The sequence below is a fragment of the Maniola hyperantus genome, chromosome 7 (assembly GCF_902806685.2).
Source record: "Maniola hyperantus chromosome 7, iAphHyp1.2, whole genome shotgun sequence".
Classification (NCBI taxonomy): Eukaryota; Metazoa; Arthropoda; class Insecta; order Lepidoptera; family Nymphalidae; genus Maniola; species Maniola hyperantus.
In genome coordinates this window covers 6,817,468-6,961,646 of record NC_048542.1, presented here as the reverse complement: position 1 = coordinate 6,961,646, position 144,179 = coordinate 6,817,468, and the positions used below count along the sequence as shown (strand labels likewise).

The 144,179-nt window shown below is 36.0% G+C and overlaps 6 protein-coding genes across 11 annotated transcripts; 2 read left to right on the top strand and 4 right to left on the bottom strand.

Moving 5' to 3' along the window:
- Positions 1-6,521: 6,521 nt before the first annotated feature.
- On the bottom strand, positions 6,522-10,315 carry LOC117983850 (trypsin-like). The gene is made up of 4 exons (XM_034970472.2): positions 10,049-10,315; positions 9,126-9,381; positions 8,398-8,589; positions 6,522-7,684 (listed from the first exon to the last, which is right to left on the bottom strand). The coding sequence occupies exons 1-4, from the start codon at positions 10,282-10,284 to the stop codon at positions 7,478-7,480; spliced, it is 891 nt and encodes a 296-aa protein (XP_034826363.2). The 5' UTR covers positions 10,285-10,315; the 3' UTR covers positions 6,522-7,477.
- A 5,380-nt stretch (positions 10,316-15,695) lies between these two features.
- On the bottom strand, positions 15,696-62,215 carry LOC117984118 (orexin/Hypocretin receptor type 1-like). Of its 2 annotated transcripts, XM_034970770.2 has the most exons (8): positions 62,020-62,215; positions 31,301-31,929; positions 30,185-30,332; positions 27,971-28,112; positions 27,248-27,360; positions 25,643-25,742; positions 18,662-18,774; positions 15,696-17,298 (listed from the first exon to the last, which is right to left on the bottom strand). In XM_034970770.2, the coding sequence occupies exons 2-8, from the start codon at positions 31,868-31,870 to the stop codon at positions 16,868-16,870; spliced, it is 1,617 nt and encodes a 538-aa protein (XP_034826661.1). In that variant the 5' UTR covers positions 31,871-31,929; positions 62,020-62,215; the 3' UTR covers positions 15,696-16,867. The 2 variants fall into 2 exon arrangements, with proteins under 2 accessions (XP_034826661.1, XP_069355758.1); XM_069499657.1 differs by lacking the exon at positions 62,020-62,215 and having other exon boundaries at positions 31,301-31,993.
- Positions 62,216-70,959: 8,744 nt separating this feature from the next.
- Positions 70,960-81,617, top strand: LOC117984119 (facilitated trehalose transporter Tret1-like). The gene is made up of 8 exons (XM_034970771.2): positions 70,960-71,228; positions 74,393-74,622; positions 75,149-75,319; positions 76,027-76,179; positions 76,818-76,944; positions 79,562-79,797; positions 80,101-80,295; positions 80,936-81,617. The coding sequence occupies exons 1-8, from the start codon at positions 71,144-71,146 to the stop codon at positions 81,200-81,202; spliced, it is 1,464 nt and encodes a 487-aa protein (XP_034826662.1). The 5' UTR covers positions 70,960-71,143; the 3' UTR covers positions 81,203-81,617.
- A 3,977-nt stretch (positions 81,618-85,594) lies between these two features.
- LOC117983972 (protein CASC3-like) lies at positions 85,595-104,695 on the bottom strand. Of its 3 annotated transcripts, none has more exons than XM_069499637.1 (18): positions 104,447-104,695; positions 103,983-104,096; positions 102,977-103,077; positions 99,952-100,096; positions 98,963-99,057; positions 96,787-96,918; positions 96,102-96,338; positions 95,381-95,474; positions 94,764-94,866; positions 94,059-94,310; positions 93,576-93,652; positions 92,954-93,061; positions 92,169-92,256; positions 90,976-91,037; positions 90,490-90,579; positions 89,818-89,933; positions 89,254-89,339; positions 85,595-87,255 (listed from the first exon to the last, which is right to left on the bottom strand). In XM_069499637.1, the coding sequence occupies exons 1-18, from the start codon at positions 104,534-104,536 to the stop codon at positions 87,083-87,085; spliced, it is 2,163 nt and encodes a 720-aa protein (XP_069355738.1). In that variant the 5' UTR covers positions 104,537-104,695; the 3' UTR covers positions 85,595-87,082. The 3 variants fall into 3 exon arrangements, with proteins under 3 accessions (XP_069355738.1, XP_069355739.1, XP_069355737.1); XM_069499638.1 differs by having other exon boundaries at positions 90,490-90,576; positions 96,102-96,341; positions 104,447-104,694; XM_069499636.1 differs by having other exon boundaries at positions 96,102-96,341; positions 104,447-104,693.
- Positions 104,696-105,473: 778 nt separating this feature from the next.
- Positions 105,474-109,418, top strand: Pldn (biogenesis of lysosomal organelles complex 1 subunit pallidin). Of its 2 annotated transcripts, none has more exons than XM_069499700.1 (5): positions 105,474-105,595; positions 106,183-106,302; positions 107,344-107,431; positions 107,953-108,039; positions 108,536-109,418. In XM_069499700.1, exons 1-5 carry the CDS (start codon positions 105,576-105,578, stop codon positions 108,596-108,598), a joined length of 378 nt encoding a protein of 125 aa, XP_069355801.1. In that variant the 5' UTR covers positions 105,474-105,575; the 3' UTR covers positions 108,599-109,418. The 2 variants fall into 2 exon arrangements, with proteins under 2 accessions (XP_069355801.1, XP_034826665.1); XM_034970774.2 differs by lacking the exon at positions 105,474-105,595 and adding an exon at positions 105,654-105,908.
- Swim (Secreted Wg-interacting molecule) lies at positions 109,037-140,113 on the bottom strand. 2 transcript variants are annotated; one of them, XM_069499670.1, is made up of 10 exons: positions 140,006-140,111; positions 139,786-139,927; positions 123,992-124,131; positions 123,071-123,254; positions 114,764-114,942; positions 113,816-113,999; positions 112,565-112,696; positions 112,220-112,416; positions 111,526-111,665; positions 109,037-111,375 (listed from the first exon to the last, which is right to left on the bottom strand). In XM_069499670.1, exons 2-10 carry the CDS (start codon positions 139,827-139,829, stop codon positions 111,238-111,240), a joined length of 1,338 nt encoding a protein of 445 aa, XP_069355771.1. In that variant the 5' UTR covers positions 139,830-139,927; positions 140,006-140,111; the 3' UTR covers positions 109,037-111,237. The 2 variants fall into 2 exon arrangements, with proteins under 2 accessions (XP_069355771.1, XP_034826664.1); XM_034970773.2 differs by having other exon boundaries at positions 139,786-140,113.
- Positions 140,114-144,179: the final 4,066 nt, after the last annotated feature.

The window sequence follows — 144,179 nt, the reverse complement described above, 5'->3', positions numbered from 1 at the left end:
GAGGAACGGTCAGCAACTATGAAGGTATGAAAAAAGGTATTTATTAAAGTTTAAGGCTATCTGACACTAAGTGTCTGGCAATACATGACGTGATTTATTCCGAAGAAAATATAAAAAAAATAGACTATATTTTGACGAAAGATTTTTTACACCTTTGTTATCTGTTATCTATGTTATGTTACCAGTATCCTGTTATGTTACCAAAGCCACCATGATCTTCATAGTTGCTGATCGTTCCTCCCTGTGTTGGGGACAACACAGAGAGAATCTTTCAGCATTTATAAAATAACGAAGGTCTGGCACACGTTCTCTCTCTCTATGACAGGTCGGTGCTGATATGCTACGCGTTGGTCGCAGGCGCGACGATCAGCTTGATGAGAAAAACCAGCTTAGATTGGAGTAAAAGAAAAAATCACTTACAATTCAATACAATACAATAACGCAGAGCAATACCAAACAATAATATCTCTGGAAGGTAATAAAGATCAAATGACTCGATGCGCTGATGAACGGAATACTCACGTTAAGGTCAGATGATGTAGCCCCAATGACATTTAATCATACCACCGACACGTAGCGTTCGTAACATTATGTCGTATAAGATTCAGTCTTGACCTAATGTATCTTGTTTATGTTGTATCTTGTTTCATGTTTCTTGTTTCATTGTTAGTCAAAGTCAAAGTCAAATAATTTATTCAAAATAGGTAATGTATTGTATGTCGTATCTTGTTTCATTTCATTTCAAACTAGACGCAGAGAGCAGCTGGACGAGACGTATTTCCAGCAGTCAACCTACGTAATCAGACAGTTACGTATTTTATGAAATTCAGAAAAAGAAAATATTAAAGATGTGACCGAGAATTTCAAAGAGAAACATACAGCTAAACGCTATTTCATGTGATAAAAATATATTCGGAAGTCGATAAAGCAGTAAACGGGCGTCATAGGATCGCGATATAAAATCTTGTGTTGAAACCATAATCAGAAAAATGAATTGTCTCTCGTAAATATTTCTAGCAAAACGTTTATGTTTTCTTTCCGAAACAAAGTGTTATTTATTTTTAGTACCCCGTGCCCCCAGTACAAGTTTTCAATATAACAATATACAATTTTAAAATAATGACTTTAGGTCGTCCATATCATTGATGTAGGAGGAGTTTAAGTACCTACTTGTGAATTGATAGATCAAGGTTTCGCCAGTGTCACGTTTGTTAACTTGAAAACTGAACTCAGGATTTTGACTCCTCATAAAAAGAATGTGGTTTGAATTATAAAACTGTTATTAGAATCCATCCTCAGTAAAATTTTAAATGCGAAAGAGTGTCTGTCTGTCTGCTAGATTTTCATACCTCATCAATTTGACCAATATTGGCGAAATTTGGTAAAGAGATAGCTTGTATCCCAAGGAGAAGAGCATAGGTTCTCGCGGAATTAAAACAATCTTAATTCCAAGTGGTCAAAGTCGCGGGCACCATCTGTTTGGTACAGCAATAGCTTGCATCCCGGATAGGCGAGCTTTTATATATAGGAAATAGTTTTTATCTATACAAATCAGTGTTATCTATATCAAGCGGATGAAGTCGCGGGCATCGTCTGGTGAGAAATAAATTGGCTTTTTCTCATTGTTGGCAGAGTTAATTAGCTCTCGCCACTCGACTAATTGACTGTCCAAATAATTCAATTTATCATTTCGAATATAAGTACCTGTCGAGCTTTTGCCAAGAACTTTCGACTGTTTTGATTTTTTGTAAATCTCTTCGTTACAACGGAAGTCTTAATGGGAAGACTTATGTGTTAATCTAAAGCATGTATAGTACGCGACAGGTCAAGATGGCAATCGGGGACGGAACGCCCCGCATACCCGCACATCCCCCGCGCTAACTCGGTGCGGGCGAGCGCGGGTGACGTGTGGGCGTACCCAGATTGCCTTCCCGACCGGTCGTACTATACCTACTCGAAGGTACTAGCAGTTGAGCGCGACTTTATAAAGCTCCCCCGTGAAATATGCTTGCGAAAACCACATTAAAATCCACTTTAAAGTCAAAACCGAATGCACAGATTAAGTAACGACTTTATTACAATTAGTAGGATAGGTATTATGCAGTAAGATGTATAAGGACAAAACCGCTATGAACTCTAATTCTGGTGGGTGGAAATTCTGAAAATCCTTTTTAGGGCAGTATAAACTAAGTATAATTGTCCCAGAGAAGACATACCTACTCGGTTTCTCCTATGTTCTCACTTAGAGTCGTGGGTAAAATCGCGGGACGCTCATCAAAAATATTAGAATCTGCACTAAACTGAAATTGAATGAGTATACTAACGAACCTACCAGAACTCGTGGGTTCAGGGCTTTCATGTTCACGTTTGATATAATATTTGCTACATAATATTTTATAATATTTACCTATTGTTGGATTTATAAACCGTTTCATAAAAGTCTCACGACTATTTTATCGCCATCAACATCATCAACGCATCACCGGCTCACTACTGAGTAAGGGTCTCCTACTAAGAGATGGTTTAGCCATAGTCTACCACGCTGGCCAAGTGCGGATTAGCAGACTTCGTACACCTTTGAGAACATTATGCAGAACTCTCAGGCATAGAATGCTTTCCTCACAATGTTTTTCTTCACCAAAGCACTGCTTAAAACGCAAATAGGTCACTTCAAAAAGTTGTGTGTTGATGTGCATGGCAGGGATCGAACTCCGGACCCCCCCCAACTAGGAGCCCGAAGCCTTAACCACTGACCTTTCACCGTTTTTTTATATTAAGTAGGTACTAACTGCTTATAGAATTATTAACTAATGAATAAATTCCTAATAAGTAAGAAAAATATAAGGATGAAATCATGAAATATGCAAATTGCATTTCAAGTGCAAAATCAAAAATAAGCAACTCGCATCTGCTGAAATAAATTAGCTGTCGCCAAATCACATTTTCACAGTTTGCTGAAGGCTGTGGCAGTACCTCCTGTAACACTAAATAGGATTGTGGCTGTGGGTGTTCGTGTAGGCGAGCGCGCTACGTGATGAATTTTCGCATTCATTGAAATTCACAACTATGAATTATGCATGGCATACATTAATTTCCTTCAATTAATACTAGATAATGCCCGCGACTGTCTGCGTGTATTTAGGTTTTTCATAAATCCCATGGATTTATAAAACATTGCCAAGGCCCTCCTAGCGCTTTGTTGATTGATGATGATAAATCTCATGCTAATTCTGATTTTCCTGGATAATAACTAGTCTATATTTGTCTCACTGCCCAAGCTGAAAAAGATTTAATAAATACAGCAGTGCCTTCCCTGTGCTCTATTCAAAGCGTGCTGTAGTACGCTTGGACGTAACTCAATTTTATCTTCAAGATGAAAATCAATTTTAATAGGATCCAATATTTTGTGCTGGAAAATGACCCTTATTAAATCACAAACAAGTTTAATACTACCAGTGCCAGTGCTATTACAGAACATGTCACTAAGCTGGAAGAGTCGGTAGTAAGAAAGATAAATTCATGCTTCATATGATTGTGCGCTTTCTTAATTCGATAAGAAGTCAGCCCTTGTCTGCGATCTCACAGATAAGTTATTATGCAGTCTAATGGAAGCGGGCTAAAGGAATGGTTGGTGGCACGTAATGCCGGTATAGTGGAAGCTAGTCACGGCCGAATATGGAATAAGTAGGTATAGCTCTTGACCAGACCCGAATCAATTCAGAAATTGTGAAAAACAGAATTGCGCTTAAGACTTGTAGGCAAAAAGATGGACGGATTTACTTACCCCTAGAAATTGTAGTTGTAAAAGGCAAGCCAACTCTATTAATTACAATAATTATGTAGGTAGGTAGGTATATTATAAAAGCATATGCCGGGATACATCCCTATCGGTTACTTGGTAGAACATTAGGCCTTAGTATTCGTGACAATAAAACGTCTATATACATACAATATACATCCTATACATGCAATAATATGTTCTATAACATTTGGCTGCTTTTATTTATTAAACACTCTTATAGACACGTCAATAACAGCGATGCTTTTATTTATTTTTGTATTTTACAGAAAGGCTGTGTCATTTTTCGGCCTTTATTCCTTGACCACAATGGAAAATTGAATGGAGGATAGTCTGTAACAAATGGACCTCAATGCGGCATATTATGAACTAGCTAATGCTCGTGACTTCGTCCGCGTGGACTACACAAATTTCAAACCCCTATTTTACTATCTTAGGGGTTGCATTTTCAAAAATTCTTTCTCAGCGGATGTCAACGTTATAATAGCTATCTGCGTGCCAAATTTCAGTCCGATCCGTCCAGTAGTTTGAGCCATGCGTTGATAGATCCGTCAGTACAGTCAGTCAGCTTTTCAGCACCTTTTATTTATTTAGATAGAGATAAATTTTATACACCAACAACAGTTATCTATAAGAATATTCTCGATAATGCTTTATTATTAATAGTAAAATATCACTTTCCATATATACGAAGACGCATATATAAGAACTAGCTTATGCTCGCGACTTCGTCCGCGTGGACTACACAAATTTGAAACCCCTATTTTACTATCTTAGGGGTTGAATTTTCAATAATCCTTTTTTAGCGGATGCCTACGTCATGATAACTATCTACATGCCAAATTTCAGCCCGATCCGTCCAGAAGTTTGAGCTGTGCGTTGATAGATCAGTCAGTCAGTCAGTCACCTTATCGTTTTATATACCTATTTAGATTATCGGCCAAACCAATGTTTTACGTTTTTGAAATTAGATCAAATCTTATTTACGTAAAGAGCGAATTTACAAAACGTGAAGCTACGTAATTATTTGTATTAAAAAAACTTTTCTTTTTTTTTTCTCTTTTTTTTGAAGCTTAGTCACTCAGTGACTATGTCGCTTCGTAAGGTAAACAATAAACACAAAATCACCAAAATCTTACCCTCTAGTCTTAAAATAATTTTTAACTAGCTTATATAATAACTTGGCCTGATCACTAAAAAAACTTGTTTCTCTTTTGCTTTGGTACAAATGGCAGAGGCGTCAAGGTAGTCTAGGAAGCCAGATAATTCCTTATTAATGGCGTCCAGGCGTTTCTCACGGTGATAATTTAACTTAACGTGCGGTCCAAGTCATGAAACAAGGAATATAAACAATTAATGGCACAAACACTTTTATACGTCATCATCAAGATCATCGTCGTCAACCGATAGACTCTTGAACATAAGTTTCTTGTAGGGACTTTCACACGCCACCTGAATCCAGCGGTTCCCTGTATTTCGTTAGATCTCGTCTTTCTACCTAATGGAGGGGTCAGCCAACGCTGCGCTTTCCGTTGCGAGGTCTCCACTATAGCACCTAGGGTTCCCAATGTAGTACATACTTGATGGTATTTTGTATGCTCTGCTTAACAGTGTAGAGTCTATTTAGCGTTATGTGTCGCTGTCCCGGTATAAAAGAGCAGCAATTGCCATTTCTATTATCTTATTTAGCCGCGGGTGCGGGTATTAAGCCAATGTGTTTGTATCAATTCACCCAAGTTGAGAACAAGTTCTTGCACAGAACTACTGAGATTTGTTTTTCTTACTATTTCTGTAATTTTTTTGGCAAATCTACTAGGGAAAATTTATATCTCAGATGTGCGCAAGTTCTTAGATAATATAAATCGCATCAGTCTATGACTCGAATCGTCACATAAGTTTCTCTTTCAACGGTGGATATCTGTTATCTCCACAGTAAGGAGGAAAAATACAAGCCACGCGTTGCAGGTAAACAATGTTTATTATAAAAATATTTTACAACCTCCACACAATTTCTACTAAATTTTATAAACCACATCTTTATGTACGCTCGGGATCTACAACACCAACTGCGTTTATTTTTAATTCAGATATTTTCTATTATTTCAAATAAACTTTCTTCTCGACAGAAAGGGCCATACCGGATCGCAACGATTAGCAAATAAACGAATCGTATTTAAATAATTTAAATACAAATTCTAGCATATTTATATTATTACACCCATTGGAATTTGTAATTCATTCGTTAGATTTTCATTCGATCACTTTGAAATGTTCTTGTAATGGAAAAACGTTGTCTATAAATGAAATTATAGAACGAGATATATTATCGTACTGCCAAATTATCATCAGCCTTTTCATCCCGACTGCCATAATTGGGAATCCCTGACACGAACATGCGAATTGATCGAATCAAATCAAATCAAATCATTTATTCAAAATAGGTACTATTGTATCTACACTTTTTGATAGTCAGTTGTTGGATTTGTAAGATGGTATTGTGGTGATAGTTAATTACCGACCGATTAAAATGATCGTCTTCTTCTCATCTACTTGATTGCGTGAGCATCTGACATATTAATACAGTAAAAAGTAAAAGTTCTTTCGGCGTAACTTGAAAGTAGCTAGGTATCTTTTGAGACGGAAGTAACGTTCGAAAACTACCGCCGAAAAGGGCTGCCAAACAGAGCAGCTGTTTTGAGTCCATAATTTTTTAATAAAAAACGGTCAAGTGCGAGTTGTACTCGTAAACGAATGGTTCCGTACTAGTACAAAATCTATGTAACTTTTAATTATTTTTAATTTACATGGCGCCTATTTTGAAATTCGCCATCTTGGTTTTTTATTGTAACTGCAGCGGCTAAAAAAATCTACACTCTGGCAAAATTTCAACTCTCATTTCATTTCAAGAGATACAGCCCGCTGACAAACGGACGGACAGCAGAGGTTTAGTAATACGATAATTAGGGTCCTATTGGCACCCTTCAGGTACGGAATACTGAAAAGCAATCAATAGTAGGTATGGATGGAAATTTGTATCATATTCGTATTATTATTGATGGATTTGTTCATTTTTCCAAGTGCTTATTACACGCTCGGTGAAAGAAAACTCATTGAAGCAAAAAAGTGACATAAATATAAATCGAAGTTCATAAGATGCTCACAAATTCTTATTTGACGAAGAAACCATATTATGACAATTCACGGAAAAAACATAGGTAGGTATAGTACGCGACAGGTCGTGATGGCATACTGGGAAAGAACGGTGCAGGCGAGCGCGGGTGACGTGCGGGTGTGCGAGGCGTCCCCCCGCCTCATACCCCGATTGTCATCTCAACCTGTCGCGGTCTATAAGTATACCTACCCACAACGTCATTAGTTATTAATACATTATCGTCAATAGAACTGTGATATAAAAATAAAAAGAGTAGGTTACGAAGGTAATGTTGTGAGCCATTGGAAAAAATGCAGTCAATGGGGACTACCGACAGAAATAAAAACTTAAAACTATAAAATAGAACTGGTTCTTTTTTGTTTTCCAAATTAGGTAAGTATCACAAATTAAAATTTTATAATTTGTAAATTAAAACCATTAAGATTATTTTAGTTTTTACATCTATCGGCACTCCGAAGACTATTAACATTAGCATATTGGTGACGCGACCTTAGAAAACTTTATAATTAAATAAAATTATCTTGATAATCAACGGTATGCTTCTTCGTCCATCTATGCCCGTGGATGGTAGAATGTATCCAGGAGTTGACCTCCACGGAGGACACTAAGGTCACGAAGGAAGGTCCGCCTTCAATGTCACATTCTTCTGACTTCCAGGAAGAAACTATACCCCACAATATCCCGTTCAGCACAACCGGTGCACCAATGTCTCTCTGAAATCCATGCTAATATTATAAATGTGAAAGTGTGTCTGTCTGTCTGTCTGTTGGCTTTTTGGTTGGTTGGATGAAATTTGGTACAGAGTTAGCTTACATCCCGGAGACGGCGGAATATTATAAAAAAACTTATGATGATGTGACGTCACATTACAGTATTTCATAGAATCTGTTTTGACGTTTGATAAAAAGTTACTGATTTGACTAGTTGTCAAATGCCGTATGAAATTATTCAATAACACTTCTTTGGGCTTCGCCGCAGTCGGGTAAAAAGCGGATTGATGCAAATTATCTAGCAATGCATTTATTCAAAAAGTGTAGTGTTTTGACTAAATAAGGGTTTAGTTTTAATGTACTTATAAGTATTGTAATTACTCAGGTACTTACTAATTTATCTGCGTAAAGAGTGTGTGTGTAATTCACTATCTTTAGCTTTGGAAATTTTGCTACATCATATTCTTACTTACTATCTTTTATTCTTATTATTGTCTTCGCGATTTTGTCTCGTGGTTTTAGGATTTTAACATCCCCTAAAACCCTTTATTTTCCTAAATATCCAGGCTGCAAGCTATACCTATCTGTGCCAAATTCAGTCAAGACTATACAAGCGACTAAGCAGCAGATAAACAAACACACTTTTGCATTTCTAATAAGTAGGTTGGTAATAAGTATTAATTTATGGATTAGACTTTAATCTTTGGAAAAAATACCTGACAAGGATTAGTTCCAATATTAGGATCCAAGCACATTATATACTTGGTATTGTTGTGATCTGACATGAACATGTCCATTTCCTCAGAGCATACTTCAGGATCTGTCGGGTGCAAATGCGACACTGTAAGTATTCGACGCCGCCTCTTCTGCTCCAATGATTCTCCGTAACTTGAACTTAGATTTTGTTGCTATAATGTAACAGGTACACAAAATTTCAGTACCTAAGTATTGAATTTTAATAAAATTGTACCATCACCAAAAATGCCGTGACCAAGTTTCGAAAGCACATAATATCAGTCGATGTGCTTGTTAAGCTATGTTGATGAAATTCGATAGCTGGATATACGAGGTCCGAAGTAGAATAGGCGAATTAAGCAAGATGCTATTCCTACAATAGAGCACGTTAAATCATCGATCCTAGATTTTATCACATGCTAATAATAATTAAATCAAAATTGTACTATTATCTTAAGAAAACATCTACCATTATGTAATTAATGAAGGAAGTCAGGACCTTCAGCAATGAGGAGAGTGAGAGAGATAACTTATCGAAATATGTAAAAGTTTTTTTATTCAAATGAACTTTTACAAAGTTCGTTAGTATTTCGTCTGTACGTCTGTTTTGGAATGCATTTCAACCAGCAAGAAACTCGGCGGTTGCACTTTAAAGATTCGATTTACAATAGTATCTATTATGTCACCAGCCATGCATAAAAGTAGGTACCTGATATACTGGCCATGCGGTCACTATAAAATGTGAAGTGACGATTTTCCGAGGTTTTTTCTGAAGTCTTATAGGATTTATACTCTGCGTCAGTGTTACAGGCTCAGGCAATCTTATAAGTGCCACGTCAAACAGAGGCTTACTGTCGTCAAAATAAGGATGAATTTGGAAGTACTTGATGGGTGTTAGATATCCCCCTTTCTTGTAATTAGCGCTGCCAAGTCTCACCCGAATGAATCGTGAAGACTCCCTAATCCTGAAACAAATAATATTGTCTTTTCATCTTCCAAGTGTTGTGGCATGATTTACGATCGAACTTGAAGGTTTTGATTGGAAGTTTATGTAATTCAACAGGTTGTTTTCATTGCAACAAAAGTTCCAAAACCATAATAAGTAAATTACAACTTTTCCACTTTTAATTACTTAGTATTTTATCCCAATGGCTCTGATGTTGATGTGATGGGTTGAATGAAAATGTGATGGATATCGTAAAATGATTTAAATGATAATGAAAACAATGAAATCCACTAATAAGTTTAGAAGCTACAATACAAACACACAGACTTAGTACGTGGATTATCGTTAATAATAACTAACTTTATTTTGGTAACTTTAAAGATACTGGCGCCGATTCTGTTGTCTTCTCTTAACTAAATTTAGAGTATCCGCTGCTCCTTCTTTTTAATATTGCTACAAAAGGACATAACATGAATTTTACATTTTTAAAGACTTTTTCTAGTGCACGCTACAAATTTAAAAAATATTCTCGCGACTGACTGCTAAATTCACGAGGTTTGACGGCTCTAAATTAAATTTAAAACTGTCAAACTGGGTATTTCCTTGTCATATTTCAGTATTAAGAAGAGGATGCGAATACTCTAAAATTTGGGTGTGCTCAGAACCAGCACCATTGTTTAACTTACGTAAATAAAGAATCAGCCTCTGTAAGCACCCAACTTTCACCGATCAAAGCGCCAGCACTAATGTATGTAAATTTTCGTAATATCGCCACCATGTATGGAAAGATATTAATGTCAGTTACCATAGTGTGTTCTTCCAATGCTTTGGATACGTCTGTATCAATTGTTGTAACACTTATTTTGTTTATTAAAACCGTATTTAAAGCGTAAATAGTAAATAATCTATTGTTGATAATCATTTTTAAGTTTAAGTAGTTTTTTATTACTATTTACGAGAAGGTCAAACCAGATTGAATAATTATTATTTTTAAAATTATATCTATTTAGTTCGAAAATATTTTTTTTTAGTTTGTCACAATACACGTTTTACTATTACAATTTTGAACAGTGCCTATGATCTACATGGAAGAGATGCCAAATGCTGCAAAATGTAATTTAGCAAGCACTAGCTACCTAAGGTAAAGTTAAACTAGTTCAGTCCACCTGTATTTTACGCAGTATCGGTTCGCCACTAAGTTTGATTAGTATTGGCAAGCGATAGCAATATCAGCAGTAGTTTGTAAACACTTGACTTACTCTGAACTGAATCGCGGCAGTTTCTGGTTTATACTAAAGCTCACTATTTAAGATAACATTATTACAGAATTTGAGCACATGCAAGAAGAAATATCATAAAATTAAAAGTAGTTACCAACATAACGAGTAAAGTCCCAAATATATGGATGTAAAGTTGTGTGCCGTCATGCGAAAGAAGGTGATCCAAGTCACACGTTTACATTTTAGATAAAGAGCACATTATAGTCTGTTGTGTTGCCACTGGATAGAAAGAAGAAATAAAGGTTGTAGAGCTCTGTTACGGCGACGATGCTCTACGCACGCTACGATAGGTCGATCGTCTCGCCAGGTTACGGTAGGACACAATACAGCAATTTGTATTTATGTAGCTTAAAGTCGCAATATACTTAAAGTTTAAAGTATTTATTCATGAAAAACTTTCAAGTACATTAGTTTGATATAATAATATGCATGTACTCTAAGCACAAAATATTAAAAATAAACAATTAATAATAAACTAGCTGCGTTCCTGGCCCTCAAACTAGGATTCCCTGTACTATGCGAAGCCAGACAACGCAATTCTCAATAGTGTTCTATTTAGTGAAATTGCGTGCGGATGGCATCCGCTTTTTTATGGCGTAATAAAAAGTTGGATTGAAAAATGTGTGAATCGTTTACACTCAAGGACGAGCGGAAGGGAAAAGAAAAATACAAGAAGAGACAAATCAGATTTTTGAGCGATGGCGTCATAATTTTATCGCGTAATTGGATTTATTTTCGCTTCAGTTGAACATAGCGGAATGCGGAAAAACGCTCGCGGATGTTTTGACGCGTAGATACATGGCGTTTCCATAATACTTCAACAATGTTACACACTTATTGGCGGAATTTTGTGAAATTCTGCTAGACTTAATGGGAAGTTTTGCAACGATAAAATACCTACCTATCGTAACTTTTTGGATGTAAGTACAATTCCAGCATTAACTTCCGGAAGCGTTGCATCGTAAAATACAGATTAACATTTTTACTTACCTATCCAGTTCTTACGATGTTTGAGTGTAACATAAAAGTTAAAACTTGTATTATTAACTTTCAAAAGATTTTAGACGGAGAGTGCAGAGAACGTCACATTTTACTTTCATAACGACTAAGTGACGTTCAAGTTAAAAATTATTTAGTAAAATGTTTTTGAGAAAAATTGCGCACATCTCTAAGTTCCTTTTAGGTTTCCTTTAGTATTTCCTATGGTTTTAGTTGTCATTTTTATCTGAACTTCAACAAGCAGCGTTAGGACAACAAAAACTGCAATAATTGTGTGTTTTAGTCCTAATGACTAAAATGCTAATTAAAAAGTTTATATGCTCATTACCTATTAGCTAAATGGAACAGTTACACTTCAGCCTAAAAAAACTAGGTACCTAAAATTAAGTCCTATTGTTAATCGAAGTATGTAGGTATAGGTAGTCCGCGACAGTCCAAGATGACAATCGGAGTATGAGGCGGTGGATGCCCCGCACACCCACACGTCACGCGCGTTCCCCCGCACTGGGTTAGCGCGGGGGTTGTGCGGGTGTGCGGCGCGTTCCGTCCTCGTTTCCCATCTCGACATATCGCGAACCTACAATAGATATAGTCGCAGCTAGGAACTATCTTTACTTAGTGACACTCAGCTGCACAACAACAAGCCGTACAAAGTTAAACAAGTTACCTTCACGATTCTATGTAAATACATGCAGCCTTCAGTCCATATAGACTTTCCGCACGACTGGACGGCAATCAAGTCACACGAGTAGATATTCAAGTTATTGGTACACGGTAGCTCGCCGGGGACTGCTATGTATTCAGATGTTTGGTGCTTCGGCTTGTAAAAATATTGCTCTACCAGTACTTTAAGACATTGGCACACTAAGAGCGATCACGCACTCATCCGATCTGAGTGGCCGTGAAAATACGTACCAAAGTGGTCATAGAACTTGTATGGTAGCTTACGCACTCCATCCGAGTTCTCTCCGTCATCCGTGAAAATATTATCTCGTATGTGCCTCGGACCTATGACGTAGATATGTCAAAGATGACCACTGAACAGCTTAGATTTCGATCAGAATTTTTAAATCCGTATTTTCACGGACTCATATCGGATGAGTGTGTGATTGCTCTTAGTGCGTGTTCACGTCAAGTCTTTGGTGTAAGAGCTACATCGATCAGCAGCATCATTCATCTGTTAATCAAATAAAAGGTGACTGACTTACTAATTGACTGACTAATGAACTGACTAACTGACTGACTGACTAGTCAGTCAGTTAGTCAGTTCGCAGTTTGCAGTAGCTTAAGCTATCAACACACAGCTTAAACTACTGGACGCATCAGGCTGAAATTTGGCATGCAGATACCTATTATGACGTGGACACCGCTAAAAATGATTTTTGAAAATTCAGCCTCTATAAGGGGGTAGTTGAAATTCGTGTAGGCCACGTGGACGAAGTCGCGAGCATAAGCTAGTAAACATTTAAGTTTTATAGGACGCGAAAGGTCGACATGGCAATCGGGGAGGGAATGCCCCGCACAGCCCCCGCGCTAACCCGGTGCGGGCAAGCGCAGGTGACGTGAGAGAGTGCGGGAGTCCTTCCACCTTATACCCCGATTGCCATCTCGACCTGTCGCGGACTATACGTTAATTTAAGTAGGAACTTGTTTACGTCTAAGTGTACCTCGACCTTTATTTCATTCGTTATTATGCAAAGTTTGCAATCTTGTCGTCGTATAGGTACCCTATGTACTGTATCGTTGTATGTTCTTTCATAATATGTGGCTGGTTAGAAAATTAAAATGAACACATTTTGAGATAATCTTGTTAAATGTTACAAAAATTAAAGTTTGTCTGTCTGACCGCGTTCTCGTATCGTTCATCCGATTGGATTCAAACTTTGTATACTTAGTTGTTCTTGGCACTTGTCTAAAGATATCTGACATAGTACAGCACGCAGCCGAAAGTAATGTACATCAACCTTTAGAAGGAGATAGCAGATTTGTAGAGCGTTATCCCTGTCGTTGAGACCGCCATAACAGACACATGTGTGACAGAGACAACGCTCTACAAAGCCAAAATGTCATTCTAAAGGCCGATGTACATTACTTTCTGCCGCATACTGTACTTTCTATGTTTAATAGGTGACAAGGTTCCATGGTTCCATCGCATGCCAGAAAATTAGTTATCCATATCGATTATCCATACTAATATTATAAATGTGAAAGGGAATCTATCTATCTGTCTGTCTGTTTGTTAAATTTTAGAACATAGAAAAGTAGTCCAGAAAAAGATGAACACAACTGGGCATGGTTTCAAATTTCATTGCATCTGTCTTCTTGGAAATATATTTTTATAAAATATAATTTCTATCGGCACCTATATATTTCAGTTTGATCCACCCCTATTTGGTACACTTCAGTGCATAATTTATTCATTTATCAAGATTATTAAATGCAATGTCTAATTCGTAGAAAAGTCTTTCTTACCTATTAGCTAATGCATAATCCGTGCAGTTGTTTTAATCCCGCAAATTGCTATGGCGCTGGAACCATGTCTCATTAACATCTAAATGACGTCAGTTTGACGTCAGACGTAATAAAATATACCATCAGCTCGAAACTTTAGTCTAGAGCTACGTCACTAAAATTGCGGCCACGCGCATTAGCAATTTGCGGGACTTATACGCACTTAGCGAAAGGATCTCCTGACTCCTAACTAAACGGCTAGCCACAGTATACTCGTTCAAGTTTCAGTATGCGCCAATCCGATCGGAAAAAACCTAACGCCCTCTCTGAGATCCTTTTGATACCCTATAGAAAAATACTTGCTCACCCTCATCTATCTCATCATGGGCTATGAGGGTTTATCTCAGTTAGTCGTGACTTTAAAGGGAAACCCCAGTATTCGTCACTCTCGATAGATGTCGTTAGTTTTGAAAAAAACACTTCGGATATTGAATTACACTTTGGGTCTGGATGGACGGCGACCAAGCCAAAGAGTATAATTTAAAACACTACGTTCTAGGGCCAAGCAAGTAGCAAAAAACGACGACGTGGGTAGGTATAAAATCGAACATTTTTCAGCCTGGGAGTTTGTGCTAGGGGACCTCCAAACCTTGATAAGCCTTTTTGTGAAATCATTATGTTCAATAGGTAAATAAGAGCCAATTCACTATTCAGCAATAGAGGCCGCCCCATAAAAAAACCGGCCAAGTGCGAGTCAGATTTGCGCATTGAGGGTTCCGTAAAGCCCTTTCATATTATATTTCACTTGATATAGTAATCTTACTTTGAAAATTGAAATTACTAATTATTAGTTCATGAACTTATTAGTATTAACTATAGCTGGTACGTTGACAAAACATATACTTACAGGGTTGCCACGCTTTATACGAGTTATGTCCTTTTCCGGAATACAAGCTATCTCTGTACAAAATTTCGTCAAAATCGGTTAAACTGATGGATCGTGAAAAGCTAGCAGACAGACAGATAGACGGTAGACCACACACTTCTTATATTACTTATTAAGTTGATAAGTATAATATACGATCCCTTTTAAAATGTTGCTTTTTAGCTTTTCGTTACTGCAAGTGTCAGTGAACTGAAGGCATAGGTGACAGTGAATGAAAACAATCAAACTATTTTCAGTGTAAATTTTATTTTTACAAAAAACAGCAATATATACAATTATGTACTTCTAAAACATATAAATAAATAGAAACTTAGTTTATTTTATAAATAAATAAATAAAATGTACTTCTATTTTCTTACATCAATAGGTAGATATATGTATCCACAACAACAGACTAGTCATTAATTTTCACCGGAGTTACCTACTTGTTGAGAATTTTACCTACAATACTACTCGTAAGTATAGTCCGTACAAAATGCTCACGCGCCTTTTTAACTTTATGTGTCTCGCCAACTTAACTGGTCATCATGTCAAAAGTACGGTTCACCCACGAACCTATACTAATATAGATTCGTGGGTTCACCTTTAAAATAAGGACTAAAATCGAACTTTCGACACTTGGACGATTTAACCTAGGTTTAGGTTAAATCGTCCAAGTTTCGACATGACATTTGACACATAAAGGATAGGTTGGTACATCAATGACATAAAGTTAAAATGGCGCGTAATAACTCATTTTTTACGCGTTATATACCTATCGTACAAACTTAAGAATGTCGAAACTGCTGACTAGAACTTATTTAATTAATAGATATCTAGTTTCGATAGATGGTTGTACCTACAACCTAGGTACTTCCCGGTGTCTTAAAATAAAACTTTTCTATGTTTAAGCAAAGAGAGATCAAAGAATTTTATTTATCTTAAGAATAATTAATTAAACGTCTAACTTTTCTTACTTCTAAATTTATTTCCTAAATAATAGAGATTTGCCTGTTTTAAAAACTTGACTTATTATAACAATAAATTAAGTAAGTATGTAAAAATGTATGTACCTCAAAGGCACAATGCACAAATTAAGAAATAATGACATAATTTATTTATAATGTTTGTATATTGGATCCATGACTAACATAGGCACAACGCACACCTACAGAGTGGAGCATAGACGCAATCTTTTTGGATCGCGTACGTCCGAATGAAAAAACGGAACCCATATAGGATCACCCGTGTCTGTCTGTCATTCTGCCACAGCCAATTGCAAATCTACTGGTACCCATAAAGTTGAAATTTTGTACATAATATTATGAATTTCTGTGACCCAAACATGAAAATGTAACGTAAATAAATTAATTTTGAATATGGGGGTCACTTTTGGGAGACAAATTAGATTTTTTTTAAACTGTATTATAAACAGCAGTGGCGTGCAGGTCATAGAGGCATAAATGCACTGCTTACCCCAGTTGTAATATCTCAATGCATAATTTTCATTATGACCTGCAAGTAAACAGGTTCCTACCTAACTAATGCCTACCCTGGCTTCAAACCCTGTGCACGCCACTGATAAACAGCTATACCTACCTCTTGACCACAGTGACATATCAAACGCACTTGTAAGGTTTAATCGATAACAATTCAAACTCAACTTTACTTAAGTTTGTTGTGCGTTTGATCAATATTATGTGGTTTCATTATACCTACTATTTTCAACCGTAGATAATTATTATTTCAGAAAAAGTTACTGTTTTTAGTTTCTACCAGAGACCTATGACCTAGAGGTCTATCGGTTGCTGATGATAATGATGATGATGGTTGATTATATACTATGTTTATTATGACATGTAACCTTTTCTATACTCCATTTGATTGTATGGAGAAAAATTTTCATAATATCTCTGCCCGTTATTTCCAGTGACATCATATTTCAAACTCTGTGATTCAGCACGGCCAAAACCTTTAAAAGACATGCGATCACAGTTTTGGCCGTTGAATGACGTATGACCACACTTTTGGCCGTTTAACGACATTCGTTCACATCTGTGGCCTATAAATGACATTCTCTCGCAATTGTGACCTCTTGACAGTGGCATTTGATCACAATTATGGGATCTTAATGAAGTATTGTGTGAACACGTTTGGCCTTTTTCGAAGGATTGGTCGAACTTTCTCTTGGATGTGGTGAGACGGGTCAAGGTGGTTGATGTTTCGTGTTTCAGACCCGTTGAACAGCAGAAGGCCCGACGGAATTCCCGGCGATATTTACCTGAAATATACAGAATACAGAATACGTAAAAATGTGTTAAAGGAGCAGATGTCGCACAGAATATAAGTATGCAGTGAACTAGTGTGTATTATTGTGAAAACCGCGACGAACTGACGTATCTATAGTTGTTTTGGATGATTGAAATAACGTTCTTGCAGATTATTTTTGTATTCTTTTAAATTCTGATACAAGGTAGCCCTTGGCTACAATCTCACCTGGTGGTAAGTGATATGCAGTCTAAGATGGAAGCGGGCTAACCTGGAAGGGTATAGCAGTTTTTCTTTTAAATTTTACTAAACCCTTTGGTTTCTACACGGCATCGTACCGGAACGCTAAATCACTTGGCGTCACGACTTTGCCGGTAGGGTGGTAGCTAGCCACGGCTGAGGCCTCCCACCAGACCAGACCAGAGATTTAAAAATTATGAAATTCCAAACCCATCCCGGGAGTCGAACCGGGACCTGCCAGCGCACACCAGCAGAATGGAGTGGAAACGAGGTGCAGCGTCTTTCTTGAAAAAACTCTTATTTATTTTGGCATAGTGGTGGTACGGAGTACGGAAGTGGCGCGCCTCGCCCGTGGTGCACCCGAGCGCACCGCTCTTCCTTCGAGTCTTCATGTTTTGTTTTCAGTAGGTATGTATTTCAGAAAATTCTCACTTATTTAAAGTGTGACTATGATAATAAATATGGATACAACAAAATACCGGCGAGTCAGACTTGCGCACCGAAGGTTCCGTACTCGGGTATTTTTTCGACATTTTGAACGATTAATCAAAAACTATTATGCATAAAAATAAATAAATCTGTTTTAGAATATACAGATAAAGCCCTTCCCTATGATATACATACCACTTGTTATAGTTATCTTACTTTGAAAATTAAAAATACTAAATTATTTGTAGGTAGGTATAACACATTTTTTGTGTCACGTAACCACAAATCCACGGTTTTCGGATTTATTCTTAGCACAAGTAAAAGCCTAGGTAGGGTAGGTCTTATAAGATCTACCTACCTGACAAATTTCATGATTCTAGGTCAACGGGAAGTAGGTACCCTATAGGTTTTCTTGACAGACACGACAGACAGACAGACAGACAGACAGACAGACAGACAGACAACGAAGTAATCCTATAAGTGTTCCTTTTTCCTTTTGAGGTACCTAAGGAACTTTAAAAACAGTAACTTTTTGGTTGGAACGCTCCCTGTCTGTTTCAATATTCGGCCGAGAGAGTCGTAAATCTAACTCTTAGTCGTATGCAGAAGGATCTGGGATACCACCGCATTGTTATCCGAAAACTTGGAAAGGGTCATAGACTTTAGCAATGAGAACAACGACTCTGAAAGAGAATAGAGATACTTACCACTCATGAAATTGTAAATTAATGGGTTGACAGCTGAGTTGGCATAGCAGAGGACATGGGACAACAGAGCCAGGCAGGTGATCACGTCGTTCTGTTCCATATCCAGCACGTATCTGAAATGATAGAGAGACTGCTTACTATCACATCGTAAATGCATACAGTGAGACGACGCCCTTGATGTTTGAACCACCTACATATCCGAACGATTAATCCTCTACTGAGCCAAATATTAATTGTTCTGCCGACTACTGTCAGTCCTGTGACACATGTGTTTCTTGTATCAAAAAGTGTACATCCGTACACGCGTGTTCGGTATGACATCCTGCCTAACACTATACCTCCTACCATACAGGATGCGTTGTCCCGCAAATTGCTATTGCGCTGGAACCATGTCTCATTATTCTCATTAACATCGAAATGACCTCATTTTGACGTCAGCCGGAATAAAAATATATCATCAGCTTGAGACTTGCTTTGTTTTCATGAATACTTTTCAAACAGCCTGATGATGGAGATGTACGCTGGGGGATGGAAATTTTCTAATGGCATATGGCAGGATAGTAGAGTTAAGTAGACTTTGGACATTATTTATTATGTTTTAGTAGGTACATTTGACTTAAAAAGATTTTTACAGTATTTAACTTATTTTCATAGCTTTCTTGTGTATGAAAATAATATCTCCGTCCTATTGGTGAGCTAAAAGAATACACACAATTTCTATTATGCATGTCACACGTTTCAGATGAAAAGGCAGCCATATAAATGTTTTGAAGGTAAAAGAAATAACGAGGAAAAGGTATCAAATACCTACCTATCAAATACACTGAAAACGCTGTTATTGACTCCAAGTAGGTACACTTGAATTGTACGAATAGGTGCGAAATGTTTACTAATTAATACCTACAAGCTATGCCTGCAAGTTAAATATTTTGTCATAACCTATTATGTCCACAGCTGTTGAGGTCAAAGAGTTAAGATTTTTTTATTAGCTACTTACACATAATATGCTTAGATACATAGTAAAATACACAGGTAAAAGTACCAGATTATATCCTTGACTTCGCACACGGGGATTTATGTTTTTAAATATACCGTGGGAACTCTTTAAATTTCTGGGACAATAACCGGCCAAGTGCGAGTCAGACTCGTATGAGACTCGCAGAATGTATAGGTTGGTATATTATTTTACTTTGAACATTGAAAATATTAATTAAGTTTTTAAAAATCCCGTAGGAAGTCTTTGATTTTCCGAGATAAAAAGTAGCCTATGTCACTCTCCAGGTCTATATCTACACACCCATGCAAAAAATCACGACGATCCGTTGCTTCGTTGCGACGTGATTGAAGGACAAACCAATAAACCAATAAACCAACAAACAAACACACTTTCGCATAATATGGGTAGTAATAAATAAGTATTATCATTTAATCCAACATTTTAGTAGAGATTTTGAAAGATGAATTGCGTCAAACAAGAGTTCGTATTCACATTTATTTTATACCACCACTTAGCATTTATTTCACTCGGAGAAAATTAATGACACTTTAGGGAAAACATGAAACCACATCAATTTCTTCTGCCCACGCAAATCGTTATCATTTAGAAATTCCCAACTAGGCATGCAAATAATATGTTGTCACTTAGTGTTTGTATATATTATATTATGACTAGATGATGCCCGCGACTGCGTCCGCGTGGATTTAGGTTTTTTAAAATCCCGTGGGAACTCTTCCATTTTCCGGGATATAAAGTAGCCTATGTCCTTCCCCGGGATGCAAGCTATGTCTGTACCAAATTTCACCAAATCGGTTGAACGGTTGGGCCGTGAAAAGCTAGCAGACAGACAGACAGACACACTTTCGCATTTATAATATTAGTATGGATTTCCGAGTCTAAGTACTTGAGTAAATTTGCATTTGTCCGTCTCTCTATCCCTCCATTCGTCTGACGGGTCTTATTAGGTAATTGTCTTATTTTATAGTTAACAGTAACTGAAGTTTGTTTACACAGGGTTTTTAGTTTTTTAAATTACGTAATTTATTTCCTTTATTTTAGTGCAAAATTACTAAAAATCTGTAGACGTATCATTTATCGAAATCAGTTGAGCCGTTCAGTAGTTGCAAGCGGACATGGGAAAGGACATACATACCTACAGGTCAAACACATAACCCTCTTTTGGGCTTCACCGCAGTCGGGTAAAAAACCAGCCAAGTGCGAGTCAGGCTCGCACACTGAGGGTTCCGTACTACAATCGTATTTTTTCGACATTTTGCACGATAATTCAAAAACTATGATGCATAAAAATAAATAAAAATCTGTTTTAGAATGCACAAGTAAAGCCCTTTCATATGATACCCCACTTGATATAGTTATCTTACTTCGAATATTGAAAATACTAATTATTAGTTCATGAATCATGACCACAATTTAATTTTTTTTATGTGATCTAACCCTAAATTCACGGTTTTCAAAGCTAAAGCCAGCTGTAAGACCGACCTACCTGCCAAATTTCATGATTCTAGGTCAACGGGAAGTACCCTGTAGGTTTCTTGACAGACAGACAGACAGACAGACAACAAAGTGATCCTATAAGGGTTCCGTTTTTCCTTCTGAGGTACGGAACCCTAAAAACATTATTTTATTTTAGTTTAAGCCAACCTTGAACTAAACTTCGGCTCCGGCTAGCTTCGGTGAAGACTGTGGTGATAGCCGATTAATCGGCTTCAGCTAAAAATCGACCTTCAGTTGAATACTAAATTCATAATAATAATTATGCAAATCGATGACCCAATGCAGAAAAATTAATCCCAAATCTGTGGTAGGTCCGAACAAAATGGGACGCAAGGTCTTACGGGGCTAACTACGTAGGAATAATTAGTATTTTGGGGCACTACAAAAAAATTCAAACATCTTATTGTGTTAAGTTTACTTTAATTTTTATACATCTAATATTTTAGTGTCAAAGAGGATAGATTTGTTCTTCGAAACTTCTATGCAATCAAACGGTAGGTACTATGAATCCCGTCAATCTGAATAACTAACTAAGTACTTGAGGGACGAACACTTAATGATTCTGAGGTGACAACAAGGCATTTAATTTCACGATCGACTTGTATTTCGTCCTAAGACGCAAGTTCCCTATTCCATCACGAATTAAGCATCCAATGTCTATTTATCTTCTTCTACGTCTGAATCGGGGAACCGAAATCTATGTGTACGGAATTATCTACGTGTAACACATCTAATACCTTCTATCTAATACCAGAGTGAACTAGAAAAAGGGAACTCTCAGTTTGATCCTGATTCGACGATATGTCAAATATTAGGCTATGGTGACGTCACAGTTCACAACAGTTAAGGAACTTCAACAAAACGTCGATACTTCGACATCACTGGCAGGCGTCAAATGTTAATACATTTGACGCAGGTAGTCCTAAAGTAGCCCTATTTTTCTTTGATTTTACGACACCATAGCCTAATATTTTACATATCGTCAATTCAGGATCAAACCGAGACTTTCCTCACTCTAGTTCACTCTGGTGAAAAACCGGCCAAGTGCGAATCAGAGTCGCGCACTGAGGGTTCCGTACTACATTCTACATTTTGCACGATAAATCAAAAACTACATCTCGTTCAAACCAATTTTCGGTGGATTCGGTAATTAATGTACATCATATATTTTTTTAGTTTTATCATTCTCTTATTTTAGAAGTTACAGGGGGGGGACACATTTTACCACTTTGGAAGTGTCTCTCGCACAAACTATTTAGTTTAGAAAAAAATGATGTTAGAAACATCAGTATCATTTCTGAAGACCTATCCATAGATACCCCCACGTATAGGTTTGATGATAAAAAAAATTGAGAGAGATAAAAAGTAGTAAGTAGGTACTTAAAATATATGTCCGTCTCCAAGGTGCAAACTATCTCTGTACCAAGTAGATGACGCTCGTAACAACTTCCAAGTGGATTAAGGTTTTCTTAAAATCCCGGGGTACTCTTTGGCTTTCCGGAACCAAAATAGCCTATATTCTTCCCCGCGAGAGAGCTATTGCTGGATCAATTTTTCATCAAAATTGGTTGAACAGATGGGCCGAGAAAAAGTAGCTAACAGACAGACACACCATAGCATTTATAATATTAGTATGGACAAAGATAATATATTATTTGGTATGGATTAATAATTATCGAAATAATTTAAGGAATCTAGGTAAGCCATACTCTATCATTTATTTTCAGTTTCTTACAAAAGTAGTAGAACAAAATTCGTTATTTTTAGTTTCATGGTTTTTACAGAGGCCACGGTATTAATAAAACCACTGATTGTTGCTTTTAATTACGTCTTACAACCGACATAACAAAGTGATTTATTACGACTGCCAAATGCGCCTATGTCGTGGTATATGTATTACTAGATGATGACCGTGACTTCGCCCGCGCCTATTTAAGTTTTTATAAATCCCGTGGGAACTTTCCGGGATAAAAAGCCTTTGTCCTTCCCAGGAATGCAAGCTATTTCTGTTCCAAACTTCGTCAAAATCGGTTGAACGGATTGACCGTGAAAGGCTAGCAAACAGACAGAGAGACAGACACACTTTTGCATTTACAATAATATAGTATAGTATGTATATAGTATAGTATGTATGTATAGTATCGTATGGATAGTTTGTAAGTATGGATAAACAGAGAAAACCAAACAGAGAAAATTACTACGAGTATGTATTATAATGTACCTATTAGCTAATACCCGCGACTTTACCCGCGTGGATTTGTTTTTAAAATTCCATGAGAACTCTATGATTTTCCGCAAATAAAATTAAAAGAACAGACTCGATGAATTGACACCTCCAGACGAAAAAAATCATGCCAAGAAGAAAAGTCGGAAAAGAGCAACGTACCATATTAATTAATGACTTATTTCGCTAGTCGTAGCTGTGCTAGCCTAGTGGTTAGGACATCCGCCTCATAATCAGTGGTCGGGGGTTCGATCCTCATTCCGGACACGCGCCTCTAACTTTTCGGAGTTATGTGGGTTTTAAATAATTATCACTTGCTTTAACGGTGAAGGAAAACATCGTGAGAAAGCCTACATGCCTGAGAGTTCACCATAATCCTCTCAAAGGTGTGTGAAGTCTGCCAATCCGCACTTGGCGCGCGTGGTAGACTATGACCAAACCCCGAGAGGAGACCCGTTCTCTGTAGGGAGCTGGCGATAGGTTGATCGTGATGATGATGATGATAAACCATTAGAGAAGACCAAAAAGATAATCCGTCAAACAGTCAAGTTACAAAACTAGGTTTATAACCGCTTATAATATTATGCTCAGTCAACATTGATTCGATTAACGCTGATGTGTGAACTACAATCTTCGGTTTTCCCTTGAGTCGTGTTTGACAAGACTGGCCTTTTGGGAATAAAGTTATACCTATAGTAACCAAACATCCGCCTGAGATAAACGAGAACCACGAAACATAGTTTGCGGTCAATTGCTATACCTATCTGCTATTTATTTTCTTTTTCCTTAGTAGATAACCCGCACTTGGCCGGCGCGGCGTGGCGGACTATGGCATAAAGTCTTGTCATTCTGAGAAGAGACCCGTGCCCTGTAGTGAGGCAGCGATGGCTTGATCATGATGATGATGCTGAATAGATGCCAAATACAGGATGTAAGTAACCAGAACGCTAGCAAAATCTTAGCGTTATTATTATACAAACCAATACCATATTACCATTTGCCTCATTTTGTAGTTTTAGTGATAGTATCTTTCAAAACCGCTATGTATAGCGCGCAAAACTCGTGTCAATGCCCCGCCTACGACGCGGCATTTACTCCGAGTGGCCAACTTATGCAACGTTCTTTGAACTCTAGCGTCAGTCAGATGTTTTATTTGCAATATATTATTAAAACGACTTGTTTTCTAAACTTAAAATGCGGACATCTTTATTAGCAGCAAGATTTGCACAATCATTCTTTTAATAGACTGTGTAACCTTTTAAACTATACTTAGTCTATGACAGCAGATATAATGTTTATTTGATGTAACAGTACATTGTACAAGTGCAATGTTACCCGTCCTAACATATATCATGAACTTTAACATAATAATTATAGGTTATTTTATTTTTTTCGCGTTTTTTTTTGTGATATCATACCGTAATCATCAGTACTATCACCTGTCTTCGTTTTTGCTAGCGTTGTTACACCCTGTATGTACTTTGATTTTGGATAGTGCGTGAACCTGTAGATCTATCTAAAACTACAAATAATTCAAAGTCAGCAGTCGATGTCAACGAACGATAAAAATTATGATCTTAATAAATTTCTTATTTTTTTATCGACAGGGCGATAACCGTTATGTAGGTAACACTCGTCCATACCCTTTGATCATTATTGGATTTGGCGACGAATACGTCTAGTACTTATTTGCATTTTCCTATTTTAAGTGACTATAGTAATTCGGGAGCAGGCGTCATTAATCGGATTAGTCCACGAAATAAAATTTTATAGGATGGCGAAAACGTTGTGACTACAATTGGGATGGATCTCATGGATGATGCCTAGGTCAAAAACAAGTTGCTAGTGCCTTCTTAACCCTAAATGTGTTCTTTGAAAATCAGCTGTTTCAGCTGCTTTCAAATCAGATCAGTCATTTATTTATTCAAAATAGGCACTATATTGTAAACTCTCTTTGATTGTTTAATTGTTGAATTGGTTACAATTAATTACGGAAACTTAAAACTAAAGCTTTGAGGGTTCCAAACGCACCCTAGTCTGAGAAGAAGACCACAATAAACTCAGTCGGGTATTCTTTTTATTATCACGCGATTTAATAAAAAGCGATCGCTCAGGCAATAACGAATGTGCGCCGTGACTATGGAAAATTGCTTTTTATTATAATTTTACGAGTAAGTTAATATATGCCATGGAAATTCAATTCGGTACTTAGATACAGAATAAAATTAAGGGTTGGCAAACTTACCTAAGCACGGATAAGAGATGAACAGGAAAGTAGCACACCGCGAACATGACCACCACCGCCACCAGCATTTTCGCTGCCTTTCTACGAGAACGCAGCTGAGCTGAAAAAAAAGTTCTATTACAATTAATATATTCAACTAGCAGATACCTGCCGTGTGCTACTACTTACGCAAAAAAAAAATGCCTTTCTAATGAAATCAGTTTAATGGACATCGAAGTATGGTTTCAAAGTCTACACAGGTAGAAACATTTTTGATTCCCTTTCAGACTAGTCCGCTTCTAACTTGGACTTCATCGTCACTTACCACCAAGTGTGACTGTAGTAATGGCTAGCTTGTATCAGACTTTAAAAAATATAAATGCGTATGGACTGAGTGACCTTATATTTTCTTTTGTGGTTGTAAGCGGTTGTTAAAAAATTTGTGTGTTGTAACCACGAATCCACGGTTTTCAGATTTTTTCCTTTATTTGTGCTATAAAACCTACACCCACCTGCCAAATTTCATAATTATAAGTCATAGGTTTCTTGACAGACAGAGAATGAAGTGATCCTATAAGGGTTCCTTTTTGCTTTTGAGGTACGGAACCCTAAAAAGAGTTATGTGTTTGAATTTTGATGTACAACTAACTAGTGAGTAGATATAGAGAAAAAAGCAGTTATATACCTAAATTTCAAAATCACAGAAATACCCTTTGATCTTATTTGTTTGTAAAGTTAACTAACTAACTTTCAATATATTCACATCAGTCGAGTTCCAAACTTACAACAACAATGGTTAAGAATATCCGAAATCAATACGGAACAAACAAAGGTTCAGCCCTACCAATGAACACTAAATTAACTTTATAGTCAAGCGTTTAAATTACAAAAGAATTTTCATTTCATTTTGCGAAATAACCTATTAAAATACATTGAATTATTATCTAAGTACTAACATCCATACTTATATACTTATAATATTGTAAATGTGAAAGCGTGTCTGCCTGTTTGTCTGCTAGCTTTTCACGGCCCAACAGTTCAACCGATTTTGATGAAATTAGGTACAGATAGCTTGAATCCCGGGGAAGGACATGGCTACTTTTAACCCGGAAAATTAAAGAGTTCCCACGGGATTATTAAAAACCTAAATCCACGCGGACGAAGTCGCGGGCATCATCTAGTCTAAATATATAAAAAGAAAAGGTGACTGACTGACTGACTGACTGACTGATCTATCAACGCACAGCTCAAACTACTGGACGGATCGGGCTGAAATTTGGCATGCAGATACTTAGCTATTATGACGTAGGCATCCGCTAAGAAAGGATTTTTGAAAATTCAACCCCTAAGGGTGTGAAATAGGGTTTTGAAATTTGTGTAGTCCACGTGGACGAAGTCGCGAGCATAAGCTAGTATTAAATATAATACCTTCGTATCCAAGTTACAAAACAGGTAAAATAGGAATAGACACCGCTATTTTTCACTGTCAAACGCTAAAATGAGATGTTTGCAATAAAACTTTCAGTACCTATCGATTAAAATATTTATTTTCTTAAAGTTCGTACACGGAACATAGATGCATACATCCAATACATAATATTTACTGTTATAGTTTTTTGTACTTACTTTGTTCAGCAGATGCCAGCTTAGTAGTATCCGCTTGGCCAGGTATTTTTTCTGAGCTCCACAATACTCTCACAATCTGGTGATATGCCACCGTCATCAAAAGGAGGGGTATTCTGAAACCAAACAAAAAACAGGCTTTTATAGAGAAACTTGTTATTTTTAATTGTATTTTATTAATTGTATATTCCTTTTTAGTGTATATTAATAATATAAATTTTTTTTTTTTTTTTTACATTTAATTTATTGTATACTTTTGAGTATTAGAATTTATTTCGTTATAAAAGAGCAATTGGCAATAGGAACTTGAAAGTACCCGGAAAATAAATTTCGACGAAAACAGAACAAGTGAACAATATTGGAACCGCCTATATTTAAGAACTAGCAGATACCCGTCGAGTGCTACTAAACTAAAATAAACCAAAAAAACTTTAAAATAAACCTCTAAAACCGTCTTCGCATTATTGCTTTTCTAATGAAACTGGTTTGGGGCACATCGGTTGGATGATTTCAAAGTAGGTATATAACGGACAACGGTAGAAACATTTTTTGTGTGTTATACCTACCTAAGTATATCCACAGACGTTTACTACTCGGTGCCTATATCAGAGATAATTTATTGCACGTAAATTATCTCTGCGATTGCTTCAAAACCAGGAAGGTAAGGTACCTATTTTGAATATAAGAAATTGAAAGTGTGAGAAAGAAAGCAATTACAATACTTACGTGTAAATAAACACCACTTTGATTATATGCCACACTAGATCGCTGGTTGATGACCAAATTGCAGTACATTGCACCAAATATTCTAAGTCGAAGCGCAGAGGTACCATTTTCACTGTGGTTAAGACTACTAATTCTGGAGTATCTGAAAAATTCAAAATTTTAATTTTATCGATTCGAGTAGCGACGTCACCCACTCGTAAGTTGTCCAATTTTTCTCGTAGTTCAAAAGAAGAATCAGATAATTTGATTGATTTTTAATAATTAGGTATAATAATTTCTTAATTTTCCACCACCCATTTCACCTGCTTAGGAGTTTCGTAAAGACCCTTTTTTGCCTTTTCTAAATTCTGATAGGTATAATAATTATTTATTGTAGGCTAACACAATGTTATTATGGCTCTTATAATGATGTCAAGACTCTGTATCTTGTTTGAAAGCAGATTCTACTGATTAAAACCCGGCAATAAAATTAGCATGTCTTAGCCAAATACCTACACACCTATAGAACCGACCTGCAAAAGTTCGAGTAGGTATGTCAGATTTATAATTTTGAGGTTTTGTGATTAGCGACCCGACCCGGCTTCGCACGGGTGTAATTTACTTGATATATAGATAGGTGTAAATTAAGTATAGTATTTTATGACAGCTATTTTTATTGTATGATACTAATGTCTGATACTAACTATTGTTTGGTAATATGTACGTATGTGGTATTTAACTTTAAGATGACTCCTAAATAAACAATAATGCCTACCTAATATTTGTTGAGATAACTTCGATCTTCTGTTAACAACCTCTTGTTTAACATGTTATCTATCAATACATGGAAATCAGAGTATCTAATGTATAAATTATTGATTTATTGAACAATATCCTCGGTATGCTTACAGCAACATCAATTCGCATACCGAGTCAGAAGTAACATATACATATTGTACTTATCTGTATTGGGATGGAAGCTATGTCAAAGCAAATCAAGACAAATAAAACGATTTGAGACATCTTTAATTAGTTAATGGAATCGCTAGCCATTTAAAGATTGAAAATCATAATACTGACAAAAAAACCAATTTCAGGGAATTGTTTAATCGCTTAAAGCAGTAATGAAAAATAACATTTGTTTTCACCTTGGATCTTTCCAATGTTTACATAAGGACTATTCAACTGTATTTCATTTCAAAGACAAACTTTAATTTTGTGTCAAGGACGTAGCGTGGGAAAGAATCATTTGGCTGAACCAAAATACTCTTTTTTATTATTTCTTGTATAAACAAACACATACATATTTAGGAACCCAACACATTTTCGGGTAAATTAAGAAGCAGGCCTGGCAAAATTTCCGCAATTGGTAAGAAAAGAGATGATGTAATAAAGTATGATATTATAATACGGTATCATGCATTTTTTTTATAAACTGGATGGTGTTTGCGACTTCGTCCACGTGAAAAGGGTAGTTAACAGACAGACACATTTTTGCATTTATAATTTTAGTATGGATTGTATTTCTGTAGCCTGGGGAGACGAATAAGGCCAGTCTCTCTGGGAAAGTTTTTTCAATCACTACCCATATTATAAATGCAAAAGCATGTTTGTTTATTAGTTTGTCCTTCAACGGAGCTAGGGATTGACGTTGATTTTTAGTATATAAGTACATTTCGTTAATAAGTAGGTACCTACATATTATATAGACATAGGCTACTTTTTACTTTTTATCCCAGAAACCAAAGAGTTCCCACGGAATTTTTAAAACCCAAATCCACGTGGACGAAGTCGCGGGCCTCAGCTAGTAGAAAAATAAATTAATAAAACTGCTCAAGTGCGAGTCAGACATGGGTTCCGTATAAGATATATCTGACAGTTTTTTTTTGTGATGTAATCACAAATTTGCAGTTTTCGGATTTTTCCCTCTACTTGTGCTATAAGATGTCCGACATACCTGCCAAATTTTATGATTCTAGACAAAGAAATTTTAAGTACTAATCCTTAGTACCTACAACAATTATTACTTTCTATATCCACGATTCTAGATCAACGGGAAGTACTCTATAGGTTTTAACTCCCTTGACGGCTCTTAACAGACTTGACAGACAGACAATGAAGTGACCATAGAGGGTTCTTTATTCTCTGGAGATACAGAACCCTCAAAAGAAATTATTTATCGGTTACAGAACCAGCAACCAGCACTTAGGGTGGTAAATAAAGGTGTCTACTCACTGAATAGAAGTGAAAAAGTCCATATGACAAAAATGGCGGTCTTAGCACGGCTGATAGTGGACTTGAATTTGAGCGGGAAGCAGATGGCGTACCAGCGGTCCACGGAGATGAAGGTCAGCGTCAGCACTGACACCGTCACTGATACTGACTGCAACCAAAGGTGTTATTAGATATATTATCATAATATAACTCGGAAATATCGGGTGGGTCTCACTATTTGAGCTTACTCGTTGAGCATTCCCATTGACGATAATACATCAGTATTACCTGGTACCTACCTGTCTCACTATTGTACCACTATTGTATCACCAGTACTTGTATCACTATTCCCGTTGAGCTTTTATACCGCGACTATTCGCGAAAAAAAAAACGCGTGTTTATTTCAATAATATTCTGGACTCAATGTTACACCTACTATTGCCTGCTTTGACAGTTATTTGTCTGTAAGATAAAGCTTCATTATATGTCTTGTTGTATATATCTATTTTCTGTGAGATATCGTCGATTTTGATTTCACCAGGCGTTTAAAAAACGCTCTAAATGGGAATACGGCCAATTATTTTTAAAACGCTGCTTTGATACTTCCTTAAGATTTACTTAACAAATTTTTTGCGTATTTCTATGAAAAGCTTTTTCATTCGATATTTTCTAAATCATTAATTCCTTTACCTTTACATTGTTTGCTTTTGTTATCAGGTAGAGCTATTAAAGAGATTATTATAAAATCCTCAATATTGAAAAAATGTATTCCGAATATAAGTGATTCAATAAATACGAAAAGATATAAAGACGAAAAGAGCAATGCCCTCCTCAAAAAAGCATCCCCTTAGGGCACGTTCCCACTCTGTCGTGACCATAATTAATAATCGTGCAGTTTACAGTGTCATGGCTTGTATACTTGAATGGAGGTGTTCACATATAGGACGGCACGATCATTGTCGTTCACGACTCTTTTCTAACGACGATACATCGATTACGGTGATGACATAGTAGGAACGCTTCGCTATAGGGTCAAGTTTCCAGAAAATCTAGACCACGAGCTTTCATGTGTTGTTATTAAAGTTATGTACCTATAGGTATTTCATTTAAATAAAAATAAATTTAACACATAAGTACCTGAAAGTAGAGTAGTATTTTGCACAGAGCATCTCCTAAAAACCACGTTTCTGTTACGTCCCATAAAACCGTAGCAGGTAGACAAAACAGCAACACCATAAAGTCAGCGACCGCCAAATTCACTAAGAAGTAGTTTGTCACAGTTCTCATGGTGTGATTCTTGTAAACAGCTACACATACTAAAGTGTTTCCAACCAACCCAATAGTGAATACTGCTGTATGAACACCTATAAGTACCCATTCGTAAGTTTGAGGATAGATATAATCATTCAGCATGGCTACGTAGTCTTCCTTTGTCAAATTACAGAATTGTTTGTCTCCTACACAATCCTCTGAGCTATTATATTTGATCATGGTGTCTACTTCTTTGCTGTTATTATGTATTTCAACAATATTATCTATTTCTTCAGTATTCTGTTTTAAATCTCTCCTGTACCTTATGAATATTTCATCTTGATCACTATTTATAACTACATAATTGTTTATACTATTAGTTTCTCCATAATTTGTAGAATCAATATTATTTACAATGAAAACTATAGACGTACATAGTGATAATATTTTATACATATTTTTTTTAATTTCAAGTGAGTCTTCGTGTCTTCATTGATACTTACCTAAATCATGATCTGCAAAAACAAAAAATATTTTTAACGCTTAAACGTTTAATAAATATTTCAAGAGGTTTTTCAAAACATGCGAATTACGAGTGTATATATGTTATCGTGTCGAATTTGTTTTAACTAGCACTGATTTTAGAAAACATTTTGGAACTTTCGCGTTGTGAAATTTTAATGAGTAATTCAGTGTCTAACTCATATTTACGGAACTACCGTACATACAATTTTTTTATGATCGTATAGTTACTTATTATAATCCTATAAAGTCCTCCCGGCTAAACTTTAGAGACTAGCCCATCTGCGCGAGAGCCAGTAGGTATAAGTGTATGCGAAAAACATTTGCACTCGCTATTCCTTCACTCCTAAATCCCGATTGGATGGAATTTCGACACGACCAGAGAGAGCACCGTCAACTTCCAGGTACTAGCCCTACCTACTGAGAATTTCCTAAAAGAAAATCCCAATACCTAACAATTTTTGTCTCGACCCGGGAATTGAACTCAGGACCTCAACTTCCGCAGAACATGATATACAGGTCTATAATAATATTATATGCACAAAGCGGTCATTATTTAAAAAAGCAAAATTTTATAAATTGACGTTGCTTATGAACATTTTAAAGGGCGGCAAAACAATACGAAAAGATAACATTAAGACAAGATCAAAATCTAGAAAAAGATGTAAGTTTCTTTCTCAGCAATGAATCAGAAAACGAGGTCGTGAACATTTGTTTTCAAAAAAATGGTTGTTTATTTCGAGCGATAATAGATGAGTGACACTCTGTTTAGATTGAGCTGTAAACACGGTTATGTTTTATAATTTACCAGAAACTGTCTGGAATAATAACATAATCTATATTCAGCTAAAAACAATCGTTGAATAATATTTTATAAAAAGTACCTAATTACGTTTTATGAATTGTTGAATAATATGAAAAAAAACAGTTATTGACTTCAATGTGAAACTAAATACCTACTTCCTTTGTCAACCTCTCCCATGCCAAGAGTCACTGGTAGAGATCTCCTTAGAGATAGTGATACCCTGTCCACTTCTTATCGTTTTACTATTACTTAAGTACACATTTTTGGTACAAAAAAAATCATAACTAGCTAAAACCTGCGACTTCGTTCGCGTGGATTTAGGTTCTTGGAATTCCCGTGGGAACTCTGATTTTCCGGGATAAAAAGTCACTCTCCAGGTCTTTAACTATACCCATGCAAAAAATCGTTGCTCAGTTGCGGTGTTATTGAAGGACAAACCTACAAACCAACAAACCGACAAACCAACAAACCAACAAACCAATAAACCAACAAACAAACACACTTTCGCATTTATAATATGGTAATAATAACATGAGTAGTGATGAGTTTATATAGCCAGAGCCAAACCAGAACTTTCTCTCTCGTCTTCTCTTATTAATCAGTGCTACATCTGATCTGAGTCTGATCTTATTCCATTAATCACAATGGTAGAAATTCTCGGTATAGCAAGGCGGTAGACTGCCAGATCCTTACGCATACGACTTGACTGAGAGAACGAGATTATCCACTCAAGCTGAAAATCGTAGTTATTCGTAATAATAATCTTAGATTTCTATGTATGTGCCGAGCCTTGTTCATAGATGTGAAATATGTAACTGATATGAGTGAAAAATCTTATCGTTTATAACTGGTTTAAAAGGTATCTGCTGTAACACACATGAAAAATTATGCGATACATCGCTCGTAGCGAATGGTAGCGATAATAATTTTTGACACAATGTTATAAGCACACGCTTGAACAAAATCAAACATGATGATTAATTGATTATTTATTTATTTATTTAACTGATGAATGAGTTTGACGTATTGCCTGATTTCCTACACAAAAACTGTCAAAACCTCAAATTTTTACTTATATAGTTACTACATGGGATTCGATTGCCTAGAAGTTCGCGTCATTTTTAGAAGCGCGGATTGTAAACGAGCGATCTGCAGTGCGCAGTGTCTGATAAAAATGGTGCCTGTGCGGATCGATACCGTGTTATAGTCGTTAAAATATGTAAGTTTTTGTTTGTCTTGGCATTTTTCCGGGTTGAGGATAAAAGGAGGTTGAAAATTGGTGAATTTTCTACAATAAAATATACAATAACACAAAATTATAATAAAATTATTATTAAAACCATGTCTATGCTCTATGGTCTTAAAATAACATGATATAATCTCTCAATATTGTGCGTACAAACTTAGAAATTCATTATACGGAACCCTTTCCACGCGAGTCCAACTCGCACTGGCCCGATTTTTTATTTTATTTACAGAATTAATGTAATTCGCCGACTTTGAATGCGCTATTACTAAATGTATAGCATCAGATCGTATTGCTACTCTCAATGGAACGCCAGCCTTAATGCTAATGTACTTTTACGAGACATTAGCCTTTCCCACGTCAGGTAAATATTTCCTGTTAGAAGAATGGAATGTGTTACCAAAGGTGATCGACTCTTCAAAAGAAAAAAATATTATAAGTAGATCAAAGACCATTTTGGGTGTGTATAGAAAAGGTATTTGATATGAAAATATTTCGGTTAAAAGTATCAATCTATGGGTTCCAAGAAATCTGTGGGTGTTTTCTATAATGATGCGGTAGCTCCCAGATCCTCCCTTTTGCAACTCTAATAAGGAAGGATGAAATCGGTTAAATGGATGGGCCTTGAAAAGCTAGTAGTAACAGACAAACAGAAACACTTTCACAATTTATAATATTGGTATCTACGAATAAAATTAGTATGGATGTTTAAGATTGGATAGATGTATCTGTAGGTATCTATTAATAGATTATCAGCTACAATCAAATCTTATTATCAAAATAAAAACTACCTGGGTATTATACGTTACTGAAACCCATAATATTACAAACACAACTCTTTATAATATTATTAGAAACGAATTATAATATATCAAATACACCCCCATACATAAGTCGAATGTTTAAAAACTGAGGCATCGGGGCAAACATGAAGCAAGCAGAAACAATCCAGGTAAAATCATCATTCAATTTCTTATTCATTCGTTTTCTGTACCTAGCATACTCCCACACATTTTTTCCACAATTTGATACAGTCGCGCTAATAAACTGAATCAGAATATATATTTTCAATTTCATTAGCTCGTTTTTTATAATTTCCATCTAAACCTTGAGCTTTCAAGAAGAAATTAATAGGTATCAGCATCATCATCATCTTAATGCATCGCCGACCTACTGCTGAGCACACTCAGGCATGCATTGCAAACCTCACGATGATTTACTTCACCGTTAAAGCAAGTGATATTTAACTGTATAAAACGCCCATAACTCTGAAAAGTTAGAGGTGCGTATCCGGGATCAAACCTTGGACCCCCAACAGGAGGCCGAAATCTTATTTATTTATTAATCACTAGACTATTACCGCTCTGTACCGCTTTATTTTAGGTAGGTTTAAGAAGTGGAAATCAGTTTTTCTAATTAATGAACCAAAATAACCAGACTGAGCGTATTGGCAAGTTGAAGTGGTAGTAAGTAGGTCATGTCTGTCGCGGACCGGTGGCCGCTGGGGTAGACGTGTTCTGAAATGGAGACCGCGTATTGGCAAGCGTAGTGTGGGATGACCTCCAATCCGCTGGACTAACGACGCACACTCGCACGTCACCCACGCTCGCCCGCACCGGGTAAGCGCGGGGGCTGTGTGGGTGTGCGGAGCGTTCCCACCTCGATTGCCATCTCGACCTGTCGCGTACTATACCATTTGGTATTTTGGGCACGCAACCGGTAGGTAAGTGTCGGCTTTTCATACTCTATCAAGGTTAAATGGTGACTTTTATGACTAGGGCTTGATTTCAATCAATAGAGGCGTAAACTGAAAATAAAGCAGTTTGTATGAAATAGAACGTAAACGTTACCGTGATCTAAGTAAAATAGATAGAAATAGAAAAACCTTTATTGCTACACAAACAAGAAAATTATCAAATTTTAAACAAACAAATAGGTACCTATGTATATCAAAACGTGCGAAGTAGTCTTATCGCCCGTGATGGCGGGGTTAGCGCTAAGAAAGGATATTTGAAAACTAGGGGCTTGTAATTTGTGTAGTCCACGCGAACGAAGTCGCGGGCATAAGCAAGTATTATATAAAAAACACCTCGAACTTCCCGATATTTAAATTTTATCTAATGTTAATGAAAGAAAAACAACAAAAATATTTTATTTTATTACAAGATTCCTAAAAGTTTTCTTTCTCCGAAATTGGGTGGCTCAAACATTAATAGTAATAACCACTTAACGTAAATTTTTATCATTTTAGTTTACTAACAAGATATCAAAGCTATATTTAAAAAATATAATAAAAAAATGTATTAAAAAAAATATAAAAGGTCAGGAATACCTAAATAAAGACTTCTTGCTTCAAAGACACCAACGATCGCTATGCGAGTGTTTCCCAGATTGTTATAAAGCTCGACATTTTCCTGCCGGATATTGGTTTTTAGGACTTTTTTCACTGATATCACCTGTCTCCACTGATGTCAGCCTGTCTCCAATGAAACGATTTCTCTGGCAACTATAATAGAATTTCGACATGTAAATTAATAACTTCTTGAAGTTTTTGGCATAAAGTAAAATTTCTCTTATCGCAATAGATAGGCACCTACACACATTCCGAATTTCTATATCTTCTTTCTATATCTGTTAAGCATGTTGGTTAAGCAATGTTGATCATAGTCAGTAACTTGATAGAAGATTTATTTTACCTTGCATCTTTGAGACGGACTCAGAGCTACTTTTTATCACGGAAAATCAAAGAGTTCCCACAAGATTTTACAACAACTAAATCCACGCAGACGAATTCACGGGCATCATCTAGTTTACGTATCTGTAACATTAGATAATAATTGGGAAAGCCTAAGAGATCCGCTCTTATTACTTCTAATTATTCTACACGTGTATTCTGTTTTTTAATATAATTACGATACGAAAATATTATGAATAAGTATGTCTCTCCAGGGACTTCATACAAAAATATTTCCTGAAATTTTAGTTGAGCTAAGCCGGGACGGGTTGGCAATAAATAATTTGCTAGAAAAATATCTAAAGGCCCCAAAATAATTAATTTTTGTTTGGCGACTATAAACCAGGCTGACAACAAACACTATTGTTTTTTATCTTAACAAAAAAAAAGATTCCGACGAATTGAGAACCTCCTCCTTTTTCAAGTCGGTTAATAATACTGCTAATTACTGATATTCGTGAGTGTACACGTCTAAATATTTACATAAACACAAAGCGATTTGTGGGACCTTGAATTTTGAAAGCGTTGATCTGAGTAAATGATCATCATTCATTCTGAAATCTCATTAAGCCTATCCATTTCCACGAAACCCTTTACAAACAAGTGTTAAGGCGTAAAATGGTTTCCACTATATAAGTAGCAAGCTAGCAAGTCAATGTGGACCTAGGTATAATAATAGCACGGTAGAACATTACTTCTCTAATTTTATATTAAACTCGCTGATGCTAATATTATAATTCATATCACATCTCATCGCTCTGTTATAAGATGTTATGTGTGGCACAGTTCGGAAAGTAAACGTCTTTTTTTTCTTTCTTTCTTTGATGCCCACGACTTCGTTCGCGTGGATTTATAGTAGCCTATGTCACTCTTCTATGTCTTTAATTATACCCATGTAAAAAATCACGCCCGTGGCTCCGTTGCGACGTAATTGAAGGACAAACCAATAATCCAAGAAACAAACATTCGCATTTATAATAATATGGGTAGTGATACTTCTCTACATAGTATAAAATAAAGTCGCTTCCCGCGTCTGTATGTATGTATGTATGAACGCGTAGATCTTTTAAACTACGCAACGGATTTTAATGCGGTTTTCACCAATAGATAGAGTGATTCAAGAGGAAGGTTTATAACTAGTTTAATTCTCAAATTCATCAAATCAAATTAGAGATCCCTAGAGAAATTGAAATAATGTGAATTAGGTCGAAAAAAAATCCTCTCAATTGAGAGTTTCCGAGGCAATGACACCTCAATAACACCACATTAATATCTACGTTGCACCCAGGCGAAGCCAGGGCGGGTCGCTAGTATTTTATGTATTCAGAAAATATGCTTCGTATTTAGAGTGAAAAAGTATCCCGGAAAATTTAATTTCCCCGTCCCGCGTTCAAATTGTGTATCGATGCGACAAGATTTCTTTTATTACATGTATTCTAGTATCGGTTGTTAAACCAATTCAATCATCTCGGTGATTGCGATTAGATAATATCATTATCTTGTACCGATTCTTTAAGAAATAGAGAGAGTAATAATCCCAAATATTCGATTGGTCAATTATTTATTATTACGAGTATCATATTAATTTTACCTACCGGCCTCCAATCATCCGCATATTATATTGACCGATTTATATTCGAAATTTTATTTATATCAGAATGGTGAGCGAAAACATCACGATGTTTTTATATTCATATATGTATATGTCAGGCATGCAGGTTTCCTCACGAGGAAACCTGCATGCCTGAGAGTTCTCCATAATGTTCTCAAATGTGTATGAAGTCTGCTTATGCTTCATACTTGGACTTGGTTAACTATGGCCAAACCCTTCTCATATTGAGGTTCTCCGCAGTGGGCCAGCAATGGGTCTGTCATGATGCTGATGATGATGATAATATTGGAATAATTGCAAGGAAGTATTAAGTTAAAAGGAAAATGAATAAAAAATTTCACGCTGCGGTTTTCAAGCGCGTGTTATATTACGATAGAATTGGATACATAATTATTATGCTAAAATTCATCTAATCATAAACTTGGGAGTCTTAAATAAGTATTTGTTGTGATATTTAAAACAGAATCGTTATTCCGTTTCCGGATTTAATATCAATGTACGGAAAGAGTGTGGTTTAAATGGTATCTTTTCTTGTATGTTGTTTAATTTAATATTTAGGAATGTGACAATACGATAAATGATATTATGTGAATTGTCAATACTGGTAACTAATTATTCATTGTAAATTAAATACTGTCAATGTACGGAAAGGGTATGATTTGAATAGTATCTTTTCTTGTATGTTGTTTAATTTAATATTTAGGAATGTGACAATACGATAAATAATATTATGTGAATTGTCAATACTGGTAACTAATTATTCATTGTAAATTAAATACTGTCAATGTACTAAGAGTGACATTATACTAAGCTATTGTCAACATACAGTTGGCAATAGCTATTATGTGAAATAATAATGTTGTGTAAACTGTCAATTTAAGTCGATTATTATTATGGTAAATTATTAATACGTGGACCATCAATGTCACTGATTTTATTATTGTAAATTGGGTGTATCAACATGCCTTTTGTCAACAAACCTAAAATAAATAATGATTATAAAGATCATGTGATAGTCGACATCCGCCTTGTTTGCGATGGCAGTGTTATAAAAGTACCCTACCTCGACAGAGAAGGGACAGTCTTGTATCGACAGCCCAGAGCAAACACAGCGGACCTTACTGAAGTTAAGTATTCTTATATTTTATTATAATGTAATGTAATCATTTGCCTTTTATAGGTTACCTGTTGTAACTGTGTACCAAATATGTACCTAATACTTTACTCAACGTTCTAATGTTTTAAAAGATGTGTGTTATGGAGTTTCTTTGCCCTTTCTTCTCCATGACTAAACACCTTAGCGAAATGGGTGGTAGATTCATTTTAATATAAATAGATCAATGCTGAACAAATACAATTCAGTTATTATTCGACTTGGTTGGTTTTACTTCTGTATTTATCACCTACCCTCTTGTGCTATTTATTTTATACATTGAGATAAAAGTAAACACTAGGTTGTTAGCTTCTAATTATTATAGAAGCCTGTTTAGATGATTAGGATTCTTACTTTGAAATAATACAGCAGATGCTTTGCTTGATTTTTAATTACTTAGTATTTGGCCTTACCTGACAAATAATTGATAAATGATAACTTTCATTAGTAATCATTGGATTTAATTTATCATCACTATTAAAGCCCACTGTCTTAACTTCTCTTCTTTATACAAAATCTCTCATCAGAAGTGGGATCCGATAATTCTTTTCTTGTCGTAATACTAATACTTTTCAAATGCTTTTAGCAATCGTGGATGCGGCTTCTCCTCGAAGCAACAGGCTACTGCCTGTCATCGGCAGCACTTGGTATTGGTGCCCGATGATCACAAAGCGATGGGCAACGCTGTTGTCAGCGGCACTTGGTGCTGGTGTGACACCGCTGATCGAAACGTCGCGTCGCTCCAATTGTGAAAGATAAGTGAAGTGTAATTATGTGCTGCTTTAAAGTGATCTTAAAACCACGTTTGTGGTATTGTTTCTATGAAAAAGTTTTTGTGAGGGCAATCATAAAAGATTTTAATTAGTTAGATAAACCACGTGTTGTGGTATAATTTATTTGGATAAGAATAAGTCTAGTTAGAGGTCAGATTGGCCGAACGGTTTTTGATAAAGTATATGTAGATGTGAAATCATTTAGAACGTTATGATATACCGAAACAAAAAAAAAACAAACAAATCAGTAGGTTTGTTTTTAAGAAATCGCACCGTACTTACAGCTCAAAACTTGAAGAAATTAACTTATTCTGATTAATTAAACTTAAACATAAACTATATTTATTTATTTTGCTTCTTAAAATAATTCAACTATTTGTCTTTTCTTAAAACAACACAAGAGATTGTCCATTCGAACAATTTTGTCGTTCAACTAATTTCCTTTTCTTAAAACAACGCAAAGCAGATTGCCTACTCAAGTATTTTTTTTTACTCAGTGACGTTATTATAACATTTAACATTTTTTTCTGTTTCCACATACATAATAATAATAATAATAATACAACTACAAATTCTTTGAGATTTCTTACATTAATTTTATTCTTAACTCTATAACATTATTATAACTTCGCTTAAGAATAATTCCCCTTAAATATAGTTTGTTTTATTTAATCTTCTTTTGTCGAGATATCTCATTTCAAAAGTATTTTCTTTTTAATAAAATATTCTTATTGTTCCCACATATCAGCAATAAACTTTGAGGTTAGGTTGAACCTGATTTTATTTTATCTTATTATTTTGACAAACCAATCAAGTAAATAGGAACCTATTTTTTTTTCAATTGGTCATCCTACTAAAAATAATAATACGTCCCACATTTTATTTTAGGAAATACCTACGTTACAACGTGTTATTAATTTATTCCTGTTTTGAGTTTGTTTCATATACATACAAATCAAATAAAGAACATATTTATTCAAGCGGTAATAAAAAAAAAACTGGAGATCATAGGAGTAAACCAAAACCTTTTTTTACGTTTTGTTTGTTGTTTCGTTTGTACATTTGGCGTTCCTCAGGGATCAATATTAGGCCCTTTGTTATTCTTGATCTATATTGATAGTATAAATGAAATAGGTTTAAAAGAAAACATACTGTTGTACGCTGATGATACATGTTTATTTTACTATGGCAACTCAATACACACAATCATCACAGATGCACAAAATGACTTTATACTACTCAATAAATGGTTTCAATAATATAACCTACTTACAATTAATACCTCAAAAAAAAAAACCATAAGCTACATTACATATTTACATATAAATATAACTACAATATATTTTCATACTAAATTCACATACATGACTATAAAAAAAAAAAAAAAAAAATACAAACATATAAACATTTTTAAATATACGTGTCGCACTAGTGATGCAGTGCTGTCGTGACTCAGAGAATGACTTTTTCAGAATCGACGAAAAACTGATTATTCACTTCCTGTTATAGATTATAAAAAATTGAATACTTTATAAGGTTTATAAATAATATTAACGCAATTATCATTTACTAATTATTTCAAAATTACAGGTAGTAACTGTAATTCGCAATTTTTGAGTTAATTTTTAGTTGTCTAGTTATTGCTGAAAATTTTTGAGTTACTATAAATAATGGTTGCCTTTTTCCTTATGGTTTTGAGTATAATTTTGTAGTTACAACAATTATTTAATTTAGTTTTAAGTTTTATAGTTCCCTCCAAAAAAATAATTTTCACATTCAGATTTGGACATTGATAATCAGTTTTTATTTATAAAAAGTAATAATTTAATTTCAACAATTTCTGCCTTTTTCAACAAAAAAAAAACCTTCCAAAACAATAATCAAAATTTGTCTTGAATACAAAAAAAAAACAGAGCCAATCAAAATATTTTTTTTAACTTAAATAATCAGCTATTGTTGTAACTGAACAGTAATTGTACGTAGTCACTAAATTGGAGCTAGGCATAATTAAATAATAGTATTTCTATAATAATAGTATACTTAAACTAGTTTTACATCAGTCTGTTTCTAATAATTAGCATCAAAATGACAGCAATATTTTTTATTTAAGTACTTAAAATCAACCAGTCAAACTTCGAAAGTAAGATTCATAATAGGTCCTGGGAATCATATTTTGTCGAGCAGTTCTTTCGTCTTTTAATATTTTTGTTTAATTGTTTATGCTGGTGTCAAAGCAACAGAAAAATAACGTTTGGTTTCCAGCTTCACATTAAAATTACTACCCCACTGGTCACAATTTAGTTCACATTAAAATTACTTACTAAACCAATAAGGGTGTCTTAAGTGAAAATACTATTTTAAATTTCATTTCTGTGAATCGATAATAGTGTAATAACTAGAAATACACCTACACACTAGAAATATCTATTTAGGTTTAAATCAGCTATATTGTATTAACTCGAATTCATAGTTGAACTTTTACATACCTGATTAAACAATATCGTTCCAATTTGAATTAATGCGGTCTAAACAGTAAACTGTCACGTCCTTCTTCGTCGAATTTAGATGTAACTAAAGATGATGCAATATTGGTTAGGGTATCACGACAGTTAGTCAGTCACTCAAATTTGACATGTTTTGGGTTGCGACAGTGTGTCGTCGGTGCGATATATGTATACATTTATATACTATAAACCCTATACTTACTATAATACATATGTAATACATACACATAGGTACAGATATTATTACTATTATACTACTACCAAGCCGTTTCTAGTAATCCGTGTTTTGCCAATTCTATTTCTACCCACTTTATTTTGTATAAAATCGCAGTGGATGTGTGGATAAGATGCCTACTGTTTATTTGTTAAATTTCTCATGTAAGTGAATTTATTTCTTAGTGAGAATAAAGTTCTTTAACCGTAATAGTAGTAACCGTATACATATTAACATTGGGGAACATTGTTTGGTAACAACAAAGAAAACATATTCTATTCTACTCTGATTTCGGTCTGACGTCTGGCTATCCTGGTTTTTATGACAGTAACATTGACATTGAATCATTGAATATCGTTTTGTGAATGGAGCAATCTTATATTTTTTTTATGTCGGTACTTTTGTTGCCGCTGTTCATTTAAGTTCACTGGCTGCATTTTTCTATTTTTCTATGTACTTCGGGAACGAAGTACTTATCAAGATGGCCGAATGGTAATAAAACATACTAATAATTTATGCTAAATGACAGAACAAAGGAAGAAAAAAAAAAAAAAAATCCTCAATGGATACAAAATGTTAAGACTCACAATGTGACAAAATGTTAAGACTCCCGAATGTAGCAACCAACAAAAAAAAAACAAAAAAAAAAAAAAAAAAAACCAATGATTATCCCCGAATGGGACAAATGTTATTATTCCCGTATGGAACGGATGTTATTATTCCCAAAGGGGACAATTTTTTATTCCCGTATGAAACGGATGTTATTATTCCCAAAGGGGACAATTTTTATTATTCAAACATATAAAACAAAGGGAGTTAGGTTAGTTAGGTCTGCCTGGCACTAATCATTGCCCTTTTCATTGGTCGGGTAATGTTAGACGGCTCGACTTGACAGTGCTGGTATTACACCATTGGTGTGATACATCTTATTGGTGATAATTCAGTAATGTCCTGGTACGAGACCCATTTATGGGGGCGGCAGACAGTTAGCTAGGTAGTTAGGCTGCCCGGCACTAATCATTACTAGACCCAAAAAAAAAAAAAAAAAAAAAAAAAAAAAAAAAAAAGGGTTAGTAATGTTAGACGGCTTGTTCGGACGGTACCAGTAAGTAGCGAGGTCTAGGTAATGACCTCTACTGGGCAAGAGTCTAGTACAAGACCCATTTATGGGGCGGCAGCGGTTAGGCCAGTTAGTTAGGCTGCCTGGCACTAATCATTACTAGTACCAATAAAAAAAAAAAAAAAAAAAAAAGTTAAAAAAATATTGGTTAGTAATGTTAGACGGCTTGTTCGGACGGTGCCAGTAAGTAGCGAGGTCTAGTAATAACCTCTACTGGGCAAGAGTCTAGTACAAGACCCATTTATGGGGAGGCAGCGGTTAGGCCAGTTAGTTAGGCTGCCCGGCACTAATCATTACTAGTACCAATAAAAAAAAAAAAAAACAAACAAATAATAAAAAAAATTGGTTAGTAATGTTAGACGGCTTGTTCGGACGGTGCCAGTAAGTAGCGAGGTGTAGTAATGACCTCTACTGGGCAAGAGTCTAGTACAAGACCCATTTATGGGGGGGCAGCGGTTAGGCCAGTTAGTTAGGGCTGCTGGCACTAATCATTACTAGTACCAATAAAAAAATAAAAAAAAAAGTTAAAAAATATTGGTTGGTAATGTTAGACGGCTTGTTCGGACGGTGCCAGTAAGTAGCGAGTTCTAGTAATGACCTCTACTGGGCAAGAGTCTAGTACAAGACCCCTTGCTTTATAAAACTAATTATAATAAAAAAAAACTATACATATTATACAAAAAAAAAAAAAATTAAACAGTAAATTATGGGGCGCAGCCAGTTAGGGACATTTAAACTAGGTAGCTGTAGCTTATGAATCTTTTTAGCTTATAGATCTTCCTTAGCTTATAGATCTTTTTAGCTTACAGTTATTTTTTTTATTTTAGCTCTTAGCTAGATTTTTTTTCTTTTCTTTCTAATTTCCCTATGTACTTCGGGAACGAAGTACTTGTCAGTATGGCCGTGTTATATTACGATAGAATTGGATACATAATTATTATGCTAAAATTCATCTAATCATAAACTTGGGAGTCTTAAATAAGTATTTGTTGTGATATTTAAAACAGAATCGTTATTCCGTTTCCGGATTTAATATCAATGTACGGAAAGAGTGTGGTTTAAATGGTATCTTTTCTTGTATGTTGTTTAATTTAATATTTAGGAATGTGACAATACGATAAATGATATTATGTGAATTGTCAATACTGGTAACTAATTATTCATTGTAAATTAAATACTGTCAATGTACTAAGAGTGACATTATACTAAGCTATTGTCAACATACAGTTGGCAATAGCTATTATGTGAAATAATAATGTTGTGTAAACTGTCAATTTAAGTCGATTATTATTATGGTAAATTATTAATACGTGGACCATCAATGTCACTGATTTTATTATTGTAAATTGGGTGTATCAACATGCCTTTTGTCAACAAACCTAAAATAAATAATGATTATAAAGATCATGTGATAGTCGACATCCGCCTTGTTTGCGATGGCAGTGTTATAAAAGTACCCTACCTCGACAGAGAAGGGACAGTCTTGTATCGACAGCCCAGAGCAAACACAGCGGACCTTACTGAAGTTAAGTATTCTTATATTTTATTATAATGTAATGTAATCATTTGCCTTTTATAGGTTACCTGTTGTAACTGTGTACCAAATATGTACCTAATACTTTACTCAACGTTCTAATGTTTTAAAAGATGTGTGTTATGGAGTTTCTTTGCCCTTTCTTCTCCATGACTAAACACCTTAGCGAAATGGGTGGTAGATTCATTTTAATATAAATAGATCAATGCTGAACAAATACAATTCAGTTATTATTCGACTTGGTTGGTTTTACTTCTGTATTTATCACCTACCCTCTTGTGCTATTTATTTTATACATTGAGATAAAAGTAAACACTAGGTTGTTAGCTTCTAATTATTATAGAAGCCTGTTTAGATGATTAGGATTCTTACTTTGAAATAATACAGCAGATGCTTTGCTTGATTTTTAATTACTTAGTATTTGGCCTTACCTGACAAATAATTGATAAATGATAACTTTCATTAGTAATCATTGGATTTAATTTATCATCACTATTAAAGCCCACTGTCTTAACTTCTCTTCTTTATACAAAATCTCTCACGCGCATTTGGGCAGTGTTCTTGTAACTAAACTTTGCGTGTCGTCGCGTCGTGTTGCCGCAACGCTCCGAATTTTTTTTTAATATTTTACAGAGATTCAATTTTTTTAAACTGTCCATGGAGGACAAAAGGCCCATCTTTTACTACGGTGTTTCGCCGTACGTATCACCATCGTATACGCCATAGTCCATCGTGTGAGTTATCGATGCATTTCTTAGTGACCCATTTTTGTCCTCCGCGAACAATCGTTCCTTATCTGCGAAGGCCGTTATTGATACCTACTATAGTTTTGTATTAAAAGTCGTATGTTTCAGTAGGTATACCTAGACTGGTTGTAAAAATATCTAGCAGAACCCGTGACTACCAGATAAAGGCGTTTTTGATAATAGCTTAAGCATGAGCGGCGGCACCAACAAGCCTTGAATTTCCCTTCATGCGCCCTTTGAGTTTCCTCCATGTTTTGTTTTTATTGACCGAGCGAAGCGAAGATCTCTGAGTCTGCTTGAGTGAAATTGCACTTGTCCGTCTGGCTGTCTGTCAGAGCCTTAGGTATACCTTCTGAATAACTAAACGTTATTACTTCAAATTTAAACATAACATGTAAAATGATGACCTTCAGTCGAATATTGCATAAAAAAATATAAAAAAATTACTTTATTTAGGGGGGCTTCCATACGAAATGGGTGGCTTTTAAAGAGAGAATTCGACGCTCTTAGTCAAAAACGGCTACATATTAGAAACTGAAACTTGTGTATAATTTCAGTGTTATCCTGAATAACAAATACTAAAATTAGATAACTATAATAAAGAAACGAAATTATTTCATTTTTAATGGGTGTGAGTATTTGTAACATAACTTCAAAATAATGTTAATGGATGGTTCTGTCCACATTATTTTGAAGTGAATCAGCTTTTTGCGTCTAATTTTAAAAGTTAACTTATATTATATAGTTAAAACTATCTAACTACTCTAAACGAGTAATGCCTGAAAGGGCCACAAATGCCGATCTCTCATGGGGTTCCTGTAATACATTATAGGTAACCACCTACTATTTAAACAAAATCTAAGCAATCCCGCTGATTAGAGGATAGGATTACAAAAGATTCCATCCTAATGGCGAACAAGAAGAAATTGAACTGACGACTGACGTAACAATCGGTACGTCTGTTACCCATTAATTACACTTTGTGGTCCAACGAGGGTAGCTCACACACACACACAAAGGTATCTACATTGTTTCTGTACTATCTTGATTATTTATCTACATTGTAGATATTTTTGTTGTAAATAATCTTTAAACTAAAAATTGCAGGAAGTATTATGAGAGTAGTGCGTACAATGATAGAGTTTTAAACAGCTTTCTCTATAAGGTTCCGTAACTAAAGGGTGCCCACGGGATCCTATTACTAAGCCTGCTGTCCATCCATCCGTCTGTCTGTCATAATAGGTAGAGCTGAAATTTTCACAGGATGTGTATTTCTGTTGCCACTATAACAACAAATAATAAAAAATTCAAAATGGCCGCCATGGAAATTAAAAAAAAGTGTTATTTCTTGTAGTACGATGGTACGGAATCCTTCGTATGCGAGTCCGACAATTTTTATTTATTTTCGTTGGATGTGCTTTTTTCGCAAGAAGGGCTTCGCTTGTGAAATAATTTGGTAACTCACCGCATTATCATTGTAAAAAAATCCCTACCATTGTCAAATGAAATGGTGTCACGAATCACAACCCTCAGAAATAAGGAATACGACGAAAAGAGACAGACTTTACGACAATCATACGAAATGATGCTAAGTTCGCCTAGATGTCTAATTAGTAATTACACTTGCTTCATTAAGGTAAGAAGACATTTAAGTGGCGGTAGACATTTCACACTCTCAGAACTCAAACACTTATCAGCGTCAGTGGACTGGACGTGGATTGTACATAATAATATATCCTCTGAGGCAGTAGAGTTAGATATAAATTGGTAATTCCAAAGATCACCCCTCTTAAAATTAGAGGAGCTTGGCTTAAATTCTATTAAAACTTGGGGCAAATCATGACATGGGAAACTACAAAAACCACTCTCAGGAAACGATGAAGTCAGTTGTTAAGCTCAGGTGCCCCCATGGGAGTACAATGTGAAAGAATCGTCATAACCGCATTAACCAAAACACTTTTAATTAACTTCCACGTAGCACTAGATCGCTTGGGATTATGAATTGGCTTGAGTTAGATAATCTGTTATTTTTTCTGACTAAGAAGTAGTAACAAGCCATATTATAGCAAATTCTCGTGCAGATAGTCAATTAACGGAATCCTATAGATTTATATCCGAATTATTACTGAATCGTCAGGAGAAAATACACATTTCAAGTCTCAATTTCCAACCAAAATTCAGCAAAAAATGATGAAGAGATTTACTTCCAAGCATATTTATTGAGATAAGCCCTTTAAAAATTGGATAGGCTCGATTTTATCGGAACTTTTGTGACATGGAAAAGTACAGGAGAAAAATCTACTTGCGAAAAATGATAGAAGTCAGTTGTTGTGCTAAGGTGCCCCCACAAGAGTAAAGTGTGAAAGAAGAGACAGCCACGTGATACTAGATCGCTTGGGAGTATGGGCTTGGGTTACCGTTAAATTATATAATCTTTAATTTTTTCTGCACTTTGGAGTGGTAATAAGCCATATTAACGCCAATCCTCCCGCAGAGAGCCAATTAAAGCTAAATCCTATAATATCGAATATCGAATTATTGCCGAATCCTCCAGAGAAAAAACGATTCATCACGGAGACACGGATCTCAATTCTCAACTAATTAATATAATAAATTCAGCAAAAAAAAAATAAGGAAGGGATTTGCTTCCAAGGAGGTGAATCTAGCTACGATTCCTCCAATAAATTATATAAATTCCCCAATTGCCCATTATTCATAAGATCTCAAGTATATTGCGGTGGAATTTCCCGAAGAACAGGAGCAATAAAACCAAAATGCTGTAATCAATTTCAAGATTGTAAGATTACAAAGAGCACTTTGAGCGTGTTCGTGACAAAAAGCTGACGCAACGATGTCGATTTATTATACTCTTAATGTAAGTAAACTACTGGCCTTCGCGTGAAAGTTAGTATCGTATATAAAAAACCTTGAGTATGAAGAGTGCTATTGAAAGTTATGTTTTGTCATATTCTTCGTTCAGCATTCTTCTGTAAGCTTACATGAGTACTTTTTGATGTAGCATTTTGTGTTCCGACTTATAACAGAAACGTTCAAGTGAGAAATTTTAAGAAAGAAAGTATTATTATTAGTATTATTATTAGTAGTATTTTTATTACAATAATATGAATGTAAAATCTTTGGTTATGAAATAGCTGCTTTTTATAAAGCTGACGCGGTTATTTACCGTTATGTTATTTATTATGGCACAAACACATTTTTGAAATAGTTTTTGTCATTTCATTTTTTTATCTTGACTTATCTTTGGACTGATTTTCACGAGATTTTCGCTGGCAGATAGAAGACTATGCACAGATCTAGGCTATATTTTATCTTAAAAAATTAAAACCTAAATTATAACAATCGAAATCGCAGGCAAATCTAGTCTCAACTAAATAAATATGGTTTTATCGACTTGATACCAATACAGCATTAGTAAACGAACAGGTTCTCAATAAGTACCTAACTAAATTCTTAATGTATTCTAATACTAAAGTTAATAATAGACTTGAGCTCTTAATCAGAGATTGTTTCAGAGATCTGTTATTGAATTCCACTCCAACCCAACTCTTCAATCCTGATGCTGCAAGGTGCACGGAACTCCTAAGCAGTGTGGATTTCGAAAGTTTTGTTAAAAAAGTTAAAAAACCGACTCCCAAAACCACTACAAAGTAAAAAATAACTTTTGTTTCTACACGTGTATGAATGTATGAAGTCGGGCAAGCATAATAAAAGAAATTAGAAATCAAAGCCTGCAGCTCGCCCGACTTCAACATACATACACGTGTAGAAACAAAAGTTATTTTATACTTTGTAGTGGTTTTGGAAGTAGGTTTTTGTAATATTTTTTTAACCTGTCCAAAAGTGCTGTAGTCTCCGGCGGGGGTTGCGCGGGGTGGGGAGCGCGCGGCTACTTATCCGAAAAAAATAGACAAAATTCTATTCTTGCACACTAAATTTTAACTTGCAACTTATTACTAAATTCACTGTTTACATGCATTATGTCACTTAAAATTAAGTAAAAATTTAGTTAACTACTTAACAACTTAATGCATGAAAATTAGGCTTTTGAGAGGTAATGTCCTCCGTCAGTAAAGACAAGTACCTAATTCGTCAGCGTCAAGGGTCAAGTTACACAAATCCCGAAGCTGAGATATACCTACCTATACCTGTAATAATTGTATAGGTACCTGCTTTGATACAGGATGTTCCAGATGAGGAGCGCAAATATCTATCAAATAGGTAAACTACTTCAGTTATTTACCTATAGTTCAGTATGAACACGTCTCAGTGAAATATAATCATAGCGTAAAGTGCGAAAGTATCTCATAAAACTTAATGGCTTTATGAAATAATGTATTTGTCATTGCCTGAAAAAGGTCGCCGCTTTAATGTTCCTGTTGCGAATTATCGCCACTTCACGGATTAAAGTAGGTAGTAGATAACCTATGTCTAACTTGCTAAGAAATAAATATTTTGTTTAATCGTTAATCTATATCTATACTTCTATACTATAATAAATAAAATTGAAGTGTCTGTCTGTAATTTCGAAAATAATAGTAGGTACCTATGTACCTCAAATTAAGCTCATATGATTATTTGAACTGTATCATAACTAAATCAAACAATTTTAAATTTTATGTCTGTCCGTTTGTCTGTTTGAATGGGCTATCTTTGGAACGGAATTTCCTAAAAAAGAAGTAGAGGATTAAACAAGGAGTGACATAGGCTACTTTTTAACCGACTTACAAAAACCGAAATCTCCAAAATTTCTGAACCGATTTAAGTATTTTTTTTAATCTATAGAGCGACAATGTCCCATAAAAAATTTGGATTCCAACTCCTCAATCCTGATGCTGTACGGGACTTAACCACAAAAATTGATGGGATTTAGAAACTGTCAGTTTAAATTGATATTAGGGGTACCTACCAAATAGAGACTTTTTGAACTCGAGGATCCAACTCACGGGCGAAGCCGCGGGCATCGGCTTGTTGAATATAAACACAATAAGACGTAGCCTACCTACTCCGTTCAGGGTAACCAGAAATGAAATTGAAAAGTCCTGACAAAAGACTGATTTTACTGAAAATTAGATACCTACTTATAAAACTCTACCTCGGTATGACTGGATTTCAAAATACTTATATGTAAAGAAATTCTGCCAAATTCTGGTATTTACCTAACTCAACCGCAAAAGACGAAATACCAAAATCAAGACTTAATCCTAAATAAGTCAAACTAATTTGAGCATACAAACGTGCATGTTTACATTATACGGTGGATTCTTTGGAGCGTATTTTTTCGTTCCGATTTGCTTATATTATTATAATAAATTTCGTAATGAAATGTTTGATGTATGATACATAGAATAATTTACGTACATCAATAACATTAATTTACTAAATCCTATTTTTAAATCCAATGTTTCAGCATTACAGGGGTACACCTGTTTTCAACATTATAATTAACTAGCTTATGGTCGTGACTTCATCCGCGTGGAATTCACAAATTTCAAACCCCTATTTCACCCCCTTAGGAGTTGAATTTTCCTTTCTTAGCAGATGCCTAAGTACGTCATAATATGCTATCTGCATGCCAAATTTCAGCTCGATCCGTCCAACAGTTTGAGCTGTGCATTGATAGATCAGTCAGTCAGTCAGTCAGTCAGTCAGTCACCTTTTCCTTTTAAAAAAGATGTTTAAAAAATAAGTATAATATAATTATAATAAATAATATTAAATAAAATAATTGAACAACTAGTAAAAATAACACCTAATAAAGTGAATAAATGGATAAGTAATATAGTAGGTAGTGATAGTAACAATTTGCTTTTAAAATGTCCACGCAATCTGAATAAAAATCTAACTCTACTTTTTGTTCAGCTAGTACTCATTTGTGCTGTGGTTGTCTCTGACTCTACTTGGGATGAATCTGCAATTAAACCATCGGTCTGTCCTTGAGCCTTACAACCATAACTTTTGAAATAATGACCATAATATATTACTTGAAATTTAAAATGTGTTCCCGAGCTCAAGCTCAAGTTGGTAAGCTCAAACCCGAAAATCATTAAGTTTATACGGTTGTATAGTGTATGCATGTAACAAAAATTGTTTCACAAGTCTACGCAAAAAAAATCCGTATTTAAACATAAAATGTCCCTATATAAATAAAAATCAATTGCTGCATGTATTTGAAAATTGCTCGACCGATTTGGCCGATTTTTATTTATTGTGTTCGTTGTCAGGACAAGTATTATTTATAAAAGATCCTCAATAAAAAATTGCACCCGTGCGAAGTCGAGCGGGTCTCTAGTAGAAATAAAGCAAAGTAATGTATACGAAGTATAAATCCGAGACGAATAAAATTACAAAAGATATTCTGTTCCATTGATCACTTGTCCCATAACTTATGTTCAGTAAAAATTTACTCAGTACAAAACAGAACATGTTACGTGCTCAGCCCATGCTATGTTATTTTTAAAATAACCAAATCCTATTTACAATCCCATCATGACTCAGGGCGTTTTAAATCAGTCTTGTTTGACAGAAATACGTGTTTCTTTCAGGTACGGTTGGCAGTATTTGTTCAGAAATTATGAATTGCTTTTTGTGTCGGTAGGAATTTATTAGCCAAAATTCAACAAATCAATAACGAGTATAATTCTTTATGACTTATGGTATTTGTATGCCTCTGTACCTATTGCACAGCAACACTAATTTTCCGTAGAGCAGGTAGCTAATGGTACCTACGCTGCTTTGCATTTGAAAATATAACAACTTGTGATTTCTAAGGTGCTTACCTAATTTCATATCACATTGACTAAATATAGAGCACAAAAGCATTTCCAAAAAATGTTTAAACAAAGTTAAAAGTACCATACCTACAGTACGCGGGCGAAAGTGATGAACATCGGCCTTTATCGGACATTTCATCTTTGTAGAGCGTTTTCTCTGTCACTCATACCCATATAACGCTTTGTCGGTCTCAACGACCGAGACAGTGCTCTAAAAATCTGCTGTCTCCTTCTAAAGATCGATGTTCCTCACTTTTGGCCGCGTACTGTACCTAAGAATTGTTAATAGCTACGTAAAAAGTCCGGATATCTACTTCGCACTTTCCTACAATAAGTATTATTTTACAAGTAAAAAACATTTCTTTAAAAATCAAAAGACAACTTGTTGAAAGAATCTTATCTGATTGTTGAATTGAACCTCATAATAAGATTATTATTTCTGTACAAACATTTATGTTGGGAAGGAACAAGTATCTATATCTAGACCAAAACGACTAAACAAAAATACAAAAAAATAACGCTTTATTGGATTCCAATCATCTCATCTCTTTGATCATGGATTTTAACAAAAATCGTTCTACAATGAGATATCACAAACGATATTACAAAATTCCTCTAATGTATACAGTGTGTTTACATCGCTTAATTAAAAATGCGTAGGTAGATGGTGAAAGAAATTGTGTTTTTTACGTTTTAGTTTTCTTTGGTAGATTTTGTTTATAATGGACTTAATTATCTAGGTAGGTACGCTAAAAATTATATTGTTATTTTAAATTTTATTTTTCCTCTATAGATTTTCATGGACTTCATTATATTTTTTAACTACTTAAGTATTAAATAATAAATACTTATAGTACCTACCTACCTATCGCAACTAGTTTTTATTACTTTATAATCATAATAAGAAGATATTAAATCTCTAGAATGATGTTGCTTTTAAAGGGCTGATAAAATTTATAATCGAATAATGAATTTAAGGTGAAATGTCATCCGTCTCTATGTAAAAAAAACCGGCCAAGTGCTTGGCGGGCCACGCGCAGTGTAGGGTTCCGTAGTCACAATTATTTTAACCTCGAAAAACAGATATAACTCCTTATCCTGTAAACTCTACTTAGCCATGATAGTTTTCCTTTAAAATTGATTATATATACTACTGCTTTGAATTTTTCACGTTCCTATAATATCTACTACCATTTAGCTGATAACTTGACTCTAATAAAAATTAGCACTTTAAAACATCATATTTTACAAACGTATCTAGAAATCGAAAATTGATGCTCCCACTCCCACAGTATTTTTAAAAGACCTATTCAACGATACCCCACACAATGGGGTAGACGAGAAATAAAAATTCAGCCCCACTTTACATGTACGGGGAGCTACCCAAAAAAAAATATTTATCACAATATTATTCCTCCACTTTGTCGGCGTGATTAATATTTACACCCATGCCAAATTACAGATTGCCAAATTGCCAAATTTCTAGCACTAATAGTCTCTGAGATTAACCGAGGATGGACGGACGGACAGACGGACGGACAACTAGTCTCTAATTATTTTTTAACTACAGACACACAATGGCAACTGATGATGCTGTATATCTCAAACCTATCTATATTCTACTAGCAAGATTATATTATTATATCGCGGACTTCAAATGATATGGGCGCAGGCATACCTACCACATCAATAAAATTGATTTTCGATACCAGTAGATATTTAGCAAGACTAGCCTCTTAATTTAACTAGGTGAGTTAGACAAACATCAACCACCAGAACAGGCAGGCTTTCGTCGAGGTCTCTCCACTACCGATCACCTACAAACCCTTAATCAGCTTATTGAAAAACATTCAGAATTTAATTTACCTCTCTATCTTGCATTCATAGATTATTCAAAAGCGTTTGACAGTCTAACACATGATTCAATTTTTGATTCCCTAAAAAAGCGGAACATACATTTTATGTATGTGAATTTAATTAAAAATATTTATTATAATAGTACTGCAGCATTGAAAATAGAAAACCTCGGCCCATCATTCAATATTGAAAAGGGCATTAAACAGGGTGATCCTTTATCTCCAAAATTATTTATATGCGTACTAGAAGAAGTATTTAAGAAATTAGCTACAGGGTGGATGGAAAGGGGTGTTGAAATCGGTGGGCGTAGGCTAACAAACCTCCGTTTCGCTGATGACATTATCCTATTTTCATCATCGGCGGCGGAACTGGAACAGATGCTGTTGAAGAAATTGCTGTAAAGCAGAACAAGTGCTATTGTCCGTCCGTCTGTCCGTCCGTCCATCCTCGGTTAATCTCAGAGACTATTAGTGCTAGAAATTTGGCAATTTGGCAATCTGTAATTTGGCATGGGTGTAAATATTAATCACGCCGACAAAGTGGAGGAATAATATTGTGATAAATATTTTTTTTTGGGTAGCTCCCCGTACATGTAAAGTGGGGCTGAATTTTTATTTCTCGTCTACCCCATTGTGTGGGGTATCGTTGAATAGGTCTTTTAAAAATACTGTGGGAGTGGGAGCATCAATTTTCGATTTCTAGATACGTTTGTAAAATATGATGTTTTAAAGTGCTAATTTTTATTAGAGTCAAGTTATCAGCTAAATGGTAGTAGATATTATAGGAACGTGAAAAATTCAAAGCAGTAGTATATATAATCAATTTTAAAGGAAAACTATCATGGCTAAGTAGGGTTTACAGGATAAGGAGTTATATCTGTTTTTCGAGGTTAAAATAATTGTGACTACGGAACCCTACACTGCGCGTGGCCCGCCAAGCACTTGGCCGGTTTTTTTTACATAGAGACGGATGACATTTCACCTTAAATTCATTATTCGATTATAAATTTTATCAGCCCTTTAAAAGCAACATCATTCTAGAGATTTAATATCTTCTTATTATGATTATAAAGTAATAAAAACTAGTTGAGATAGGTAGGTAGGTACTATAAGTATTTATTATTTAATACTTAAGTAGTTAAAAAATATAATGAAGTCCATGAAAATCTATAGAGGAAAAATAAAATATAAAATAACAAAAAACTTTTATTAGTCTCTAAAAGGATATTTTTAAGACACTGAACAAAATTGCATGATCTTTTGTAAATCAATCTGCAAAATATACATTATTTTCTTCGCACTACAATAAATATTTGCTAGAATAACGAATGTGTTATAATAAACATTTTTTATAATAACTAATGCGTGCAAAGATAACTAATGGTTGCAAGAATATAAAATGCCGGATAGATATTTTTTAAAGTATTCAATTCCGCTTGCAAATAAAAAGCGACGTGAAAAATGTGGTATAAAATCAGTCAGTGGTGCGGACCCTCACTGGAATATTGTTTTACATTTGCATACAAAATAAATACTATAGGTATACATAACACAATACAAGTGTAATATTGAGAAAGGTCAGTTCAAGACAAATGTTTTAGACAAACACGAATTTGGTGTATGGAACCATGGCATCGATTTTAAACAAGACAAAACTGAATCAAAGATTGCATTCAAAAATTTCCAGAAATCTTAGAAACAGATTATAAATCGAACCCGCATTTTATCTCAAAAACACGAAACTGCCTCTCTGTAATAATTGCCGAATGCTAGCTGTGTAGCTAGAATAAGACAGTAATATTAAAAAAACATTTTACATCAGGTTCGGTACATTTATCAAAGTTTTAATTTTTCTTGATGTATTTTTGTTGGTAACGTCCGCCATGTTGGATTCATTATGACGTCATATATCAAAATCTCATGAGTAATTTGGCAAGTATGGGAGAATCGATGAACATAATAATATGTACATAATTTGGTAACACAAATACTCTTGAAATATCCCCTAGTCGCTCGGACAGTCCCTTGGCTGTATTTATAAATCTTTTGCGAATGTAATTATTACTAATTTACCGAAATACAAAATATTAGGTAACTGAGGATACGGTAAATATTATTTAGTTACCATTCCACCAAAATTATTGTTCTGAAAATTATTACAATAGAATTAATACAAGTCTATTTTAATAAAATATGGGAAAATTTATTGAATATGAATTATAAAAGAATTCTTTTGAATAAACCTGTGTTATGATAGCCTCGTGTTCTACCTTTTTTTCATAGATAATAATAATCAATTATTCTTTCATAATGGTACACATATTGGAGCTTCACTTCGATCTCCAAACATCTGGAGTTAAATAAAAATTTCTATAATAGACACATACCTAACCATAGAAACATGAAAAGTTAATAGAAATGGTATCTGCTGTTTTTATTAATACTGTGATGGAGTGCAGCAGATTACAATTCATTTATACAGAAATGATTTGAAGTGAATTCTCTAGCATCCGATGTAGTTAAGTATAACGAAAATTAACCAGAGATGTAACTACACTTCGGCCTTTAGATATAATATAGTAAACAATATTCCTACAGCCAGAATCCTCTGAGAAATCCCTATTATTTTGACAGAGATACGATGATAATAATATGTTCCGTCGTAAAAACTCGTAGAGTAAGTATACAATAATCGTGGTACAGCTTAACTTTTATATAAAAAATCGGTCGGCAAAAGTAGTGACGCACAGACGTGACTCTACAATACAACATAAGGTAAGTATTCGCTTTTCCCTTTTCAAAATAATTATTGTCTAGTTAGAAATACTTTAAATACGCAATATTCTTGTTTTCTGCGTTGACCTTAACTAGGGTCTGACAGTTAAATAATACAAGAGATTAGATCCGATCGCAGTAGGGAATAGGGATGCCAAGAACGCAAAATTCCAAAATGAAATTTGGGTCTCTTTGGATGTTAAGTATAATGAAACATTCTTCTGAATATGATCAACGTCTCTCGTTAAGTACAAAATTAGTAGGTATAAATAACTTTGCAAATAAATTGGTTGGGTTATCTTTATGATTATCATTTCAGCCTGTGGACTTCCACTATTCTTTATATCTAAATCTATAAAAGGAAAAGGTGACTAACTGACTGAATGATCTATCACCGCACAGCTCAAACTACTGGACGGATCGGGCTGAAATTTGCGGGCATGCAGATAGTTATTATGACATAGAGCGCTAAGAAAGGATTTTTGAAAATTCAACCCCTAAGTCCACGCGGATGTAGTCGCAAACATAAACTAGTCTACCTAATATAATATTAGTGTCTGTCTTAGAATTTTTAGGCTCACAACTTACCTATAATGTTACGACTTACGAGTCATGACTTATGAGCACATTTTTGGGAGTTGATAATCTGTCTATCTACTAATCCAGATTTATCTTAGAAACGAGTTAGGTAAATGATATTGAAACGTTTTTCACAGACATGTGGAGAACTTGTAATTCTTTACTCTGCAATCTTAATAATCACACGGAAAAACATTTTTCTTCGCGCAAGTTAGTAATCTTATTACGAATTTCATCTCCAGAACTTCTTATATATATTTTGTGGGCTGTATATATAATATAATAATACAAAACAGTTAGTACTTTTTTAGGTTTAAACGTAAATTAACTTAACTACTAATGAAAAAACTATAATTGGAACATCTACTTCAGAACTATTATTTGGTAAACAGAATTAGTTCCGCCAGGTTACAATCTTATCGTATTAATTTAACTCAAAGCAAGCCGAAAGTACCTAGTCGACTACAATACATGAATTTCCATGATAACGTATATTATCTAATTTTATATCCAATATTAGATATTTTAGATAGATTTTTGTAGTAACAACTATTCGAACCTTTATTTTTTTTACGATGAACCCCTGATTTTTCTTTTGTCAAGGTTCTTGAATACCAAAAATCAATTTACTTATTTGGACTTTAAAAGGCTTTATTTAAGGCATAATAATTACTGTATAGTTATTATTATAGTACATACTACATACATTGTGTACCGATCCTACGCTCTCTCTTGAATTAGACTATCGATTAATGATGATTGATGCTCTTTCACAATGTAATACCCGAAGAATAGTTTTATTGAATGTGTCCCTAGGCAGGTAAAAAGGCGTTTGTTACAATTTTATTGTATAGTAACTCTGAAAGTAATAAAAATAGCACGTTTCAGGTGAGTTTAGAGCAGTGGGAATGTTTTGAAATCACTACCCATATTATGAATGCCAAAGTGTGTTTGTTTGTTGGTTTATTGGTTTGTTAATTTGTCCTTTAATCACGTCGCAACGGATCAACGTGATTTTTGCATGGCTATAGTTTAAGACCCGGAGAGTGACTAAGGATTCTGTTATTCATTTTATAATTATTCTAGTACTGTACCTATTCCACTTTTTAGTACGCCTTACTCACAACCTTGAATGGGAATCTGGAAGAAATCTCTATTTAGAGATAAGCATTTCCAATGTTACTTAATTTATTATAACTATGTAACTACAATTTCAGTCCTACATGAAAAATAAAAATAAATAAATAAAAATAAGCTACTTATCCCGGAAAATCAAGGAGATCCCACGGGATTTTTAAAAACTTAAATCCACGCGTACGATTTCGCGGGCATCAGCTAGTAAATAATATAAATTAATGTCACTCACGACGATTTGAACGCTAACAATACCTTTAGCAAGGTAGGTAGGTACATAGTCATAGCCACAGAAACGTAACTGTCTATCTAGTAAAGTAAAGTCCCAAAAAATTAAGATAATAAAAAAATCTACAGTCTTATTCATTGAAGTTTCATATCTTGGAAATAAGGCGAGGAAATTTGTAAGTTTTCAATCAAATTCGTAGCTGCTTGTAGCGGCTGGGCGTGCGCGTAGCTGCGACACGACGAACGTAGTGCTTCAACTTGAAGTTTCCATATTTGAAAATTCGTTGGGTTGTTTGGCCCGCGACTACGGCGTAGTCGATTTAGGTTTTTAAAAATCCCCTTTTCTCGCGGTGAAAAGTATGTACTCTACAAAGAGAAAGTCAAGTCGAAATCGGTTCATCGATTGCGAAGATAGGGTCTAAAGTCTAAACTCTAAACGTTTTCAAATGCGTTTTGAGAATTGATTAAAAGCATAATCTTAGCCTAAAGTACTTAATTATATCGAAATCACAGATAACTTCAATTTTATTTATTCATATAAATGGTATAGATGGTAATAATATTAAGACTCGATATAAATATAGTAACTCATTAATATTTTTAGGGTTACGTAGGTAGGTACTTCAAAAGAAAAAAATGAATGTTTATAGGATCCTAATAGGCTCACTCTGTGTCTGTCCGTACGTCTAGTCTGTCTGTCCGTCTGTCTGTCTGACTGTCGTGTCTGTCAAAAAACAATATCTTGTTTTTAGAGTTTGGTGATATTTCTTAAAACTGACCTACTAAAATCTAAGTATATATATATATATAAAAGGAAAAGGTGACTGACTGACTGACTGATCTATCAACGCACAGCCCAAACTACTGGATGGATCGGGCTGAAATTTGGCATGCTGATAGCTATTATGGCGTAGGCATCCGCTAAGAAAGGGTTTTTGAAAATTCAACCCCTAAAGGGGTGAAATAGGATTTCGAAATTTGTGTAGCCCACGCGGACGAAGTCGCGAGCATAAGGTAATTTATACTATAAATCTCGTAGTAGTCTAATAAGTGTTTTTGACGTCAAACCGATACAGCTCATCCGGAGCCGATTTATTCAGGAAGTAACGAGCGTAAAACTGGATAAAGACCGATTTAACACAATTTATGTAGTTTATGTAGAATATACAAATATTATATACACACACATGCTTTATTTATAACTTAAAGATTAATAATTTATATGTATGTGTTATATTTATAATTTACGGTTGTAACTGTGACGGTTGTAAACCGCGTCACCCGGATCACAGCTGAAAATCAGCGTCCTGCATCTAATGCGTGTTAACGCATATGATGTAAGACATTATGCTGAGCTGTACACCCATTACGTGTATTGTGGCGTCACAGATGAAAATGTTACATTTGTACTTTGTTTTTATCTGTGACACCAACAACAAATAAATGCACTTTCTTTCTTTCATTCTTTCATTCTTTCATTATGCACCTAAGGTTCCTACCATTTGGAGAGCGATGAAGACAGAGCAATAAAGAATACGACGGGAGAGAGAGTTTTTCTGTTGACTTGACTGCGATTCCATCTGGGCCTAACTATTGTAACTTTTTATCTATCAATCGTAACTTGTGCAGTTCCGCAACTCTGTCACTAACAGGTGCTAATAGGTAGACATAAGACATAAGACGTCAGATGTAAGCTAACTCTGTAGCAATTTTTATCTAAATCGGTTAAACTGTTAGGCCGTGAAAAGCTAGCAGACAGACAAACACATTTTCGCATCTTTAAATGTATAAAAGGAAAAGGTGACTGACTTACTGACCGATCTATCAACGCACAGCTCTAACTACTGGACGGATTTCTGTGGCATGCAGATAGCTATTATGACGTAGACATCCGCTAAAAAAGGGACCCCTAAGGGGGTGAAATAGGGGTTTGAAATTTGTGTAGTCTACGCGGACGATGTATGTACAATTCGCATTTATTTTATATAATCGTTAAAATCATCCTAACTAGCATATGCCCGCGACCTCATCCGTGGTACATATGTAAATTTTGTAGCCCATGTCATTTCTAAATAAAGTAACTTTGGAATGGTGAAAGAATTATTAAAAGCGGTTTAGTAGTTTAAGAGTTTATTGATTACAAACAAACATACAAACAAACCTTTCGTCTATAATAAAGTTTAAAATGTCGTCTAAAATTTCGTTTATAATAAATAAGCCGTCTTTTATCTAATATAATAGAACAGCACAAACTAATTATAATATTGCCAATAACTTACCGAAATAGGCTGATGAAAATGTTAAAGTCCCGAAATCAACAGTAAAACATTAATTAAAAAAAGATATTAACAAATCATAAAAGCTTCAGTTTTATTGTATAAAATATTACTTTTCTACGCCAACAGATTGTTAATAAACTTTTCAAACTATGCCGGGCACTGTGCCAATTTGTCGATCGTCGTACACGACCACACGGCGTAAGATGTCGAACGAACTGCGAATTTTCATACAAATTACAATCTGCCTAAAGTAAAGAACCCAAATTCGTATGTTTACAGCCCGATTAAAGCAACTATTTAGGTAAACACCCCTTGAATCCAAATAAATTGAGTTTTTTTAGTCTTAACTGGTTTCAAAATAAACTAAGAACATTAGACGGTTAGATAGTGTTTGCCTAGACTAAAAATAGATCCGCCAATATACTTAATATACCTAAGTATATAATATTAAAAATATTAGATTGGGTGACGGACTGTAGAATTAAGTGGCGTGGCATGATATGGCATGCAGGTTTCCTCACGATGTTTTCCTTCGCGGTTAAATCAAGTGATATTTAGTTGTTAGAAACGCACATAGCTCTGAAAAGTTAGAGGTGCGTGCGCGGGATTGGACCCTTGACCTCCCGAATAAGAGGCCGACGTCTTAACCACTAGGCTTTTCGTCCTACCTATCAACCAATAATAATTTTATAGATTAAAAATTAAAAACTGGCTAAGTACGAGTCAGACTCGCGCACCGAGGGTTATTTTGCACGATAAATAAAAAACCATGTTGCATAAAAATAAATAAAATCTGTTTCAGAATGTGCAGGTAAAGATTGGGCTTGGTATATTAATCTTCCCTTGAAAGTTGCAAATACTAATTATTTTTTCATAAACACATTCGTTGAAAAAATACCTCCCCCCCCCCCCCTTTATCTCCAAAGTTTACCCATCGAAAAATCTAAAATAATTCTAGTCAATAGGAGTTGAGGTAGGTACCTATATTATACAGGAAAAATATCGTAGTTTTTAAGCCTCTACAAGCAAAGTTAGTTTTACGGTTCGTTAGCAAAAGTGATTCTAACTGTTTTTCTTCTTCTGTAGGTACGGAACCCTCGATGCGCGAGTCTGAGTCGCGCTTGACCAGGTTTTGGAATTTTCTAGAATTTATTATTATTTATTTTATGAAACAATTAATGTAGAAGCTCGAAGCCGTAATGATGCACCTTCCTTACCCCTAGTTTATTCAGGGGGACAAGCTTTAACTAGAACTCATCACAGCGTGAGTTTCGAACGATTAATCGTCGTTCAGTTGACGTCAACTGATACGCAGCAATTAAGGCCGTAGACAGGAATTGATTTCAGAGGTGGGTCTCAGGGCCTCAACCGAATTGTCTCTAGAGAAAAACACTTTGACTCAACTTGACGGGATACCTAGTTAGTGGAATTTTACCTTTCAATTCACAGTAAGGTAGAATTCATAATACTTATTAAGAAGACAGAAAAGCGAAAAAGGAAATGTGCTTATTTTTTTAAAGCACATTTTAAATGAGAAAAGTAGAGTGGAAATTTTCACGGCCCATCTTCTTAACCAATATTTGGTAACGTACAGAGATAGCTTGCATCCCGCGGCCCGGAAACGGGCAGGAGATAGCCTACTACCTCCTACTTTTCATCCTGATTCCTGGAACATCAAGGATTTCCCAGGGGTATTTTCAAATACAAGTTTTGTGAGCATCGACAAATACAAAATAAATGCGCAAGCGAGGCGAGCACGAAATTTTTGATCCTATGTATTTACAAGCAAATCAGAAACCCCCTTAGTTGCGGCCATGTCAATAATACCAATTTTGTAGCTCCTCGTATTTCGAGAGCACTGCAACTGGGTCGCGCCTACGGGAAAACGTGTCGTCAACGAGTCAATGAAACTTTGCTTCAAGGAAATAGATACGTATCGTGAATAGGTGGCGTGGCGATGGGTTGTTGATGATGATGAACATCATATTATTACGAGAACTATGTAGAGGAGATGATGTCTTGCAAAATGGCCTCAAAGGTATACCTACAAGAGGGACCCGAGTCTTTTTGCCATGCAATATAATTAATCTTGGGCCATAACTTCGCACCTTATAATAGATGCGTAAAGAAATAATAGATACCTACCTACATACTTAAATAATTACTTATTATAACATTCATTTCATAGAGGTGTAAGTACATTTTGTACTGTGCTCTCACGAAAAACTACATTTTAGTCACAGGTACCTATCTAACATATACCTATTAAGTAAAATATTCATTATTCACCTGCAGTCTCAGTTTTTGGTCTTTACTTATTTACCTATACCTACTTGGTCAAAACCTATCAACCTTGGTACCTATTCAATTTAGTTAAGTAGGGACTGAGCAGGGAACTAAGTATTCGTAGATAGTAACCCATGTCTACCAAAATTTCAAACCGTTTTAAACTTTCTGGCCGCTTCCTACTTTTAACTTTCACCCTTATCGATATAGGTAGGTACTCCTACCTAGTACCTAGTCAGTAAACCAAAATAGAGACGATAAAGGAATGTAAATTAGGTGGACGATCAACAAACATTGCTTCAGGCACCTAGCAACAACTTAAGGCTAAACCTACCCTAGGTATATAATAAAAGTACGAATAGGTACCTAAATCGAATTATCTAAGTATTAGAGGAAAACTAAATTAGTGAGAATTATCAACGCGCAAATTCTTCATATACCTACCTACCTAGATTTTAAAGAATTTTCATGAATTCTAGCGAAGGGCAGGCACAGATAGAGAGTAGGTAGGTATGATATAACAAAGAACGACTTTTTGATGTTCAAAGAATACTTATACAAAAATGGTAAATTACTTCGCCAGAAATAGTTCAAAACAAGTATAAAGTTACACAAAACAATTAACAAGTTCCAAAAGTAAGTTTAAGAATACCATGGACAAAAACTGGCCCTATACGAGCCAGACTCGCGCACTGAGTGTTCCGCATCTTGAAAGAAAACTTAGATCGGTAGTTATGGATTCGGTTAAATTGTTAGGTATGTCTCAAAATGCAATTTCTTTTGATGACAGAAAAACAATTTTACTATAATATTTCAGCGTTTATTAAGACGATCGTAGTTGAGTTTTAGTGTTTAACTTTATTTGAATAAATGATTTGACTTTTAACTTTTTGAACTGCTAATAAATAATATTCCAATGCAAAGTTTGTTAAACATCAACAATCATATATTTATGTATTAAAAAGCTGTGATAGCCTATTCGGTAGGACGTCCGCCTTCTGATCGGAGGTCGGGGGTTCGATTCCGGGCACGCACCTGTAACTTTTCGGAGCTATGTGCGTTTTGTAATATTTAAATATCACTTGCTTTAACGGTGAAGGAAAACATCGTGAGGAAACCTGCATGCCTGAGAGTTCTTCATAATGTACTCAAAGATGTGTGAAGTCTACCAAACCGCACATGGCCAGCGTGGTAGACTATGGCCAAAACCCTTCTCACTCTGAGAGGAGACCCGTGCTCTGTAGTGAGCCGGTGATGGGTTGATCATGATGATGACGTACAAAGTAAATCGAGTAACAATGCAGAGCTGATTACTATGAGATGGACAGATGGCGCTGTATTTATGTAAATAAATTCCCAATTTATGCAGATCCCAAACATGATCCTACACCCCATCGGCATCGAAGGGATATACATATATACTGCTCGAATTTTCGTCCCAAAACATGGAAAACGTGTAGGTATTACTATCGTATATTACTTTTGTGTCTTTTTTTATAATGGTGTACAATAAAAAATAAGAATACAACTAAAAAAAACTTTGATTCCATTCGCATTTTATATTAAAGGTAAGCGTCATCAGGAAATTAAATCAAAATACCTTCATAAATAAATAAAGTAGAAAGCCTTTGTCCGCCTTTTATTTAATTTACCCGATATAAAAACCTAGACTCTCATTTTTAGAGTTCCGTAATAAAACAAAAGAAGGAAGTTTCATCCAGTCCGTCCGTCTGTCACTTACAACCTGTAACTTCACAAACATAAGTATTATTTTTTTGATTTTTTTTTTATTAGAGCTGAAAATTATATAAAAAGTGGCAGCGGGGGGGGGGGGAGCGATGACGATATATAAGTGCATTTTCTATTTACTTTAGAAATCACAGTTGTAGTAGGTATCCGGCAATCGGGGAGGAAACGCCCCGGACACCCGCACAGCCCCCGCTACACCGGTGCTGTCGAGCGCGGATGTGTGGGGACAGCGGGGTGTCCTCCCGCCTCATACCCCGATTGCCATCTCAACCTCTCGCGGACCATACATTCACATGCAGTTTACACGTGCTTTAGCCCACCCGTGTGAAACTGGTGCGAGTAAGCTATAACAGAAATAAATATAGGTACCTACTTACTTTGAACTTTCCTTGTCAAATGATATTTACATTAATTAAAGCAAAGTGCGAGCATTGACTTTGATTGATTTGTTATTTAATAATGTTCAAGTTACAAAATGACTCAATCAATTTGTTATTAAATACCTTACAGAACCAATTACGAAATTTGATTGCTTATGGCGCTCACACACTATCAAGTAGGTATCATACATACACATTTCGACATAATAAAAACCAGCCAAGTGCGAGTCAGACTCGCTCACCAGGGTGGCGGTTCCATACTGCAGTCGTATTTTATGGACATTTTGCACGATATGTCAAAAACTATGATGCATAAAATAAATAAAAATCTATTTTAGAATGTATAGGTAAAGCCCTTTCATATGATACCCCACTTGGTGTAGGTAAATTATCTTACTTTGAAAGTTGAAAATAATAATTATTTGTTTATAACATATTTTATTTTTTTTTTGTGATGTAACCACAAATTCACGGTTTTCGTATTTTTCCCCTTACGTGATAACATAACATACACTACCAATGTATGCAAAATATGTTACGTACATAATATTATATACAATTTGTGTATGTGTACCTGGTATCTATAGTTTATTATGTTAGAAATTATAGTTCATGACGATGAGAATGTATGTTAGAAATTATTTTATTTTTATTTTTATTTTATTTTATTAGATATGCCAAAGATAAATTGTTACAACATTCACAAATATTAAAAACTGTTATTTAATTATAGTTCATGATGATGTTTTAAATTTAATTTAATTCATTTACTTTTAATTTAATGTTTCTTCTTACTTTTAATTAAGGTTTAAATTAATTTAATAGAATTGTCTGTTTATTATTTAGGTAATATACATTCCTAACAAAAATTTAAAAAATCCCCTGTTCATGTAATCATTAATTTAGTTAACTATTTTTGGACATAATATTTATGTAAAATACAAATAAAATTATCTAAATACAGATAATAAGATTATAGCCGTAGTTAGTGGTAGGTAAAGTACCTTAAATTTTCCTTGAGGAAAAATGAAATTTAACTTGAAACTTACTTAGCATAGTTAAATTTATCCACTAACTCTTCTAGTCTAGGCTAGGTCTCATGATTATTTTTGCCGACTCATAAGTCAATTAAAAACCAGAACATAGGTTATTTTTAATTTAGGGTTAAATTATTTTTATGAATTTATTTAAAATAATATCTTACAGTCACGTATCATGTGATAATAAAAACAATAGGGAATAGGGACCGTAAGGTTCAGGTATTCCCCGGGGCAAGAACCATAGGGCTCACTTTCAAAATATATCACCCATCTAAGTAGTTATCTATAAGTAAATTTGGATCATCGTTGCTTAACCAAAATGCATTCGACAAATATGCCCTGTCGCCACTAGGCCACGTACATTACTCTCCAGCAAGTGACATGAGGTAATATTTTAATCCATACTATAATATTATAAATGCGAAAGTGTGTCTGTCTGTCTGTCTGCCAGCTTTTCACGGCTCATACGCCCAACCGATTTTAATGAAATTTGGTACAGAGATAGCTTGCATCCCGGGGAAGGACATAGGCTACTTTGGATCCCGGAAAATCAAAGAGTTCCTGCGGGATTTTCAAAAACCTTAATCCACGCGGACGAAGTCGCGGGCATCATCTAGTCGTCAATAAATCGATTACATAATCACGAAGGTCACAAGTTATCGGTCATTCATCATAAAGAGGAAAACCAAACACGTAACAGGGAATAAACCTGACCGAAATAGTTAGAATTCGATTTGGTATCGATGCAGCGAACTTCAATCACACGTCATCACGACGATAATGCTTTAAAATCCGAACTCAGTTTAACGTAAAACGTAAATGCAATTTTAACACGCAAAGTTTTGAATGAAATGAAACTTTTGAATTAGTCTTGGGGCTAGCTAGCTTATTTCTCTGCCCATAAAAATATTTGTTTGTTAGTTAAATTCCCAAAAAGAAGCTGCTCGGAGGGCAGTGGTCTCTCGATAAGGAATAAAGCCGTCAGTCCTGCCCCTAATCTCTATCCTTTCATATCGGATTGCCGTCCCATCATGGTCCCATCGGACTATAAGATGAGACGCATTGCTTTCACGTTTCATCGAAAACGTACGCTTGATTTACTTTATATCTTACCTACTACCTTTTAGAAGTCTCAATAACTCAACGATCAGAGGAGCGGACTGAAATCGAAAGGTCGACGGTTCAAATCCCACCCTAACGTACCTACTATTGTCGTACCTACTCCTAGCACAAGCTTGACGCTTCGTTGGAGGGAAAGGGGAATATTAGTCTTGATCAGCATGGCTAGTTATTTTAAAAAAAATCATATCAAAAGTACGATTTTAGTCTTTATTTTAAAGGTGAACCGTACTTTTGACGTGACAGTTGACCCATAGAGTTAAAATGGCGCGTGAAGAGTCATTTTATACGGTCTATAATAATATGTATTTTTTACATTATTTCAGTAGGTCAAAGATAGGTAGGATGACTGACTGACGCAAGATATTTTATGACTAAGATAACGCAGGTGATTTTGTTTTCTTAGTTGAGGGGAATCCTTGTGGGGCTTCTTATTTTCCTTTATTTCTTACAAGTTATTATCCATTTCTTAAGCAATAATAAATATGTTAATTATTATAATTTGAATAAAAATAATCTTCACTTGGTACTAGAGTTCGATTCTATATTACCTAATGTAGAAAAATATTTATGATTAGCTGATGCCCGCGGCTTCACCCGCGTGGATTTAGGTTTTTAAAAATCCCATGGGAACTTTTGATTTTCCAGGACAAGAAGTAGCCTATCCGTAATAGCCCGTCCCCGGGATGCAAGATACATGCCTATCTTCGTACCAAATTTCGTAAAAACATTAAAAATCCGCAGGATCACCATGATTTAAAAATGCAAGTTGGGTCCTCGAAAAGTCTTCACTTGGTAGGTACCCCCATTATCAGTTACAACCGACAGTTTCTAAATCCCATCAATTTTTGTGGTCAGGTCCCGTTGGAATCCAATTTTTTATGGGACAATGTCGCAAAGTTTCTCTATCGATTAAAAAAAAATACACAAATCGGTTCTGAAATCTCGGCGATTTCGGTGTACTTATATAGTAAACACGACTAATCCTTTTCTAAAAGTCGGTTAAAAAAGTAGCTTATGTTACTTCTTGGTTAAAATATTCTACTTGTCTGTAAAGTTCCAACAAAATAGGGTCAGCCGTTCCGAAGATTAAACCGTTCAAACAGACAGACAAAAATTTTAAAACGTGTAGGTACAGTTCGAATAACCATATTATGAGCTTAATATGTGGTAGTTATTTCGAAATTACAGACAGACACTTCAATTTTATTTATTAGTATAGTATAGATTTATGCTATTTAATCACAGCACGTGAGACTGTTTTGTATATTTTTCTGCCAAAAGACCACTTTCTAAGTAGGTATTAGACAAAAAATATTTTAAGATAGTTTCCCTAGCGTGCTCCCCACATTCTCCATACAAACATAGTTTGCTTCTCATTTGATAAAATTATCTTCGAACCCGTACACATTTTTTACCTATTAAACAAATCTGACAAATAAATTAATGATTGAGATTTTTCATTAGTACCTTTAATACTTAGAACATTTTCACACATTAGGTACCTTTGATTGGTTAATATTCAAATGAGGAGCCATGTTTCTACTGAGCGCGCTACAAATAAGGTAGGTTGTCGCCGGAATTTGCTCAGTCAACAAAACAGCTTAGACATTACTTCTCCTAACTTACTACTTCTACTAAGAAATATATACCTAACTTCTAGGCTTTTAATCCCCTGAACGAAATTACTGAAGTCTGAAGAATACACGCAATTTAAAAGGCAGTATAGAGCCTTCTCGTAATCCATTATAGGCTTTTCTGTAAAAATCGGTTCATTGAATTTTGGTCGGTCGAGATGGCAATCGTGGTATGAGGAACGTTACTCGCGCGCACCCGTACCGGGTTACCGCGGGGCTATGCGGGTGTGCGGGGCATCCCTACCCCGATTGCCATCTCCATCTGTCGCGCTCCATCGTTTCTAAAATACCCAAAATATGAGGCGAGGGAGATAAAGGTAGTTTTCATGTGCGACGGGCCTGGGTTTTTTTAATATGGGATGTTTTTTTTGTAAGGGGATAGTCCAAAAGCCATCTCCTATATTTCATGTAGGAGTTAGGACAATTTAATTTCATGTAGTCTCTTAAGCTACGAGTATGTCTGACTTTACTACGGGTTCGGAAAGCAATGCTACTGATTTTGGTATTAGGTACCTATCACAGTATTTTAATTTTAAGTGATAAAAATAACAACAATATTAATAAAAACAAAAGGTGTACTTTCCTCGAAAAGCAATGTCATAGAGTTAATTTGGCTGAAAATTTCAGGAAAAGTGTCTTGCGTTTGTAAACAATGTAAAGGAGAGACGCCTTTATAAAAGCGCGGGAAAATCAACCACCCTGTCAGTGCGCGTACGCAACTCCGTAGCGCTTGATCTACGCGGGAAACGGGATTCATACAAAGTTCGCGTTCAAATTCAAAATTAGATAATTTAGTTCGAAAATTGTTACAGTTGTATAATATTATTTAGATATTTAGATTAGAAAATCAAATACCAATAATTTAAAAGACAGTTTTGTAGCTTTTAGTGAGACTTAATTAGTGATACTAAAAATGGTGAATAAAATGTATAAAGTTACGTCTGAAAAGGCAGAACATCGCGGAAGCAAACACAATCAAGTTTTAATGTCAATAGTCAGTGAGTATCTTACTTATCATATATTTTTCAAACCAAAAAAATAAAGTTTATTTCTATAGAAAGGTTTCTTGTTAAAAATATGTACTACCTACTCACCACAGGTCACAGTTCTAATAATTATGTACTGCAACTTAATTCAACACCCTTGAAGCAAAGTTGAATCAAATAAGGTAGATAATGTAAAAATATTATACTATCTTTCTATAATACTTAATAAACTTAAATCTAAAAAAAAAAACATTAAATTAAAACTAAAATAAATTAAATTAAATCTAAAACCTCGTCGAGACCACCGCAGCGAGGCATTGTACCCAAGATGCTGGCAGCATTACCCCTTTGGATGGCCAAACTAATTCTTTGACCAAGGTAGCTGCCAGCTCTCGGGTCCCCGGTTGACTCGATAACTCTTTTCGCAATTTCTTTAAATTACTAATACTTAATTGTAATTAGGTAGGATAAATACAAATTACATCAGAAACACAAGTAATTGTCCCTCTTGTTTCGTATCGTCAGCGTTATCATAGAAATAATAATAAAAATATCAAAAGCAAAATTAACCATGAAAATATATAGGAGATAGAAGATACGAAGCTATTCCATAGGGAGGTATGTAAGGCGCGTACAGACGGAGCAGCAGAGGCGAATGTGGTTATGGTTGATAAGGCGAACGAATCTGTACGGGCGACTAAAAGGAGGTTATTGACGGAGTCATTTTTTTGGTATCTAATACCGAATTTGTAATGATGGTTGTGCCCAATACCCAATGCCTTTGTGTTGCTGACAAGTTTCTAACTAGGCTTAATTTTAACTTTAGGGCTCTTACAGCAATACTTTATTCCGAATTTTAAACCTCCCCCTTTCTTGGAAGTCGGATAATAATGGCTGTGATACACTATGGCTAACATAACACACAGACAAAGAGACAACTGGATGAAACTATATAAGAGTTCCTTGTTTGCCTAAATTACTGATACCATCTTACTATCTATTCAATAAAAAACCGGCCAAGTGCGAGTCAGACTCGCGCACAGTACAGTAAAGTACAGTCGTACTTTTTCGACATTTTGCACGATAAATCAAAAACTATGATTCATAAAAATAAAGAAAAATCTGTTTTAGAATCCACAAATGAAACCCTTTCATATGATACCCGCTTGATATAGTTCTACATTGATTCTGATTTAATTCTTTGGCAATAGCATTTGTTAGAATTTTCTACCTGGTCTCTTTGTTGTGTAATTTTTTCTTGATTTTATGATTTTTTCGTAATTTTTTTGTACCAATGGATACCTAATGAAACGTAGATGTTTTTAAAATAATCCGCAGGATAAGTGCCATAGTAATTTTTACAGAAAATTTGCAAGTTATTCAAAGAATTAAATTTAAAAATCGAAAACTTGTACAGTTTTTGGGCTGTAATTTTAAAATGTTTGAAGTTTTTTTTTAGTTTTATAACTGTTTATTATTAACAAGGATATGTACTAGCAAGAAATAAAAAAAAATCTGCTGAAATACATTGTTCCTTTTTTTTATTAATTTTTAAAGTGGCAAACACCCTTTTACCAATAAAAAAATAAAAAAATGAATAACTCGAAAACGATACACTTTCGCATAAGCACTTTAGGGGTCGTTTGATAGCTAATGTCCTGTACTATAACCCCTTAACGGGATCGTGTCCTATTTAACTGTAACCCTGTATACTAATAATCCATACTAATATTATAAATGAGAAAGTGTGTCAGTCCGTCTGTCTGTCTGTCTGCTAGCCTTTCACAGCCCAACCGTTCAACCGATTTTAACGAAATTCGGTACAGAGATAGCTTGTATCCCGGGGAAAGACATAGCCTACTTTTATCCCGGAAAATCAAAGAGTTCCCATGGGATTTTTAAAACATTAATCCACGCGGACGAAGTCGCGGGCACCCTCTAGTATTCTATAAAGCTGAGTAGTAGGTACCTTTGACGTTAAGTTATAGAAAAATCTAATCTCAAAAGTCGGAGTCTCCCTAGCAAAGACATTTAATATGATCAGGGTGCGGACTTTCCCCAAAAAGTAAAGTGTAACTTTCAAACCCCACCCTCTTTAGTCGTACCACTCCTATAGCCCAAGCTTGTGCTAAGCCAGAATAAATATTTGTTTTTAAAAGCTCAAAAACTTGGATCATATTCGGGCATAAGTAACTAATTTAGCTAGGTATACGAGTTCAAAATTCAAAACTTAATTAAGTAGGGGTTGACTCGCTTGATTAATTACCTTCTGACTGTCTCCACGCAAGATACGCACGCGCTCGCGCTCCTAGTTATCTGTTCTATTTTACTAATAACTAGTAAATTACTTACAATTAAATGTCTACTTACCTCATATTGATAAACATAATTTTCAGGTAAAAACAGGAGAATATACCTACCTAAAACCTTTTTGGTGTTTGTACCTTTATATTTCGGCACAAAACTTATTAATATTTTAAACTAGCTGCCCTGGCGAACTTTGTTCCGCCTAACAGTCGATTCAAATTTTTTAAATTTTTCTCTCCGTAAGAACCATCCTCGTACTTTAAGGAATATTATAAAAAAAGAATTAGCGAAATCGGTTCAGCTATTCTCGAGATTTGCGATGACCAACACATTTAGTTATTTTTATATTATAGAAGATGTGAAGTTTGGATGTTTGCTACTCCTTCACGTCACAACGACTGTTTGAATGGAGATAGCTTATACCCTACATAATAGATAGGCAACAATGTATCACGAAACATTCGAAAGTTCCCCCAGGAATAACTACCTATAACTGAATTCTACGTGTATGAAGTATAGCTATAGCACGTCCGTTTTCTTGAAGATGTACTCATACATAGGCTACGTCATATCCAACATAATCTTAGAGTTTCTACGGTAAAAAAAAATATCTAATCACTCAGACGAAGTCACGTTCTTGCGAAGTGCGAACTGTAGTACGTAGGTACTTACTTGTATCGTATAGCGTCGTAGGTATCTTCTTAGGCTCAGCCGCTGAGCCAATCAAGTCACAATTTAACACAGAGATAACTTAATTACCTATTGCGATTTACAAGTTTAAAAAAAAACTAGTACCTACCTAGTTGCTCACAAAATCTAGGTAGGCGTAGTACCTAGGCAAGTACTTACTTCCTTGTTTTTTGTTCCAGTATGCATGCCCATCGTGGCATACGGCACGGCGATGGGCTGGATATCGCCCAACAAAGCCTTGTTAATGGGAGACACCTCGCCTTCTCCAAAAAAACTGTCAGAAGAAGATGTATCATGGATGGCATCCATCATGTTCATATTTGCACCCATAGCTGTATTCATATATGGAGTTGCAGCTGACAAGTTTGGCAGAAAAAATGCGTTGCTGTGTGCGACTTTACCTATATCAGTGAGTAACAAAAATTTACGTCATCTGTACAGCTGTTGAAGTCAGGCGTCAACTTAAAAGTTAACGTTAACCTGCGCAGTGGGTGATTTATCTAATCATTTGGTGGTAGTATGAACTACGAAGCGAGGCACGTCGGTGGCGATGTCTGCTCTGCCGCGCTTTTAGTTCATAGGTCAACCTTTTCTCCCCATGCTGCACGAAAATAGGTACTGTAAGTAGGTACCCGTGTGCAGACACGACATCCTGGCTCATAATTGCAAATCTTTAACGATCCTTTGTTCCTCCATCGTTAATATAGGAAGTGATATTAGGTATTTAATTGCTTAAAACACACGCAACTCGGAAAAGTTAGAGGTGCATGCCCCCCGATGGATCGAACCCCCGATCTCCCAAACAGAAGGCAGATGTCACACTAGGCTATCACCACTTGCCCTGAATAATTAATTGTAATAGATCATACTTAAGACCACGAAGTATTTGACCCAGATACTCTGTGGGAACTAACTAAAGGCTTCCTATGTTTCAGCTCGGTTGGATAGTTAAGCTTGTATGCACGCATCCAATAGCACTGATCGCGGCACGAGCTCTCATCGGCTTCGGATCTGGAGGAGGCTTCGTAGTGTGTCCGCTCTATGTCAAAGAAATCAGCGAGGACAGCATCCGAGGCATGACCGGCACCTTTGTCATATTCTCTCAGGTTAGTTTAATTCATTAAAAGCTACTACTAGGCTACGGTTACCGGGGGCTTATTATATCTATTTATTTAAAAAATATTTGGTAGCCCCTTCATCGTCATTTCAACCTGTAAACTTGCTTGATTTTCCATACCACACTCGGTTCGAAGCCATCCTTATTCAGGCTATGTTGTCTCTTCCCACTACCCTCTGAAAAATAACGCGTCGCGATACCAGTCGTACGATGTAACACGAAATAATGATACTTATTATAGGTACATGATTTATTATTAAGTAATTATGCTATTTGGTTCAATATCTAAACAGGTATAAGTTATAACATAAAAACATTAAAGCTAAGAACAAGTCAAGAAAACTGTATGAAAATATCAATAAGCATTATTATAATAGGTACTACTTAGGTACTTAGGTACATGTTTTTGTACTTTAATACCATACCAATGTATCTCTAAAAGTCTATACCATTGTCGTCACGTTTATGTAAATCAATTTATAGAGAATCTCAGTTTCCCAGAAAGAAAGTTAAGGAAAATGATATTAAATATTATACAAGGTAAACTCGATGTCTAAGGGCCCTCAGTCGTTTACTTCTCAAATATCTAAATATCCAATAATGGTATTGAAACTATACGACGCCCTATGAATAAAAAAGTTAGGTATTTTTAATAAAACTTTAATAAAATTATTGACTTCAAAAATGTTTTTGCAGACCGCTGGTAATCTTGTGGTATTCATATTGGGAGATCTGCTGCCATTCCAAACTGTACTGTGGATACTGCTTGCGATCCCGCTGGTTCACTTCTGCATACTACTGAGACTGCCCGAGACGCCGTCCTATCTCATCAAGTGTGGAAAAAACGAGGTGAGAAAATACCTCCTACTTATATTTTTTGCTGACCTTACTGGGTGAAATGAAGTTTTGCGTTTCAAGCTCTATGCCATCACTCTCATAGTTCCTTTCACCTGGTGCCGGTACTGTTAACATAAAGTTCAAGACGCAACCACTAGGTGAGCACTCTCTCTCGTTGTTCCTGAGTCCGACTCCTCTGCTCTGGCCGGCTTTGTAGACACATACATACTCCACTGAGCACAATCCATTCCCTCACTCTCATAGTTCCCTTCACTTCACTTATGCTGGTCATTGCGTATCTATATGCTCGAGCTAGTTGAGACGTATGTGAAACGTCACATTCTACATAATGATGGATCCATGACCATCAACTCTTCCCCGGCCCACTACTGAGAATTGAGTCTCCTCTCAGAATAAAGAGGGTTTTGGCCACGCTGGTCAAGTGGGGACGTGCACACTTCACACACTTTTGAGGACATTATGGAGAACTCACAGATATGCAGGTTTCCTCTTCCTCACGATGTTGATGACAATGACGGGTTACATAATGTATCTAAACATTTCCGGTGACATATATTATACCATTTATTGTTTGTTTAATCGGAAATCTACCTACCTTCAGAATTTCAAGTTCTAAAATTAAATTATAGGAAACAGCCAAAGTGCTGGGCTGGTTGCGATCGTTGCCTCACACGGATAAGGCTATCAGTGAGGAGGTGGACCGGCTGATCATCGAACAGACCACCTGCGAGCCAAAGTTCTCACCTAGGTTGCTTTGTAAGTATCTACGTAGATACCAGTTAGTGCGCGACAGGTCAAAATAGCAATCAGGGTGATGTGGTTGAGTAGAAGGAGGTCCTTCTACTGAAGGACCTCCTTCTACTCAAAAAAGGACTGACTCCAGAAGGACTGGGTTAGTTTGGAGATTTATAATTAACTAATTAGTAGCTTCGGGCGAGGCTAGTTAGTTACCTGCCATTGTAGGAACGGGTGCCGCGTAGAAATCGATTAATATTAGTAGGTAAGTCGGTACCTACAGAAAACGTCTAGTTAGGTATCTACCTGAGTTTTATTATAAGACTAGATGATGCCCGCGAGCTCATCCGCGTGAATTTGGGTTCTTTAAAAATCCCGTGGGAACTTTTTAATTTTCCGGGATAAAAAGTAGCCTATGCCCTTTCCCGGGATACAAGCTAACTCTGTACCAAATTTCATCAATATCGGTTAAACTGTTGGGCCGTGAAAAGCTAACAGAGAGACAGACACACTTTCGTATTTATAATAAATAGTATAGATATGGATAGGTAGGCATATAGGTATTTCTTGTTTACGGTGTACCTTTCCCTTCAATATTATCCTTATAAGTTACATTAATTAGATTGGCATGTATGTTATAGGGTAGGAGGTTAATTCACTTCGAAGTTGATAAGAAATCGTGAGAGACGGCTGGCTACTGTGAGATTTGCGTATTCTTTTCAAATCTGTTTAAATGTTTTGTTCTGATCTCTTAATCACAATATGTTGCTAATTCTGTTATCCATAGTCTATTTTTTTTAAATTGAGATACAAGTTAGCCCTTGACTGCAATCTCACCTGATGGTAAGTGATGATGCAGTCTAAGATGATAGCAGGCTAACCTGGAAGGGGTTGGGGGCAGTTTTTATTAAACCCATACCCCTTTGGTTTGTACACGGCATCGTAATTCGTACCGGAACACTAAATCACTTGGCACGGCTTTGCCGGTAGGGTGGTAACTAGCCACGGCCGAAGCCTCCCACCAGACCAGACCAGAAATTTAGAAATTATAAAATTCCAAACCCCTGCCAGGAATCCAACCCGGGACCTCCCACTAATGAGACCACAGCGCTCACCACTGCGCCAGGGAGGTCGTCAAACAATATATTCTATATTCTAAGATAGATATTCAATTCTAGTTTAAGATATTCAATATTGAGCGTTCCATTGTTATTATTTTGCGAAGCGCCGTTATACAGTACTTGCAGCAAAATCGTAGAGTAGGGACTCTACGATTTTCAATGGCAGCGCGGCGCTTCGAACTACGTATGTGCAACTCTAACGTACCAAATAAAAATAATAAAAATTGGTAAGATACTGATACCTTTACCTAGGCGATTATAATCACCACCTCTTACACTATGGGAAATCCAACATCATAATAATTATCTATCATCTTATATCTATCCTACTGTAATACTGGCAGGTAGGCACACCATGTTTACAGCTCCTATTCATTCAGAGGTAATCCACTCTTTGAAGCATACATTTTTGCGAAATGAAACGTTTCACATAGATAGGTTCTTACCTAGCTAATCTATAATGTAAAAATGAATCACCAAATGTGTTGGTCATCGCAAATCTCGAGAACCGCTGAACCGATATCGCAAATTCTTTTTTTATAACATTCCTTGAACTTTACACGTAGCGGAGCTACCCTAAAAAAAATATCAAAATTTTATTTCACCACTTTGTCGGCGTAATTAATATTTATACCCATGCTAAATTACATAAGTCTCTGAGATTAACCGAGGATGGACGGACGGATAGACGGACATGGCGAAACTATAAGGGTTCCTTGTTTACTACGGAACCCTTTTTGAAAAACCATTTTGTCATTTATCATGTCCTTTAAGAATCTGCTTACCTTGCTAAAATTGTACGTTCTACTTGCTTCATTCCGTTTCCACAAACCCTATAATATTATCCGTATCTTTTACGCTTGGGTAGGTACAAGACCGAAGACGTCCTACTTTCCACCTCAAATAATATATTAAGTATTAACATCCAGTAAGCCGTCTGTCCCCATTTTTTCAGCAGTCGAAAAACGCGGATGCAAACAGAAAATTGTTTTCAAAACACATTTTATTGTTTCAATTGGCGCGGTGACCTCTCGTCCTGTCCTTGATATCTGAGCCCGGCCATCATTTTCAATTCACCACTTAATTGGGTTGCTTCTATTTATTTGCTGTCAAATGCCGTTCTTAGGGTCAATTGGTAGCATGCGTCAGTGCTCAAGAAACAAACTGATTTATATAAGTAAAATAGAATACTATCTAGATCATGTAGATCGATCGATGTTAACCCAACTAGACTACTTAACTTGTAGTGTCAGCAACGAGGCTAGGTTTGTACCCGTCCATAGTCGCTTGTACTGGGGGGCGCGGCGGTGCTGACTGCACCTAGTAACATTAATAAAATACATCTTATTACCTTTTTGTACCTACGCACATTTTAGATCTCGTGGTATAGGATGTCGTTGTATACTTAGTTTTTTTTTTAATAATTAGGTTAATCAGGGATCCGTTTTTTTATTATTTGAGTCGCAGTCGAAAAAAATTGCTAGGTAATTAATTCTAATTTCTTTTATTTTCTACAGTTGGAGACAAAACTGCACTCAAAGCCTTCTGGGTGGCTCTTATAGTGAATCTAACCCGCGAGTTCTGCGGATGTATCGCAGTTCTAGTCTACGCCAGCCACATCTTTGCGGAAGCTGGAAAGGACCCACACACCAGCCTCGCACTTACGCCGAACAAACAGTCGATTTTACTCGCTGCTGTTCAGATTTTTGGGTCGTTTTTGGCATGTCAACTTGTAGATCGGACGGGAAGAAAGGTGAGTAGGGCCGTGGTAGTACCACAAAATACTTAGATACCTACCTATGCCTTTGTGGATTAGGTATACTTAGTACGCGACAGGTCGAAATGACAATCGGGGAGGAAACGCCCCGCACAGCTCCGCGCTAACCCGGTGCGGGCGAGCGCGGGTGACGTGCGGGTGTGCGGGGCATACCCCCGCCTCATATCCCGAATGCCATCTCGACCTGTCGTGGACTATACTTACCTGTCATTAAAAGGAATCACTACTCTCAGTAATGAGCAATTCGACGCAGATATTTATGAATTTTCTTTTCCGCAGCCTCTTCTAGCAGTGACGAGTGCGGTGGCCGGCTTCAGTATGTGCCTTCTAGGAGTATGGTTCTACCTGCAGAGCATCGGCGTGTTCATGCCAGGCTGGGTGCCCATTATGGCGCTCTGTGTTACCATCTTCGCTGATGCGTCGGGATTGCAGCCGCTGCCTTTTGTTATCATGACAGAAATGTTTACCTTTCAGGTAGGTCAAAATGAAACCGCCGACGAATTCTATGGCAGTGTGCGCTGAAGGCTGGGTTGTAACTTGTAATATTATGTTATAAGTAGGTATAACTACCCTTGACTACAGTAGCCGGCAAGAAATATTGTAGGTACTTTGACCTTGAGAAAGAGGTTTCGGCTTCGTAGAGCATTGTCTCTGTCACTCATACCTATGTGACATTCAGTCGGTCTCAACGGTCATACGCTCCACGAAATCGCTATCGCTTTCTAAAGGTCGATGTACAATATTTCCTGCCGGGTACCTATACTGTAATTCCGTTGTAGACAGGACACAAACCCTGAACCTTAGCAACCACTGTACAACACAATTTGGCTATACTAACATAATCTGTCTACACAATCTCTAAACTAAATTAATTGACAGGTTTTAAATCAAGTGCTATCTTTTTCACGCAGGAAGCATTGTGAAAGAGATAGCAATACGTCTAGTAATGTCATTTTAATTTAGTTTATACAACAGAATTAGTTAAAATAATTGTTGCACCTATAATCTCTAAATAAACTCCTTCATTGATTATACCAAAGCTAGGTTACTCTAATAGTCTAAATAGCGAAAAAATTCTAAGTCTATGGTCTAAGCAAGGTTTTTTTGTTAACAGCTACGAGGTACAGTGGCGACACTCATCATGGCCATTTCTCTCGGAACCGATTTCGCACTCCTAAAACTCTTCGCTCCGCTAAACACCTGGATCGGTTACCATTCCACGTTCTGGATATTCAGCTTTATATGCTTAGCCAATGTCTTCTACCTTATCTTCTGCGTCCCTGAGACGAAAATGCGAAACCTGGAAGACATCTATGCCGATTTGGAGGGAAAGAAGCGACGGAAAAAGGAAGAAGCAGTTGTTGAAACTCATCATGTGTAAAGTTCCTATGATTTTAGCTAGTGTTTAAGATAAAACTTTGAATATGGACGGATTTTTTAAAGTTACTAGCACTTAAGTTTTACAGCTAGTTAGGTACACAATTCATGTGCTAACCTCCTAGGTTAAGTTACAGAGTAGTATACAAGTTAGATATCAATATGTACCTAGTGTTAGAAAAACTAGGCAATTTCGTTTATTAGATAATATCGTTCGCTACGAACTCATCTACAATAGAATCTCCGTAAACTTTTAAATTTGCTTCAGTAAATTATTTTATCAAAGCGTTAAATAAATAGTAAGCATAGCTAAACACTAAACAAAAACCCCAAAATCAATACTTGCATAATCCATAAATTGATTGTTTTATGTAATGTATAAAAGTACCATATTAGATTTTACGTGTAAATAGTAATTTTAGAACTGTAAGATATTTTACAATGTGATATTTGTGATAAATTAATTATAAATTACTATAATAAAGGCTTTTTTACTTTAATTTGCTACCAAATGTGTTGGAAAAATAGTAAGTTACTTGAAATTTAAAAGAGGTAAGTACCTTGTTAGGCAAAAAAACTGCAGCTTTAGAAGAATTTACATATTTTAATAAATAACCAACCTAGTTTACAAAAAGCATTTTTTTCATTTTCATACTTTTTTTTCTGAAAATATCTTTAAAAACTAAATCATTGATAACATCATTAACAGTTCTGAAGACAGTGAATTTCCCTCTTTCAATCACAAAAGCTGTCGTGATTCTTAAATAAGGACTAGTCAAAACAACTACTACTTAACTTTTATACAAATATCATTCTAATATGTATTGTATCATTGTATAATATTTTGTAAGTTTTTAAAATAATTGTTAGCTCAATTAACACTTAGCATTAGTAGAATTTGAGATATTATAAAATATGTACAGTACGCAGCAGAAAATATTGTACATCGATCTTTAGAAAGAGAATTTAGAATAGAAAGAGCGGTTTCGTAGAGCGGTTTCGTTGAACGTCTCTGTCGTTGAGACCGACAAAACATCACATAGGTATGAGTGACCGAGACATCGCTCTAGAAAGCCGAAATCTCATTCTAAAGGTCGATGCACAATATTTCTTGCCGGCTACTTTAACAAGACAGTGCTGCATTAATTTGGTAGACCTAAGTAATGGCAGATTCACATTAAGGCTGACCAATCAACATTCAGCTATGCTGCGCTGTGCTGTGCTCAGCCAAGCTAACTTTCTGGTGCTATGTTTTTCTTATAAACACCATGCTACTACGGTGTGCTGTGCGACTGCGACATGACTGCGCGAGATGAGCAATGCGATGACGAGCGAGCCAGCACGTATCGCTTGATCCTTGCTGTTTTAATCACAGCACAGCCGTACAAAGCGCAGCGCAGCAAGGTTTGTTTGTTAATCATTATAATCTAAGAGGAGCGATAGAACATAGCACAGCACAGATCAGTGTTGATTCATCACGGTATTATAGAAATTCTGACAGAAATGTTTGTCATACTAACTTTGCGAACATTACAAGCCTACGTCCATCTAGACATGAGAACTGTAGGAACGAAAATAAATTAACGACTGAATACTCAAATGTCTTTATGGCATTTTATTCATACAACAAATATTTGAAAAACCGGCCAAGTGCGAGTCGGACTCGCACACGAAGGGTTCCGCACCATCGTAAAAGAAAATCATTTTTTAACTATTTTTTTATTTTAATGGCGGTCATTTTGAAATTTTTATTGTTTGCTGTTATAGCGGCAATAAAAATACATCTTCTGTAAAAATATCAACTCTCTAACTATTAGTATCTCACGAGATACAGTACGCTAACAGATAAACGGACAGACAGACCGACAGCGGAGGCTTAGTAAGAGGGTCCCGTTGGCACCCTTCGGGGATAGAACGCTAAAAAGCACTCAGTTTTGGTCGCTCTTAAGTATTAAGACACGTTTAAGTATTCAGTTGCTAGAGATTATCTAAAATATTGAGTCGAATCTTCGATTTATCAACCAAATACCGTAGTAGGTATTATAATCTTAAGGTTTACCACATGACAACGAGTACTATATTTTATACTGTGATATTTTGTTAAAATATTAATAAATAATTCTAAAGCTAGCTAGATAGACTAAGGACCAACTTTGCGTTGTTGTTCTCGATTTTTGTTTTTAAAGACCTCTGACACGTTCTTACAGAAAATGGACTAACTATTCTAACAGGAAATTAACAGTACTAGTGCAAAATTAATCCTAACATCTAAATTGACATTATGAAAATTATTAGCGTAAATTAAATTTTATTATTCCACCAGAAAAATACTACAAATGGCGATAATATTATTAAATATAAGTGGATTGAGCAAAAATATTACTAAAAAGTATAGTCAATAATAATATTTATCTCTTTTTACATTAAGAACGGAAAAAACGGAGATAGAGTATTTAATACGCATTTCATTGATTAAAAAAATATAATGGCGTGGTCCTAGATTTCCCTTATGGTATATGACTTAGTACTTAATTAAAAATAATATATACATTTTATACAAATAAAACATTTTCAAACTTTATCTCAAATCTGATTAATTTTAAACTCAAGTTTATGATAATTATCTGTAAGTATAATATACAATATTATTGTACCTATATAGTGTAACATAATTATTTTTCAATACATTTGTTCGTAAAATGACAGTTCACCACAAAACTATAAAGTAGACTTTTACCAAAACTAAAATATTACAGTTTACCGCAGTTATTACACACAAAGGCGTGCGGTAATATTTAAAACGGTCGCCAAACAGAACAACTGTTTCGAGGCCACCATATTATACAGGCACGGACCTATTCCTCAAAAAAAGGTTGTGGGCACCGCCACCCGAAAATCGGCCAAGTGCGAGTCGGATTTTTATTCAGCCCAAAGTTTCTTCAAGGGTCTTGGCTCATGGTACGGTTCTTAATAGTTAAACAACTTTAATAGTTAAACAAGTAAATAGCAATAATAATAATCAGACCGGTCCGTGTTAGTTTTGCGTGCGGTGCGAGATTACATTTTGGCGCTCCCTAGGCCTCAGTTCGCAATTATTTCATTTTACATTATTTCGTTTACATCTTCATATTATACGAATCTATATAATTTAGACAGCCAAAAAAGTTATTTCTCCCTTTATTATAATATTATTATAATATATCATTAATTGAACATAAACAACAGCACATTAGCGCGAGTGAAGCGAATTTTTTTTATTATGTAGAAAAATTTCTCGGAAGATACATGAAATCTAGGTACTTACTCAATTTTTTTTTACATTTTATCTGTATTTTGTCGAGTTTTATTGTAACACATATTTTAGTGAAATCTCATAAACAAAAGAGGTAGGGTTTACATTGTGGTGGTTCTAATCCAGTAACAGTCATTTTAAAGCTTTTTTTAAATAAATATAAATTCAACTATTTACTTATCCAGTTGTTTTATTGTTTTATCTCAAATGTATTGAAAAACGTTTTATAATGCACGTGCCTATTGAAAATTAAACTTTTGACCCTCACCTCGCAAAATTTTCGCCTCGATTGTAATTATAACTACTATTTTTAATTTTAGCTATTAATTTATTTCGTCGTAAAAAAATATGTCGAAGTTCTTAAATAAACCGCTATTTAAAAAAAATATAGCCATCACATGGTTTTTTATCTTGATTCAAAATTATTCAATTATTTGCAAACTGTGATTAAAAATAATAAGGTATTTAATTGGTTTTTATAACATAATGTAATCATAATATTATTTTTCAATGAACATAATACAATAATTAATAACAATGAAAAGTTAAATTGAATAAATTATAAAATTAACTATCATTATTTATTACGTGTACATATAACGAGTTCCACGTCATCTATAATTATTAAAGATCTGGATGATTTAAGTTTTTACGATTTTTTAGGATATAAGTTCTACCTATGGATCTCAAAATACAAACTCGATTCACTATCACAAACAAAACAATCATAAAGATATCTGTTCATTGCTGCAAACAAAATAAACAAAGCTATCTATCTGTTCATTGCCGCAAACAATCAATCTAGGTGTCAGCACGTGTCAGTTGCTTTGCTGCGATCGGACACGCGGACACGCTAATCAGGTTTACTTTCTAAGGAAATGTTTGCATTGTTATTGAAAAAAACATTCACGTTTGCATCAAATTTTTAGTACCCACTAGCTGCCCCGGTGAACTTTATACCGCCTAACAGTCGATTTTTTTTCAGGATTTTTTTAAATTTTTCTCTCCGTAAGAACCATCCTCGTACTTTAAGGAATATTATGAAAAAAGAATTTGCGAAATCGGTTCAGCTGCTCTCGAGATTTGCGATCAGCAACACATTCAGCGATTCATTTTTATATATAGAGAAGATAAACATAACCTTTGCCTTTGCGTAAAAACTAGTTTTTAGTCCTTATTATTTTACTTTGTTTCTAATAAACAGATTCATAAATTTTCAATGCTAACAATTAAATAAAATAAAAATATTCTCATTTTAATCTGATCACACAATCTTTTGAAGACAATCAGATCTCAGTTGACATTGAGTCACATGAAATAATTCATACTTAGAATAATTGTGGTTTTTGAATCTAGCTTTGTATTTCGAGATGCCTATTTTAGTCCTAAATGTTAATGGTTTACATTCCAACCCCGAAAAGAGCTGAACACAGCCATAGAATAGTTATTAGAAAATTCTATACTTATCAAATTAAAAAGATGGTCTCATTAAATAATATGATATACTTTCCTAATTCTACCTCGTGCTTTTTTAATTCCATGTCGGAAAGAGCAGTTTTAGGAGTATCTTTCTCAGATTCATATAGTCCATCAGTAATATTTTATTGCCTTCTGTACATAAAAGAGAAAGTAATTTTTAAAAGACCATCTTTTAAAGCCGTGCGAGCTTGTAGGCAATTTAGACTTGATCGTGGTAGCGAAAGCGACTGACCAAATATTATCGAATCAACCGGTAATGTTTTTAATACGCCTTACTCACAACCTTGAATGGGAAGCTGGAAGAAATCTCTATTTAGAGATAAGCATTTCCAATGTAACTTAATTTATTACTACCATGTGACTATAATTTCGGTACATGAAAAATAAAAATAAATAAAATAAGTAGCTTTTACCTACAGATCATTGTTAAAATCGCAAATGCTTAGGGCAGTTATAGGAGCAACGAACTTATGTTAAAATCTCAAAGAGAATGAATGTTCCAAAATCACTTTTCATTTAAAGATGGAATATAAGAATATAAGACATGTATAAAATTATTACTTTTCGGTAAAGTTGGAACAACATAAGTTGGTAACATTGGGACATTTAAGAAAATATTGCTTAAATCTTCGTCTCACCTCCAATATGCTTTTAGCCTAAGTTTGCCTGCTTCACAGAAAATTAGGTAAAAACATTAAAATTTCAAAGATAAAATTTAATCAGTCACTGCCTCTTAAGTTTTCTGAATCCTGAAACCACTCAAAGGAATGTACAAGATTTACCTGCTAATATTACGCGAAGTTTACGTTGGACCAACGTGTTCCACGAGTGCCGGCCAACATATGAACGCTGTTTGCGAATTTCGCCAAGATCCTTTGTTGTGTGCACCTAAACTATTCGGCAAGCCCGCCAACGCTGGCCGCACGCGTCATGTATACGCCAAGTGCATTCGCCGACTACGTTAGGCCAACGTAACGTAACTTACACTTTTGTATATACCAACTTTGACAATTCGGCTCAAAATTATTATCAAAGTTCGTAATCACAAAGTTCTCGAGCACTCGCACGGCGTACATTAAATTATCTCCTGTTATAATACTCGTACATTACCCGTCAGGCTTCTGCACTATCGGGGTTCTCACTCTCTATTTTCTCCGTTTTTTCCGTTCTCTCTGGCTTCGAGTCAGTTGATATTGAGCTTGACGATAGGCTGTTAGGCTGAGAGGGCTCTTTGCTTTGTGGTTCCTGGGAGTTTCTGCTGTCTTGCGCCTTATCCTTTGGCGCGTCTGAAACACAACACAAGACCTGTCATCGAATCCATACTAATATTATAAATGCGAAAGTATGTATGTCTGTCTTCTAGCTTTTTACGGCCCATCCGCTTAGACATGACGATTATGACGAAATTTGGTACAGAGATAGCTTGCATCCCGGGGAAGGACAAAGGCTACTTTTTATCCCGGAAAAACAAAGAGTTCGCACGGGATTTTTAAAAACTAAATCCACGCGGACGAAGTCGCGGGCGTTCTCTAGTACTAAAGAAAAGTAAATCAACAGCATGAGACAGCCGCATCGGGCGTGCCGTATTTTCCAGCGTGTGTGTTTGTTGTGGATTTGCACTTTATTGAACATTGATCTGCAATTCCTAGATTCGAAGTTAGAATATTTAAGTATAAAATTCTAATATTTCATACAGATTAAACTAATAATACAATCACTAATATAATTAATATATACAGTCAATCTACCGAGTTTGTCTGTTCAGTGGTGACAGAAAGTGATGGACGGATTCAATCCATACTTCATATAGTTATAAATGCAAAAGTGTGTCAGTCTGTCTGCTAGCTTTTCACGGTCCATCCGCTTAACCGTTTAACCCGTTTTGACAGAAATTTGGTACAAAGATAGCTAAAATCCTGGAGACGGGAAGGAGATAATTGTTATTTTCTACCCTGAAAAAAACTGGTTTCCACAGGAAAACGGAAAATTTACGAAGTATAAGTAACGCATTACTAAGCAACTTTATACTAATAGATTATAAAAATATTAGTATAAAGTTGGTGTGCATATTCATGTTATTCAAATCAAATTTTGTTTGCAAATCAAAGCTAAAACGCCAAAGCAGCCGCGGATAAAAGCTAGTAACTATAAGATCTGGTAATTTCAATAATCACCTTGCATTTACATTAAATGCTCTACAGTAAAACTATGTCATAACTCATAATAAACGAGTTATTTAGCTATACCTACTACATAATTTCTAATCTACGAATATATAGATAAATAATAAATGTACTGTACAATACCAACATTAAAATAAAATTCAACTTAAAATGCAACTTCTCTGCGGTTTTCTTGTAAATTTTTCTTCAATTAAAATTCTTCAAACAAACGTGAGTTAAGCAATGCTCGCAAAGATATTTTCGTCCAACGGCTGAACTCTTTATTAAATAGAAAATAATAATTTATATTTAAAATTTAAAAAATTATAATAATTAATAAATAATAAACTCGATGCCTCAGCTCCAAAAGTAACAAATATCTATTCAGCGAATTTGAGATAAGCATGAGTAATGGTTCTATAGAAATATGACTAACAATTAATACTTATATCTGTTAGTACAAAGAATAGATGTTCTAAACGGGTTCAAAGTCAAAATAACGGTTTGTTGCTCCTTTACAGTTTGTAAATTCTTTGGCAATTCTCACCCAATAATTAAAGTCTCTTTTGGCTAGTCTGGATGATTAGATACCATACAAATAACAACGAAATATTCAATTAAATGTTCTGTTACTGCAGCCTTAAAGTCATCATGATCAACCCATTACCGGTCCACTACTGAGAACGGGTCTCCTCTCAGAGTGAGAAGGGTTTAGGCCATAATCTGCCACGAAATGATTAGTACAATACGTGTCGCCGTGCACGCGCCGTGCAGAAATCTGTACCCGCACGACAACGCGACGCAGAGCAGCACAGATACGTCTGCGCATCGCACGTGCCCGCGCCGCAGCGTGCGCAGCTGTTAGTACATTCATATTCGTGTTCGTTTGCTTTTTTACTTTGTGCATGTGCGCATTTCAATTTTTTTGTTATTTTATATTCACCACAAAAAGTGAGTCTTTTTCTTTTTGTGCGCATATGCAAATCGTGTACATGCGCACAAAAAGCAAACGAACACGACTCATGCATTATAAAATCTGCTCTGCAGGTCAGAACTCTGCACTGCTCTGAACTCGCCTGCGCCTTAGCATAAACTTGAAAAATGTAAAAAAAAGATACTCACCGGCACCATGCGCGGGCCAAGGCTTTCGTACGAACATGTTTTCGACAATTCTGTCTATGTTGTCCTTTTCAGACGAATTTGCTGGCCTGTAAAGGGTAATACAATTTTAATTTCAGGGGATATATTCACAAAAGTCTATTTTTTAATCCCGGAGACAAATGGTGATTCGTGAGTTGCCTGTTTTTTACAGCTCTTTAATAGTGATGTGGTGCAATCGATCCTTACCAATAAATTTTTGTAAGTATTCTTGTCAGATGTGTATGAGAGAACAAAGTGTTGAAAATAATTCAAATGAAATAAGTATTGGCTGATTCGCAATGTATGAGTTTTACATACTATTGAAAAAGTCAAGTAAAAATGAAGAAATATGCGTTTCAGGATTTTTAGAAACTTTGTACTTTGAAATTATGTGGACATACATTCTTTGTTATACCGTTGAAATTGGTATACCTATTGAAAACAAAACTTGAAGCTTGCAGCTTGACTTGTGTTGTTATTAAGAAATACTCCGCACCTCGACTCTACCGGTGTGCTTTGCGCTTTAGAGCCTCTAGACGTAGTTACCTCTCAGGATGAGCAGGCCGCACGATGGGTATGGCGGCGGTGGGCCGGCGCGGCTGGCGCGGTGGTTGCTCCTGCTCCGTACAGGTGTAGTACGTTACACCTCCAGCTTGCGTGCTCTGCATATTTAAAAACCCCCATGATGCTATGATGTGTATTAAAGATGGGTCAAGCTCTCCTAATATATATTTAAAACAATTACCCACTTAATCCCACTAAAGACTACCAAATTAGAGCGAGAAATCGGAACACATCTATACCTTCGTAGTCGAGAAACACCCTGTAGAAGTTGGTGTACTTTGTCTCGCTTACTCATAAGGACAAATAAGAGAGCGAGAAATTGCTTTACCTCGGTCGGGTGTCCCACGGCATCCGACAAACTCAAGGTAGACACGCGCCGGCCGCTAAGAGTAGATGGACGGTTCGTGCGGGTAATTGGCACCGGCTCCAAAAATTATTATTATAGAACTACAATAACTCTTGTATACATAAATATATTGGGTAATAAATTATATAAATTTTTTTCAAAGTTTTTGTAGTTATTGAAGTCGGTTTTTATTTTATTTTTTGAAATTTTTATTTTCAAAAATATATAGATTCCCACGAAAATTGTAATAGGCTACCCGTGCGAAGCTAGAGCGGGTCGCTAGTCACCAAATAAGACTGTTAACTTACGAAGTTATGGTGCGGATAAAGCTGGTGCGGATAAGCCGCCGGTGGCTGGTATATGGGGGCAGCTCCGAACACGCCCCCGCTACCGCTCTGCTGTAATAAAACATTTATTTCAATTTGTCTTCTTGAAAACGACTTAACAAGAGAGGTTATACTGGAAGAGCAAACCTCATCGATCACATGTCAACTTTACCATTCCACGGACTCGTACGAAATGATTCGCTTTCTCGTTTCTAATACGCACTGATAGAATACGGAATAACTTTCCGGCTTCTGTTTTCCCCAAAAGAAGAGTGAATAGGCATGTTTTAGACAGGCGCGTTCCACCTTAGGCTGTATCATCATCTAGTATTTGGTGTAATTACAGTCAATTGCATGCCTATATAATAAAAAAAACACCACCATACAAATTGTGGTAAAATAACTTGTTATGAAACGAAAGTAGCTGTTAAATATTATTAATATATTCTACCAAAAAATCATATTTACCTGCATGTACTGTGCTGGCATCATGGCCGGTGGCGCATATCCTTGTGCTGGTTGTAGCTGTCCTGAAATTAATCGAAATTAATTTCTTTTCCCTGTATGTAAACTTGACTTGAATATTATTTTAATTTTAATGAACAATACTAATATTACAAGTGCAAGTGTGTCTGCTTCTGTAATCTGTTCTGATATGCTTTGATTTTTTAGGTGATTTCAATTATTTTGCTAACCAAAAGCGTCAAAACCATAGTTTAGGCTGGCTTTGTTCTCACACTTAGCATTAGAGCTTTTCAAAGACGTCTTTCTACGAGATTATTACAGGTTTTCCTGATTGTGATACACAATTTCAAACAGCATTAGGCATAAGCCGGGTAACAGGTCATCAATTTTTAATAGAAATATCAAAATGGTCTACGAAAATTTTTTGAAGATTACGAAAAATTTTCGTCAAAGGCCTGACAATTTTGTTCTGAAAATCAGCGCTGTATGTTCTACTGTATGTACTAAGGCATACATGTATTGTGCTGAGCTGGAACCTTTTTTCGGGTTGTGCCACGCAATGTAGTTTATTCCTTCGCTTCTTCTGCTTGAGGCATTTTTGGTTTAAAGCTCAAATGGAGGAAGCGCTGCGATAACCAACATTTGTGACGTGTGGCAGTATTTACAAAATAAACGTTTTCTTTCTTCATTTTTTAATAAAAATGGCGAGCAAACGAGCATGCGGGTCACCTGATGTTAAGTGATTACCGCCGCCCATGAACATTTACAGTACCAGAGGAACCACCAATGCGTTGCCGGCCTTTCAGGAATTTGTTGGTCCGCCCCTTGTATAACCCCATGTTGAAATCTAATGGGAATACCGCCCAAGGGAGTTGATTCTACAGTTTGCATATTATGCTTTCTTGTGTTTTTTCTTCTTTAATCCTTCTGTCAAGATTTTATTTAAAGAAAAATCTGATCAAAATATGACAGGTAGATATCCTCCTGGAAACTTATCATCAGTCTATACTAATAAGTTTGTTTGTTTGCAGGAAGTAATCTCTAGAACTACAGAAACCGATTTTGAAAATTATTTCCCCAGTCAAAAGCTACATTATTAACATAGGCTATTTATTTAAATTAGAGATCCCTGCAAAAATTGTAATAAGCTACCCGTGCGAAGCCGGGGCGGGTCGCCAGTAAGCAATGTCACTTACCAATAGCGTGTGGTTGAGGTATATTGTGCATTGTGTGGTGTGGATGCTGGACTATTTGCTGCTGGTCCAGTATGCCGAGTCTAACTTGCTGCAAATTGCGTCAATGTGTTAGTTAGAGCCATCGTACATGCATCATCATCATCGACCCATCGCCGGCTCTTCTCAAAGTGCCTGCATGCCAGAGAGTCCTCCGTAACGTTCTCAAAGGGGTGTGAAGTCTGCCAATCCGCAATGGACCAGCGGACGGACAGCAGGGCCACCTGCCACAAGTACTAGCAGTAATACTACTACTCAACTAATGGGATGGTCCCAATTTTTATTTGTTATATTTAACTACATAAATAGTTACTTTATAGTCTCAGGGAGCGCATTCACTCTGGATTCAGGCGGCGCAAGACCGTAGCGTGTGGAAGTCCCCACAAGAGACCTATGTACAGCAGTGGACTTCTATCGGTTGATGATGACGATGATAATTTAACTATATACAGTTCTTGCAATTCACGAAGGCGAGTGAACTGTACTTGTGGCTACTTCGTATACATGGGCATTGCGTAAGTGTGCGTGCGTGTCGGACCAATCAGTCGCGAGTAAGCGCTCGCAAACGCACACATTTACTGTACCTTGCTTATACCGTCATGAGCCAGTCGCCCTCGTGAAATGCAAGAACTGTAATAATATTGAACTAAGGCCTTTACATTTCGAGAGAAGACCCGTGCTCAGTAGTGGGCCGGCGATATATCGATCATAATGATGATGATGATACCATTTTAGTCGATATATGGTACCTGTTGTGTGTGCGGTGGTTGCGGCAAGGGTTGGTGCGGTGGTTGCGGCAAGGGTTGGTGCGGCGGCGACGGCCCGTGCGGCGGCTGCGCCACTGCGTTCCTGTGTACCTTGTGACAACAATAACATTTATAAAGACAATGGGGTAGGTATATAGATGGCAATCGGGGCATGAGGCAGGGGGACGCCCCGCACACCCGCACTCACCAGCACCGGGTTAGTGCGGGGGCTGTGCAGGTGTGCGGGTCGTTCCCTCCCCGATTGCCATTTCGACCTGTCGCGGACTATATACGAATTTATGTTATATATTTTTAATTTATTATTTACTTCATCATAAGAGAAAAATACAACTCGAATCAATATTTTATTTTATTAGCTTATGCTCGCGACTACGAAACTTTCGAATCCCTACTCCTTAGGGGTTGAATTTTCAAAAACCCTTTCTTAGCCAGCGGATGTCTACGTCTTAATAGCCAAATTTCAGACCGGTCCCTCCAGTAGTTTGAGCTGTGTGTTGAGAGATCAGTCAGTCAGCCAGTCATTCAGTCAGTCAGTCAATCAGTCAGCTTTTCTTTTTATATATGTATGTATATAGAATTCCTTTGGCCTAGTATAGATACGTACCGGGTGCATGATCTGTTGTGCATGCATTTGAGGTCCCGGGCTGCCTTGGTGCTGTGGTGGCTGACCGCCGACAAACTCTGGAAAAACACAAACATTATTGTCAATACTTCCATTATCCAACTTTATTGTCTCTTGGAACTCAATGTATAGAATACACAAGTAAATATTTTATTGATAGATTTTTGCAATTGGTCCATCTGCCAACTTAGTAAAGTAAACAATAAGTATTTATTGGTGATATAGGTAGAACAAAATCTCACGAAATGATAGTCCAAAGTTATCAACACTGTACTCTATGAATATACTATGTACATAGGATATTCACAGAGTAGTGTTGATAACTTTGGAATTTCAATTCCATATTTTTCATGAGATAGATTTTCTGAGGTCTACCTACAATAAACATCCTCTAACATTCCTGCGGATTTAGTGCAGACCATTGTAATACCTGCTACACATTTAGAAATACAGTACTAAACTAACCACCATGATATCTATGTTGTTGTTGTGGTTGGGGCTGTTGTTGTGGTTGGGGCGGTTGTTGTTGTTGGAGCTGCTGTTGTTGCTGCTGTGGCGGCGGCTGTGTCGGCTGCTGTTGCGTCGGTGGCGGTTGTTGCTGCGTCTGTGGCGGTTGTTGCTGCGTCTGAGGCGGCTGTTGTTGCGGAGAATATGTCTCGGCTAGCGGGCGTTGGCGTAAATTACTGTAACGCTTGCTGCCACCACGAGGTTCCCCACCTAATAAATTAGACATTTCATATTAGACAAAAACTTAATATGTGTTTGAATTTATATCTTAATAATATAATATAACACGATAGTATTCCCGAACATCCATGCTTTATGTCGCCCCAGTACTTTACCCAAAAACATGGATTGAAGAAAAAATATGGGACTGGATAGGTCATGTGTGCCGTATGCGAGATGGCTTATGGGCAAAATCTGCTTCTTTCTGGACTCCCCAGAATCATCAACGCCAGTGCTGTAGGCCAAGGCGACGATGGCGTGATGAATTAAATTTTACAGTTATGTGGCCCGAAGAGGTCCAAAATAGGAAATGGTGGAAAATTCGAAGGGAGGCCTTTGCCCAGATGTGGGACAGTACAGGCTACTTTAGATTAGATTAGAATATAAATGGCAAAAAAAACTGGGGCAGGTCAACTAGTCAATTTAAGAACACGTTCTACTCACCCGCCGTCGTTTGTTGTTGTTGTTGCGGTAGTTGTGCTTGTTGTTGTGACGGCGGCTTTTGTTGTTGCGGCGGCTGTTTCGCCGCGTTACTCTGAAGCGGTGGCTGGAGGACACACAACAAACTATACATACGATTATGTAGTATAATAACAGCACTTTTAGGCACATTTGTCATTAAGTATAGTGCACGACAGTGGCAATCGGGGTATGAGGCAGGGCGACGCCCCGCACGCCCGCTTGTCACCCGCGCTTGCTCGCGCCGGGTTAGCGCGGGGGCTCTGTGCGGGTGTGCGGGCGTTCTCTCCCCGCTTGCCATCTCGACCTGTCGCGTACTATAGGTAATGTTAGGCGTGTTTCAATATCAATCAATGAAGTTTGACTTGAACGTTGTCATCTTACAACGTTGTCAACATCCCTCGCGCTAACCCAGTGCGGGCGAGTGTGGGTGTGCGGGGCGTCCCCCTGCCTCATACCCCGATTGCCATCTAAAGTTGTCGCCGACTATAGTTTCGAGGGATGCACAAGTTTCTGAATGTCTCTTCCGTTTTACGTTTCATTTATTTCCCAAGCCCAACCCTACGTACATAAGTCATGTTCTCAAAACATGTAGAACTAACCTGTGTAACCAGCGGTTTCTTTTTGTTCTGCTCGGTTGGTACCGGCCGTTGTTGGGCCACGGCTGCGTTCACCTTCCGCTGCGGCGGGCCTTGGCTACGGCGACAATATTATATTATAATACAAGTAAGCAGTAAAGTGGACCTTAAAGTTGCTGTTTTAAAGTCATTTTCGATTTCGTCCCCCCTTCACCATTTTATCAATAAACTGCAATACTTCGGGCAAGTTTCCATCGTCCATATTCCATCTACAGGTTCGATGCCAGGCACTCACCTGTAACTTTTCGGAGTATATGCGTTTTAAGTTATTAAATATCTCTTGCTTTAACGGTGAAGGAAAACATCGTGAGGAAACTTGCATGCTGAGAGTTCTCCATAATGTTCTCAAAGGTATGTGAAGTCTGGCAATCTGCACTTGGCCAGCATAGTAGACTGTGGCCAAAACTCTTCTCACTCTGAGAGGAGACCCGTGCTATGTAGGGAGGCGGCGATGGGTTGATCATGATGATATCGTAATAAGTGCTTCTATAAACAATGTAAATTGTTTATAGAAACACTTTTATGTATTGAAAAGTAGATGGAATGACACACTTCATCTAAACATTCGTGGTTTTTTTTTTTGCTGTGCCTAAAGATGACTTGTTAAACTAAAAAAAAATGTTCGAAGGTTTTTAAAGCTTAAAACAAGTTTGGTGCAAGGCAATAAACAATTGTAGAAACATACGTATTATTAACAGTGGTGGTGATAGTGAGATTCTCCAAAGGTATGTGTATCTTGTCCTTCAGGGGTTGCTTCGGCGCCGGTTTCACGTCCACGTCACGCCGGGTCACGGTCGGTTTCGTCGGCTTCTGCTTGGGATTTGACACCTTTATCGAGGCGTTTCTTCTTAATTGCGATCCACTCTCAGATGAATCGTTGGATGCCGGCTGAGACTTTGACCTTTGGCGTGGACGAGGCTTTCTGCTACAAGTCAAAAAAACATTTTAACTATTATTAAAAAAGAAAAGCGCGCAAACTTTTTTTTATTAATTCGTATAACGCGTAAAATTCAACTCCACATGTTCCATTTTAACTTTTTGTGTCAAATCTCAAATCAAAAGTACGACTTAAGTCCTTATTCTAAAGGTGAACCGTACTTTTGACATGACAGTTCACCCATAGAGTTAAAATGGCGCGTGAGGAGTCATTTTGTACGGACTATACAAAAAATTGTAACAATAAAAAAATCTCTTCATTTGATGACTAGGTACAGTGTCCCGCAGGAAAGATTGCGTGTCAAGCTTTAGAAAGAAAACGTTTTGTAAAGCGTTGTCTCTGTCGTTGAGACCGACAGGCGACAAACCGTCACATAGGTATGAGTGACAGACACTATGACGTCTACAAAGCCGAAACCTCGTTCTAAACTTACCCGGGTTTGTTCACAGCATTGAGCTCTGGGAAGTCAGCGGGGCTGGGTGGTTTTTTGTGCGTGGTTTGCGCGACCTGCCTCTTGTACGCTTCCTCGTCCTCCCAAGTGCGCGTGTATTTGTTTGGCCCGCGACTGAAAACCATGGCATGAGTAATTAAATGAGTACAGCTGGGGGAACTTATGAGTTCTGCATTAGGTATAGTCAGCGACAGGTTGAGATGGCAATCACGTTACCCACGCTCGCCCGCACCGGCGGGGTGATTACATAAAACGTTGCAGTAGCGACAGCAACTGTCTCTCTTCTTCTTCTTCTTCTTATTTTGCTTTGTGGCTATTGCTGTCTCTCTGTAGCCGCTGTTACGTGTGACGTTTGACAGCAATGATCGCGAGATTTACGCCTGTCGCAAGCCTGTCGCGAGATACGTAATCACCCCGCCGGTTAGCGCGGGGGCTGTGCGGGTGCGCGGGGCCTTCCCTCCCCGATTGCCATTACCGGAACGTAGCTTGGTGACACGGCTTTGCCGGTAGGGTGGTAACTACCCACGACTGAAGCCTACCACCAGACCACACCAGTTATGTTAATTAAAAGACTATAATATTACCCAAGAATCTGGATTTCATACGCAACATGCAAAACAATTTAAGTCTTATGATGAATTTTATAACAATGAAAGCAAGATTTCCCAAACATTAAAATAATATTGAACAGAACAGCAAAAACGTGTGCCAAATTCAATTAAAATTACGTAAAAAATAACAATCATATTTATAATAATTATGAATTATGAATTGTAAATCATCATAATTAATTTCATGCACGCATCATGCACTTCAAGCTATGAAATTCCATGACAATCACTAACCGCCAATTTTTGTACCTCCATGTTTGCAATAGAAATGAAATTGAATTTGTATTTAAATTTAGATGATCAGTACGTTTAAACTACCGTAAATGATATCCATTTACGGTACAGCTGATACAGCTGATAGCAGTTGCGACAGGGAAAATCTGTATGTTTCTGTTTTTTTTTTAGTTTTCAGTAGGTACTGTATTTGCATTACGGTCCCATTTAAGATTTTTATCTGTCAGTCTGTTTGTCTGTCTGTCGTTCCGTTGACTTAGGGCCGGTTGTTTCAAACCATTGGTCTTCGTAAGATTCGTTCGTTAAAATTTAACAGACGTAGACGAACTTTAACATCTGTTAATTTAAGTGCGTTGCTTCATTGTACAAAAAACTGTTCGTCATTGTTATTTTGGTTGCGAAACTAACCCTAAAAATTAACTTACTTCTCCGTATCCTTTTTTTTATTTCATTTTAAGTATATTAAATTATATACATAGTTATTAATATTGCTACTTCGCATTTTAAACACTTTTTCTTTCTTACAAACTCTCTTTCATCTTCAAAAAAACTACCATTAAAAGCTTTGAATTAAATTGATTCCATTATAATTTGTAAATAAAATATTACGTTTGTAAGAAGTATGAAGTTACGAACTGATTTGACGATCACCAATGGCGCCAGCACCGGTTAACGTAAACGTAACCTCTTAACGAACGTTAGCGCTAATAGATGCTGAATCAACGCTTTTTCTTTACTTTCGTTCGTTAGCGCCATATTTAAAGGTTACGTGTCCGTCAGTTTGTTGAAACAACCGACCCTTAGAATCATGAAATTTGCCATGTGTGAAGGTCTAACAGCCCACATAAGGGGCAAAATTCGAAAACTGTGAATTTGTGGTTAAATCACAAAAAAAATTAAAATGTGTTCATGAACAAATAAATAGAATTTTCAACTTTGAAAGTAAGATTAATATACCAAGTGGGATATCATATATTATGAAAGGGCTTTACCTGTACATTCTAAGATAGATTTTTATTTATATTTATGTATTGCTATATAAATCAAATTTATCGTGCAAAATGTCGAAAAAATACGATTGTAGTACGGATCCGTCGGTGCGCGAGTCTGACTCGCACTTGGCCGGTTTTTTTTAATTTATTTATATATCAGTCAAGTGTCTTCTTGTAGAAGTTCTGTCGTTGTCAATTTTTGCAAGTTTAGTATACAAAACTTGCTTGAAAGAGTGCAAAAAGTCGAAGACTGAAGGAAATTGGACACTTGGCCACCTAGACTGGACATGGAAACTCTGTAAGTTCTATCTATAGACATACCCATAACGTCTATTGCGTCTGGCGTGAGGCGGCGCATCTTCGTTTCTTATGTCGTACCCGTATATCGCGACCAGTTCGTCACGGGACTTTGGCATCTGGGACAAAGAATTGTAAAACTATCTTTAATGACATAAGAGAAAAAAGATTAATACAAATTAGTGTGACATAAATTAGACGTCATGTGCTGCTGAGTTTAACGATACACGATCAAATTAACTGTCAAGTTATGCAGCGGACTTGAAGGAGTGACCAGCAAACTTGACGGTGTATGGCTTATTAATAAGCGTAGGATAGCTAACGCGTCGTCGTCCATCACTGGTGATGCCATGGTTCTACTGGTCCGGCATCATGCAAACTTGAGGGCGAACTTGATCGTGTATGGCTTATATAGACGCACTGCAGACTGGCCGCTTCAAGTCCGCTGCAAACTTGATCGTATATGGCCAGCGTTAGATTGAATCCTGGCAGAGCCAGTGAGTCCCACGTCGCTTTTGTGCGGGATGCGTATTGAATAGTTCGCGGCGAAAAAGAAATGTCTGCAGGCCACAAAATGAGAACGAGATTTCGGCTTCGTTGAGCGTTGTATCTGTCACTCATACCTATGTGACATTTTGTCGGTCTTAATGATAGAGACAACGCTCTACGAAACTGCTATGTCTTACTAGAACCTGTGTCCAAAACTCCAAACATGACCACTAACCTCTACTAATACAGTTAGTATGCTGGACTTGCACATTTTTATTAGTAGAGATCAATCAATATAGCATCAACACAAAGACCTTTTGACACAGTGTCAATTATAATTCCCACTATGCTCGGTGGGGCTTTTCAAATCAGCACTAAAATAACTGTCATTTTGTATATTATACCTCTTCCAGCAGACTTGTAAATTATGTCCATTTCAGGTGATTAGACCAATCACGCAGCTGGCGTCCCTTCACTAAACACATTCTATATCCATGTATTGTGGAGTGATTTGGGTACTATACCTGCTCATTTTCGTTGTATTTGTCGTGCGACCATTTATTCAACGTCTCGGACTTGCGCGGCGGTCGGCGTCTGTCCGACGGCGTTTCACTTCCTTCCTTCTTTTCCGAGGCAGTCTCCGAAGTCGCATTATTTGATTCTTCGCCACTAATAAGAAATAAAAAGAAAATATTAATATATTTACTTATTTACAATGCTTTCTTTAAGTTCTTGCTTCCCTATTTTTGAATGTGCATAGCAAAATATATAAATCAAACATATCCTGGAAACATAATGCGTATATGGATCTGGATTATAATGGAAGTGGCCGCCTTTACTATTAATATTAATTAATATTAATAATCTGCCTTTAATATTAAGGCACAAATAATTTAGTTGTTTTCATTATCTTTATTGTATTACCAGCTAAAGACCGCGGCTTTACCCGTAAATCCTTGGGAACTCTTTGATTTTCCGAAATAAAAGTACCTACTCTATGTCCGCTCCAGTTAACAAGCTATGCCAAGCTATGGTTCAGAGGTTAAACTGTATTAGACAAACAGACATACTTGCTCATTTATAATATTATTATGGATATGAACAGGGAGCTCCATGAAAATCTGTTATAGTTTATCAAATAATTTGTGAATTAGGAAAAGTAACCAAACCTGAAAGTATTAGAAATATCTAATTCAAGAATAACTCGTAATGACTTCTAAGAAGCAATTGATCAAATTAGTACAAATACACTAAACAGAAACTTTCTACATAATAGATTCATATTACGCTAATATGCTTTTAACGCCTGACTGGGCAGTTCGGCCAATGTTCTATACTTTATTGTTCCTACAGCTGATCCAACATAATACTCAGACAAAAATACACCTTACTGTAACCACCAATTTGTTGTCTTAGCCAGTTGACATTTTTACAGAATACTTGTTACTATGACCTACCTTTATGACGGCAAATAATATAAATAACATGAAAATTAACCCAAGGGTCGTCATACAAAAAACCTCTAAAAATATAATCTTTCTCCGCTATTTGTTTCAGCTCTCTTAAAATCGTAATAACAAAATTTTTTAGTCAGTTTGCAGTACAATCCATAGTGGAAAAAAAATTAAGACTCCATACTCAAAGAGTGTTGAATTGTTTGTCTACCATTTTAGCACTTTGATTTAAATTGCAGTGTCATGTATATTATTGTTTTTCAGGAGGTCAAACAATCTTAACAAATAAATTATTATGATGCAGTCAGGGAAAAAATTTACTACTTAAAAAACTTTGCTCTAACATAACAGTTTGTCTGTATAAATTTAGTTTTATAAAAATCTCAGAATACTCTTCTTCTGAGATTTTTATAAAACTAAATTGACCAATTGATTAGTTGAGCCATAACTGGTAACAGACACATTTAAATGGACAGAATGTACAGGTAAAGCCCTTTCATATGATACCCCACTTCATATAGTTATCTTACTTTGAAAATTAAAAATACTAATTACCAGCGGCGAAGAGTCAATATAACACGATTCCTATCGGCTTCCCTTTAAGAATTGGCATAATATAGCGTAAGTAGGTACTATTCACATAAATTCCGTAATACATTCGTAAATACAAAGGTTCGATCGTCACAAATGCTAATTTTTTTTTGTTGTTATTAAGTACTAATTTAAGTTAAAAACATAACAGCTAATGTAAGTAACATACACCTACAGTCCTACACCGTACAAGCCGTAAAATATCGGATTCCCTAGTTAGATTTTTGCTTAGTATTTATCTCTTTCATTTCCCTAGCGAAAGCGAAAGGAACGAACTAGGTCTGTCTCGCTCTACGGTCGACTAATAAAGAGCACACCAATTTAGTCTGGCCCAGTAGCGAATACGAATTTGGAACTCTGACAGGTCAGACAAATTTGACGTTAATAACTCGGTTGGATCCGAGTTACCCTATAATACCTCCAAATTAAAAATTATATTAATACTATTGTTTTAACAGGTACATGCTACTATTTTGAGTATTTTGTATTTTGAAGGGTGATTTGATATTGATACATTTGTTTTTGTGAAGCGGCCATGCTTGTTTGTTTAAGTTGTTAGTGGTGTTTTATTTTGATATAATAAATTGGGGATGTGATTAATAACTTATAAGTGGTAAGTTCACGGTAATTTTGATTCAGTTTGGTAAGCCAAAATCAGAAATGGCCTTAATTCACATAGATTGTTGTTTAACAGATTTCTTGTTACGTAACGATAGTAATTTTTCTAAATTAAGTTTTGAAAACAAAAATCGAACAGCTGATATATATAGTTTGTTGATAGTTTAGTTGTTTGCGTATTTTATTTTTATAATATACTGTACTAGGTAAATCGTCCGTGACTTCACTTGTTAAGGCTCCCACTGAAAACCAGCGCTGCAGCTTGCTGCAGCATGATGCTGAGTGGGAGACCTATATTTGGTCACACGTACTTGTATATATATAGGTATTATTTTTTATTATTATATTATTTTGTTATTAGTTTAATTATGTAGATTAACTTAATTAGCTTTTAAGGTTTATTGTAGTAGGTATTGTGATCAAATAAAAGTTTTCTTTCTTTCTTTCTTTCTGATATTCTTTTAGGTAAGTACGTTTCCGGCTTCCCTTTATCAGATTTTCACCCTTCGCCACTGCTAATTACTAATATTATTTGTTCATGAACACATTTAAATTTTCTTTTGTGATGTAACCACAAATTTCCGGTTTTCGGATTTATTCCTTTACTTGTGCTATAAGATCTACCTACCTACCAAATTTCATGATTCTAGGTAAACGGGAAATACCCTATAGGTTTTCTTGACTGATACTAGGGATAGGGTTTACCTATAAGGGTTTCTTTTTTTCTTTTGAGGTACGGAACGCTAAAAACCAACAAATATATGAGAATTACATAAAAAAGTAATCAGAACAATAAAGGAATTTTGAAGTACAATTTTGACATACACTCCAAGTGCAGGGCAGTGCTCTTCTGAGCATAGTAAAGACACCAATTCAAAATACATACCTGGCTGCAGTTCGATCATCGTGTTCATAGAACGTCCCCCTTTTAGGAATATATTGGGGGTTGCTTCGGTCCTCGTCATCATCTACACGTCTCTCAGCCTCCTAAAATTTTAAATGCACAAGCTTAGGTACAGTGAATTACTTAATTATAGTCTATTTTTCTAAAGTTTGATCTGCAATATTTCCTGCCGGGGCCTGTAACTTGTAACCTGAATTACATGCATAGGCTACTTTTTATCCCCAAAAGTCAAAGTTTGAGCATGATTAAAAAAATTACATACTTCCATAATAATATTATAAATGCAAAAGTGTGTTCTGCCTGTCCTGTCTGTCTGCTAGCTTTTCATTTAACTGATTTTGATAAAATTTGGTACAGAGTTGGCTTACATCCCCGAGAAGGACATTGGCTACTTTTTACCCTGGAAAATTTAAGAGTTCCCACTGGTATTTAAAAATACCTAAATCCACACAGACCAAGTCACAGGCATAATCTAGTATTCAATAATTTATTGCATCCATGTTGCACACTAGAAACTGGTAGACTGTAAAAGCTATCTATGAATAATAAGGTCTTATAATTATATACACTGTTATGCAATAAATTATAATTTAAATTAGGATTATGATTAAGATGTCTCATTTAAATATAATTATTGACTAGATGATGCCTGCAACTTTGTCCATGAGGAATTTAGTTTTAAATCCTGTGGGTACCTACTTTTCGATTTTCCAGGGTAAAAAGCCACCTTTGTCCATCCCCGGAATAACAGCTGTCATACCAGATATAACCAAATATATGTCAAAAATTTACTTAAAAGTTGTTCTAATCAAAAAGAAACAAATAAATGTTTTACAGAAAATGTTTTATATGTTAGTCTTTAACATTTTCTACAGTTTAATATTCACAACCTAACCAAGTTAATTGATGCGAGACTTTCTCTATTGTATAGGTAACATTTTAACTGAAAATTGATGCTTCAGGTTTATATTATATGTAATATTCTTACCTGTTTCTCTGGTTCTTCGATCTCTGGGTCTTGGATCTCTGGATCTTGGAGCTCTGGATCAGACCTCTCCGAATCACTCCCCTGGGAATCATAATAGGATTCATGCTGCCCATCCTGTAAATGTACAGCAACCTTTAGCAATTGCATTTTCACAGTGATTATTGGTAGGTACCTCTAGTAGGTACAAGTAAAACTACTGTTTATTTTTGTGACTGGTTCTTCTTCTTCTTCTTCGTTCTGGGCTGGTATGACTGGTTATTGTTTAGATCAACCCCGAAATGTCTAACAACATCAGCAGTTTTACGGTGAATGGTATCCAATGTGACCTCAATTTTGCGAAAAAGAAATGTACATTCCAACATGCGATTGCGCGAGAGAAAGTGCGGCGCGGCGGCAACTGTTTTAGCGCCAAAATGAAAGTTCTATTCACAAAATATTTTGAGCCTAGCGGATGTCCAACTCACATTCCCAGAGTTGTTCTGCTCGATATCTTGCGAGGTGTCGGAATATTCCCCAGAATCATCAGGCTCTCGCCTCCTGGCCACCGACGTCATCTCGGCGTCCCCGCGGGTCACTTGTAAGACTTCCAGGTTGATAACGTTGATTTAGAGTTATTATAATGATATGTAAGCAATTATTGTTCAAGATTCGCGTAAATCCCCTCCTTGGGGAACGGAAAATGAAAGAATTAAGAACGTCAAAGAATGGTCAAAGAACGTCAAAACAAGAAATCTAGAAATCTGCTATCTAGCGGCCATAAAAATTATGTTCCGTTCCACGCATCAAACTAATAATAATACTTTAAACTTTCCATGAAACTATCTTGAATAATCTTACTGAGGGCAAGTAGTTATTTATAAAAACCACAAATTAGGTGCAATAAGTCCAACAAATAGGTGCAACAAATCACAATACTGTTCTAGCACAGATATAACTACCAGATATGCAACTAGCGTGGCCCCCTCAGTCCCTCTCGCTCAAGCAGAGGTGTAGTTACTTACTTTTGAAATGTTACCTACGTCTATTTTACGTTCGATTCGGCTATTGTAGCCTAGTATACTGCAGTCTGCAACCCACTATTGCACAATAACTTCAAAAACAAAAAACAACCAAACAAATCCATTATTTCTTTAAAATACTTGAGTCAACATAACCTTTTTTTGTCAAGATCTCACGTGCATACACACACACGTCACACGTATAGACACACGTCGTACATTTTGACAAACAAAAAAAAGTGGCCACGGCGATAAGGACAAAACATAATCATTTTGCCACGTTCTAATAAGAGCTTTAATGTATTTAGCTATCTCGCTCTAACAGTGAAAGTCACAAATAGGGCTACTTGTAAAGATATTTATTCTGAGTGTTCTAGGCTCTATATGCCATTGCCATATGGTGGCCATGGCCCATGCCATGCCAGGCCTGTTTCACTCTTTGCTCTTGGTATTTGCATTTGCGAGACATAAGAACCTACCTGACATCCAGCGCCGTGAAATAAATTAAAAATTAAGTACCTACATCCACGTTACACGTTACCTACCACGCTACCTACGCCAGCAGGCTGAACTTGCATCCTAATTCCTATTCATTATGACGTGTGAGCACCTATGGTGAGCATAGTACAAAAGTTTTGCTACGTTTTGCAGCTTTTTTTTCATAGAATAAAGTAATTAATTGGTCGGTGTTTGTTTTGCAATATATGTTATTCGTCTGTGTTTTGCAATACGAAAGCTTTGTCTGACTAGAACCCAGAGCCCTAAAACCAGTTTAAAAAAAGCTTTGCATGTGGGAATCAATAAACATAAACACTAAACAGTTCTGTGCTAAACAGTTTTTTATATTGTGTTGTTATATGTTTGTATGACTTAAAACATTTAATAATTAAATAAATTCTGCAATGTCGACAGCTGAAGTTATGGAAATGTGAGTTTGTTTTATTATTATACTACTAGCTATAGCTAATGCCCGCGACTTCGTACGCGTGGACTTAGGTTTTTAAAATCCCGTGGGAACTCTGATTTTCCGGGATAAAAAGTAGCCTATGTCCCTCTTCGGTCGTAAACTATACCCATGCAAAAAATCACGTCAATCACGTGATTGAAGGACAAACCAACAAACAAACACACTTTCACATTATTATAATAGGGGTAGTGATAAAAGCAATAAAAGTTTTAATCTAATCGTAGACCCTTTATAGTTCTAGCGAAAGTCCTGTAAAGCCAGAAGACCTAAAAACTGTACAACTTCTCGCAAAAGGCGTGATGGAAATATACGAACCACCTTTGGCTACTTTAAATACGCATCTAAAGGAATTGACGTAAGTATAACATAACCTATTCAGCCATATAAAACCACCAGACCTAAGGTGCCAGGCTTTTGCTTTTAAGGTATTTTTTTGAATAAAAATTATGGTGGTACAGTAGAAACTCGATTATCCGGCCCTAAGTTATACGGATTCGCGATTATCCGGACTACCAACCGAAAATTGTTCGCTCACCGAGGGTTCCATACTTCTACGCTATTTTTTCCTCCATTTTGTACGAGAAATCGAAAACTATTATGCATAAAAATAAATAAAAATCTGTTTTAGAATGTACAGGCAAAGTCCTTTCATAATATGATACCCCACTTGGTATAGTTATCTTACTTTGAAAATTGAAAATACTATTATAGTGAACTACATAATATCACAGAATATATTATAATAGTACTAACGTAATAATATGCACAAAATCCACTTTTCTTCATACATTCGATTATCCGGATTTTCGATTATCCGAATCCCTAACGACAACAAATAGTCCGGTTAATCGAGTTTCCACTGTAATTGAGATTAAATCCTAACTAGAAGATAATAAGGAAACAGTAAGGGACAAAGTTGCTGGCATCACCTAGTATTATAACGTTTGGATGCCCGTGATTTCCTCTGTGTAGATTCAGGATTTTAAAAACCCTGTGGGGTAGCCTATGTTCTTCCCCGGGATGTAAGCTAACTCAGTAATTTCATAAAATTGGTTAAACACAGACACACTTGCATTTATGTAGTAGTATGAATTAAGCAGTGATAGCCTAGTGGTTGGGACGTCCGCCTTCTAATCGGAGGTTGGGGGTTCGATCCTGGGCACGCACCTCTTTTTTTTCGGAATTATGTGCGTTTAATTAATTAAATATCACTTCTCCATAATGTTCTCAAAGGTGTGTGAAGTCTACCAATCCGCACATGGCCAGCTCGGTAGACTATGGCCAAAACCCTTCTCACTCTGAGAGGAGACCCGCGCTCTGTAGTAAGCCGGTGATGGGCTGATCATGATGATGATGGATTACTGTACTATGTTTTAAAAATGTTTACTGGTTCCAGTGAGAAACAAGATGCTGTACACAATATGATATCATCCGAGAGGAGGCGACTGGAAGATTTACAAAATGATGCAATGTTAGATGCACTTGTAAGTTTTAAACTGTTTCAACATATTTTTAGGGTTCTGTATTTTAAAAGAAAAAAAGGAACCCTTATAGGATCACTTTGTTTTGTCTATCTGTCTGTTTGTCTGCCCGTCTGTCAAGAAAACCTATAGGGTACTTCCTGTTCACCTAGAATCATGAAATTTGGCAGGTAGGTAGGTCTTATAGTAACATGTAAAGGGAAAAATCCGGAAATTTGTGGTTACATCACAAAAATGACATTACTTACATAAATTATCATCTAAGCCATTTTAATTAACAAACTAGCTTTCTCGCGACTTCGTCCGCATGGACTACATAAATTTCAAATCTCTATTTTATATCTTTAGCAGTTGAATTTTCAAAAATCCTTTCTCAGTGGATGTCTACATCATAATAGCTATCTGCATGCCAAATTTCAGCCCGATCCATTCAGTAGTTTGAGCTGTGCATCTGTGCATTGATAGATCAGTCAGTCAGTCAGTCACTTTTTCGTTTTATATATTCAGATTAATATATCTTTCAGTTGGCAGATATAGCAACAAACAAAGAGAAGCTGACATCAATAACAAACTCTATGATGACTTTACATAAAAGAGTGCAATCTTTGCAGGTGAGAAAAATTAACTGATTTGAGGCCAAGATAATAGTAATACATCTTATACACCCATAAGAATTAATCAAGAGGATATTAATTTTTGTATAGGAGATTAATGGAACTGCTTTATCCCATTTAGGTTAAACCGTCTAATAAAGTGACAATAATAGTATTGTCACTTTATTAGAATAGAAAAGAATCCATACTAATATTATAAATACGAAAGAGTGTCTGTCTGCTAGCTTTTCACGGCCATTATACAGATTTTGATGAAATTTGATACAGGGTAAGCTTACATCCCGGGGAAGGACATAGGCTACTTTTTATCCCGGAAAATCAAAGAGTTCCCCACAGGATTTTAAAAAAGAACCTAAATCCACGCGGACGATGTCGCGGGCATCATCTAGTAGAATATATTTAAGTAAACTTTTACAATAATTGAATCGTCAAATGATTTTTTATTTTACCACTAGCTGATGCCCGCGACTTACTTTACTTTTATTTCTTCTAGATACGAGCCGCAAATGTAGAAAAAGTTGCGAAAAGTAAAAGCCAGCCTAAACCAACAAGTTAGCAAAAATTTCATTTAAATATTCAGCCTAAAATACTGGTTTTGCCTTATAAAGTAACTATATTTTTATAATTTTTTAGTTTTTACCTACACTTCAAGGAAATTTCTAAATAATTTTAAATACATATCAAAAATTGCGGACCGGCAGAAATCGAACCCGCGTCTTCTGGGATCGCGCCCGACGCTCTGACCACTAAGCTACGGCACGCTTATATTTATTTTTGATATAATATGTATTTAAAATTATTTATAAAGCAACTGCTTACATAAGTTTTTAAGTACCTGCAAGTAGCCAGTAAGTAAAAAATTATAAAAAGAACTTTAAATGTGGGAGGATTTTTATGTACCTACTGTTATTTAGTCCTTTATGAATGTAACCTAATTAAATTGCTTTAAATTTTAATTATTTTGTTCAAATTGGGAAAAAGAAAAACACAAATCTCATACTTATTTATTTTTATTAAACTGTTAAATATTACAATTATTTAAATTAATGCTTATGTATAATTTAGACCAACAATAATTAAAAAAATATAAATATGCATTGTGTTTTGAAAATGCAGGTATTGTGTCTACATATTAATTTTGTTTGGTTCAGTGCAATATTTTTACAGTATGGCACGGCATAGCTACATTTGCACGAATCTTATAGTACATTGGTACCTACAGTATGTTTTACTTTTAATAAAATAAAATATGTACCTAAACTATGCATTCCATAAATTACATTTAAAATGTTATTCTAAAAATATACTGTCTATTAAGTATATGAACTAAATAGCTATAAGTTTAATGATACGAATAAAGTTATTTTAAAAATACAGTTCATAATATCTTTTATTTATAGTGATAACTAAGACTAGTTTTGTTGACAGTGCTAGTTAATTGAATGTACATCTACTAATATTACGACCGAAATTAATAAACCAATCACTCTTCAATCTGTCGATAAGCTATTTTGTTGTTACTATTATAAAGCCAAGGAGAGATTATATATGTTATTTGTCAAAAATTATATTTGGTCTTTTTGACAAATAAAAAAGTCGCCGAGTAAGCTATCGACAGATTACAGATAGATTGAATATAATTTCGGTAGTTTCTAGTTTGTGATGTTACGTATTTCTTAGATAACTACCATTAAAACAGTGACAAGTTCAGGAACTTGTTCAGTTAAACGTGTGTAACGTTGAGAGTTAGGTAAGTATGTACTTTTAGCAAAAAGGATAGCCAATCTGAGAGGTTCGAATTGGCTTTAAAGTTATCTAAACACCTAATACTTAATAATTATAAATCTAAAATCGGTAAATGGCAGTTGCTTAGCAATGAACTTTGTTCAAATATTGCGTCTACTATAAATAAGTATTGTTTTTTAAATACCGTTTTAAATTACCTACAAAATAATAATGGATAAATATTATCTTAATCAGATTTCATATAAGTTTGTAATTTGTAGAGTAAAGTAAACACTTATTTTTACTTTCTACAACAGTTAAATTAAGTACTATTGTATAAACTGCTACCTACTACATATTTCAATACTTTAACATGACACAATTTCTGTTTTACTTCTAAACTGTTCATCAAAAAACATCTATCTCATCTGGCTGTTCAAATGTTTGGATGTTTAACTTATCATCTAATTATGTAACATTGTGGCTAATTTTGTTACAAGGATCTCTAAACTAAAATGACAGGTCTAATTCTAGTGTTGTCCTCTTCTGCAGGGAGCATTATGAAAGTGATAGCAATACATTTTAGACTGGTCAGTTTAGTTTAGAGATTGTCTACAACCATAGACTTATTAGTGGTATGTGTCTACAACAGAATCAGCCACATTGCATTGTCCAAATACCACTAACTATTCTCACAGATGTGCCTTCTATTCTATATTCGTGTTCGTTTGCGTCTCTTTGTACGCATGTGTGCGATTCGTGCATGTGCAGTTGGTTAAACTTGATGCAAATGTCACTTGTCAGAGAAGCAAACGAACACGACTTTTAACTCTTCAGTATCAAAATATACGCGTCAAAGCACATTACCTCAAGCTTAGGTGCATAAGTCATTTTCATGCATCCAAATACTCCATCTCAAAAAGCGGTTGATTGTGTTTTGTATTTTTGAGATCCAACATTTATGTTATACCTACAGCTAAGTTAAGAGTGATATACAAATAGTCAGTAACTGGTTTTTTTTATTCACTATAGGCAATTTAACACTGCCTTACAGTACTCGGGCGAAAATAATGTGCATCGATCTTTTAGAATGATATTTCGGCTTTGTAGAGCATTGTCTCTGTAACTCATACCTATGTGACGGTTTGTCGGTCTCAACGACAGAGACAATGCTCTACAAAACCGCTATCTCTTTCTATAAGTCGATGTACATTATTTTCTGGCGCGCACTGTACACTATTTTATTAAGGTCGATTGTTGAAAGTCAACAGCCACTACCACTTGTACTTACCTTATTTTGAGGCGATGTACTTAACTGATTAAAAAAAATCGGCAAATTATGATTAGATACTATTCGATTTCTGTGTACTCCTATGGAAAATTTCGTGTACTATTCAACAAAATCCACCCCCGATCGGTCTTAATCAGCTTGCTGACCACGCAAAGGGGTGTGATTAGAAAGTTCCTGTGTTATGTTCTCTTGTATGCTTCGGTGACTTCGCTCCACGCGGCAACCACGAACGACTCGATGCCGGACTCGTTCACGCCTCTAGCGATGCGGAAGTAACCGTTCTCGCCCCAATTGCAGCCCCAGCTGTTGGCGATAATCTGTAAACAAGCATGAGTTGCATACGTATAGTACGCGACAGCTGCACAGCGCCTGCGCTCGCCCGCACTGGATTAGCGCAGGGGATGTGCGGAGCGTTCCCTCCCCGATTTCCATTTCGATCTGTAGCATGCTATAGGACTAAAACATACCCAATACTTATCGCCCCGATCTTCACCCCAGCCAATGATGCGGACGCTGTGCAAGCCATTCAAGTAGTTGTCCCCGTAGCGACTGCGTCGGTAGATGCCGTCGCGGTAGTGGAAGAAGTCCTGGTACACCGTCATCACCGCTGGAAACATTAGAGAGACAGGTTATACCGGGACTATTTTATCCATATACCATTACATAATTGACTAAGAGCCAGCGCGTGCCCGATCTTTGTTATTTTATAAAAGCTGTAAGTTTCCCTGCGTATTATCCCAACACAGGGAGGAACAATCAGCGACTATGAAGTTTGGATCATGGTGGCTTTGGGAGATACAGGTAATAAAGGTGTAAAAAAATCTGACGTCAAAGTACTAAGTCAAATTTTTTATATTTTGTTCGGAATAGTATTAAAAATCACGTCATGCATTGCCAGACACTTAGTATTTGGCACGCCCTGGCTCTCTCTCTATAATATAATTTGAATGTTTGTGTGTGTCTGTCTGTTAGATTTTCATGGCCCACCCGTTGAATCGATTTTGGCGAAATTTGGTGCTGAGTTAGTTGGCATCCTGGGGAAGGACATAGACTACTTTTGGTCCCGAAAATCGAAAAGTTCCCACGGGATTCATAAAGGTCGAGGGCAGAGACGCCCTTGATTTGGATTTGGTTTAGCAATATCAAACTTTGTTAACTTACCGTGCACTGGTCCAGATGTCATTATTTCATACATGATGTCTGCTTCGTTCTTAATTCTGTACAGTGGTCCGACTTTATATTTCGAGGTCCGCGCAGGCACAACTGGCCGGCAACCCTCCTCGACCAAATCGCGTTCTTTAGAGAACTTGCACCTGGTCATCATCGCCTTGTAGGGTGAGCATTCTTCATCCACAAGCCTACAAAAAATAACCGTCACTTAACATGGAAGTTACTTTGAACCTACGGGTTAGCTTTGCGGAAGTCGGCGGCGGTAATCGCTTAACATCAGGTGACCCGCCTGCTCGTTTGCTCGCTAGTTTTATTAAAAAAACATTTTGATTTTACCCGTATAACATGGCGTAATTCCATGCTGTGTCAATGTAGCCGCCCCTGCAGCTTTGTTGTTCTTTGTTGCACGACAGCAAGTGCTGCGGGCTGAGCACTACCTTCTCAGCGCCGTTGGACTGGATTGCAAATCTGAAAAACAATATAGGTAAAGTATTGTAAGTTCGTCTGGTTGTGTGGTGTACACCGATCCATAGTGTACACCACTGGTGTATATTGCATTCATTATGTATACTGTATATAGTTGTGGTTGTAACTTTTATGAACCAAATAGGAATCTATCCTTCTATCCTAATACCGATTATAAAGAAAGTTTGTAAGTTTGTTTATAGAAAGTTCTGGTTACCTACATCCTGTATATATAAAAGGAAAAGTTGACTGACTGGCTGATCTATCTACGCACAACTCAAACTACTGGACGGATCGGGCTGTTTGGCATGCAGATAGCTATTATGACGTCGACATCCGCTAAGTCTTAAGTCCACGCAGACGAAGTTGCGAGCATAAGCTAGTTAGTAATATGGTACCTACTCTCGAGCTTGTATGATGATGGAGGTGGGAGGAGCAGGACAATATATACACGGCGACAAGGCATTTGGGACTCCTTAACTCCTTTACCTAGGAGAAGTAGGTACCTATGTATATTTTATTCTGTTGCTTTAATAAACCACCTATATCATTCTTCTTCTGTTCGTGTATCTTATATTAGTAAAATTCAGAAAATTGTAACATCTAACAAACAAAACATTGCTCTCTCTCTACCTATTCTTCAAACACCTAAGAATATACAAGGCACTCAAGCTGATGATACAGTAGGTACTTTACAAAAAAGCGAGGCGAGTCTCTAAAAGATTTCTTCAAGATTTATAGTGCTGAAACTTAGGAAAGTACCAGCTCATTGTGTTTACTTTGACGCTTTGGCGTGGCTTGCTAGGTGAAAATGCAAAAATAGTGACTAGGGACGAATTCGTGACGTAGAATACCCGGCTGAGTTTGTTGTGGACGGGCGCGTCTGGAACCCTCGTAGCTTTAGTTATGGGAACGTAATTAATCATCACCACTATATCATCTTACAAATTAACAATTTTGATTTTTGACCATTAGGAAGCGTAACATGTTACTCTGAATAAATAATTTTTTGACTTTATTCTAACTATGCTAGATGTAGGTAGGTACTTTGTCTCAAATAAATACATTTCTCAGAGTTATAGAAGCCATCTTTGTCAACGCAGGTAAAAAGGAAAATCGTACCTGTCGGAAGCCACAGTGGCAACAGTTATAGCCCAGTCGGACCCACACCATTCCTGGTCCACAACAGGAGATATATATTCTGGCCAGGCCTGTTTTGCGTCGAAGCTCTTAGGGCTATATACACCTTCCTTGTGAGCTGGCAATGGCACTGTTGAAGACCTCACCTTGTTGCTGAGAAAAGTACCTGAAATATAATAATGTACCTATATGAATTTTGATATCTTTTTTATGAGCTTTTGATTAACTTTAGGTAATACTTAACATGTGTGGTTGTTAGTTACTTATTAAATTAATTTAAATGTAGCAAGCCAAATTGAAAACACTTCGCTCTTCTATAAAGTTAAAATTTTACATAGTTAATCGTCAATGTGAAGCTGAATGCAGGGAGCATTCAGCTTCACACACTCCACCTTCGTTACGCTACGGATATCGGCAGTTCGCTTTAGGAATTCAAGTAGCCGAAAGCCTGATTTAATTCTGGATAGCATTTAAATGAGGTCGAACTAACCGGAACCTCATGTTCGTGCTGAAATCACTTAATATCTACAGTAGTGCTAATACACAAATCTCGACTCAATTATCAACATGTTCTACAAGTAGGTAGTGCTCTCTTTTCTCAACGTTCCTTATGAAAAAGAACAGCGCTACTTTTAGTCCTATAAATTTTTGTATAGGTACTACACTACAGGACACTTTGTAGGCAGGTACGTAGATACAATTAATTTTAAACTGGGACAATAATGATCTGGTTATACCTACTAATATGAAACTAAACAAAACATTATCATTCAGGCGAAGCACTACAGGTCACGAGTCACGACTTATGTCAGTACTTTCTCTTAAGCACTAGAATAGACTACTTTCACTTTTATATTGTTTTCTAGACCTCATACCTACGTACGATAATGATAAAATTAGGTTTCCAAACTACCAAGTAGGTATACCTACCTAGCTTGTAAACAAGTCCATCTTTCAATTTCTTTCCATAGAACTGCGTGTAGTTGTAAGGCCGCCACGTGGAGTAGGAATCTGAAGCCACTCCTCTCAACACCTCATCGCTCATAATGCACGGGTCGGTATCGCACAAGAAATAAGTTCTTTCAGTAGTCGGATCGTGGTGGCATACGCTGTAAACAAAAAAGTTAGATAGAAACAGTCCATTTGTGCAAAAAACCCTCCTGCATACTAATAGGTATATTATAAACGCGAAAGTATGTCTGTCTGTCTGCTAGCTTTTGACGTTCCATTGCATCTGTTTAATAGTCTGCTACCTAATAGTCTGCTAGCTTTTCACGGCCCATCCGTTTAACCGACTGACGAAATTTGGTAGGTAGGATTTTGGAACCGAACAATCAAACAGTTCCCACGGGATTTTAGAAAACCTAAATTCACGCGGACGAAGTCGCGGAGATCATCCAGTTATTTTATAATTGTAGCTTATGCTCGCTACTTCATGGACTATACAAATTTCAAACCCCTATTTCACCCCCTTAGGGGTTGAATTTTCAAAAATCCTTTCTTAGCAAATGCTAACGGCATATTAGCTATCTGCATACCAAATTTCAGCCCGATCCGACCAGTAGTTTGAGCTGTGCGTTGATAGATCAGTCAGTCATCTTTTCCTTTTATATATTTAGATATGTTTTCAGAGTGAAAGTCTAAAATGAGTAACCCTCTGGTCTGACCGAGATTTTGTAAGTTCTAGAAGAAGAAGTTTTATGACTACTGGCTATTTGTAAATGTAGTAATGTACCTACCTAAGTATAAGTAATAATTATTTAATAGATTATTAAGTATGTATATTATTTCTTGTGACACTTACATCAAATTGCAAAACACTAGAGATTACTATCAACAATAAAAATACTTAGTTCAAGTTTCCTAGTTGGAATCCCACTTGTATCAATTAGTCATTTAATTGTTGTTATGCAGTCTTTATTGCGTATGGTATTCGATATTTATGACTCCGTTTATAATCAACATTGTTTTAGATTCTAATAATACCTTTTGATACTGGACGTAGCAGGACATTGGGCACTTTAGTATTAAAGTGCCCAGTGTCCACACACTACACATACACACTGTATACACTAGACATTCTAGGAGACTGGATATTTTCAGCCAGAGCCTGATAATAGCCAGAAAATATTTCAAGTGGAAGAGCGTGCTCTGGAACTTCTTGATCTTGTCAGCCCTTCACCTTTTTACCACCGAACCGCAAGACGTCGGGTGAGTTTCCATCCTTATGTCGCCGACATTCCTCTACACGCACCAAACGTTTTGCGTCATCATTTCTCATAGGTAGGTACGCATGGCTAAGGTTTGAAATACTCTTTCGCGATCTGTTTCCTACCAATTATAATCCGGGTATCTCTACATCAAGAGTGAATAGGCATGTTCTAGGTAAACGAATCCCATCTTAGGCCTGCAAGTGCACATATTATGTGTATTTTCGCCGCACTGGACTCGCAGCCAAGCAGATTCAACTTTAAACCTTTCTAGAAAAAAGAATGGCTAGGTAGAGAGCCGGTATTAGGAATCTACCCTCATCTGGTATTTAATTGTGATACAGAATATATTATGGTAATTAATTTATTTTACCTGTAACCATGGAGGTATAAATGCTGACTAACCTGTAGTGGTCAAAGTTTAACGTTAACCGTAATATAACTTTCACTACATGTCATGCAATTGGACCTTAGATTGAGTTTAGCAATAGGTATATATTTTTAGGTAAGTACTTAGTAACTACTTACTTTATCATTTATAACTTACTTAGTTTATCAGGCAAAATCTAGATTATTGTTTCTGTGAACTAATATTCAAAATTTAACCATAAGATTCCTTAAGTATACCTACCTACCTAAGTATAATTTTTATTAAGAGCGATATAACGTTAAAGTATCGTATAGCTGTTATTTTTTTGGCTTCCTGTATCAAGATAACAAGTAGGTAGGTATCAAATTCGCAGAATGAGATGTGATTAAAATTTCAAATAGGTACCTACCGTTTGTTTGCATAATGCTCTTCATAGTATGTCTGTCTGTCTGCTACCTTTTCACGGCACATTCCTTTAACCGATTTTGGTTTGGTAGAGTGACGGACATAATATAGTCTGCGACAGGTTGAGATGGCAATCGGGGTATGAGGCGGGAGGAAGCCCGCGCGTCACCCGCACCGGGTTAGCGCGGAGGCTGTGCCCCTGTTGCCAGTTCAACCTGTCGCGTACTATACCTATATTCTTAGAATAGGCACTTTTATCTCAGAAAACCATCGATGACAGGAAAAACAGAAAACCAAAGATTCAATATGGGTTTTTTCAAAACCTAAATTCACTTGGAATAAGTCGTGCGCATTATCTATTTGGTACAGAGACGGCTTGCAACTCAGAAAGAGACTACTCTTTATGCCGGAAAATCAAAGAGTTCCCTCGGAATTAAAAAAAAACAAAATCGACGCGGATGATGGGCAGTGGCCAATGGGCATCATCACCCTAGGCCTAGATCCTAATTTACAAGCGACAAACTGGATTACTTAGTGAGAAACCTCTATAAGAAACATAATTAATGTCCTGGACTCTTATCCAGCTTCGACTATATTACCGTAGGTACCTAGGTGATAAAATTAGAGAGACCATAGATACTGTATAAGTACTTAATCCTACTGAAAATAGGTGATGGTCTATGTCGCCCGAGCATCCGAGGTCAAGTCTGTAATTATTATATCTATAATACTTCAAACACTCATGATCACTTCAATTCCTTATTAATGGCATTACAAAACAATCATTCAAAGTGATTATATTATTATTGTACACGAGTTTTAGCGCTCTATATGATCTAGCCGCATGCCACTGCCTCCCACCGACCTTTTTTATATGTTTAACCATGTTTTAGCATGACTAATATTACATTTTTCCCTACATACTAAACTACTACTACATAGCCTATGCTACGAGTAGCGGTAGCTACGATATTAGTAACAATACTACCTAGCACTCATCGTCATCATTAATCCATTGCCGGCTCACTATTGAACACGGGTCCTCTCAGAATGATGAGGTTTTGGCGGATAATCCACCACGCTGGACTGGCAGCGGTAGTCCGGATTGGTAGACTTCTCAAACCACTGAGAATATTATGGAGAGCTTTCAGGCAAGTTTCCTCACAAAAGTTTCCGAACACACATACCTAACTCCGAAAAGTCAGGTGCGTGCACAGGATCGAACCCCGGACCCATCAATAGGACGCCGACGTCTTAATTTTAATACTAAGTCACCACAGGTATCATATCATCGCTTTTTAACCACTAACACCTTCCTTATAATAATGTTCACCAATATTCAAAAAAATTAAATAAATAAAAAACAAAACAAAAACAAAAGGGGTGAATAATACGTTGACGAATGACAGAAGTGAGTTTAAGAGGAAGACATGTTGTGCCGACCCCACGTTGCGTGGGATAAGGTAAGGAAGAAGAAGAAGACTTTAGTTCAATCACCAGTTTGCGATTAGGTGCCTAATATTCACAAAAAATTATACCTACATTGCTTTTAACGATTTCCCAATTCGCCCCGATTTCATCGATACCCAGAAAACCAAAGAGTCCCTATGGGATTTTTTCAAAAAACCTAAATTCACTTGGAAAAAGCCTATAGACGAAAGTCTTTAATGAGTGCGTCCTACCTGTTATGATTTTGCGAGTGCAAAGATACATTGCAGGTGCATTGCATCCCGGGAATGGACGTGCCGATGCTACTTATTGTGCCAGCACTGTGCCAGAAAATCAAAGAGTTCCCGCGCGATTTCTATATGCCCGCCCTCTCAACCTATATGTATTTTGACGGAAAATCAGACTTCCCACGGGTTCCCACGTTGGCATTTGGCAACAACTAGTAAGTAAGTACAAATGTTTTAAATATTATGTGAGGACTGAGGAGGCAATATGAAGGTTATAAGTATATCTTTGTAATTTGGATTATCTCATGTGGAATAGTACCGAAACGTCGAGTGTATTAAATAAAATTTATTTAAAAACGCATTTTATGTTAAACTAATGACTATAGGACATAGGTGTATGTTAGTTCGATCATATTCGATTTTAGTGATGACGGCATACAACATTACCATCGACCGATTAAGGACATACTAATCTGACAAAGACACGCGACACGAGGTCAATTTTAACTTGAACCTACCGGCTATTAGCTTTTTTATTGGACTTGACATTTTTTATTGGATATGTGCTTGGCCACGATCTCATATTATGACTTTGTATAATTCTGCCCAATTGCATTAAAGGCACAGTTTATACAGAAGTAGCGACTTAGTGAGTGGATGAGTGAGACCGAAGATGCCGAAGACGTGCCGAGTAATTGGGATGATACGTTTATTTTACGTACCTTTACACCTACTTTCGACTTGGGATAATATACCTACCTATTTTGATGACCTTTTATGATGTCTGATGCAGTGATGTCAGATTTTTCAATAGTGGTTATTTCATGTCAAAAGTACTTACGATTTTAGTCCTTATTGTAAAGGCGAACCGTACTTTTTTATTTTTATTAAAGCATATTAGCCAAGTTAATTGCTGACAAATATTCCCCTTTTCCCTCCAATAAAGCGTAAAGCTTATGCTAGGAGTAGGTACGACAATAGTGCAACGGGTGGGATTTGAACACCGGCGACCTTTCGGTTTTCAGTCCACTTCTTTAACCGTTGAGCTATCGAGGTTCTAACTTTTTGACATGACAGTAGACCCATAGTAAAAAAGCGCGGGAGGAGTCGTTTTGTACGGACTAAGTATAAGTGTTTAAATTTTGAATAGGTTTAACCAAAGAAATTATACTAATCTTAATGTAATAAGAATTATTACTTTCTATATCCATGGAATTAACATAACCTACGTATAAAATAATGTCACCCAAAAGCTCAAAATTCACGGTTAGAAAACGCGCTGCGGCGCCAATCCATAGTCGTCACTCATGCCATCCATAAGTGTGTCTGTCTGTCTGTCTGCTAGCTTTTCACGGCTCAACCGTTCAACCGATTTTGACTAAATTTGGTACGGAGATAGCTTGCATCCCGGGGAAGGACATAGGCTACTTTTTATCCCGAAAAATTAAAGAGCTCCCACAGGATTTTTAAAAACCTAAATCCACGCGTACGAAGTCGCGGGCATCAGCTAGTAAACTTATAAACGAGACTTAAAATTCTACTCGAGTTACATCATTTATGTTATTTTGATAGCGGTAGGTACTTATTTCAATAGCTACTTGAGTATTGACAAAATCTTCCGGGTGTTTGTTTTGTTGTCATTGTTTACCTACAGTGGTGACTGTATAGCATAATAAATTACTTTTTGAAACATATGTAACTATAGCATAATAGACTTTTTTAAGCAACAACATATTAATGTTGTGGCTAATTCAATTTAGATATTGTGTAGTTTACCTACGACGGGTTGCCAAGCTGACTATGGCAATGGGCAGGACACATTACATAGTTCGGAGAACCGATAGACGTTGGGGTCCCAAGGTGCTGGAATGGCAGCCTCGCACTGCGGAGGGCGCAGCGTTGGAAGACGCTTCACTAAGGGGACGGACGACATCAGACGAGTCTCAGGGAGCCGCTGGATTCAGGCAGCGCAAGACCTTGGCGTGTGGAAGTTCCTACAAGAGACCTAGTGGCCAGCAGTGGACGTCTATTGGTTGAACTTAAAACGTAGTTTGAACAGACGCGGACGTCAAATCCGTTCCTTGCTTTTTGCTTTTAGTGGATGAGTATCGATTTGTTATTTTGCCTTTTTTTTTTTGTCATTTAGGTACATTACTTCATTGGATCCATAGCCGAAATTAATGAAATAAGTAGGTACTAGGTAGGTATATTTCTTAAATTTGTATAACGCGAACTCGCCATCCTCACATAAACTTCCAGAGTTTCTAGATGATGGCAATCTGTGTATTTTAAATGTACTCAATTGAAATTTCTGTGATCAATAAAAAAATTTAAAAAAATTACACAGATACGAAATAATATTATGTCCCTGGTACCCTAGGTACTTCAGTCACATAGCCAGGAAAGATCTGAACAGAATAAAAAAGCAAATGCTAATAGAGAAGATCGAAGGAAAAATACCACGCAGACGTAGCCCAGGACGTTGTACGGACCAAGTGAAGGAAACACTTTCTCTGGCATAATACATTACATGACCTACTCTGCTTTTCACTGTGAAGAACAGGCTACGTTGGAAAAATACCATTAAGAGGGTTCTCCGAAAGAATGAGAGGGAGCGATGCAAATAGGAAGAGGAACAGCCCTAATGTGCATCATGAATCATGATGGATGTCCCATTGTACGAGTATGATCTATGACCCATATCCCTCGCGCTTTTGTGTTGTGAAAGGCGTCAAGGTGCGAGACGGTGGGTCAGATATATTTAGCTGTGACCCAGGTATTCAATCTGATCCACTGGCGCACCGCCATGTCTGACGAATGTCAGCATTTTAAAATGAGACCACTTCTATTGGTTTGCAATTTCTATTTTAATGGATTTAAAAAAGGAAATATTTTGTTCACCCATGACCCTCGTGAATAATTAAAAACAAAACAGAAAATTATAAATATCAAAGACATGGTCGAATTCCTTTACCATGCTAGTCCAATGTAATGTGGGTACATTTGACTATAAAGTTCACGTAAGCATATTACCACATGAGATAGGTATATACACCTAGGTATACACCTGTCTCTACTCTCTATCTCTATAACGATGAAAGATGTCTATTGTCTTGAAATAATTGACGGTGACGTGGTTACACTAATTCTTTGGCAAATTGTTTTGGAATTTTTAAATTGTCTGTAACAGCATAACATGACTGTTTCAGCAATTGGCCCTCGTTAAAAACATCAATGAGCAATGGCTAGGTATTTTTTTACGATTAGATACTTAGGTAGGTACGCGACAGGTCAAGATGGCAATCGGGGAAAGAACGCCCTGCACACCCGCACAGCCCCCGCGCTAACCCGGCGCTGGCGAGCGCGGGTAACGTGTGGGTGTGCGGGGTCCCCTCGCCTCATACCCCGATTGCTATCTCGACCTGTCGCGGACTATTACCTTATCGTAAACTGATGATTGAGCTAAAGTGGTATTGACAATATTGGAACATTATTATAGTGATGAGAGCAACATACCTAATGTAATGTTTATTTAATAATATGGGTTGTCTGGTGGGAGGCTTCGGCCGTAGCTAGTTACTACCGTACCGGCAAAGCCGTGCCGCCAAGCGAATTAGCGTTTTCGGTACGATGCCGTGTAGAAACCAAAGGTGTATGTATGGGTGTAAAAACTGCCATAGGTACTCTTTCCAGATTAGCCCGCTTCCATCTTAGACTGCATCATCACTTACCACCAGGTGAGATTGCAGTCAAGGGCAACTTGTATGGGAATAAATAATTAATGAAAAGGTATAATAATAACCTTGCTGGTTTTTTTATCTTAGAGTTTACGAACTATTCTGTAAAATTCCGTAAGAAAATATGAAAGGTTTTTTACTGAAAATGTTACGATCTATTTATTCTATAGGTAGGTAGGTACTATTATTATAAACAGGCAAAGTTTGTAATTTGGATTGGATTTATGTATACATCGATGGTTTATATGTTGTAAAATCTCCGGAACCAAAGATATAATTCTGAAAATTCTTTTACAGGTAGATGTTATATTATCACCGAGTGCTAGCCTACCTAAAGACTATATTATCACTCATACGAAGTTGTAAGTAAAAGTTAGTACCTACCTACCTAAACCATAATGCCAGCGTGGTATGACCAAAATGAAAATACTCATCTATAAGTACTACTATAGTTGCATTTAGCAGAAATTCTGCTATGTGTCAAGGATCAGACTGGCTATTCTGCGGCAGAATAGCCAGTCTGATCCTTTAGACTCGTACCTACCTACCTGATGCTGTACCTGATGTAAGAACAATGTATTTACCCGTCTAGGTACTTAATCGATTGTATGTACAAACGAATCTGACCTTTATCGTTTTAATTAGGAGGTTGCTGCTTAATTATTATTTGGATGTGGCGCTAAATAATGATTAAACAAAGATATATGTAGAAACAGTCGAGCCCGACTTCAACATACACACGTGTAGAAATAAAAGTTATTTTTTACTTTGTAGTGATTTTGGAAGTCAGTTTTTTTATATTTTTTTAAGTACGGGATCCTAATAAAATAATGACTTACCACACGTTGCACCCTCTTGTAATCTTGTCTCCAGGTTCATAGAATTTTTTATTATTTTCGCAGGCAATGATAAGGGGAGCAGGGGGTGGAGTTATGACTTGATGTCTGCAGACCTCGAAGAAGTCAGGGCAGCAATCATCTCTGGAACCGCGATCACAAAAGTCGTCGCAGTAGCAAAGTGAGTCTAGAACAACAAAACTCACGTTATAATCACTCGGAATCGAACTGATTCCGAAGCCTACCTAGGTACTATTTCCCCGGAACGTCCATTAGGCTTAGAGTTTCTGTTTAGACGATAGGTTTTGCTCTGTTTTGCCATTGACGAACGAACAATAGTCATACCTTACATAGGAAAATTTTGGCATTTTTGGCAGGTTGGATCCTGATCACTAAAGTATTCTTACTTACTGTAAATTGACACTGATGCCCACCCCCCAACTCCCCTTTCCCCTCCCGATAACAATTCGTAGCTTGTAATCGATAAACTCTGACTTTCTGAAACTACTAAACCGATTTGAATAATTCTCTCACCATTAGAAAGCTACTGTAATATTATGTAGACCGTAACCTGTAGGAGGTAGGATGAACTAACAGTAAGTAAGAATATTTTAGTGACCAGGATCCAACCTGCCAAGAAAGCCAAAATTGTCCCAAGAAAGGTATCGTCATCATCATCAACACATTGCCGGCACTCTACTGAGAACGGGTCTCCTCTAAGAATGTGAAAGGTTTAGCCCACCTACGCAGCGCAGGCCTACTAGGTACGAATTGGCAGACTTCACACAGCTTCGAGAACATTATGGTGAACTCTTAGACCAAGTGCGGTGCCCAGGTGCCCAGGATTGTATTGATGTCCCGAGGAGGTCAATATCACCGAAGCCGGCTGCATCAGCTAGTAGGTAAGTATTCTAAAAATCTAACCTTTTATGGGTGCGGAACAGCCGTCCTGTCTGCCTTGACAACATCTGTTAGGGATCGCGCCACAGAAGGGCCCCGTCAACCCTGGTCGTGTGTATGCGGTCACCGCGGCCAGTCCCGCGCAGAATAACAACAGGTGCCATCTGAAACAATAGGTACCATGGAACATTTTTTTAAACGTCCTTCTTGGCGCAGTGGTGAGCGCTGTGGTCTTATTAGTGGGAGGTCCCGGGTTCGATTCCCGGGAGGGGAATTTTGGGATTGTATAATTTCTAAATTTTCGGTGGCACTCTTCGAGCGTGGCTAGTTACCACCCTGCCGGCAAAGCCGTGTCGCAAAGCGATTTAGCGTTCCGGTAACATTTTACACCACACTTTATAGACCAAAGAACTAGATAAAAACTGAGACTGATGTTTGTAATTTGCACCACAAACAGACCTAGACTAATAGATAGTCTGTCTTGTACTAGAGCTGACAAAAATCATCGGCTTTACAAGATTGATTGATTTTAAGACTTTACGGATAGCTGCTCTCTTGGTACAAGCATCACAGTTATTATATAGGTCACCAGGTGTAACCAGAACGCTGGCAAAAACGAAGACAGCTGTGATACTCCTGATGATTACTGATATGATACCACAAAAAGAAACATGAAAAAAAAAAACCTATAATTTCATAAAAATTTACGATTATTTGCAATTTGAAATTTGCAATATGCAAACAAAACGTCTGACTGACGCTAGAGGGCAACGAACGTTGCGTAAGTAGGCCATTCGGTGTCAATGCCGCGTCGTAGACGGGGCGCCATTGACCCGAATTCGACCTAGCGTTCTGGTTACACCCTGTATTTAGAACGGAAAAGGGAATCACATCCATGATCCTCCTCTTTTGTAGGTAGATATATTGAAATCTGGTGTAATTTTTAATAGATTGGTAACATGTGTGATGTGGTAACCACAGATGTAGATGTAGGCGTGATGTGTGTGTCTACCTACTTATAAATACTGCTCTAATTCACAGGGCAATGTGTCATTTCAATAATTAATATTATGGCTTTTAATAGTTGTGAGTGGATAAGTATATATTCCGAAGTGGGTTATGGTCATCTCAAAAATGCTAATGATGTCAGAAACACGAGAATACGATCCGCCAAATAAGTACTGAATTTTATTGAGATTAACTTAGCTAGGCTAGCTAGATTAACTGACAACAAAACTTGCAAAAATTATTCTGCAAGAAATTGCGGAAGTTACTTTTTCTAAACTCAAACTCAAATTATTTATTCAGAATAGGTAAAATTTTACGCTTACTGATGGTCAAAATTTAAATTTGTAAGATGATATACCTAAGTGGTGATAATTAATACGTACTTAAAACTAAAGCTACGATCTACGAAAAACTTATAGAATGTATCTACAAGTGTTTATACAATGCAAGTAACTTGCCAGTGTTGACTTCTGCAAGTTCTATTATTAGTTGATACCTGGCATTACGAGAAAAGTCGTTAATTTTGGTATGCATACTTCTTAATACTCAGGTCTATCTAGGAAATCAAAGAGTTGCCACGGGATTTAACTACACGCGGACGAAGTCGCGATCATCAACCGATATATTACCCACTGCGCAAGTTCAAGGTATCATACATCACGTAACTATTCAAACAGTATTTAAATCAATCAGGCGAGGCCGAGAGATCGAATTCTATCATCACTATAATATAATTATTTATGCATTGCGTTTTGATTGAAACTTAAACCTGGTGACATTGGAGTGGACACCGAAACAAAGGGCTTGGATTTCTCCAACTTTCAGAACATAATACCACAGTTACCAATCAAAAGATGCCTTATAACTACCAACAAAACCTTATAACTACCCAAATAAAGGTCATATTAACTCCACGCAGTGTTAAAGTTATCGTGCTGTAATAAATTCAAATCTGACGTTTAGTACACCTTGATTTACGATTGTTTCATTATTGCGACATCTATAAAGCTTAGCGCAGTAGATAAATCGGCCGGCACAAATCATCCTAAAGTTTTGGTTCGATATTAGTTTTTCGAAAAACTACCGTTTATCAAATCTGGTGCTCAGCCTTCCTCATAATCCTCAGCCAGCTACTAACCGCCGCTTCTCTTTATATCGCCAGTCCAGTATTGTGCGTCCCAAACTGCGCTTAGGTACTTTTACGTAGTCTCCAACTCTAGGACTTTTCGACCACAATGGTGATGGCCTACGACTGTGGCCTGCATACTTTGGCTTACTAATACTTAGTTTGAGCAATACGGTGTCCATGGTACCCAGTGGATCTCTTAATTTTGGATCGTAAGTATTTCTCGGTGAAATTCCCAAATAGCCGTCTCCATACGAGTCGTCTAAGTGACTGTCGAACTCAAGGGAGAATATGTCCATAATGACCACGCTTGACGCTGGGCTATGGTCATTATGGACAATATTCTCCCTTGAGGCCTCAATTAAAAGTAGGTTGGGGAGTAAGTAAGTCCCAACATTACCCTGTGGGTAATATCAGACAGACAGGACAGCGCTTTCAAAGCGCATTAGATGTCTGCATTAGTTAGTGAGTAGGTAACTATATTAATACATACATAGAATCAGTTCCTTACTAATACCTAATACCTATTATTTATAGTTACTAATATTATATTGTGGGCCTTAGTTGTCTGATAAAATAAAGATATTTATTTATTTATTGTTATGGAATTATTTACTATTACCTTAGTTAAGACTTACAACTACTTAGGTTAAGTTGCAGCATCTGTCTAAAATCTAAATTGATATTTCAAAATTAGGTCATGAGCTGGGTCTATAAATAAAAATTTTAATAAATTAAGTCAGGTCTTTCCCACTATTCTTTATCTAGGTCACATATTTTAGCTTCGAGGAATTGTCCGTAAGATTAATTGCTAAACTAGCTACAGTTACAGACCATTTTTATATCATGTAAGCTTAGGTATAGTTTCGCCTAGTCCGTATATCGGTATGTTCGTCTGTGTATCACAGTCATTTTATTCAAAAACAATATTAAGACTATTAAGTAAGTGTACCTAGGTATTCCTCAATTTTTAATCGACTCCCAAAAAGGAGGTGGTTTTCAATGGTTTTTCTTTATTACACCGATTATTTCGAGGTTTCTGGACCGATTTGCAAATAATATATTTTTTAATAAACAGTAGAAGTTTCCGTGGTGGTCCCATAAAAAATTCTAGATCCAACTCCTTAGTCCTGATGCTGCAGGGTTACTGTCCGCCTAAATTATCAAGATTCAGGAAGTGTTTAATTTTTAGAGGGTTTTTGTGTCGGAGGTTTTTTGAATTTTGAATTTAATTTTTATTTTATGCTTTTTAAACTTTATGTCAGTAGGTACTAGGAAGTACTAGACACTGAGCAGCCGTTTGCTAAAACTTTTAGATTCCAAGTGTTCAAAAACGTTTTATTAGATATGCAAAATTATACTTGTTTAGGTTCAATAGTTTCTGCATTATCAGGAAGTCGAAAATAGCTTGAATTGGTTCGTGTAATATACACACATTACGCACTACTTCGCCTTATTAGAATTTGGACTTATTAGAATTTGTCTGGATACTAATAAGTAATAAGTATGTATTGGTCGGATAGTAATAACCGATCTTATTATTCTAAAAAAAACAGAAAATAGCTAATAATCTTCAAACGGCTGAACAGATTTTAGAGCTAACAACACATAGTTGTTGTCAACACTCTCGATGAAGCCACCTTTCAAACAAAAAAACTTAATCAAAATTGGTTAATTCGTTTAGGAGCTACGATGCCACATACAGATACACAAACATACATATACACACGTTAAACTTATAACACCCCTCTTTTTGGGTCCGGGGTTTTTTATTTTAAATCTGACATTTTATAAGGGGCTAAAAATTGATAGCAGCGCGCAGCCGAGTAGGTACCTACCTCTATACGGCGAGTACCTACTCGAGTACTTATCGACGAAATTCTCATCTCACTAAACAGATGGGATTATTTTAGGCTAAAAACACTCGCCGCTCTCATTAGATAAATGCATAATCACGCCCAAATATTGATAAACGACTGATAACATTGTTGACATCACACGAGGAACGACGATCTTGACATTCTTAAAATTGACGACCGTCAATTGTTCAAATATACGATTGTAGACGTTATTTCCTAGATAATAAGAGTCTGAGTGTGAGATTATCTATTTAAAGTTCTACTTTCCACGTGTTTACATTAAAATTGGTTAACCGAAATTTTAATAATTTCAAGGTGATACAAGCATTATAGTAAGGGGCCGACTTAAAATACAGTTGTAGGTTGACTCATCTTGACAAAGAAAAAAAATTTGCAATATATTTTTTAGTCCTGGAACCTGATTGAATAGATGGTTATTCAGGATCATTCGATCCGGGATAACCATCCATTCAACACATAGACAAAGGTATTACCTACTTATCCATCTGTTAACCAATTAGAATATTTTTAGGATTTCGTACCTACATCAAAAGGAAAAAAGGAACCCTTATAGGATGACTTCTTTGTCTGTGTGTCTGTCTGTCTGTCCGTCTGTCGTGTATGTCAAGAAACCTATACTTTTATCCCAGAAAATCATAGAGTTCCCACGGGATTTTTAAAAACCTAAATCTAGTAGGTATTGTAATAATTCAGAAAAGTTGCAGGTAGGTAGGTAGGTAGATACGTAGTTGTAATGGAATGTTTTCGTAATGTTACAACAATGACAGTAATTATTTAGTAGCTGGGACGGCTTTTCGAAAGACAATTAAAAATAGGTTATGTTTATACAGATGTCTGAATTAGTTACAGTAATTTTTTTACATACCTAAGTACCTACTCATAACAATTGGAAACAATATTCTTACTTAATAAGTTACATATCCATATTAGAACAACTTGCCTCCATGCCTCCAACTTTTTTTTAGTACCTACTTATAGCTAATGTTTAGTTTTGTTTCATTGTAGACATTTGACAGTTTTTAGGGTTCCGTAGGTACTTCAAAAGGAAAAAAGGAACCCCTAGAGGATCACTTTGTTGTCTGTCTGTCTGTTTGTCTGTCTGTCTGTCTTTCTATCAAGTAACCTATAGGGTACTTCCCGTTGACCTAGAATCATGAAAATCATCAAAAAAAACTTACACATTCTGTAAACATTTCAACTCTCTACCTATTACGGTTCACGAGATACAGCCGGCTGACAGACAGACGGACGGCGGAGCCTTAGTAATAGGGTCCCGTTGGCACCTTTCGGGTACGGAATCCTAATAACTAGTCAAGTGCGTGCCAAAATACGCATAAGGCAGTGTTCCGTAGCTATGTTATTTGCTAATTTTGGCAGTCATTTTTTTCCAAAAACTTATTATTTTAAAATTAGGTAGGTAAATAAGAAACCTCGTGACTTAAAAATACCTATTTAACAAGGTACTTATCACAAATTATTATTTTTTCGACTTATTCATGTTCGGGAGGATAAGTAAGAATCCTGATTTTTTTTCGATATTCTAATATGCTTGTGTCACTCATGTGTGCTTCTGTGTAGCGGTAACAGGTTTTTATACCTATCTAAATATATAAAAGGAAAAGGTGTCTGACTGACTGACTGATCTATCAACGCACAGCTCAAACTACTGAACGGATCAGGCTGAAGTCCGGCATGCAGATAGCTATTATAACGTAGGCATTCGCTAAGAAAGAATTTTTGAAAATTCAACCCCTAAGGGGGTGAAACAGGGGTTTGAAATTTGTGTGGTCCACGCGGAAGAAGTCGCAAGCATAAGCTAGTCTGTACTAAATTCTAAACTTACAGCTTTTGTGTCTATAGGCAGTTTATTTTTAAATAGTTGTGACACACAGACAGACGTTATGGAGTAAACTATAAGGATTCCTTGTTTTATTATGGAACCCTAAAATTGATAAACTCTATGGCGCCACTGTCACCAAGGTATGTAGTTATTATCATCATGAACACATTACACAGTCCAGTTATGTCCGCAAAAAATATGCAAAAACGAGCCAATAAAAAACTAACGTGGACTTAAGTTCGACGACCGAACTGTATAAACACAGATTTTCCTGCGCAATCTATAGAATTTTAATCAATTTGCGAATTACTATACAAATACAAACTCATAAAATGACAAACAGGTATTTTGCATTGATATCGTTGAGATTTCAATGTGTAGGTACAGACTACAGATGAGTACAGTCAACCAATCAGATTTTTAAATGATGACGACGTGGTAATTTTTTCGCGTCATCGATTATTATTTATGAATCTGTAGGTCGATTTCGTAAAACCTGCATCAATCATTATTACAATCTCAATTGTGATTGATTGAATTTGTGCGATTCTTGTTGCAACAATGCATTGTAGTAGCCAATAGTGAGCGAGCGTCAACCAATCAGAGGTGATTGCGATCGTGACATTATAGCTGTCATTTCTACCGCAATCGAGTAGCTGATCGATCAAGATTACTGCAACTGAACAGAACTCTCCTCTCCGCTTACTTAAATGAAGACTCGGCCTTATAGGTCTTCCGGTTAGAACTTAGAACTCCAAAACTCTATCAGTTTCATAATTTCTAAAATATTATTTCTTTTATAAATTAAACTCTTGTAAAATAATGTTTAACTTTTTTATGATAAGTAAAATAGTAAGTACGTAATTGTTATTATAGACTAGCTGCCCCAAACTTAGTACCGCCGAACAGTTGATTCTTTTTCAGGATTTTTTTAAAAAATTCTCTCCGTAATAACCATCCCCGTTCTTCAAGGAATATTATGTTCTCGAGATTTGCGATCAGCAACACATTTTGCGATTCATAATTTTATATATAGAGATATCTTATAGTAATCATAAGTATAAAGTACATTAACGTAAATTAACACGAATTGTTTCCTGTAGTCATCTTTTAAAAATGTTTAAAAATGACAAAATATATGCTAGTACAAGCCATTATGGCGAACATTAACACACTTATCTAGTTATTTAAAATGTAAATGTTATTTAAATAAACTACAAATTCCCGTGTAATCATTTTTAGGGTACCGTACCCGAATGGTGCCAACGGAACCCTGTGGGCTGTATCTAATGAACCGTAATAGGTAGAGAGTTGAAATGTTCACAGAACGTGTATGTACCTACTCGTATTATTTCAAAACGGCCGCCTTGAAAATGTCATATCTTGTACGGAAGCCTTCGAGTGCGAGTCCAAGTCGCACTTGACCGGTTTTCTATACATAGTATACCTACAAAAAAATCTTTCGATCCAAACATAAAAGTCTTGTACGTATTTTGGAATAGCATAGAAAATAATAGAGATTCCTAGACTATAAAAATAAAATTAGTTCAAGAGCACTACTGCTTTTGAAACGGTATTTATTTTTGAACACTTTATCCCTAACAAAACAAAACAATAAAATATTTCTTATGATCAGAATATAAAAACGATACGGATGCCTTTCTTTACGAGCCATGAATTTTTAGATTTGGTAAATTCAGGTTAGGCAGCCGAGTGCCGACACTAGATGAACGCGAACGGAATGACGAAAGGACGAAAATATTTTTCAGAAGTAGATAACATCGCGACAGCAGCGACGTCCGACAAAACATATCATGACACGCAGTGGCGGATTTGCCATACAGAGGCGGCCAAGCGTGACCAAAACTCACTGATGTTATGAGAAAAGTTATGTGATAATATTTGGCAATAAAGTTTGTTATGTATTATGGGTGCTAAGAAAGGGGCGGCTGGTACCTACTTATTACATGCAGGCCATTACGGCGGCCAAAGCTGCAAATCCGCCACTGATCACACGGGATGCGCACTTACTTTTGGAGATATATTGATTAGTAATAAGGGATGTGTATGATGTATGTCATGAAGAGAAGGATTTGGCCGTATAGTATAGTACACCACGCTGGCCAAGTGCGGATTGGCAGACTTCACACACCTTTGAGAACATTGTGAAGCACTCTGGTAGGTATGCAGATTTCCTCACGATGTTTTCCTTCCCCGTTAAAGCAAGTGATATTTAATTTCTTAAAACCCACCTAACTCCGAAAAGTTAGAGACGCGCGTCCGGAATCGAACCTCTGACCATTAGGAGGCCAACGTGTTATCTACTATTCTACTAGGCTATCCCTTGTCGGTACGGATACATTTCCGTCGCGCCGCGCTGTTGTTGCGCGTCGTGTGTTTTGCACTTTACTGAAAAAGTTTATGATTGTGTATAAAGTGTGAACACGCTCACGAAATAAAACAGATATTTAATGCCCGCAAAGTGCGATATTAACTAAGTAGGCCGCCTTTTATATTGTGTGAGAATCAGGTTAAGATGTTTATATAGGAAATAGGTCGATTTTATAAGTAGATTTAGGTATATTTATAAATCGTAGAATCTGCGCACTTAATTTACTTACTTTCATTTATCATGGGCTGGTAAGTATACCACTTAAAACTTTTTTTTAAAGTAACGAAACTTTACAACACCTGTTTCATCATGCCATGAACATAAGAGGCAATGACATAATGTAGATCTGGATAAGTACTCGATTGTTATTTATTGATTGACGAGTTTTTGCCTGCGATTTCGTCCGTGTGGATTTTTTCTTAAAAATCCCGTGTAGCGATAACGTCTTGTATTTCACGTCACCTGCCTGAGAAAATTCCTTTAAATTTTCCCTTCCCTTTCCCAGTTTACGGGAAAAAACCCAGTCAAGTGTGAGTCAGACACGACGGACAGACAGACAACGAAGTGATCCTATAAGGGTTCCTTTTTCCTTTTGTGGTACGGAACCCTAAAAAACTTCCGTTTACGAAATAATGACCGCCAAAACTTTTAGCATTAACATAAATGACTACGGAACCCTAACTTAAGCGTAGTTTAACATGCACTTGACCAGTCAATTTTTTTAATTCATTACCTATTTAGCTCTTTTAAATATCCGATCCGGAATAGGTATGCCACGAATGCACACTCACTTGAACATTAGTGACCCAAATGCATAAGAAAGTGCTCTACATAATCAACATATTGAACATGCTGCAGCTTGTCTGGGTTGTAGTCTGTGTAGACCAAGAGAGTAGTCGTAACTTTATAATGATGCATTACCTACATTACATGTTACTTTGAAGAAGTATGTATCTACCTACCTCTAGTATAAATGATTGTACTTATATATAAATATATTTTAAAAAAACGGGCCGAATTGAGAACCACCCCCTTTTTGGAAGTCGGTTAAAAAGGAAAAGCTGACTGACTGATCTATCAACGCATAGCTCAAACAACTGGACGGATCGGGCAAAAATTTGGCATGAAGCAAAAGGACCGCCGGAGTAACCAATGGCATCACCTGAAAAATGTTCTCAGCTCAGCATAGTGCTGTGCTTTTGCACAAACAAGAACATACAGTGTTAATTTTTAGCTGTAGCCTGTAACTTAATTACGAATAATAAGTAGGTACTTTTAATGCTATTGCTATAATACGTAGCTCTTGTATAATCTAAATTAAATATCGTATATACATTAACATTTAACGGTTTAAGTTATAACCAAAAGAGTTAATACCTACCTAGTTTATTATTTATTTATAGTAGGTAAGTAGGTATTAATTTTTTTGGATTAGCCACGGACTTTCAACGTTTGCTAGTATTTATTTCACCTGCGCACCACATTGCACCGCATTGCATTTACCTCATTAAAAATAATCTTTAACTATTTTGCATTAAACTCGTTTTTACATTGATTCTGATTTAACTCTTTGGCAATAGCATTTGTTAGAATTATCTACCTGGTCTCTTTGTTGTGTAATTTTTTCTTGATTTTATGATTTTTTTGGTAATTTTTTTGTACCAATGGATACCTAATGAAACGTAGATGTTTTTAAAATAATCCGCAGGATAAGTGCCATAGTAATTTTTACAGAAAATTTGCAAGTTATTCAAAGAATTAAATTTAAAAATCGAAAACTTGTACAGTTTTTGGGCTGTAATTTTAAAATGCTTGAAGTTTTTTTTAGTTTTATAACTGTTTATTATTAACAAGGATATGTACTAGCAAGAAATAAAAAAAAATCTGCTGAAATACATTGTTCCTTTTTTTTATTAATTTTTAAAGTGGCAAACACCCTTTTACCAAGAAAAAAATAAAAAAATGAATAACTCGAAAACGATACACTTACGCATAAGCACTTTAGGGGTCGTTTGATAGCTAATGTCCTGTACTATAACCCCTTAACGGGATCGTGTCCTATTTTCCTGTAACCCTGTATATAAATAGATCTTTTCAGATTCTATTTAGCGGCGGCTTCTCCCCTGACATAATGTCAGAGACCTTTTTGAATATTTATAGTTTTGTCAAACTTTGTGTCAAAAAATTTCGCGACTGTTTGAAGGGAACAGAACAGTTTAATTTGGACCCATGTTAATCGTGGTATTCTATAATACTGGACAACATTGGGTCCTTGTCACCCTGTTCTGTTCCTCTTTATAGCTATTCCTGCTATTTTAGAGCAAAATAGCAGGAATAAGCTTCGACTTGCGTCGCACTCTAGAATGGCGGGGACGGAGTCCCTACACAGTTCCACCCTGATTTGTTGGTGGAGGTCCTCTCGAATTCGGCTGTGCTGTGGACAATCGATGAGCAAATGCAATATTGACTCGTCGACCGTTTCGTCACAGACACAGCCAGGACGGTCTTTACACTTAAATCTGTGTAGGTACTCCGAAAACCCGCCATGTCCGAATATTTGGAGGTTAGGGTATGTCATTCGTGTAGAAATATTTTAAAGAATTATTATACCTGTGTTTATTAAGTATTTGAAATAAAATAATTAATGATATTACCTCTGGACTCTAACTTAGTTATAAAAATATTTTTACCTAAAAAATAATAAAGTAATTTAAATACTTAATTTAATTTACTCATCAAATTAAGTTAGGGACTTTTTCTACCATCTCTTAAAGTATCATAATCTGACCGATCATTAATATCGCGTGAAAGCTGTGCATTTAATATTATTAAGAACTTGTCGATGGCGCCAAGTGTTTAATCTTTTAATTCAAAGTACAAATAAAAGTAAGCGATATTAAAATTTAACCAAAATTAATTTCGACTAAAATGTATTTTTAATTAAAACCAATTTTGCTTAATTAAGACCAAGCCCCAATTAGAATTCAACTTTAATAAAAAACGGTTTTTTTAAGGTTCATTAACGTGACGTATTGTATTTCACCTTAATTAATATAATATTATGAGCTTTTTTTGTTTGAGACGTGTTTGTGACGCATCTTGAGTATTGACTTGGAGTTGCAGCTAAGAATCTTGTTAACTCGATGAATGAAATAGTTGTATGCGCTAAAAAGTTATAATAATGTATAGTTAATTACATTAGGTACTTTATTACGAAATGCTACGAGAGCTTTCGTAGAGCGTTATAACTACTTTATTTTTAACAGCTGTGACAGTTAATGTACCTAATGCTTACATATAATAAAAAAAATCTCAACTTATAGGACAGGACTTTATTCCATTTAGACAATGCTTAATAAACTTCAATCTTAGTTCTAAACTATTAACTTCTTCAAGACATAATTATAAATTCTAATTTTCCCTGCTTCAAATCAATAGCTCCGGCTTTTCTGGCCGCCATTTTACATCTGCTCACAATTCTTTTTTTAAATTCAACTCTAGGCAAAGCAATGCCGCTAACACATATATATAATATCCCTTTATTCAAAATCCTTTATTATTGGGTGTTTAAATTAAATATGAAGGGGCGTGTGGCCTAGTTGTGACAACGCATGTCAACCGATTGCGACTGTTAAGCAACGTTGACCCAAGTCAGTAACTGGATGGGTGACTGACTTTATAGGTAACAATTTGGCCTTTTGGTTTCCTCCTTGCCTTAGAGAGCACGTTAAGCCGTCAGTCCCAGTCATTATCACTAATGAAAGAATTCTTAAAATCGGTTCAGTAGTTTTGAGTTTATACCAAACAAACAAATCTTTCCTCTTTATAATATTAGTTTAGATAACCACTAAAAATTTCAACACAAAATAATATTTTTTGAAAATATGCCTTGTATTGTAAATGCTGCATAGTAAATATATTATAAGTAGGTACCTCTAGCTATCTCATTAAAATGTTTGTCCGTAACATAACGAGTAGATACACCTGCACCAGGTCAAGGCGAAAATATTTATATTATTACAGATTACAGCTAAATTTAAGGGACAGATCTTTATCGAGATTATGGTAATTGCAAACAATATTAGGCGTGATAGACTCGGAGATCAGGTGGGTAGTTGCGCAACGCAATCAAAATTATTATTGAATTTGGAAGTTTATATTAGGCTGTATTCAAAACTAGCATTATCGCATTATCCCTGGAACTCGTTCGCCTTTTCCCATTCCAGGAATACCTCAAAATCCTTTTTAGTTTTTTAAAAATTATTTAAAAAATCATTGACCTATAATAATTTTAATATTATGTAGCGGCGCGGCGCGGGCGGACTACGGCCTAAGCCTTTCTCATTCTGAGAGGAGACCCGTGTTTTGTAGCAAGCCGGGTTGGGTTGATCATGATGATGATGATTATTATGTATAGATTCCATCAACTTTACGAAAGAAAGTCAGCAAGAAGATTCGCGATTTTTTGAAAATCGTTTACCCTACCATTAGAGAGTAAAATAAGTGCGTAATATGAACTCGGTAGTTAACCCTAATAAATCATATATTGGTTTTCTGCGATACCTTATCAACGGATAAACTGGATAACGTTTACTTATTGCGTTAGGAGTGACTGTAGTGTATATGTAAATATACACTACTTTAAATTTACAGACTACTTATTCAATAGCAAAAAGACTGAAAATTTTAGGGTTCCGTACTCGAAGGGTGCCAACGGGACTCTATTACTGGCTGTAACTCGTGAAACTTAAAAGGCAGAGAGTTTGTACTGCCGCTCGCGCTATTTAATATAACAATAAAATAATGAAAATTTAAAAATGACCGCCATAAAAAAAAATTCACAAAAAGGAGGTAATATACAGGAGTCGTTGATAAATCGTAAAGCTTAGTTTTAATAAAGCTTCCTGTTTTACGCGGTATATATAGAGAGAGAGAGAGCCAGCGCGTGCCAGACCTTCGTTATTTTATAAAAGCTGAAAGTTTCTCTGCGTATTGTCTCCCACACAGGGAGGAAGTGAGACTATCAGCGATTATGAAATTTGGATCATGGTGGCTTTGGGAGATATCAGATAATAAAGGTGTAAAAATCTTACGTTAAAGTATTAAGTAATTTTTTTTAAAATTTCTTCGGAATATTATTAGGAATCAAATACTCCCTGCCAGACGCCCGTAAAGTTTAAATGTTTAAGGGTGTCTGGCAGGGGGTTGCAATGATACTAAGTGTCTGGCAATGCATGACGTGAATTTTAATACTATTCCGAAGAAAATATATATCAAATCAGAGTTTAATTAAGATAACAAGTATTAATTAAGGTGTAAGATTTTTTACACCTTAATTAATACTTGTTATCTCCTAAAGCCACCATGATCCAAACTTCATAGTCGCTGATCATTCCTCTATATGTTGGACAATAAGCAGAGAAACTTTTAGCTTATACATATAAAATAACGAAGGTCTGGCACGCGCTGGCTCTTAGTCCAATACTTTTAACAAGTTTATAGCCGTTGAATACCCTTGATCCATCGTTCCAGGGGTATTCAACCTAAGATAAGGTAAGTCCCTTACCTTGCCTCCCTTATCTGCGACAAAATCTGCGAGAATTTATTTTTAAAAGTATTTTTAATAATATTATGTTCCAGATAAGCTAGCTACTCATCTGTTTGAATTTTTTTAAATAATTCATATTTCAGGCACTTCCATATCAATTATCTTCAAATTAAGATTGCAGTATAATATTATGACATAATAATTATACCCTTAAACTGAGATTATGACGGACACCAATTAGGTACCAACCCATCCACCACCATTTCCACCGAGCCAAAAAAATAAATAGGTATTAAGTAAGTAGGTATACCGAAATTAATAATAATAATTCTTTGTCACGCCAATAATAAATTATGGAAAGGTTATAACCTACCTATATCAGAACGAGAACGTAGAGATGCATAGGTAAGTATTCAGGACGGAGAATAAAGCTTTTATAGTAGATTCAACTATCTTATCCCCGCGACTTCTCCCGCATGGACTACACAAATTTCAAACTCCTATTTTACCCCCTTAGTGGTTGAATTTTCAAAGATCCTTTCTTAGCGGATGTCTACTTCAAAATAGCTATCTGCATGCTAAGTTTCAGCTCTATCCGTCTAGTAGTTTGAGCTGTACGTTGATAGATCAATCAGTCAGGACTTTGAATTTTATATATATAGATTAGTTAGAAAACATATATTATTATCTTTATACTTAGATGCAGCTGTTATGGAATCACACCTAGATATTTATGAGCCTTGATCTGGCATACCGAACAATAATACAATTGATGAATATAGAGTAACGGATCTACTTGCTAAGTCCGCCTACACTCAACCACTTTACCACACTCCACTTTATTGTAAACTAGCTGATCCCCGCGGCTTCGCCCGCGTAGATTTAGGTTTTTAAAGATCCCGTATAGCCTATGTCACTCAGGAATAATGTAGCTTTCTACTGGTGAAAGAATTTTTAAAATCGGTTCAGTAGTTCTAAAGATTACCCCCTACAAACAAACTTAACGACATTACCTCTTTATATAATACAACGGGCCGTGCAGCAGAAATCGTAATATTTTAATTTCGCCATAACTTCAAAACCAAACGTCCAATTTTAATCATTCAAAGACCAAATATTATCTCCATAAACTGTTCTTAGTGATGAAATCATTTATTTTGATAAGGATTTATAGCATGAGTAAAATAAACGCGTTTAAATGTAGTCCAAAAAAAATTCAAGATTTTTAAATAAAAAAATGGTTGCTGTGCCTCACTCGACATAGATGGGTATAGTGTGTCGCGGACTTTTTTATAGATATTTATAAGATCTACAATTAATTAGAACATTTTATGGTTCTATCTTTTATAGTTTAGGCAGCGTACGCAAAATAAGTAACTTTTCTGGTTGATTTTTTACACCTTGTGTCCGAAAAACCCAAATATCTTACGGAACCCTATTTTTTTCCAAAATAAAATATAGCCTATGTTACTCGTGGATAATGTAGCTTTCGAATGGTGAAAGAATTTTTAAAATCGGTCCAGTAGTTTTTGAGCCTATTCAGTACAAACAAACAAACAAACAAACAAACAAACAAACAAACAAACAAACAAACAAACAAACAAACAAACAAAGTTTTCCTCTTTATAATATTAGTGTAGAAAATTAAACTACCTACTTAAGTATTTTATGGTAGGTATCAAATAATTTAACTTAAGTTAATCAAGAACTGTAATAAAATATTATGTTAATTAAAAACACCTGTCTTGTGTCTTCATCTTAAAACTACTACAAAATTTCAACCGTATCTTCTGATTTAATGTATCATAATACCTACATAAAACTTTTTCTAAAACATGCTGATTATTTTTATAGCAACGTGGATGTCTATCATTCAAATTCTAAAACGAAAACTTTAACCGCAACTTAGTATGTAGAACAGGATGCTGTTTTCAGTCAGATGGGCCTTAAAGATACGAATTAACATCTCTATTCTATCCCTTTGAAAACTTAACATTATGTAAAACAATGTTGTAAGTACTTACATATTCGTCATGTTAGCTTTTGTTACTAAAAGCTGGAAGCACATGCAAAGAACCCAAAGTCTTCAGAAAATTCTAATGAGCGAACTTAACAAACGAAAATTTTCTAAATATCTTGGTCCACGGACATTTTTAAAATAATCATCTGCCCATAATGAATTTAAAAAAAATAAACACTGGCAGATATTTGTGGCTTTATTTCATGAAAAAAAGAATTCGTTACGTTCACTCCGCGCGTTTATTTGTATTTGAAACGTCAAGACGTGAGTTCGATATAGATGTCGTAATGAAACTGCGGCTGGCGTTAGCAACCACCTGGTTTAATATCGCGGCAAAACATACACATGTTTAAATCGCTTTATAGCATCAAAAGGTGTGCGATAATACAGTCGGTCTGAATCATGCAGTATTCTCGCAACTGAACATTGCAGAATTTGAACAATCACCATTACCAGGAGCAACCACTTCAGTAGGCTCACAATTTAATTCGAAAACTTCGACGACATCACTGGATAAAACATGCGTTGCCTTGCATGTAGATGGTCCTGGGTTCGATTTACGATTGAATCAGTTTGATAAAATATAATCCGGTCTAGTGGTAAACATTAATAATAATCAGTCGCGGTAACAAAAATTTACAAAATATGTGAATTTCAAAAACCTAAATCCACGCCGACGAAGGCAGAAATCATCTATTTGGTACAGAGCCAGCTTGCAGCCCAGAGACGGATATAGGCTACTTTTATCCCGGAAAATAAAATAAAAAATCGAAACACGCGGACGTTGTCGCATGCTAGGTATAAGTAAACAAGCACCTTATTGACAACCCTATACTATAGGACTAACGAACCATGAAGTCAATCTAATTGGCACAAAGGCATCATTCACCAAATAATGCCATTACTTGTATTATTATAGGCATATCAGTAATAATTAAATTACAGTAAGTAATTACTATTGTGAGAATTAACTGTGGTTGATACTCTATCAGCTTTTGAACGTGTCTCTATCAAGGCTAACTTGAAATAGAGTCTAAAAGATGGGTATTATACCAAAAACCGACCAAGTGCGGGTCCGACTCACGCAACGAGTGTTCGGGTATTTTTTTCAACATTATCACAATAAAGCAAAAACTATTATGCGTAAAAATAAATAAAAATCTGTTTTAGAATGTACAGTTGCCCTTTCATATTATGATATTTGGTATAGTTATCTTACTTTGAAAATTGAAAATAATAATTAGTATTTGTTCATGAACACATTTTAATTTTTTTTTATGTGATGACTTACCTAACCGAAAAGTCACGGTTTTCGGATTTTTTCACAGACAGACAGACGGACAGACAGACAACGAAGTGATCCTATAACGGTTCATTTTTTCCTTTTAAGGTACGGAACCATAAAAAGGATGAAAGAAACATATACAACATAAAATCTAAAAATTACTATTTCCTAGAGACTAGGTAAACTAATAACTCCTTCACTGTAAAAAAATCCGCCCAAGAATCGTAAATGTTGGGTGGATATTCGTCTATTTAATCTGAAGATCGACGAAGTGATCGGTTCTTGAAAGATTTTTCTCCATTCCTTGTTTTATGAGTTGGGCAGTTAATATTTACGTTGACACACCGAGGCTTTTCGTAAATTAGGTAATTTTAGGTATATTATTAAATAATAGAAAGTACCTACTACCTAGCTAAGTACAAGTCGTGAATTACGTACTTACTTTATACTCAATAATATCTTGTAAGTGTTAGATGGACTTTTATAAATTCACTATTTTAGCAATAAACTTTTGTCTGTGGATTTTCGCAATTATATTTTTATCGATAAAAAGTACTCTTTAAAAGTTGGGTGTAAGTATTTTGTTTTAATTTGGATGTAATTTTGGGATTTTTCGATTTTTACTTTTTTTGGATACTGACTGTTATGATTTTGAATATGGGCACTTCCATTTTATCTCTAGATGCGACAAAATTGCACAATTACTTATTAAAGGTAGGTAGCACGTGAACATTAATTTAAAAAATTCAATAGGTATTCGGGAAAATGCAACCAATCTAATTGTCTTCATAGCATTTTATGAGGATAATTAGATTGGTTGCATTTCATGAGGATAGTTAGATTGGTTGCATTTTATGAGGATAATTAGATTGGTTGCATTTTATGAGGATAATTAGATTGGTTGCATTTTATGAGGATAGTTAGATTGGTTGCATTTTATGAGGATAACAAAATTGGCTGCATTTTATGAGGATAATTGTTTGCATTATCATAAATTGGTTGCATTTTCCCGGTAGTAGCAATTTCCTCGCATAGATTTAACAGTGATCGTTTTCAGATTCAGAACTCCTATCAACCTGACGTTAACAATTCACTGGGCTTTACCCGCAAAAATATAGGTACACCTACACAATACTTGCATTCCTTAGCCTGCCTGTTATCGACTAAAATTAGCGAACAAAATAACTTCCGCATTTTGTTTATGAACTATCGTGAATGCATGAATGAATGCTATTTCTGATAAGTAAGATGCTATTTTTGTATTTGCACTATATCAGTTGAAATCTTATTCCAGTTCGTTTTTCCATTTATGCCTATATGTCTGCTTACTATAGATTCCATTATACTTAATCTGTGCTTACATCATATTGTAAACTAGCTTATTCCCACGACTTCATCCGCGTGGAGTGCACCAAACTTCAACCCCCTATTTTACCCCCTTAGGGGTTGTATTTACAAAATCCTTTCTTAGCAGATGTCTACGTCATAAGAGCTATCTGCATGCCAAATTTCAGCCCGAAACCGTCAGTCAGTCACTCAGTAAGCTTTTCCTATTAGGTATGTATATAGATTTATGTTCGATTCTAATATTTTTTATCATAATATATCTGGCTGACCTAATTATTATTTAAATATAATTATTGGGCATATCGACTAGATTTTACATTCAAAAAATTAAAATAAATAAATGATTAAGTAATGGTTGAAGCTGGTCACATGATTGTCCCCAATGAAACGGCTGCATTGAGCGACAGGCTGCGACACAGTTTTTAGACCTTTTGCACTTTAAACCGTCTGCAACGTAAAGATCTTCAATGGTGTCATTTAGATATTTCACAAAGGCAATGAATGCTCAGATTTGTGAATACTGAATAGGTTGATTTATAAAAGGGCCGGTATCACGAGGTTTGCAATTTGCTCTACACTTTGAATTTGGAAAGAGTGTGGAAAATTTTATCAACTATTTTGCGACCGAAAATAAAGCCCAAGAAGCAAAAAGTACCCTCCTCCAACTGACTATAGACTGCCTAGGCGCAATACATACGTCATATCTATATAACATGCATGTGTCATTATATGTAAGTAAAGATAATAAGTAGTAGATTATATAATAGATACCAACTTGATAGTTAACATTTCCAATGAAAATATATCTGTTGAAATCGGTTCAGATTTAACATAGGTAGGTTAGTAAACGTTGCCATAAAATTTCACCCCCTATCCCGTAGGAACCCAATTTTTTTTGAATAAAGATTATCCTTAACGATAATCATGAGTAGGCCCCTGCTCTTAATTGTGCAGCTATTATTTAATAGACATGCCTTAAATTGCATTCAAATCCGTTCAGTTCAGCGTGATGTGCGAACTGATAGAAACAATTTAAAGAAAATACTGTTTTGGTATCTTTAGGTATACTTCTTTAAATATACTTTGAAATACTTATTGGATACAGCTTTATTATAGCTATATCCGATAGGTATTTCAAAGTATAATGATCCAGATAAGGTTTATGCTACGTTCCAATAAATCTTAGGGCACGTCACAGATATGTAAACTTGACAATGAATGGATATTAATTTTCTCAGGTGCCTACCTACATGTAATAATGCCATTTATTACACGTGTATTGTTCGACTTATTTTCTGATAACAACAAGCAAGCAGATGTTTTTCATTACAGAATGCAATTTCCATGAAGGCAACCGAGGTCAAATATAGATCTAAAAGCCATTTGTCACACTAATGTCTCATCTTTTATGAATAATATATTTCTGTCGTCTTGAAGTAATAAATAACCCGTTCATTCATTTAATATTTATTTATTTATTTTGACTCAAGATGATTCGACTTTCGAGGTTATGGTCGCAAATCGCAATGCGATAATAGTTTGTAACCCGTGTTTGAGACTGTATCGATAATTTGGTGGTAACATCACAAATAAAAAATTAAAATGTGATCATTAACAAATAAATAGTATTTTATCAAAGTAAGATTATTATAGGTACCATTGTAGGGTTTCATGTGAAAGGGCTTTACCTTGGACGATCTAACCTAGGCTGTACATATTATATTCTAAAACTGATTTTTATTTATTTTTATGCATAATAGTTTTTC

Coding starts and splice junctions, on each gene's coding strand:
- LOC117983850 (XM_034970472.2), bottom strand. CDS start 10,284: ATGATTATCAACAATAGATTATTTACTATTTACGCTTTAAATACGGTT. Junction 8,590..9,125: donor CCGCATGGCCAGTATATCAG/GTACCTACTTTT, acceptor GTTACATTATAG/CAACAAAATCTAAGTTCAAG. Junction 7,685..8,397: donor TTGGAACTAATCCTTGTCAG/GTATTTTTTCCA, acceptor CATGGATTTCAG/AGAGACATTGGTGCACCGGT.
- LOC117984118 (XM_034970770.2), bottom strand. CDS start 31,870: ATGTATAAAATATTATCACTATGTACGTCTATAGTTTTCATTGTAAAT. Junction 27,361..27,970: donor AAAGTGGTGTTTATTTACAC/GTAAGTATTGTA, acceptor GTTTGGTTTCAG/AATACCCCTCCTTTTGATGA. Junction 18,775..25,642: donor CATCTCTTATCCGTGCTTAG/GTAAGTTTGCCA, acceptor CTATCATTTCAG/ATACGTGCTGGATATGGAAC.
- LOC117984119 (XM_034970771.2), top strand. CDS start 71,144: ATGGTGAATAAAATGTATAAAGTTACGTCTGAAAAGGCAGAACATCGC. Junction 71,229..74,392: donor AGTTTTAATGTCAATAGTCA/GTGAGTATCTTA, acceptor TTTTTGTTCCAG/TATGCATGCCCATCGTGGCA. Junction 76,945..79,561: donor GTTCTCACCTAGGTTGCTTT/GTAAGTATCTAC, acceptor TATTTTCTACAG/TTGGAGACAAAACTGCACTC.
- LOC117983972 (XM_069499636.1), bottom strand. CDS start 104,536: ATGACGTCGGTGGCCAGGAGGCGAGAGCCTGATGATTCTGGGGAATAT. Junction 104,097..104,446: donor AGCAGAACAACTCTGGGAAT/GTGAGTTGGACA, acceptor GTACATTTACAG/GATGGGCAGCATGAATCCTA. Junction 93,653..94,058: donor ACAACATAGATATCATGGTG/GTTAGTTTAGTA, acceptor GTGTTTTTCCAG/AGTTTGTCGGCGGTCAGCCA.
- Pldn (XM_034970774.2), top strand. CDS start 105,883: ATGTCGACAGCTGAAGTTATGGAAAT. Junction 107,432..107,952: donor ATGCAATGTTAGATGCACTT/GTAAGTTTTAAA, acceptor TATATCTTTCAG/TTGGCAGATATAGCAACAAA. Junction 108,040..108,535: donor AAAGAGTGCAATCTTTGCAG/GTGAGAAAAATT, acceptor TATTTCTTCTAG/ATACGAGCCGCAAATGTAGA.
- Swim (XM_034970773.2), bottom strand. CDS start 139,829: ATGTGCTTCCAGCTTTTAGTAACAAAAGCTAACATGACGAATAT. Junction 123,255..123,991: donor CTGTTCCGCACCCATAAAAG/GTTAGATTTTTA, acceptor TTGTTGTTCTAG/ACTCACTTTGCTACTGCGAC. Junction 111,666..112,219: donor GACATCTGGACCAGTGCACG/GTAAGTTAACAA, acceptor TAATGTTTCCAG/CGGTGATGACGGTGTACCAG.